Source organism: Phyllobates terribilis, unplaced genomic scaffold (assembly GCF_046119375.1).
Source record: "Phyllobates terribilis strain yellow unplaced genomic scaffold, ASM4611937v1 Scaffold_9__5_contigs__length_417890890, whole genome shotgun sequence".
In the NCBI taxonomy this organism is placed as follows: domain Eukaryota; kingdom Metazoa; phylum Chordata; class Amphibia; order Anura; family Dendrobatidae; genus Phyllobates; species Phyllobates terribilis.
This window is the reverse complement of record NW_027362769.1, coordinates 390,169,984-390,294,062: the sequence shown is the minus strand read 5'-3', so window position 1 is coordinate 390,294,062 and position 124,079 is coordinate 390,169,984. Positions and strand designations below refer to the sequence as shown.

The 124,079-nt window shown below is 48.4% G+C and overlaps 1 protein-coding gene across 3 annotated transcripts; it reads left to right on the top strand.

Moving 5' to 3' along the window:
* The first annotated feature begins 31,839 nt into the window (after positions 1-31,839).
* Positions 31,840-120,520, top strand: LOC141162503 (uncharacterized). 3 transcript variants are annotated; one of them, XM_073648675.1, is made up of 11 exons: positions 31,840-31,967; positions 46,919-47,248; positions 60,881-61,174; positions 61,387-61,494; positions 61,601-61,960; positions 88,792-89,103; positions 89,837-90,166; positions 106,669-106,980; positions 108,496-108,849; positions 118,122-118,188; positions 119,978-120,520. In XM_073648675.1, exons 1-11 carry the CDS (start codon positions 31,922-31,924, stop codon positions 120,078-120,080), a joined length of 2,616 nt encoding a protein of 871 aa, XP_073504776.1. In that variant the 5' UTR covers positions 31,840-31,921; the 3' UTR covers positions 120,081-120,520. The 3 variants fall into 3 exon arrangements, with proteins under 3 accessions (XP_073504776.1, XP_073504777.1, XP_073504778.1); XM_073648676.1 differs by lacking the exon at positions 88,792-89,103; XM_073648677.1 differs by lacking the exon at positions 31,840-31,967 and having other exon boundaries at positions 47,040-47,241.
* The last annotated feature ends 3,559 nt before the right edge of the window (positions 120,521-124,079 follow it).

Here is a 124,079-nt window from a genome sequence, read left to right as displayed (position 1 = left end):
TCTTCTGTGCTCTGGGTCTCTCTCTTTTCTCCTCTCTCACTCTGGGTCTTTGTCTTTCTTCTCTCCTCTGCTCCTGACTTGTTCTCTGCAGCTGACTGACTCTCTGCATCTGATCCTCTGCATCTGACCCTGATCTTAGTTGGTGCCCACCTTATATACACCCTCTATGTGTGAGCTCAGGTGACCAGCACCCAATGAGCTCCTATCTTTACCCAGGCTGCTCCCCCTATCTGCCCCTACACTACATGGGATGTACCACCCCCCTCCCACTCCAGCCAGGAACAGACTCGGTCGTACCTGCACATTTCTAAGTGGGAGTACCGTCGGCCTGTTCCCCGGAAATGGGATGTGTGTAGTGCATGCAGCCTACCGAGCTCAGTTCCACACTCCATCCTTACCCGGGAGTGGAATATCACACCTCTGGGTTGAGGTGCAATACTCCTGTAGCAGCCGAATCCTCAGGGTGCTACATTCCCCCCTGGTAAATCACAGCACGTCCTCGGGCTGTAAAGACAAAAACACCAAAACATACAAAAATTTTTTTTTCATATAAACATAATAAAACATATAAAACATTATATATATAAAACTTTTCATATAAACATTCTCGTAGTCGTTTCTTGTTTCAGGTTCCTCCTCCGGACACTGTGCAACGTGTGTCCGGGAAAAGTGCGACAGTCTCTTAGAAAAACTGGTTTTCCTATAAAACCGGTAGGAGGCGCTTTAGGAAGCGCAACTATATACAGGGGAAGTTGGCCGCTCTCAGTCCTCGGCCAGGTAGAGGGAAGGGAATGGCTGCTCACAGTCCTCAGCCTGTGGGATTAAGGGGTTAACGGGTAAACAGTTCACTCAGCTGGTCCCAACGGGGACTATATATAAGTATCAACAGTTTCTTTGGTACCCGGTCGGGTAACTATTTACATCACTTGCTCTGCCGCACTCAACGGCGTCTTCCTCCTGCTCTTTGCTTACAGCTGGTTGTTACTTCAGACCCGTCCGGGTCCTCTTGCTCCTCCTCCTCGCACCGCAACTCCTCCTCCGTCAGGCGGTGTACGTGGAGGGCGTAAGGTCCTTTGGCACACTCGTGCCGGGTGAAGGTGACCTCGTCTCCGATGTAGAGGTCACGACCTCTGTGCCCCTCCGGCAGATGGGACTCCACGTCTCTGCGCGTGACAAAGACGTCGCCGGGGGTGTTGTTGTCTCTGATGAAGCCCCACCCGTGCTGCTGGTTAAACTTGATTACAGTCCCGGTGGTACGGGGACTGTGCGCTGCACGGGGGTCCCTCCTGGTCCGGCTCTTTTGCTCGGCGCTCCTTATTTGGGCCTGTTGTTCCCGGACCCGCCTCTCTCTCCGCTCCCTCGCAAACTCCTCGAGCTGTTGGCGGCAGCACTCCGCACGCTCTGCTGCAGCTGCCCTAGTTTCCTGAGTGAACCCCATTAGATCTTCTCCGGTGGGGTCCCACTCAAACTGTGCTTCCGCTAGCGGGGGCGAGATCCTTATTACGGGCTTCGGAGCCGGAATCAGGGGTGCACACATGGCCCCAACCCTCCTCTGGTGCTCCAGTTCGTAATACTTCTGGGGCCAGATGAAAGGCTGCCCGTCCGGCCACGTGTGCTGGGCAAACAAGTCCTCTCCCAGACGCGGCACCCTTGGTTTTACGGGTGCGGGCGCGGTGGTGGTGGCGCCCGGGTTGCCCAGGCCTTGCGGCCAGGCCTGGGGCACCTGGAAGGTGAAGGGCACCGTTAATACGGCGGCGCCCTGGGCTACCTGGCCTTGCGACCAGGCCGGAGGCTCCGCAGAGGTAGGGGGCGCTGTTGGTGTTGCGGCGCCCGGGAATTCTAGGCCCTGCGACCAGGCTGGTGGTACTTCCTGCTTGGTCACGCTCGGGGTCGAGGCGTGTGACGTCACAGGGGTCGCGGCGGCGGCTTCCGGTTGGGGCCTAGTCTGCGTCGGTGACATGGCGTTTTCGGGCACAGCAGGGGGACTTTCGGGCTCTGCGACGGGGAGCTGGGGCAGGTAAGCGGTGTCACGGCTTGGGGTATAGGCGTCCCCTTTACCTGCCTCCATGCGTTCGGCTCCCTCCTCGGCGCCGTCTCCGGCCTTGGGTCCTCCCGCGCCATCCTCAGAGGCGGTCTCCTTCCTCATCTCGGCTGGCGTGCTCCGGGTCTTGGTTTCAGCTTGCGTCTTGGTTTCAGCTTGCTGGGCCATCTCCCGGCTCCATTCCGCCAATATCTCGCGCTGTACCCGGGCCATCCTCCGTGCGAGGCCCTCCAGGGCAGTCTGCGCACACTCCCGGTCTCGGGGGAGCTGTGCAAGGACCTCCACTAGGCCTAGTGGGGTCGTGGTGTCCAGCAGGCTCCTGACCAACGGGTCGGTGCTGCTCTGCTCTTCTTCCAGCAGGCTCCTGGCCAGCGGGCCGGTGCTGCTCTGCTCTCTGGACATCTCCGGGTGAGCTTCTCTGCTACTCCTCTCCAGACTTCTTGTCTCCGGGTGCGCTCGCTCCAGACTGCTCCAGGCGGCACCCATTTTCGCTCTTTTCTTTCGTCTCCTCCCACTTCGAGGGCGGTCCCGGGGCAACTCGGTGACTGTCAGCTCCAGGGGTAGTTCTTTCACGCTGACAGACACCTCCAGCATCACAGTCTCTGTTGGTGGGGGCGGTTTCCACTTTTGGCGCCATTTTCTGTCCTGGCCCACGATGGGAGGCGGCCTCCTGCCCTCCTTTGGCACGCCCATAATGGCGTCCGCTGCTCTTCCAAGGCGGGAAATCTGCGGTTTTGGCGGGAAGCGTCGCCCAGTGGCGGGAAACTCTGCAGATGGCGGGAACAAGTTGGAAATGGCGGACAATCGGCGGGAAACGACTGGTGATGGAGTCCGATGGCGTGGACCCTCCGGAACCGGCGGGAGACTTCTTTCTGAGGTAAACTTGCACTTTTCTTCAGGCACGCAGTACCCGGGTGTTGCGGGCACGTAATCCTGCCGACTACGCCAAAGTTGACGCGCCCCCTGGGACATATTCCTTTTTGAGGGGAATACCCGGCACCGGATCAGATGGGGGGGTTTGTAGTCTCCGAGCGGCTGTGACCCGGCCCGTGCCCAGGGCGTCAAGCTCAGTGTTATGTGGCAGTCCTACAGATGTTATTAAGAGTTCTTTTGTGTCGACTACGCCACCCGTTGTGATGCGGTCACTGTGGCCGCCGCTGCAGCAGGGTCCGCTGAGGCTGATGGTGGGTGCGCAGATTGGTGGGATAACCCCCAACGGGAGGGGTATAGCCTCAGAGGGGACAGGCGCAGAGGATGGGGGTTGTGGTGGTGTAGTGCAGACGGCAGTGAGGACAGAGTCGGGTTGTGCAGTTAAGGGTGTTTACTTACTGCAGAAGTTGTACTGGTCACTCCAGCTGCTAGTGACCACCCGAGCCGTGCTGCGTCCACCAGGTCCTGGATCCAGCCAACCCCCAAACAAGTCCGGAGCGTGGCCCTGAGCTCTCTTTCTGTCCCGTTCTCTGGCCGTCCCCACCAGTAATCCACCTAGGTCCAGCTCCCTCGGGCCTTCTGTTGGGACACCCTTGGCCCTGGGTTCCCTGACCCTTCATGTGGTGTGCCTTCGGGGTGGATGTGATGGGTGACCGTGGCAAACGCTGCCCACGGTCTCCGGTCTCTGGCTGGGGAATGTTTTTACCCCCACCAGCTTGGGTTCCGGTACCCTGATGCCGACTCTTCACCCGGTGCTTTTAGTTGGGATCTCAGAGTCCTTCTCTTCTGTGCTCTGGGTCTCTCTCTTTTCTCCTCTCTCACTCTGGGTCTTTGTCTTTCTTCTCTCCTCTGCTCCTGACTTGTTCTCTGCAGCTGACTGACTCTCTGCATCTGATCCTCTGCATCTGACCCTGATCTTAGTTGGTGCCCACCTTATATACACCCTCTATGTGTGAGCTCAGGTGACCAGCACCCAATGAGCTCCTATCTTTACCCAGGCTGCTCCCCCTATCTGCCCCTACACTACATGGGATGTACCACCCCCCTCCCACTCCAGCCAGGAACAGACTCGGTCGTACCTGCACATTTCTAAGTGGGAGTACCGTCGGCCTGTTCCCCGGAAATGGGATGTGTGTAGTGCATGCAGCCTACCGAGCTCAGTTCCACACTCCATCCTTACCCGGGAGTGGAATATCACACCTCTGGGTTGAGGTGCAATACTCCTGTAGCAGCCGAATCCTCAGGGTGCTACACCAACACATCAGACTCTCGTTGACCGTGGAAACCTTCAAAAGGAGCCTGAAGACCCACCTCTTCCGACAAGCCTACTACCTGCAGTAACCACCGCTCCACCATACCGCTGCACGACCAGCTCTACCCTCACCTACTGTATCCTCACCCATCCCTTGTAGACCGTGAGGCAGGGTCCTCGCTCCTCCTGTAACAGTCGCCGACTTGTATTGTTCAAAATTATTGTAATTGCTTGTGCTATGTATACCCCTACTCACATGTAAAATGCCATGGAATAAATGGTGCTATAATAATATATAATAATAATATTTTTTAAAAAAAATTCTCCATCTTCTTTCTGACGGTCTCTAAAAATCGTAACGCCCTCCGCATTTTTTTCACGGACCCATTGACTTGCATTGCCGATTTTGATCCGAATGTCAGATCGAAACCGGATATGTCTCGGCAATTTTCCACAGTCCTCTCGGTCCATGAAAAATTCCGGACATGTGAACGGCCTCTTATACTATCACAGGGACGAGTGCTACATCCGTGAAAATTACGGGTAACATTCACAAAACTCGGACGTCTGAATGAGCCCTTCGTTGTACACCCTTATTTCTTTTTCCGCCCACAGAGCAGTATGAGGGCTCGCTTGTTTCGTGGTGAGAGTTTTCGTTATAAGATAATAAAATAAGTAAATTGTCTCTTTATAGAGGAAGAGGACTAGAACTCTAGCGCCACCTATTGGAAGCAGCGATGCTAAAAGTCACTATCGACACTTCAAGGAGCCTTACCACATGACTTAGGATAAAAGCCAAGACCAGAATCTCAATTTACAGACATTTCTCAGAGGAACATGCATGGCCTATAAGTCTCCTTACTCTGACATGCCACGCTTGGCTTGTCGCTCTCCACAAAGTTACCCCCTTAGGTCCCAATTTTGAATAACATTCAATTTACTATGTGTGAAAAAAAAAAACATGTATGTTTTGAGAAAATGAGGGAGATTTTAATTTTTATATTTTTCAATATTTATATATTCTTAAGAAAATATTTTTTACTTTTTTTTTAAAAATATTTCTAAAAGTTGCAATGTGCAGTACACTGCGACATGGGCATCATGGCGGCCCAGGTGTTAGCAATGTTGCTTTGCAGCCCTGGTGTCCTGGGTTCAAATCCCACCAAAGACATCTATGTCGATGTCTGTAAAGACTCGTTCCGAAATAACAATGGGAGAAGTGCGCGGCCCCATAGAATAACATTGGTCCGAGTGAGATTCGATGTTTTGTCGGATCGCACTTGGACTAAAAATATATGGTCGTCTGCAGCGAGACCTAAGGATAGGTCATAAATATCAGATCGGTGGGGGTCCGACACCCGGCTCTCTCACCGATCAGCTGTTGCTGGTGTCGGACAGAGGTGATCAGTTGCGGAGCTGTGTGTGTACATATGCGGCCAGATGCGTCACGCAATGGATACTACCTTGGCCCCCAATGAGTTGAAATGACGTCTGTCCGGTTCTGTTGCTCTGATGGGTAAACAGTCCAAGAAAAGTAAAGTTGATCGGCACATCCAAAAAATAGATCAAATCTTCATATTTTATTCCGTAAGTATCAAACACTTAAAATCCACATGTTGGTGATAGAAAAAACCACTCTGACGCGTTTCTGGCGCTGTCAGCCATCTCCATGATTTTATCTACTTTTTGGATGCGCCGATCAGCTTTACTCTTCTTGGACTCATTTCCTGACTGTCGTCAGTATTTGGAGTGGCTCCCATTGCATACAAAAGGACAGGTTTGGTCGTTCACTGCTCGGTGAGCGATTTATTCATTTCTTTGATGGGTAAACAGCGTTTAATAGAAAGGCAAACATAACTTTACACCTGATGAACTGCACAATAAGCTGAAGCCGGGGGGAAAATGCTGCTAACAAAGGACTTCACAATAAAAAGTGAACCTGTCACCTGGAAAAATCACTATTTACCTGCAGACATAGGGTTAATCTGCATTTAAACCTGATGTGGACTTAGTGGAGGAGAGGCAGGGGGAACATGAAGTTGTAATCTTCCTGATCGGTGCGGTGCTGGGAGCAATTACCGTCATCACTCACTACTCAGTGATCGCGGCTATAGTCACTCCCCGGCACTTTGCATGGCCGCCTCCCTCACTGGTGATAGACGGCGGTGACTTGCCTGAGCTTTCTCTGCAGACAGTGCTTGCTCCAGCCAAGCCAGAGTTCTCAATCATCAGTAAGGGAGGCAGAGCATGCAAAACCCGGGGGGGCACAACAATGCACTGGGCCTTTTGGCCACATCCAGGGTGCACCATAATTAGCATATTTGATTGAACTTCAGTTTCTGCAGAATAGAAGCAGAGATTCTAAAGGCGCGATTTTTACAGGCGATGCATCACCTACAAGGCCATGGCTCAGATTCATCAAAGTTTTAACGGTAGCTTTCTGGGGGTTAACACTTTGAAAAGTTACAAAATTTTGCACAAAAAAATTGTACCTTGGTGTTTTTACAACTGTCCCAGCAAGCTTTGCCAAAGTGGGCAGAACGGTTCATAGCGAAAGCTGGTGTCACACAAAGTGAGGGAAAGACTAAGTGCAACATGAAGGGAAGAGGGGGAGGAAGCCCAAACACTAGGGAAAGGGGGAGTAGAAACCCCTAGGCAGATCTAATATCACACTGCCCACGCTATTGTCCCTATATAGGTTCCACACCTATCGCTGAGCAGGAACCTAAGCCCTGAATGTCCCGAATGCTTAGCCCTAGATAGTGAGGGGAAGGGGTGAGCACTAGTCAGGCCCCACTAAAAACTAAAGACAATAAGGTGGACAAACAAAGGGGATACACTTAGCTTGAGCAGACACCAGAGAGATAACGCCAACTGTCCTCAAAGGGCACCAGAGAAGAAACTAGCTGACTGCTAGTGCTCCAAGCGTACACAGAGGTACATAAAACTATCACCAGCGACTCTTTGTAGAATCTGAGACTATTTAACTACCCAGCAAGGATGCGTCAATCAGCAGCAGAAGGTGAAGGGTCGCTGCTGGGTCCTAAAGGAAGAAGGATACAACTATACTATAGAGATGAGGGAATCAAGAAGACATCTGCAATGCCAATAGCAGTGACCTTCTACAGCCGGCTCCAGAGCGACTGTCTGTCACACCTGACACACCCGTGACAGCTGGCTGGAAAATTCTCCAAAAGTTACACCAGTGGCATAACTTATACCAGAAATGTACTTCAGTCCCTGACTGGACTAACATTTCAGGTAAGGTTCACGTCAGTTAAAAGGTGTGCCAAAATTATTCAGGGATGAAAAATACCAGTCTTAATTTATTGGATCCTGTGTTAAGTGTGACACGCCCCCTGGGCCATGGGGTACACGGTAGCTGGTGCGGTCCTGTATAGGGGTAATCACGGTGGCAGTGACCCGGTCCGTGAACCAGGGCGGTCAATAAAAGGGGAATAAAGAAAAGGGAATAAAGTTTTTATTCATATAATGTTCGTGACGCCACCTGTGGTATGCAGCTATATGGAGCCGCTGCTGCGGTGCAGATCCTCTGGAGCTGATGATGACGCAGCAGAGTTGGTTCAGCTCTCCACAGGCAGAGCTCAGCTCCAGGGCAGGAAGTGGTGATTTTATAGATGTTGCTGGTGTAGTGCAATGCAGGTGATGGCGGAGATAATAACCAGTCCACAACTTAATGGCGGTTTCCTCTTATCTTTACTTGCGGTGGTTAGGCAGACCGGGGCATGGGTACTAGCTGGTAGTGGAGGTCCGGATGGCCTGGAAGCAAGTTGGGAATCCACCTCGCCAGGTGAAGTTGTAGGCCTTCCCTCTGCGCTAATCTCTTTGGCTCTGCTTCTTATAGCTGTGCTGCGGCCCTTGTTCCTGAGTAAAACGTCTTTGTGCTCACCCGTATGGCAGGCAGCTCGGCCTTCTTTATGTGTTCCTCCCACGTGGCGGTGCTGGGCCCTATGGCGCTGCTGAGCCTCTGGGCGTCTGATGGGGCCAGGAGACTTGCAGTCTCCTGCCCTCTGGTTTCTGCTGCTGGGCCTTCAGTGCCCCACAACCTCGGACTCCGGTGTCCGGTTCTTCTGCGCTCCTCTCTGGGGTGAGCTGCCTTACAGCTCCACTCCCTAGGTCTTTCCTCTTCGCTGTCCTGTATTCAACTCCTCTCAACTAACTTACTAACCCCGCCTCCAGATCCCAGTGTAAAGGGGAGGAGCTCCCCTTTCTGGTCTTGAGCCAGGAAAGTGTTGTATGCTGGTATACCTGATTAGGGAACCCCTCCTTGCTTCCAGGCATGGCATCACCCCTTGTGAGGGAGGCAATGCCACTGTGGCAACCGGACTCCTGGGGTGCCACAAGTGCATGCTGTCATTTTGGGCTGACAGACTGTCTCTAATGAGCTTTCTGAGATGTTCCAAAATTTCTTCAAAGAGAGAATGTTTCTGCTTGTAGAGAGTAGCAAAAGATAGGAAAGACAGCGCACATAGGGCTTTATCCATATAAAAGTAAATACCAGGTCCCACAATCAGTCTGACTCACCTTCTGAGGTTGTGTGAGTCACAACCAACTGTGAAGCACCTGTCAGATGGCCGCTGCAGGAGACCCCGCTGATCAATAAACAAATGAGAGGAGATAAGAAGCCGGGCTGATCCTCCGCGCTGGTCCAGAGACACACAAGGGTTAATGATAAACCAAAAATTTTCTTTATTACTTGGCCTACGCGTTTCGTGGCTACACTGCCACTCCCTGAGGAAGTGGCAGTGTAGCCACGAAACGCGTAGGCCAAGTAATAAAGAAAATTTTGGGTTTATCATTAACCCTTGTGTGTCTCTGGACCAGCGCGGAGGATCAGCCCGGCTTCTTATCTCCTCTCATTTGCTTGTAGAGAGTGACATTCATAACACTTCAGTGTGAGGAGGCTTATAAGCCATGCCATGCTTTGTGTATTTAATTTCCTAGAGGAGCATTACATGACTTATAAACCTCTTCACACTGGAGTGCCAGACATGTCATTCTCTACAAGAAGAAATGTTACCTTAGATTCCAGTCAAAAGCCTCTTACCTAGCCAAATCAGATCTCATACTTTGCACTGACGAAGGGCAACACCCCGAAACACTGTGTCTGCAAATTGAGATTCTGGTTTGACTTTTATTCTAAGTCATGTGGCAAAGCTTGTTAAAGGGTCGATATTGACTTTTAGGGTTGCTACTTCCAATAGGTGGTGCTAGAGTACAAGTCCTCTTCCTCTCTGAAGAGATAATTTTCATATTCAAAGAGGGAGAATGATATAAAATAACCAAAGAACCTGTACTCACTGGGCAAATTGAAATTTGTTTTACTGTTATATTGGCACTGGAAGAGATATCATCGCGCCATTCAGTATCCTAATATCGGAGGTCACTGATTGGCTGCAGGATCAAGTGACTGATAAACAGGATGTCATCACTTCCTGTAGAATGACGTCCCACCTATCAGTTACCTGATGTCACTCCATTCAGTCACTTTATATGAGGCCACTGATTGGCTGCAGGGTGAGGTGACTGATAGACAGGATGACATCACTTCTGGTAGGATAAAGACCTGTCTGACTCCTACTGTCACCAATGAGGCCACCCATAAACTCCAGTTGCCTGAATGGACAAGATCTTCCTTGGTGGGTCCACCATTGCAGTGGGGACTCTGCATGACAAGTAACACTCACAATCACCATTTTCTAACCCATCACCATTGACCACCATTGAATATTTTCCTGATTTAATAAGAACAGCGGTATCCGGGACGTCCATCATGATGGGTCACTATTTCCCACCATTGACTGTTGTCTGCAAAGAGCTGTGACATAATAAAACCATGCCAAAAAATGGGCCTTTGGGGTGTTCCTGATTTCTTGTGGATGGGGCTTCAGTGTCGCAAATTTGGTTTTGTCAATTTTGTAAGTATGAAGGTAATTAGTCATAAAAATGTATCATCAGTCCACAAACCAGTTATCGACAGGCCCATGTTCGCGACCATATTACTGAGCCACCTTGTTTCAGGAACCTATGGACTCGCATCACACAATATTCTCCATAGAAAGGCATTTTCCCCCTCACCGCTCCACGCTGCCAGGATTTTTCTCAACACTTTTTGTTCACAGCTGTCAGTGGCTAAAAACTCCCAAAAAACTACGAACAACTGATTCTGTGTCACTTCTAATATACATGTGTCGTAACGGAGGGCGACTATGATGCACACAGTAGGAAGAACCATTATATGGCACTTCTTTCTTTAGGTACCAGCTTCTTGCCCTTAATGACTTGTATCCTACACCATCCTTAGTGACCACAAATACGCCTATAAATAACGTTGCCCCAATGCCAGGGTAAATCAACAAGGCCCTTTATCGTTAAACTTACCGTGAGTCTGTTCTGAAGATTTAGTGTAGAGTTCTAGTTCTCTTCCTCTTTGAAGAGGAAATTTGCATATTTCATTTCCCAAAGAAGCATGCAAAGTGTTTAAGCCTCCTCACTTTGACATTCCAGACTTGTCATGTCACTCTCCACAAGGAGAAAACTTACCCCTTAGATCCCAGTCTTAGCCTCTCACCCAGCCATATCACATCTCATACTTTGCACTGATGAGGGCAACACCCCAAAACAATATGTCTGCAAATTGAGATTCTGGTTTGTCTTTTATCCTAAGTCATATGGCAAGGCTCGTTAAAGGGTCGATATTTGATTGTAAATTTGCTACTTCCAATAGGTGCTCTAGAGGCTCTAGAGTTCAAGTCCTCTTTCTCTCTGAAGAGGAAATTTGCATATTTAATTTCACAGAAAAGCATTGAAGGTGTTTAAGTCACCTCACACTGGCATGCCAGACCTGAAGATAATTCTTGCTCACTTCGGTGTCAATAAAAAAAGATGTACAGAAAATTAATATGTTAAAGGGGTTGTCAGGGACTTTAATATTAATGGCCTATCCTTAAGATAGGTCATGAATGTGTGGTGCCCCTGCGGGTTCAGTCGCCACAGAGGAACTGCATCCGTGGTGCCTCACTCTCTGGCAAGGAAAGGAGTGCAGCCCGGGACCCCAACACCTGCATCCAACACTACCCTTCTCCAGGCCGGCTGGAAGGGCAAGATGCACTGTGTTCTTCTGAGCCCTGTCCCTGGCTGAAGTGGGGGGGAACCAGAGTGAGGGGGAACCAGTAGTGGGTGTGGGTGGAGGACGCAGATTAGGGGAGCACTTGAATAGGAGGTATATATAAAGGGGAGCCATCTAGTTAGAGAGGCGTTGAGTTTTAGTCAGGTAGTAGTGAGGAGAGGAGGGGAGCAGAGTCTCTTCAGGAGCTCTGCTCCACAAGTGGGGCCTAGTGAGAGAGGCCCAGGAGGGGAGCGGAGGAGGAAGGCTCCGGTAACTGAAGGGGTCCCAGGGGTATGGAAGGAGTAGGAAGACACCAGTACGCTCTAATCTGTCAAGTGATGGAGGAACCAGGCCGCAAGAAGGGAACCGGTCCCTGGGCTAGTCGTGTCACTTTAGGTCTCGGCTAGGAAACCGGAGGCGTCTGGCCTTTATGGTACAGTTGCTATAGCCTCACCCTATTCGCCGAGGAGGGCCGCAAGTAGGTCCGGGAACTCCAGGTTGCCCAGAGGGACTTCAGAGCTCCCTATCGGGACTTTGTGTGGGGAAGCGCAGGGCAGGAGGGAGAAGACCCAGCGCGGAAAGTCGGCTGAGGAAAGGAACATATAGAAAGGGGGTCCCGATAAATACTTTCAAATTGCCGGAGGGACGGCTGAACCCCTGCTTGGTGAACGCAGCGCGACGCGGGAAGCGATAACCTGTACAGTGTACCTTTGGAACCTGAAAAGAACAGTGAGTAAAATCGGATGACTGCACTGAACTGTCTCTGTTGGTTATTGCCGCTGTGCCATCATCCCTCCTACGTTACAACGCCCTGCATCCCATCCAACAACTCTGCCCTGGGGGCCCGCTCCACTTATGGGGAGCAGAAACATCCCAGCTGCCATCCCATCACCCCCGGAGATCTGCAGCAGCGACGGTATTCATTACCGGGAACCACAGGTGGCGTCACGAGACAAACTGTTAACAAAAACCCCCTTTTAAAGAGTGACCCCAGAGGACGGGCCCGGGAACTGACTGCCGTGACATCCCAAGGAGGTAAAGGCCCGGGTACCGAGTATCCCCCATATTATCCCCCTGGGGCGAGACACCACTCTTTCCTGGCATCACGAACAGGATTTCCTTCCCCATTATCACCGGGTACTGTGTGCCTTATTTGAACTGTTTTTCTCTACTGAATGTGGCGCCCGCCCCAGAAGAACGGGCGCCATTATGTGAATACTCAAAGACAACAAGGAATCACCTCCCATCGTGGGCCGGGTCCCAGAATGGCGCCAAAAGCGAGGCCTGCCCCAAGCAACAGTGACCATGTATGTAGATGTGTCCGTCAAAGTGGGGGGGCTGTTCCTAGGAGTGACTGACAACAGGCTGCCATGGAACTGCCCCCGAAAGGGGAGAGGAGGAGAGAAGAAGTGAAGAAATGGTGTGGTCTTAACCAGTCTAGACAGACCGCACCCGGCAGCCAGCATGGAAAGAGGTCAGGACCAAACCTCTGCCTCTGGCCTGCAGGAGCTGGCGACCCCTCTCACCCTGGAGGGTGCAATTGTTAAGCTGTCCCCGGAGGAGACCGAATTCCTCCAGGGCGAGGTACTGAAGCTGAGCCAGCAGCTGGAAAAGGCCCAGCAAGCGACGATCACCAGGTGGAAAACCGAGCTGCTGGCGAAAATCACCGCCCGGCGGCTGTCAGCGCTGCGTGTCACCTGCTGCACTCCAGCCCCGGTGGTACCAGATGAACGCAAGGAGGTCGCGTGCAGCACAGGAGCAGGTAGGAGAAGTTCCCCTATCCTGGGCACTGAAAGCGCTGACCTGCTCCTAGGCCTCCTGCAGCACCCTCCGTTCCCAGCCACGTACACCCTGGAGCAGTTGCTAAGCTCGGAACCTCCACCCCCGGGCGCTGACTCCGCGGACCTCTTGCTCGGCCCCCTCCCGGAACCGCCAGCCCCGGCACCCAGTGGGTGTACGGAGCGCCCTCGTTTCTCTGGTCTGCCAAGTTCGAGGACCAGCAACAACGCCCTCTACTCCCTGTACCAGCACCCCCGGCTGCCCGCCATGAAGGAGAAGAGTATAGGTGGGACAACCGGGGGGGGGGGGGCCTGATGGGGTTTCGGCAGGAGACCCAGGCCCAAGCCCTGCAGAGAGAGAAGTTCTGCAGACGGGAGCTCCAACAGCTAACAAAGGAGCGGCGCACCCGGCGGGTGCGCTCGGAGCAATTGGAGGCCAGAAACAATGCCACCAAAGCGCAAGAATGCCAAAACGAGACCATTCAGCCTAGTCCCCCGGAGGAGGGACTAATAGTCAAATTCAACCAAGAAGCTGGATGGGGCTTTAATCGTGACCCAGAATTTGACCGGGACATTTTTGTGAACAGGCGGGATGTCGAGTCCCACCTAGAGCAAGGACACCCTGACCGGAATTTATACCCTGGTGACTATTTCTCCTACACCAGGCACCATGGGGAACACGGGTGGTACGCCCTTCGAGTCCATCGTGTGTTCAAGGAAGACGAGGACATGCCCCTGCATCCTGAGGCTGATGACCTGGCTGGGTCAGTCGGCGAGCACCAGGAACATCCCCAGTGGGGATACCACTACTGAGCGCAGTAGATGGAACTGAACTTGAACTGTACATAAGTGGCCTGGAAGGGTGCAGTGTTTGCTACCCAGTTACCCATCAGGGTACAAAGACTGACAGGCTGAGGACTGTGAGCAGCCAAAGACTTACAGTACAGACCAAAAGTTTGGACACACCTTCTCATTTAAAGATTTTTCTGTATTTTCATGACTATGAAAATTGTACATTCACACTGAAAGCATCAAAAACTATGAATTAACACATGTGGAATTATATACTTAACAAAAAAGTGTGAAACAACTGAAAATATGTCTTACATTCTAGGTACTTCAAAGTAGCCACCTTTTGCTTTGATGACTGCTTTGCACACTCTTGGCATTCTCTTGATGAGCTTCAAGAAGTAGTCACCGTAAATGGTCTTCCATCAATCTTGAAGGAGTTCCCAGAGATGCTTAGCACTTGTTGGCCCTTTTGCCTTCACTCTGCGGTCCAGCTCATCCCAAACCATCTCGATTGGGTTCAGGTCTGGTGACTGTGGAGGCCAGGTCGTCTGGCGTAGCACCCCATCACTCTCCTTCTTGATCAAATAGCCCTTACACAGCCTGGAGGTGTGTTTGGTGTCATTGTCCAGTTGAAAAATAAATGATGGTCCAACTAAACGCAAACCGGATGGAATAGCATGCCGCTGCAAGATGCTGTGGTAGCCATGCTGGTTCAGTATGCCTTCAATTTTTAATAAATCCCCAACAGTGTCACCAGCAAAGCACCCCCACACCATCACACATCCTCCTCCGTGCTTCACGGTTGGAACCAGGCATGTAGAGTCCATCCGTTCACCTTTTCTGCGTCGCACAAAGACACGGTGGTTGGAACCAAAGATCTCAAATTTGGACTCATCAGACCAAAGCACAGATTTCCACTGGTCTAATGTCCATTCCTTGTGTTCTTTATCCCAAACAAGTCTCTTCTGCTTGTTGCCTGTCCTTAGCAGTGGTTTCCTAGCAGCTATTTTACCATGAAGGCCTGCTGCACAAAGTCTCCTCTTAACAGTTGTTGAAGAGATGTGTCTGCTGCTAGAACTCTGTGTGGCATTGACCTGGTCTCTAATCTGAGCTGCTGTTAACCTGTGATTTCTGAGGCTGGTGACTCGGATAAACTTATCCTCAGAAGCAGAGGTGACTCTTGGTCTTCCTTTCCTGGGGCGGTCCTCATGTGAGCCAGTTTCTTTGTAGCGCTTGATGGTTTTTGCAACTGCACTAGGGGACACTTTCAAAGTTTGCCCAATTTTTCGGACTGACTGACCTTCATTTCTTAAAGTAATGATGGCCACTCGTTTTTCTTTACTTAGCTGCTTTTTTCTTGCCATAATACAAATTCTAACAGTCTATTCAGTAGGACTGTCAGCTGTGTATCCACCAGACTTCTGCACAACACGACTGGTGGTCCCAACCCCATTTATAAGGCAAGAAATCCCACTTCTTAAACATAACAGGGCACACCTGTGAAGTGAAAACCATTTCAGGTGACTACCTCTTGAAGCTCATCAAGAGAATGAAAAGAGTGTACAAAGCAGTCATCAAAGCAAAAGGTGGCTACTTTGAAGAACCTAGAATATAAGACATATTTTCAGTTGTTTCACACTTTTTGTTAAGTATATAATTCCACATGTGTTAATTCATAGTTTTGATGCCTTCAGTGTGAATGTACAATTTTCAAAGTCATGAAAATACAGAAAAATCTTTAAATGAGAAGGTGTGTCCAAACTTTTGGTCTGTACTGTACATCTGTAAATAGTTTGCGCTTCTTAAAGTGCTCTTTATTGGTTTTATATACAAAACCACAGACCTCAGAACAAAAACCGTTTGGCGTGGCCGAAGCCGAGGTCCAGTATCTGGATTGCCTATGCCCTGCAGCCACGCCCAGGGCCTACGTTGAGGGTTTTCGGACGGGTCCCTCATGCTGCTGATTTTGCACCTTGTTGGAAAAGAATGGACACCTGGTTACAGATCGCGCTGTAGCCAGCTGAAAATGTTTTATAAAAGAAATGTTTTAGTTTTATAATGTTTGATAAAAGTACCAGTAACGTTTAAGAAAATGTGCCTCCCATAAAGAGATGAGTTTGTTTTATAGCCTTCTATGTGAATGCATTCAAAAAAATTTTGTATGTCTAAAATACCCTGTTTTTACTCTGTTCCAGCCCGCGGACGTGCTGTGTTTTACCAAGGGGGAGTGTGGCGCCCATGCGGGTTCAGTCGCCACAGAGGAACTGCATCTGTGGTGCCTCACTCTCTGGCAAGGAAAGGAGTGCAGCCCGGGACCCCAACACCTGCATCCAACACTACACTGCTTCAGGCCGGCTGGAAGGGCAAGATGCACTGTGTTCTTCTGAGCCCTGTCGCTGGCTGGAGTGGGGGGGGACCAGAGTGAGTCGGAACCAGTAGTGGGTGTGGGTGGAGGACGCAGATTAGGGGAGCACTTGAATAGGAGGTATATATAAAGGGGAGCCATCTAGTTAGAGAGGCGTTGAGTTTTAGTCAGGTAGTAGTGAGGAGAGGAGGGGAGCAGAGTCTCTTCAGGAGCTCTGCTCCACAAGTGGGGCCTAGTGAGAGAGGCCCAGGAGGGGAGCGGAGGAGGAAGGCTCCGGTAACTGAAGGGGTTCCAGAGGTACGGAAGGAGCAGGAAACCATCCGTACGCTCTAATCTGTCAAGTGACGGAGGGACCAGGCCGCAAGAAGGGAACCGGTCCCTGGGCTAGTCGTGTCACTTTAGGTCTCGGCTAGGAACCGGAGGGAGGCTTCTGGCCTTTATGGTACAGTTGCTACAGCCTCATCCTATTCGCCGAGGAGGGCCGCAAGTAGGTCCGGGAACTCCAGGTTGCCCAGAGGGACTTCAGAGCACCCTATCGGGACTTTGTGTGGGGAAGCGCAGGGCAGGAGGGAGAAGACCCAGCGCGGAAAGTCGGCTGAGGAAAGGAACATATAGAAAGGGGGTCCCGATAAATACTCTCAAATTGCCGGAGAGACTGCTGAACCCCTGCTTGGTGAACGCAGCGCGACACGGGAAGCGATAACCTGTACAGTGTACCTGTGGAACCTGAAAAGAATAGTGAGTAAAATCGGATGACTGCACTCCACTGTCTCTATTGGTTATTGCCGCTGCGCCATCATCCCTCCTACGTTACAACGCCCTGCATCCCATCCATCAACTCTGCCCCGGGGGCCCGCTCTGCCTGTGTGGAGCAGAAACATCCCAGCTGCCATCCCATCACCCCCGGAGGTCTGCAGCAGCGCCGGTATTCATTACCGGGAACCACAGGTGGCGTCACGAGACAAACTGTTAACAAAAACCCCCTTTTAAAGAGTGACCCCAGAGGACGGGCCCGGGAGCCGACTGCCGTGACATCCTACAAAGAAGGTAATGGCCCGTGTACCGAGTCCCCCATATCCCCCTGGACGAGTCAAATGTCTGATCGGTGGCGGTGCGACACCTGACACCTCTGCCGATCAGCTGATCCCGGGGTCAGCGGCGGATGGAACTGCTCAGTTATGGAGCTGCACAGCACAGATCTGTCGATGGAATAGTGGCCGCAGCCAGGTACTGCCCATCGGTTTCTTATTAATTTGAATAGTAGTAGATGTGGAGTACACGGCCACTATACAGTCGGAACTGAAGAGTTCTGGCTGCCGCCAAAACCAGGAACAGCTGATTGGCGGGGGTACCGGGTGTCGTACCCCCACTGATCAGACATTGATGACCAATCCTAAGGAGAGTCCGTCAATGTTAAAGTCCCGTACAACTTCTTTAATGTGCAGAATGAACAATCTGTATTATCTGCACTGCTGATTCTCCTCTGCCTCTACGGTACATTTACCAGAATTGAAACCTTCAGAAAGGGCAGAGACTGACCACTGGAGATGAACGAATGGATTTGATCCAGCGGTCACATCAGAATTCCATGGCTGCCGATCGGGAGCACCAACAACCGCCAACTACCTGCCATCTTCTCTGGAATAGCCGGTCTGGTGTGATGTCATGTTTGCATCACACCACTATGGTGAATGAATCAGAGAGCGGCTGAGGATTGCAGTAGAATTGTGTATTTTTTGGTTACGTCTAGTGATGAATGCAAGTGCTCGTTACTCGAGTTTACATCAAGAGCTCGGGTACAGTCATGGCCAAAAGTTTTGAGAATGACACCAAAATTATATTTTCTCATGATCTGCTGGCCTCTGGTTTTTATTAGTGTTTGTCTGATGTTTATATCACATACAGAAATATAATTGCAATCATATTATGAGTACCAATAGGTTATATTGACAGCTAAAATGAGTTAATGCAGCAAGTCAATATTTGCAGTGTTGCCCCATCTTCTTCAAGACCTCTGTAATTCTCCCTGGCATGCTCTCAATCAACTTTTGGACCAAATCCTGACTGATAGCAGTCCATTCTTGCATAATCAATGCTTGCATTTTGCCAGAATTTGTTGGTTTTTGTTTGTCCACCCATCTCTTGATGATTGACCACAAGTTCTCAATGGGATTAAGATCTGGGGAGTTTCCAGGCCATGGACCCAAAATCTCTATGTTTTGTTCCATGAGCCATTTAGTTATCACCTTTGCTTTATGGCAAGGTGCTCCATCATGCTGGAAAAGGCATTGTTGGGCGCCAAACTGCTCTTGGACGGTTGGGAGAAGTTGCTCTTGGAGGACATTCTGGTACCATTCTTTATTCATGGCTGTGTTTTTAGGCAAGACTGTGAGTGAGCCGATTCCCTTGGCTGAGAAGCAACCCCACACATGAATGGTTTCAGGATGCTTTACAGTTGGCATGAGACAAGACTGGTGGTAGCGCTCACCTCTTCTTCTCCGAATAAGCTGTTTTCCAGATATCCCAAACAATCGAAAAGGGGATTTGACTCGCCCCCTGGGCCGTGGGGCACGCGGAACCGGGCGATAGGGAGACGCTGGGAGTAGTAGTGGCGGCCCGGTCCCGCGGCTCAGGGTGGTCAGATCAATGGTAGTCTGCTACGTGCTTCAGATAATGTCCGACTATGCCACCCGTGGATTGCGGTTATTAGGAACCGCCGCTGCAAGGCAGTCCACTGGGGCTGATGATGAATGCAGCTGGGATGGTGTGACTCCCCACGGGAAGAGTGCGGCCCCAGGGCAGTGTAGTGGATGGTGGGAGTGATGGTGGTGAGAGTCCCAGTACCGGTAGTGCTGGAGGCGCGAAGGAGCACACAGACAACAAGTTACAGTCCAGGGTCTTTACGCACAGTTCATTTGTTCCGGGTCACTTCTGTCAGCAGTGACCGCCCGAGCCGTGCTGCACCAGGTGTGGGGCTCGGTCAACTCCCAGGCAGTTCAGGAGCATGGCACAGGACCCCCTTTAATCCTTTCTCTGGCCTGCCTCACCAGTGACCCACTTTTGTCCAGCTGCCGCGGACTTGTGCGGTTAAACGTGGGCCCCGTCCTCCGCTGTCCTATATGGTGCCTTCCTAGCAGGTTTGATGAGGTGTCGCACCAATAGATGATCACGACGACCGGTCTTTGGCTGAGGGTAGTTTCTCCTCCACCAACTTGGGATCCGGTACCCTTAATCTGCCTGACCCTTCACCCTGGATTCTCGTGGGTTCTTAGGGTCCCTTCCACCTTCTTGTTCCTGAGCCCTTCTGTTTCTCTGTCTCTTCTTCTCTTTCTCTGTTCCTTTCTGTTCCTTTCTCGTGGAGCTGGGATGAGACTTAATCACAGCTCCCTTTCACCTCCTCTCTCTCTCTTCCTCGGCCTCTCTCTAGGCCCGCTCCTGAGTGGAGCTCCTACAGAGCCTCCACTCCCGGTCTTCTCCTCTGACTGAACGAACCTAGATCTAAGATGGTGCCCACCTTTTATACCTCCCTCTGACCATGAGCCCAGGTGACCAGCAACCAATGGGCTCCTTCCTACGCTCAGGAACCAACCCCTGTCTGCCCCTACAGCACTGGGTGTTCCACCCCCCTCCCCACTCCAGGCAGGGACATAGTTGGTCGTGCCTGCACTTCTGTCTAGTGGGAGCACCGTTGAGCTGTCCCTCAGAAATGGGGTGTGTGTGCTGTATGCAGCTAACTGAGCCCTGGTCCATACTCCATCCTTACCTGGGAGTGGAAAATCACACCTCTGGTCTGAGGTGCAATACCCCTGTAGCGGCCGAACCCTCGGGGCACTACATTCCCCCCTGGTAAAGCACAGCACGTCCTCGGGCTGGAAAAGAGCAAAAACAGATAATTACAGGACATGCAAAACTTTTTAAAACTTTTCACATCAGAAAACAGGCAACATGGTTCAATTCCCTTTATGGGAAACGCTTTTCTTTTCTTGTCACATTATTATAAAACGCTTACTAATACTTCTGGAACTCTTTTGACATATAAACACTATTAGAAAACATTCACATTACTATCTAGCAGCATATAAAAACTTTTCATATAAAACATTTGCAGGAAAACATTTTTACAACACATTCTTGGATCCTGGCGGCGGTGCAACTTGCGACCAGGTGTGCATTCTTCTTGTAAGTGCAGGAACTTTGGCAAACTTGTAAACACGAGGGACTTGCTGTCCTGAGGTAGACGTGGTAGTCTTTTTATAAAACCAGTAGGGGGCGCTTTAGGAAGCGCAACTATATACAAGGGGTTGACCGCTCTCAGTCCTCGGCCAGTTTTGGGAAGGGAAATGGCTGCTCACAGTCCTCAGCCTGTTAGGGGAAGAGGGATGGCTTCTCTCAGTCCTCAGCCAGGTTACTTAGGGGATAGGGCAACAATCACACAGTCCTATATCAGTCCCAACGGGGACCACACTCATTTTGTGAAACAGTCCCAAACAGTTCCTTTGTACCCTGACGGGTAACTATTTACATTGGCGCTTCTTCTTACTCTCTATCGTCGTTCTCCATATGCGCCTTGCTCCTCCTCGTCATCTTCAGGCCCATCCGGGTCCTCTTGGTACTCAACGTCTGAGTAGTGCTGTTCCTCCTCCTCTACTACTCTGTGGACGTGGAGGGCGTACCATCCCTTCACGCCTTGGTGACGGGTGTAAGACACCACATCCCCTGGAAATAGATCTCACCCTCGATGACCCTCCGGCAGATGGCTCTCCACATCTCTCCTCGTCACGAACACATCGCTGATGGTCTCAGGGTCTCGGATGAAACCCCAGCCGCGCTCCATCTGGAACTTCACAACAGTCCCGGTGACTCGGGGACTGCGGACAGTTCGGGGATCTCGCCGGGCCTTCATTTTCTGCTCCGCGCTCTGGACCTGCAGCTTCTCTTGTTTCACCCGCCGCTCTCGCTGCTCCCTCTCAAACATTTCCAGCTGTTGGCGGCAGGCCTCCCGCCGTTCGGCTGCGCCCGCTCGTGTTTCCCTTGTGAACCCCATTAGGTCCTCCCCGGTGGGGTCCCATTCAAACTGGGCGTCCTCCAATGGCAGCTGGGGGATTTCCTGAGGCGCCGGAGCAGGTATGAGGGGCTCAGATGGTACTTCAACCTCCGCGGGCGGGCTCCTCCGAAAGCGGGGGTTGACAAACTCGGGGGGCCAGACGAAAGGCAGCCCATCCGGACTGGTGTGTTGGGCGAAGAGATCTGCGCCCAGTGGTGGTACTGCAGCAGCAGGGGGCGCAAGCGGGTTGGCGGCGCCCGGGGGCACGTGGCCTTGCGACCAGGCCCGTGCTGGTCGTTTCCTTGTTGCTCCCAGGGGTGGTACAGCGGGTGCAGGGGGTTCCGTCGGGGCAGCGGCGCCCGGGGGCGCTGGGCCTTGCGGCCGGGCCTGCGATGGCGGTTGGCTGAGCACGCCCGGGGTCAGAGGGCACGGCGTGGGGCGGGGCTCACTGGCAGCGTCGACGGCCTGGGAGCCGGTTGATGGCGGTGGAGGCACAGTGTCGACGGCGGGTCCAGGTGTGTTGGGCTCCACAAAGGGGTGCAGGGGCAGGTCTGTGGCCCCAGGGTTCGGGGTAGAGGCGTCTCCGTTACCTGCCTCCGCTGTTGCGGTCTCCTCCGCGGCGTCGTCTTCAGCCTCCGCTCTGTCTTCACTGCCCTCGGTGGCTGGTGTGCCGCTGGATGTCTTTGGCGCCTCCTGCTGCAGGGTCACAGCCTGCCGGGCCACTTCCTCTTTCCACCCGGCGATCACGTCCTGCTGCGCCCGGACCATCCTCCGGTCCAGCTCCTCCAGCGCCGCCCTCGTATATTCGGGGTCCTCCTTGGGGAGATGGGCTAGCAGCTCGGTGAGGCTGCATGGTGGTGTAGCTTGCAGCAGGCCCCTTGCCAAAGTGCTGGAGCTGGTTCCTTTCTCCATCTCCGGGTGCGGCCTGGCCAAACTGATCCAGGCCACCCCCTGCCCCGCAGTTTTCTTCTCTTTCCGCCCCCATGGGGGGTGGTCCTGGGGCATTCTGCTGACAATCACTCTCAGGGGCAGCCCCCCCACGTTGACGGACATTTCCACAGCCGTGCTCATGGTTGTTGGGGACGGGCTTCCTCTTTGGCGCCATTCTGGGACCCGGCCCACGATGGGAGGCGGCCTCCTGTGCTCTTTTGGCGCGCACATTATGGCGCTCGTTCTTCTAGGGCGGGCGCCATCTTTAGTACAACGAAACAGTCTCTTTTCAGGCGCGTAGTACCCGTTGTTAGCGGGCACGAAATCCTGCCGACTACGCCAAAGCTGACTCGCCCCCTGGGCCGTGGGGCACGCGGAACCGGGCGATAGGGAGACGCTGGGAGTAGTAGTGGCGGCCCGGTCCCGCGGCTCAGGGTGGTCAGACCAATGGTAGTCTGCTACGTGCTTCAGATAATGTCCGACTACGCCACCCGTGGATTGCAGTTATTAGGAACCGCCGCTGCAAGGCAGTCTGCTGGGGCTGATGATGAATGCAGCTGGGATGGTGTGACTCCCCACGGGAAGAGTGCGGCCCCAGGGCAGTGTAGTGGATGGTGGGAGTGATGGTGGTGAGAGTCCCAGTACCGGTAGTGCTGGAGGCTCAAAGGAGCACACAGACAACAAGTTACAGTCCAGGGTCTTTACTCACAGTTCATTTGTTCCGGGTCACTTCTGTCAGCAGTGACCGCCCGAGCCGTGCTGCGTCCACCAGGTGTGGGGCTCGGTCAACTCCCAGGCAGTTCAGGAGCATGGCACAGGACCCCCTTTAATCCTTTCTCTGGCCTGCCTCACCAGTGACCCACTTTTGTCCAGCTGCCGCGGACTTGTGCGGTTAAACGTGGGCCCCGTCCTCCGCTGTCCTATATGGTGCCTTCCTAGCAGGTTTAATGAGGTGTCGCACCAATAGATGATCACGACGACCGGTCTTTGGCTGAGGGTAGTTTCTCCTCCACCAACTTGGGATCCGGTACCCTTAATCTGCCTGACCCTTCACCCTGGATTCTCGTGGGTTCTTAGGGTCCCTTCCACCTTCTTGTTCCTGAGCCCTTCTGTTTCTCTGTCTCTTCTTCTCTTTCTCTGTTCCTTTCTGTTCCTTTCTCGTGGAGCTGGGATGAGACTTAATCACAGCTCCCTTTCACCTCCTCTCTCTCTCTTCCTCGGCCTCTCTCTAGGCCCGCTCCTGAGTGGAGCTCCTACAGAGCCTCCACTCCCGGTCTTCTCCTCTGACTGAACGAACCTAGATCTAAGATGGTGCCCACCTTTTATACCTCCCTCTGACCATGAGCCCAGGTGACCAGCAACCAATGGGCTCCTTCCTACGCTCAGGAACCAACCCCTGTCTGCCTCTACAGCACTGGGTGTTCCACCCCCCTCCCCATTCCAGGCAGGGACATAGTCGGTCGTGCCTGCACTTCTGTCTAGTGGGAGCACCGCTGAGCTGTCCCTCGGAAATGGGGTTTGTGTGCTGTATGCAGATAACTGAGCCCTGGTCCATACTCCATCCTTACCTGGGAGTGGAATATCACACCTCTGGTCTGAGGTGCAATACCCCTGTAGCGGCCGAACCCTCGGGGCGCTACAGATTCATCAGAGAAAATGACTTTGCCCCAGTCCTCAGCAGGCCACTCCCTGTACCTTTTGCAGAATATCAGTCGGTCCCTGATGTTTTTTCTGGAGAGAAGTGGCTTCTTTGCTGCCCTCCTTGAAACCAGCCCTTGCTCAAAGAGTCTCCGCCTCACAGTGCGTGCAGAAGCACTCACACCAGCCTGCTGCCATTCCTGAGCAAGCTCGGCACTGCTGGTAGTCCGATCCCGCAGCTGAAACAGTTTTAAGATACGGTCCTGGAGCTTGCTGGTCTTTCTTGGGCGCCCTGGAGCCTTTTTGACAACAATGGAAGCTCTCTCCTTGAAGTTCTTGATGATGCGATAGATTGTTGACTGAGGTGCAATCTTTGTAGCTGCGATACTCTTCCCTGTTAGGCCATTTTTGTGCAGTGCAATGATGGCTGCACGTGTTTCTTTAGAGATAACCATGGTTAACTGAAGAGAAACAATGATACCAAGAACCAGCCTCCTTTTAAAGTGATGTCATTCTTACTTAATCATGACTGATTGATCGCCAGCCCTGTCCTCATCAACACCTGTGTTAATGGATCAATCACTAAAACGATGTTAGTGTAGCACCCTGAGGATTCGGCTGCTACAGGGGTATTACGCCTCAAGCCAGAGGTGTGGTATTCCACTCCCGGGTAAGGATGGAGTGTGGAACTGAGCTCAGTAGGCTGCATGCACTACACACATCCCATTTCCGGGGGACAGACCAATGGTACTCCCACTAGAGAAATGTGCAGGTATGACAGTGTCTGTCCCTGGCTGGAGTGGGAGGGGGGGTGGAACATCCCAGTAGTGTAGGGGCAGATAGGGGGAGCAGTCTGGGTAATGCTAGGAGCTCATTGGGTGCTGGTCACCTGAGCTCACACATAGAGGGAGTATATAAGGTGGGAACCATCTTAGAACAGGGTCTTTTGTAGAGGTGTGGTCAGACAAGCAGAACAGCTCAGCCAGCTCCAAGGCCAAGAGAGAGAGGAGAAAGAAGGACCCAGAGGGGGAGAAGAGGGAACTCCAAGAACCCAAAATTAGACCAGAGGGTGAAGAGTTGGCACAAGGGTACCGGATCCCAAGCTGGTGGAGGGCCCTAATCCTTAGCCAGAGACCGGAGGTCGTGGGCAGGATCTGCCACGACCACCCACTAAATCCACCCGGAAGGCAAACCAAGAATAGGGTCAGGGAACCCAGAGACAAGGGTTTACCAACAAGAGGCCCGAGGGAGCCTGACTTAGGTGGATCCCTGGTGGGGAAGGCCAGAGAGAAGGACAAGTCAGAAAGGGAGCTCAGGACCACGCTCCAGAATCACCTGGGGGTTGGCCGAGTCCAGGACCTGGTGGACGCAGCACGGCTCGGGTGGTCACTCAAGGCCGGAGTGACCAACACAAAAGCAGTAAGTAAAACCCTGAACTGCACAGCCCGACTCAGAGTCTTATTACCACTCTCACTGCACCACCACAACCACCACCCTCTACAATTGACCCCCTGAGGCTATACCCCTCCCGTTGGGGGTTATACTACCTGAGCTGCACACACACCACCAGCCTCAGCGGACCCTGCTGCAGCGGCAGCCGTAGTGACCGCAAATCAACGGGTGGCGTAGTCGACACTAAAGAACATCCAGTAACATCTGTAGGACTGCCACACACTGAGCTTGACACCCTGGGCACGGACCGGGTCACCGCCACTCGGAGACTACAACCCCCATCTGATCCGGCTCCGGGTATTCCCCAAACAACACTGGCCCAGGGGGCGCGTCAACTTTGGCGTAGTCGGCAGGATTACGTGCCCGCAACAACCGGGTACTGCGTGCCTGAAGAAAAGTTCACCGTTACCTTAAAAAGAAGTCTCCCGCCGGTTCCGGAGGGTCCCCGCCAACGGACCCCATCACAGGTCGTTTCCCGCCGGTTGTCCGCCATTTGCAGCTTTTTCCCGCCATCCATGGAGTTTCCCGCCACTGGGAGACGATTCCCGCCATTTCCAAAGATTTCCCGCCTTGGAAGAGCGGACGCCATTATGGGCGTGCCAGAGGGTGGCAAGAGGTCACCTCCCATTGTGGGCCAGGTCGAAGAATGGCGCCAAAAGTGGAAACCGCGCCCACCAACAGAGACTGTGATGCTGGAAGTGTCCATCAGCGTAAAAGAACTGCCCCTGGAACTGACAATCACAAAGTTGCCCCGGGACCACCCTCAATGTGGGCGGAGACAGAACAAGAGAGCAAAGATGGGTGTCGCCTGGAGGAGTCTGGAGAGAGCGCACCCGGAGACAAGAAGTCTGGAGAGGAGTCCAGAGAAAGCCTACCCGGAGATGGAGGGAGAGTCAGGCAGCACCGACCCAGCGGTCAGGAGCCTGCTGCAAGCAACAACCCCACTAGGCCTAGTGGAGGTCCTGGCACAGCTCCCCCGAGACCGGGAGTGTGCACAGACTGCGCTGGAGGGCCTCGCACGGAGGATGGCCCGGGTGCAGCGAGAGACGTTGGCGGAGTGGAGCCGAGAGATGGTCCAGCAGACCGGCACCCGTCAGCGGAGCACGCCACCCGAGGCGAGGAGACAGACCGCCTCTGAGGATGGTGCAGGAGGACTCAAGGCCGGAGACGGCGCCGAGAAGGGAGCCGAACGGACGGAGGCAGGTAAAGGGGACGTCTCTACCCCGAGCCGGGAAACCGTGTACCTGCCCCAGCTCCCCGTCGCAGAGCCCGAAATTCCCCCTGCCGTGCCCGTCGCTGCATCGTCACCGCCGCAGACTAGGCCTCAACCGGAAACCGCGGCCGCGACCCCTGTGACGTCACGCGCTTCGACCCTGAGCGCGGCAAAGCAGGAAATACCATCAGCCTGGTTGCAAGGCCTAGTACCCCCGGGCGCCGCCATTCCAACAGCGCCCCCTACCTCCGCGGAGCCACCAGCCTGGTCGCAGGGCCGAGTAACCACGGGCGCCGCCGTTCTTACGGTGCCCTTTTCCTTTAGCGTGCCCCAAGCCTGGTCGCAAGGCCTGGTCAACCCGGGCGCCGCTACCACCACAGCGCCCATAACACCTAAAGTACCGCACCTGGGTGAGGACCTGTTCGCCCAGCATACGTGCCCGGATGGGCAGCCCTTCATATGGCCCCAGGAGTACTACCAACTGGAACTCCAAAGGGCGAGGCCCCTGTGTGAGCCCCTGATTCCGGCTCCGAAGCCCGTCAGGAGGACCCAGCCCCCGCTAGAGGAGGCACAGTTTGAGTGGGACCCCACCGGAGGAGACCTCATGGGGTTCACTCAGGAGACTCGGGCGGCCGCAGCGGAGCGTGCAGAGTGCTGCCGCCAGCAGCTCGAGGTCTTCGGGAAGGAGCGGAGAGAGAGAGGCGGGTCCGGGAACAGCAAGCACAGATAAGGAGCGCGGAGCAGAAGAGCCGGACCAGGAGGAACCCCCGTGCAGCTCATGGTCCCCGTACCACCGGGACTGTGATTAAATTCAACCTGCAGCATGGGTGGGGCTTCATAAAAGACCATCATACCCCCGGCAACGTCTTTGTCACCCGCAGAGACGTAGAAAGCCATCTGCCGGAGGGACACAGAGGTCGTGACCTGTATGTAGGGGACGAGGTCACCTTCACCCGGCACAAGTGTGCCAAAGGACCCTACGCCCTCCATGTACATCGCCTGACGGAGGAGGAGCTGCGGTGTGAGGATGAGCAAGAGGACCCGGACGGGTCTGAAGATAAAGAAGGAGCAGGAGGATGCCGTCGTTAAAGTACGGTAAAGAGACTGTAAATAGTTACCCATCGGGGTACAGTGAACTGTTGCTGCTTTAAATAAGTCCCCGTTGGGACAAGAGTGAACTGGTAAACCATGTGTCCCTATTCCCATTACCTGGCCGAGGACTGAGAGCGGCCATATTCCCCTTGTATATAGTTGCGCTTCCTAAGGCGCCCCCTACCGGTTTTATAGTAAACTGTTGTTTTTCTTAAAGAGACTGTCGCGCTTTTCCCGGTCACAAGTTGCACCGTGGCCGGAGGAGCAAGAGTGTTTACAAGGACGTTATTTATGAAGAGTTTTTATGAAAAGTTTTATGTGATGTTTTATATGTTTATGTTTATGAAAAAAAAATTGTATGTTTTGGATGTTTTTATATCTTACAGCCCGAGGACGTGCTGTGATTTACCAGGGGGGAATGTAGCACCCTGAGGATTCGGCTGCTACAGGGGTATTACGCCTCAAGCCAGAGGTGTGGTATTCCACTCCCGGGTAAGGATGGAGTGTGGAACTGAGCTCAGTAGGCTGCATGCACTACACACATCCCATTTCCGGGGGACAGACCAATGGTACTCCCACTAGAGAAATGTGCAGGTACGACAGTGTCTGTCCCTGGCTGGAGTGGGAGGGGGGGTGGAACATCCCAGTAGTGTAGGGGCAGATAGGGGGAGCAGTCTGGGTAATGCTAGGAGCTCATTGGGTGCTGGTCACCTGAGCTCACACATAGAGGGAGTATATAAGGTGGGAACCATCTTAGAACAGGGTCTTTTGTAGAGGTTTGGTCAGACAAGCAGAACAGCTCAGCCAGCTCCAAGGCCAAGAGAGAGAGAGAGAGGAGAAAGAAGGACCCAGAGGGGGAGAAGAGGGAACTCCAAGAACCCAAAATTAGACCAGAGGGTGAAGAGTTGGCACAAGGGTACCGGATCCCAAGCTGGTGGAGGGCCCTAATCCTTAGCCAGAGACCGGAGGTCGTGGGCAGGATCTGCCACGACCACCCACTAAATCCACCCGGAAGGCAAACCAAGAATAGGGTCAGGGAACCCAGAGACAAGGGTTTACCAACAAGAGGCCCGAGGGAGCCGGACTTAGGTGGATCCCTGGTGGGGAAGGCCAGAGAGAAGGACAAGTCAGAAAGGGAGCTCAGGACCACGCTCCAGAATCACCTGGGGGTTGGCCGAGTCCAGGACCTGGTGGACGCAGCACGGCTCGGGTGGTCACTCAAGGCCGGAGTGACCAACACAAAAGCAGTAAGTAAAACCCTGAACTGCACAGCCCGACTCGGAGTCTTATTACCACTCTCACTGCACCACCACAACCACCACCCTCTACAACTGACCCCCTGAGGCTATACCCCTCCCGTTGGGGGTTATACTACCTGAGCTGCACACACACCACCAGCCTCAGCGGACCCTGCTGCAGCGGCGGCCGTAGTGACCGCAAATCAACGGGTGGCGTAGTCGACACTAAAGAACATCCAGTAACATCTGTAGGACTGCCACACACTGAGCTTGACACCCTGGGCACGGACCGGATCACCGCCACTCGGAGACTACAACCCCCATCTGATCCGGCTCCGGGTATTCCCCAAACAACACTGGCCCAGGGGGCGCGTCATTAGCTGCTCCTTTTAAGGCAGGACTGCAATGATGTTGAAATGTGTTTTGGGGGTTAAAGTTCATTTTCTGGGCAAATATTGACTTTGCAAGTACAGTAATTGCTGTTAAGCTGATCACTCTTTGACATTCAGGAGTATATGCAAATTGCCATTACAAAAAATGAAGCAGTAAACTTTGGAAAAATTACTATTTGTCTCATTCTCAATACTTTTGGCCATGACTGTATGCACCGAGTATCGCAGGAGCTAGAGTGGCAGTTCGAGTCCCCGTGGGGGGCATGTTTCATGGCTGTTAAACAGCCACAAAGTATACCAGGATTGCCTGACAATCACGGACAATTCCCGTATATTTTGTGGCTGTCTAAGAGCTGCAAAACATGGGGACTCGAACATGTCACTTGAGCTCCCATGATACTCGGTGCATACCCGAGCAGCCTAGGCAAACTCAAGTAGCGAGAACTTGCACTAAACACTAGCCACTAGTGATGAGCGAGTATGTTTTGTTAACCCTTACGCCGAGTATATGACGCGCCCCTGGGCCTGTGTCGCGCTGCGTTGCGCACGCGGGAGCTTACCCGGAGCCGGATCTGTTGAGGGTTGTAGTCTCGTGGCGGTGATCCGGTCCGTGCCCAGGGAGTCAGACTAAGTGGCACTGTTTTAGCGGTAGATGTTGGACGACTACGCCACCCGTTGAGTGCAGCCAGGGAGCTGCTGCTGCAGGGCAGACCGCTGAGGCCGGTGGTAGGATTGTGCAGCGTGATAGTATAACCCCCAACTGGAGGGGTATGGCCTCAGGGCAGCCGACGTGGATGATGGGGGGTAGCAGGAACCACTCGGAGACGGTACTGTGTAGTTCAGGGTCTTTACTGGTGACAAAGATAGACCCTCCCGGAGTACTGGCTAGCGATTGGGGCCTGGTCAGTCCTTGAGCAGATGGGATCTCCCCTGGCCAGGCGGAGTTGTAGGCCTCCCAAACTAATGATACTCTTCTGGCTACCTTGCTAGAGGCGGGTATAAGTAGCCCACGTCCCTGAGTGTACCGTGTGGTGCTCACCCGTATGGCCGGTGACTCGGGGCCTTCGGGTTTCTGGGCCAGAGGACCTGCAATCCCCTGCCGGTCGGTTTCTGCTGCTGGATAGGAGTTAGTCCCCACAGCCTCGGACTCCGGGTCCGGTGATAACTTCTCAGTCAGGGCGAGCTCTGCAGCTGCCAGCCCCTGACTCCTTGTAACACTGCTCCCACAGAGCTCCTGTTGTTTCTTCCTATATTTGCTTCTTTTCTCTGCTTCTTCTCTACTCACTCACCCTGCCTCAGCCCTAGGTTTATATAGGGGAAGTTCTTCCCCTCCCAGGACTGGGCAGGAGGTGTGGCATGCATAGGATCCCTGACCAAGAGACCTCCCACCTGCTCTCAGACATAACATTGCTGTTACTGTGGAAAACCAGACCCCTGGGGTGCCACATATACTCGGGCGAGCACTGAATATTTACGGCGTGCTCGGTGATATACTTGAATCACTCTCGTGTGCATGATTTGTGACTGTTTGACAGCTTTAATACATGGGAGGAATGTCTATTTCTTACATATTCCTCCCTCGGGTGAGCATGCTCGGCGAAAGGGTTAACAAAACATACTCGCTCATCACTACTCACTGCACAAAAATCAAGCTCTTACTCAACCCCATCAATAGGAAAGAAAAATGTTACGGGTCTCAAAAAATGGCGATACCAGACAAAAAAATTATCGAAAAAAATTGATGCATGTTTGGTATCGCCGTAATCGGACTGATGTGTACAATCGTGTTTCTGTGTCATTTTTCCAGGAATTTTCAAAACCTGAAGCAGAAAACAATGGTCAAAAGATTGAACATATGAACAATAAAGTGGTTTTACAATAGAAATTAATGGGAAGTGTCTTTCAAGTTTTTTTAAGCGATTTTTCGAGTATATCCACGCAGCATCTTACAGATGCAGATACTGAATTTTCCCAAGCGAAACCGCTTCAGGAAAACGTCAGCGGCCATTATTCTGAAGTGGCTTCACCAGCAGCCTCGCCTATGTTCTTGTGCCGCCACTGCTGCAAAAACTCTTGGGAATTCATTTTTATGGGAAATCCACTTTGAAGCTCACGTAAGAACTTTTTGAACCTTTTATTTTCCTGAAGAAGTTTCGTAAAAAAGCTTGGAGGAAAAATTCAAGTGGATGCTTCTCCAAACTACAGGCACTCTCCAATCAAAAGGCTGCACATATCAGTAACAAAACTCTTCAAAAACTCATCAAAACAGCTTTGAGAAATGCTTCAGGAAAAGTAAAACTCCATCAAAAACTACCCCCCCCCCCCCGCAAAAAAAAAATGAACATTTTTTTGTAAGCCGTTGTGGTTTTTGAACATCTAAAAGAAAACTCAGTGTGAATTTAGCCTTATAGTGCTTTTCAAACATGTTCCCTGCAGTGTAGATTTTATCTATGGACAAGACAATTTTTCTTTTAGAAGGATTTCAGAAATCTACCCCATTGCTTTTCTTCCTATTTTTTTTTTTTATACTGGTGATTTTTCTCACAGCGAGTCATGTGACATTATTGGACTTTCCAGTATCTGTACACCCTCGGCTGGTTTACAATGAAGGAAGCTTCACATAACAACACGTCTCATGGCTTCCCTAGGACTTCTGCTGTTCCCTCTGCTGATCCAGACATGTAAGTGTTAATGGGTCGGGGGTTCGAGGGTCCGTCACCCAAATATTAGTCCAGTTGTAGAATTTTGCTGTATGTGTGTGTACAGATACAACACAGTGTTGTGTGTCCTGCACTATATACTGACATCTATTCACTAGGTTTTAGGTCACTAACCCAGCAGCACGTCGTTATGCAGCGAGGGATTCGTTTTGCAAACATGAGCTTGTCGAAATGTTCAATTTTTTGCTCTAGATAGTAAAAAAAAGTTACATTTTGTATAGTTCACAGCAATTTCCTATAAAAACGAACAAAGTTTGTTTTGACTGGGGCACTGACAATGCAAATCACCGCTGCAGTCAATGATTGAGCTGAGCAGCCCTGCTAATGTAGACTGGATGAGCTACTGAGCTCAGTGATTGGCTGCAGCGGTGATGTGCGCTGAGATCCAGGTGCTGATCCTGGAGGCCAAGTGGATGAGTCTTATCTATATTTCTTTTATTAATAGAATTTAGAAGCCACTTTTATAAAAGTGGATAATCCCTTTAAAGCACGTACTTTTCAGAAGTAGAAAAAAAAAAGTATTTTTTTTCTTGCTGTCACTTCTGCAGCTTTTCCTTTTTTTACTCCTTCCCCGTACAATCATAAAAAAATACAAAAAAACTTCCTGTTGTCCAGATCAGGACAGTCACATGCTTCTACCTCTTTAGATAAACCTAATAAAGCATGCTAACTTATCAACCAAATGTTTTTCTTAAAGCCTTTTTTACTTATTTATGAGATAGCCCAAGAGCTGCTGCCTTTATTTGTGGATTTTTGCACAGTGTGATTGCCAGTATTTATACCTAGACAGAGGAGAAGGTTTTCCATTCAAAGTAATTAGACAAAGTGCGCATTGTGTAGAAGGTTCAGTGTGTATGTCAGGTCTCAGCATAAACCTCAATGCGTTCATAGGCCAAAATAATGCCCTTTCTAGTTACTACATGTATGCATTCAGCTTATTTAACTGTCCCAAAAAATGCACCAAACTGAGCTTTCCATTTCAATTCAAAGTTATTAGGCAAAATGTGCATTGCATTTATGAAGTAGGTTCAGCGTTTATATCAGGTCTCAGCATAAACTTGCCAAAATAGGGTCCTTTCTAGTTAGTACACGTATGCATATAGTTTATGTAACTGTCCCCAAAAATGCACCAAACTGAGCTTTTCATTTCCATTTTAAGCAATTAGGAAATGTGTACATTGCATTTGTACAGTAGGTTCATCGTGTAAGTCAGGTTTCAGCATCAACTTCAACACTTTCATGGGTCAACATAGTGTCCTTTCTAGATAGTACATCTATGCATATGTTTATATGCATATGTTTATTTAACCGTCCCCAAAAATGCACCAAACTGAGCTTTCCAATGCAAAGGACAACCCCAAAAAGCATTTGTGGCATATGTTTCCCACACTTCCTCACCAAACTGATCTGGGAAATTATGCCGCCAGGTCATTTTTACAGCATATAAAACACAATAAAATTGATATAAACAAAAAAAACAACAAACAGAATTGCATTTTTTGTCACCACTTCACGGCAGCCATTTTCATTACTTTATATGCTAAAATAAATGGTGCCATTCAAAATCATCAAAAAACAAGCCCTCGTGGCAATGGGGGTGGTAAAATAAAAATCGCCACTGTCAGAGATTAACAGCTATATCTAAGTGGTAAAACTGCAGTGATCAGAGATGGCTCTGATCACTGCTGCTAGAGGAAAGTGCTGGATGAAAACTGACTCCTGTCCTGCGGAGCTGCCTCCAGCTTTATACACCCCAGCCTGATGTAAAAATACATCATGGAGCGAAAATGGTTAAAAGTAAAGATCCAAGAACATTATTCCCAGTGTCCAGAATGTTGGCTAATAAATCATAAAACCTCCAATTTGTGGAGATCCGTATGATCCCTGTACAGATATTATATCATACAACACGATGTAGCAAAGGTCGTCACCACATGAAGACGTTAATGACGTCTTGTAGGAATGTGACCGGAGTATAACAAAGTCCAAAACACCTGGAAAGGGATTGGGCGACATGGACCTCAAGGAATGACCGACTTGCACATCTGCCATTTGGACACGGTCCAGATACATTTTTAGCTTCCGTGTTTAGAAGTAAGATTGTCCCAATTCTATACAGCCAGCAGAGTTCTTGGACACGGCGAGGAAGTAAAACAGAAAGTATAGAAAGCACGTTGGGAAATGCTGAATGTTGTCAATCAGCTCAATTATGTAACCCCAGTGAACGGGAAATCCAGATAATATCTGGATCACGAGGACGATGACATTCACACCATTGTGCAGAGAATGTGCCAAACTCCCAGTAACTGCAACCACTGTGTCCGACATCTACTGAGCCTCTCTGGGAATCAGGGGTGGAATATACTATATCTATTAGATGTATGTGTATGTGTTAATTATGGAATCTCACCACACTGGTTATAAGTAGTATATAGTTCAGTTTCAGAACGACTCGTCTTTGAGAATGAGGAAAGTCCTAACAGAAATGTGTATACATGAAGCGACAATGGTGGACATTGTACTGCCACTTTCTACGCTTCTTAATTCCTATAATTAAAGTGTATGTGTGCACTTACAAGCATGCAAACTGCCTCTTCAGATAGGAAGAGAACTAGAACTCTAGTGCCACCCATTGAAAGTAGCAATCCCAAAAGTCATTATCGACCCTTGCCACAAGACTTAGAATAAAAGCCAAACCAGAATCTCAATTTGTAGATACTGTGTTTCGGGTTGCTGCCCCTCATCAGTGCAAAGTGTGCGATCTGTTTAGCTGGGTGAGAGGCTTCTGATCGGGATACAAGAGGTAACGTCTCTCCTTATGGGGAGTAACATGCCAAGCCTGGCATGCCAATGTGAGGAGGCTTTTAAGCTTCACACTTTGCAAGGATGAGGGGCAGCGCCCCTAAACACTGTGTCTACAAATTGAGATTCTGCATATTAAATTCCCAGAGGAGCATTGTAATGCTTAAAAGTCTCCTCACATTGGCATGCTAGGCTTGGAATGTCACTCTTAACAAGGAGAAGTGTTACCCATTGGATTCCCATTACAAGAAGTCATGTAACGCAAGGGAAGAATGCTCTTTGGTCAGGTTATGACCGGTCCATAATATTTCGTTTTCTTCTTCCTTGTTTAAAGGGGTTGTCCATTTGGAACAAGTTGGATGGATGATAACTTGTAGATAAAGTCCATGCAAATAACATAACCTGCAGTGATCACCAGAATGGGACACTCTACTCCTATAGAATGGAAAAACCAAATATAACCGGCACCGGCGGTAAAGACAAAACATAGAAAAATGGTGAAGGACAAAAAATATTTGATAAAACATTAAATTAAATATTTATTGTTAGTATGTTCAGTAAAAATCCATATAATGGCTTTGTACACACAGAGATTTTGCTGACATTTTGGAGTGGAAACTGAGCAGAACTTCTAAGTTTTTGAGCAGTTTTGCATTTTTGAGGAGGATTTGAAGAGTTTCCTCTCATTTTATGCTCCAACAACGCCTTAAAATACTCTGTGTACACACAGCCAATTGTACATTGGGACAGATATCACAGGCAGAGGATATCAGATAACAAGTTTCTACGTGGACTCACGTAACTAAGTATTCAATACATACAATAATTCAGTATATACATACACGGGTCATGGTAAAGGGCCCCAAATATCAAGATGTATGTACGCTAAGATGAGAATGTAAAAACAGTGAATATTAGCAGGTGAAAGTATGAGCCCAGGTAGCCACCAACACCCGACACGCGTTTCGCATATGAGCTTCATCCGGGGATAGCTCTCTGGCAACACAAGATCTCTTTGAAATAAAGACAGGACCAATGGGATAAGTGCAATTCAATAATTTTATAGTAGCACAGTGAGTGTGCGCTAACACATCAGATACTCGTAGGTATGACCTGGTGACGTCATTTCCTGTGCAACATTGGAAACTGCTTCCAGTTCAAACCAGGACAGAGAAGCGCGATCGAGGTTTGTCTTGCAATCAAAATAAGACTATTATCTCGTGATGGCTAGTACAAGTGCTCATAACATTTATTATAATTTATATAGACATGTAATACATGTGCACGATATATATATGTATTAACCCCTTCACAACCTTTGACGTATGGAAACGTCAAAGGCCGTCTATCTCCCTTTGATGCGGGCTCCGGTGATGAGCCCGCAGCTTTCCTGGCACATGACAGCTAACAGCCACCGGTGGAATTGCCCTTTTTTTTGCAATTTCACTGTACTTGGAATATATTTCCTATTTTCCAGTGCGCTGTATGGTAAAACCAATGGTGTCATTCAAAAGTACAACTCATCTTGCAAGAAAACAAGTCCTAACATGGCCATATTGATGGAAAATTAAAAAAGTTATGACTCTGGGAAGATGGGGAGCAAAAAATGAAAATGAAAAAAAAAAACAACAAAAAAAAGGGAAAATCCCAAGATGGTGAAGGGGTTAAAACAGAGTGGAATTTTTGTTAATTCTACTTTGACATTGTTGTAACTGGTGAAACAGTGAAGAATAATTAGTTTAAAAAGTTTAAAAATAATTGAGAATATCAGAGGTAAAAAGTGGAAGGTACTTGGGAAAGATGTGTGTGTGCTCGTGTGTTATCCGGGGCAGGCGAGAAGTGTGGTGTGGATGTGTGGACGGGCTGTGGCGCCGCTGAGCTCATCGTCAGACAATCCACTATAGTGGAGTAAATTATTAATTTGTCCATGACCAAATGCCTCCCGGCCAGGCTCTGCTCCAAATATACTATGAAAAAAGGATATAAATGAAAGACGTTATTTCTGGTCTTCTGGAACCGTGCACTAATCTTGCACTGGTTTGACAAAATGATTATGGTATACTTTACATATATGGAGGGGGTATAAACTTTTCTTATCTCTTGAACTTCATATAACCTCTATTAGCCAGAGCGGAGAGCTGCCAACAAATGGATAACTCTCAGGGAAATGCAAACAGTGAATGAGAGCAGAAGAGTTCATTGCTGAAGTGTCCGACTCCTTACACATAAGATTAACTTGGCGTTGCAAGGAGGTTTATCTTTATATTTCTCAAGACATTATCTGTATCCAACAGCAAAGCTGCAATTTGCCTATTGTCAGTCGCTGTGTATACAAGCTTATAGCTTAGGCCCGGGCAGGCGGTTTTCTGTTCGACACAAATCATGGAGAGACACCTGATGAGGCAACCACCCAAAGTCCGGCATGTAGTCTTCTGTTGTATTCGAATATTAACTCATGTATGTGTGGCACCCCAGGGGTCTGGTTTCCACAGTAATAGCAATATTATGTCTGAGAGCAGGTGGGAGATCTCTTGGTCAGGAATCCTATGCATACCACACCTCCTGCCCAGTCCTGGGAGGGGAAGAACTTCCCCTATATAAAACTGGGGCTGAGGCAGGGTTAGGGAGTTAAGAAGAGGAGAAGCAGCTATAGGAAAGAGAGATCAGGAGCTCTGGGGAAGTCGTGCTAAAAGGAATCAGGGGCTGGCAGCTGTAGAGCTCGCCCTGATTGAAGAGTTACCACCGGACCCGGAGTCCGAGGCTGTGGGGACTAATCCTTACCCAGCAGCAGAAACCGACCGGCAGGGGATTTCAGGTCCTCTGGCCAAGAAGCCCGAAGGCACGGTCACACGCGTGGGACCAGCACCGCCGTCGTGGAGCAGAAGCCACTAGAAGGCCCCGAGTCACCGGCCATACGGGTGAGCACCACACGGTACACTCAGGGACGTGGGCTACTTTTACCCGCCTCTAGCAAGGTAGCCAGAAGAGTACAATTAGTTGGGGAGGCCTACAACTCCGCCTGGCCAGGGGAGATCCCATCTGCTCAAAGACTGACCAGGCCCCGACCGCTAGCCAGTACTCCGGGAGGGTCTATTTTTGTCACCAGTAAAGACCCTGAACTGCACCGCATCGTCTCTGAGTAGTTCCTGCTACCCCCATCATCCACGTCGGCTGCCCTGAGGCCATACCCCTCCCGTTGTGGGTTATCCCATCCACGCTGCACAATCCTTCCACCGGCCTCAGCGGTCTGCCCTGCAGCGGCAGCTCCATAGCTGCATTCAACGGGTGGCGTAGTCGTCCAACATCTACTGCTAATACTCAGCCACACAGTTTGACTCCCTGGGCACGGACCGGGTCACCGCCACGAGACTACTACCCCCAACAGGCCCGGCTCCGGGTAGTCCCCGCGTGCGCAACGCTACACCAAGTAGGCCCAGGGGCGCGTCAACTTTGGCGTAGTCGGCAGGATTTCGTGCCCGCAACCACCGGGTACTGCGTGCCTGAAAAAGACTGTTCAAACTTACCAGTGGTGAAGATTCCCGCCATCCGGCGCCATCTTCTACCTTCTTCCCGCCATCCGCGAAGTTTTCCCGCCATCCGGCGCCATCTTCTGCCTTCTTCCCGCCATCCGTGGAGTTTTCCCGCCGTTGGACGCCATCTTGAAGACGCCGCGCGGGAAGAAGAGGGGCGTGGACTCCGAAAGCGGGCGAGAACTGAAGCCCCGCCTCACGTCCGGACGTTGCGTAAGGTCCTGGAAGGAGCCCAGCAGACGCCGACGTCACAGGAGCGCGACGGAAGGTCCTCAACCTTGACGATCCACTGCGGAGCCGCGGCCTACGGAAGAGGATCATCGCAAGGTAGGCCACGGTCCACTAGGGGGGGAGAAAGACGTCGGATACGGAGGAGAGCTTCACTGCCTCAACCCCCGCCAGCGCCACCGCTGCTGCAGTCATGCCTTTCACCATGCCCTATATCCCGGGAGCAGCCTGGCTACCCCAGTACTCAGGGGAGTCACATACCCTGAATGACTTTAAAGAAAAGCTGGATAGCCTCTTCCAGGTGTACCCCCTCACAGAAGAGCAAAAAGTGAGCATCCTGGTGGCCCAACTAACCGGGGCAGCCCAAAGGGAGGTAAAGTCCTGGCCACCTGGGAGGAGGACTGTCGCAGGGATACTAACCCGGCTGAGGGACACCTTTGATACCCGCACCTCAGCCGAGATTAAGCTTAGATTCTATGGGTGCAAGCAGCGAGCACATGAGAGTATAAGGGACTATGCACTAAACCTACAAGAGGCCCTGAGAGCCATTAAACAGACCGACCCTGACAGCGTGGGAAACGAGGACAGGCTGTTGACCGAGCAATTTATAGAGGGACTATATTGCAATGTCCACCGAACCCAGTTGCGGGCCATAGCCTTACAGGATCCTCATCTGGACTTTGCACAGTTCAAGGACAGAGCCATCCGGGTGCTCCGAGAACCGACACCGGGTGGCGTTGTGACCCACAGGCGCCCAGCTATCACTTACCACCAGGAGGCGGCGCCCTTGTCGGCAGCGCCTGTGGGGGCTGATGCGCAGGCTTTGAACAATGACCCGGCTCCGGACCTGCACCATCAGGTCCAAGAGCTAGCTAAAAGCGTTGCTGCGCTAACCCGAACTGTGCAGTCTTTACAGGTTTCCACTCCAGGGAAGATCCAGCTGGCATCCGGACCGGAGGACATCCCGTGGCGTCGACCAAGGAGGACCCCACCGGCCAGAGGAAGACCCAGCGACCGGTACAACGAGGACGGACAACCCATCTGCCGCCGCTGCAATCAACCCGGACATATGGCAAGGTACTGTCCTTTAAACTGGCACAACCTGGGGTAGAGGGCCAACCCCCAGGAAAAAGATCACCAGGCCCATCGAACTGGCGCGACAAATATGTGGGAGGACGTCCAGTCTTGCCTGTGGTACTGGATGGCATCCCTATGAGTGCCCTACTGGACACCGGGTCACAGGTCACCACCATCCCGTACGTGCTCTTCAAGCAGTACTGGAATGACTCGGATATAACCCGCCATCCAGACGACGACTTGAGTATCATCGCCAGTAATGGTCAGCCCGTGCCACAGATCGGATTTAAAGAAATGACCAATAAAATCGGTAGAGTCGAACTGGCAGCACAGGGACTGATCATTGTAGACATTGACAAGCGCGAGAGTCACCCAAAGATAACTCTAGGAACTAATGTGATTGAAAATTGTCTTGCAGAGGTGATTTTCCTTTTACAGCAGGTTGCCAAGAACGCCAGCTCCGGCGAGCAGCGAGTGCTCCAGAAAGAGATCCGGGCACTGATGCGACGGCAACAGGTGGAACTCTCCGGTGGTGAGATTGGTAGCGTAAGAATGTGTGACCCTTTCCCTATTGCCATGCCCCCGAAAAGTGAAATGATGATTTGGTGCCGGGCAGCTATTGGTCTGAGAGGTAGAGATTACCAGGCCATGGTAGAACCAGTCTACTCAGACAGTAGGCCCACCATTTTGACAGCACGGGGGGTAGTTGATGTACGCCATGGGAGGGTGCCCGTTCGTATAATAAATATCGGGAAAAGGGAAGTATACCTGCCCCGGTATGCTACGCTAGCCAAATTATATACTATCAACCAAAATTCTATACAGTCTGTGGAACCCTTGCCTCCATCTCACCCGGAGGAAGGTAACGGCTCTATGAAAATAATGGAGGATTGGTGTCAGCAACTACATTTGGGTACTGACTCCACTCCCTCCCACCAGAAACAGGGAGTCTACCGGGTGGTTCGAGAGTACGAGAGAGTGTTTAGTAAACACCCGTTAGACTTCGGGCGAGTCAAGGGGGTAGAACACCACATCCCCACGGGAGACCATCCTCCCATAAAAGAGAGGTATCGACCCATACCCCCTGCACACTACCAACACGCCAAGGGGATGCTTAGAGACATGAAGGAGGCTGGGGTAATCAGGGATAGCTGTAGCCCCTGGGCAGCTCCACTAGTCTTGGTCAAAAAGAAAGACAACACCATGAGAATGTGTGTAGATTACCGGAAAATTAACCGTATCACACACAAAGATGCGTACCCCTTACCAAGAATAGAGGAGTCTTTGGCTGCTTTAAAATCCGCTAACTTCTTCTCCACCTTGGATCTCACTAGCGGGTACTGGCAGGTTCCTGTAGCAGAGGCGGACCGGGAGAAGACCGCATTCACCACCCCGATGGGACTTAGCGAGTTTACCTGCATGCCGTTCGGACTCTGCAACGCACCAGGAACCTTCCAGCGATTGATGGAATGCTGTCTGGGACACCGAAACTTTGAGACGGTCCTGTTATACCTGGACGATGTCATCGTCTATTCCAAGACCTACGAGGACCACCTGAAACACCTGGCGGAAGTGTTCGAAGCTCTGGCAAGTTACGGCCTAAAGGTGAAACCCTCCAAGTGTCACCTCCTGAAGCCAAAGGTGCAGTACCTGGGACACGTGGTGAGTGCTGACGGAGTGGCTCCCGACCCTGATAAGATCACCGCAATTAAGGAATGGCCAAGCCCCTCCAGCGTAAAGGAAGTGAGGCAGTTCCTCGGGTTGGTAGGCTACTACCGAAGGTTCATTCCCGGTTTCACCAAAAAGGCAGCTCCTATACAGGACCTCCTGATAGGCCAGTCCAGGAAGGCCAAGAACCAGAAGCCGCCCTTCAGATGGGAGAAGCTGGAAGAAGAGTCCTTCCGCCAGCTGAAGATGGCCCTCACGGGGGATGAAATCCTGGCGTACCCTGATTATAGCCAGCCCTTTATCCTCTACACCGACGCCAGTAACATCGGGCTAGGAGCCGTACTGTCCCAGATCCAGCAGGGGAAGGAACGGGTAATTGCTTACGCCAGCCGAAAACTGCGACCCACCGAAAGAAACCCTGATAATTACAGCTCATTTAAGCTAGAGTTCCTGGCAGTGGTGTGGGCAGTCACCGAACGCTTTAAGCACTACCTCGCTGCTTCCCGGTTCACCGTGTACACGGATAACAACCCGTTGACACACCTGGACACTGCAAGACTCGGTGCCCTAGAGCAGAGATGGATGGCCCGCTTGTCCAACTATGAGTTTACAATCAAATACCGGGCAGGACGCTCCAATACCAACGCGGACGCCCTGTCCAGGATCCCGAACCTACCGGACGTAGGGGAAGATTCAGAGGAACTGGAAGAAGTTGAACTCCCCGCGTTCCACCGTCATGGGACTATCCAGTATTCCCACCGTGTAAGGAGTAAGCAATCCGCTACGTTCAACCCATTACCTCATTACAACTGGGCGGAGACGCAAGACAGTGACCCTGCCGTCCGACTGGTAAAGGAGATGCTGACTCGGCCAGATGCACGCCTTGACCCAGACGCTCCGGAGGAAGCCAAGCAACTGTGGGCTGAGAAGAGTCGACTGTTCCTTTACAAGGGGAAGTTGTGCCGCAGAATGGTTAACTCCCGGACGCATGAACTAATCTGGCAAGTAGTGGTGCCAAGAAGAGACGCAGCTATGGTGATGGAGGCATACCACGACGGAGCTGGGCACTTCGGATGGAAGAAGCTGGAGTTCCTGCTGCGCGGGCGGTTCCATTGGGTAGGCATGAGAGGAACCATCGAGAGGTGGTGCAGAGACTGTGGCCCATCCAACCTAAGAAGGAGGGACCGTGCCAGCCAGAAGACTCCCCTGCAGTCCATCATTACCAGACAGCCGTTGGAACTGGTAGCCTTGGATCATGTAAAACTGACCCCAAGCAGAAGTGGCTACGTCTACGCGTTAACCATCGTGGATCACTACTCCCGGTTCTTAGTTGTCGTCCCCATCAAGGACTTAACGGCTCAAACAGCAGCTAGAGCCTTCCAGCAGCACTTCTGCCGTCCGCACGGATACCCGGAGCAGGTGCTGACGGACCAGGGGCCTGCCTTTGAAGCGGAAGTCTTCCAGGAGTTCTGCACCCTGTATGGCTGCCGAAAGATAAGAACAACACCCTATCACCCGCAAACTAATGGACTTTGTGAGAAAATGAACCAGGTGGTGATAGATCTTCTGAAAACATTGCCCCTGGAAGAACGTAGTCTGTGGCCTGAAAAGCTGCCCGACCTGGTGGACCTATACAACCACATCCCTGTAGGTTCCACCAACTGTACCCCGGCTTACCTAATGAGGGCAAGACCTGGTAAGCTTCCTGTTGATCTGGAGATGGGAGTCCTGACACCCGAGGACACTTCACCAGAAGCAGACTGGGACACAGAGAGGCAGCAGCAGTACCGGAAAGTACAGGAGAGCGTGGAGCGAAGTCTCTGTCAAGCTAGGGAAAGACAAGAGAAAACTTACAACCAGTATGCTCCCGCTGTTCCCCTGGTGCCCGGAGAGCAGGTCTTGAAGAGGAAAAGACGGCTCCACAAGTTGGACGACCAGTGGGAGAAGGACCCGTACACCGTACTGCCCTCAAGCCACGACAACCCGAAGATCTGTACAATCAGTAAAGACGGAGGGGAAACCACAGCCATTGTATCCCGGGATCACCTGAAGAAGTGTCCCGAACAGCTACGGAACCCTGAAGAGGAACAAGAAGACCCTCGACCCGTAGAGGAAAGGGAAGATATGATTAGTACTGTGCTCGGAGACTTCCCTCGGTCTTGGACTCAAGTCAATGGTGCTGTTGTGGTACCCGTCCTCACGTTCCTCCAACCAGCATCCCAAGTGCCTACGGAGACACAGGTAGAGCTGGAAGAACAGCCGGTCCAGGAGGCAGAAGACCCCACACAAGCAGACCAGGAGAATCAACCCTCTGCTTATAGTGAGCCTGCCATACCCCTAGTGAGCCAAAGAGTCCGTAGATGGCTGCCCAGTTTACCCTTGACAGCTCCTATACCCTGTAGCTCAGGACCAGTCAGCCAGCTCCGTAGGTCCACTAGGGTCACTAGAGGCCAGTTGCCCATACGGTGGAGGATCTAAATGTTCAAGCTATTTTATTAATGTTTACCTGTTTATTGTTGCTTGTGTATAATTATGTGTTTCTAGTTATTTGTAGGAGTCTTTGGTGGATTTACCGGGAATCCTTTGTGCATATACTTGGAGCGTAACCCAGGACTGACTAAAAGACTGATAAGGACTCGGGGCAGGACAGACCCCTACCTGGTTACGTCTCCCTGTTTTGGTGAAATGGACACCTTTGTTTTCCTCAAAAGTTACACCCGGTTGCGGACACGCCGTGACCACCTTATGTGTTGTCTCTACCAGAACGTTATTGTTTATACCTTGTTATGTTTACAAAAGTATGTTTAGTCCCGGAGTACTAAATTTCACTAGGGGGGAATGTGGCACCCCAGGGGTCTGGTTTCCACAGTAATAGCAATATTATGTCTGAGAGCAGGTGGGAGGTCTCTTGGTCAGGAATCCTATGCATGCCACACCTCCTGCCCAGTCCTGGGAGGGGAAGAACTTCCCCTATATAAAACTGGGGCTGAGGCAGGGTTAGGGAGTTAAGAAGAGGAGAAGCAGCTATAGGAAAGAGAGATCAGGAGCTCTGGGGAAGTCGTGCTAAAAGGAATCAGGGGCTGGCAGCTGTAGAGCTCGCCCTGATTGAAGAGTTACCACCAGACCCGGAGTCCGAGGCTGTGGGGACTAATCCTTACCCAGCAGCAGAAACCGACCGGCAGGGGATTTCAGGTCCTCTGGCCAAGAAACCCGAAGGCACGGTCACACGCGTGGGACCAGCACCGCCATCGTGGAGCGGAAGCCACTAGAAGGCCCCGAGTCACCGGCCATACGGGTGAGCACCACACGGTACACTCAGGGACGTGGGCTACTTTTACCCGCCTCTAGCAAGGTAGCCAGAAGAGTACAATTAGTTGGGGAGGCCTACAACTCCGCCTGGCCAGGGGAGATCCCATCTGCTCAAAGACTGACCAGGCCCCGACCGCTAGCCAGTACTCCGGGAGGGTCTATTTTTGTCACCAGTAAAGACCCTGAACTGCACCGCATCGTCTCTGAGTGGTTCCTGCTACCCCCATCATCCACGTCGGCTGCCCTGAGGCCATACCCCTCCCGTTGGGGGTTATCCCATCCACGCTGCACAATCCTTCCACCGGCCTCAGCGGTCTGCCCTGCAGCGGCAGCTCCATAGCTGCATTCAACGGGTGGCGTAGTCGTCCAACATCTACTGCTAATACTCAGCCACACAGTTTGACTCCCTGGGCACGGACCGGGTCACCGCCACGAGACTACTACCCCCAACAGGCCCGGCTCCGGGTAGTCCCCGCGTGCGCAACGCTACACCAAGTAGGCCCAGGGGCGCGTCATATGGTCATGTACAGCCGGTCTACTCCCCTTGGAGAACAGAAATTTATCTGTAGGGAGTTGGTCTGAACTTCGGTACATTGATTACTAGAAAATACGTGATTGCCTAAAACAGGAAGCTCCGTCGGTTCCAAGTCAAGGTTATTATAACTTCCAGCTGCTACGGTCGTGTACTTACTATTATAAGGCACCGATATGTTTCTAACTCCAAAAGAAGTTTTAAGGGAGCTTTCACATTGCGTTTTGCCACCTGTTCATTGCGTCTGAACTCCCCGGTCACGATACAGAGTTTATTCTTAATTATGCTGGATCTATTGTTCTACTGAAGGGCCAAGGGACATGAGCCATTGTTCATATGATCCTGTACATTAACTCTTGTTGTATGTTAATCTGTGGAATTTCTGCTGATTACGTATTGTATCAGCCCTTGGGGTCTTCTAGTCTACTCACCTTGAAGGACAAAAATGCAGGTTAATTGAACAATCGAACAATGAGGGATTAGCTCCCCCCCCACCTTCCCCAAATCCTGTGGGAGAATACCCTGAATGAAAGATGTGGAAAATAAAAAGGGGGCTTCCTCTATCTACAGAGAAACTCAAGGGACCATGATCAGCTCAAGGGACCATGGCTCCAGCTGGTGCAATACAGATCTGTTCCACAGCCCATCACTGAACTCACAAAGACATTTGGAGAACGTTGGTTGGGACTGTACTATATGTTGTTGCCGGCTGGAGCTGGATACATGTGCTACGGTCGTGATATCTGTCTGCAGAAGTGATTATTGCAACCCACAATCTCAGATCCTTACAACCCCTTTCCCCGCAAAATGTGATTGGGTCGTATACGGTGACGGGGCCATAGACTATCATGGAGCCAACAGAGTTAATGTGCTCTCTGTTGTGCATCATTTTAGGGTGTATACGCCTGCTGGTGGTGGACACTGAGACATAGTAGACTACATCTGATTGTCTGCCTCCTGAAAAAGATGCCTGTCAGAATGCACATTCACTCTGTCAAGCACCATGATAGTCTATGGCCCTATCAGGGCATATGCTGGAATCTGGTTTTGTGGGGGTATTCGAACGTAAGCCTCGATGGGACCATTGAACGGGTGGCAAAATGCAATGTGAAAGCACCCTAACCTGTAGGGGAAGAGGTAATCAAGACCATGCTTTTCTACAGGTTTTGTGTGTGGAAGGACAGGTATGCATTAAAACCATCCGCTAGACAATTCCTTCTGTCTTTACCCAGATAGTAAGATATGTGATTGTACCCCAAGACTTAGGAATGGATGATCATAAAAACAGAAGTGTGCATAAACTCTACAGTGGTCGGTAATACTAAATATACTGTGTATATGCATTTGTTGTTGTGGAATACACCCAATATACAGCTGGAGCCTCCAGCAGATACATACATAACAATCTGATCAAGGAGAAGACATCAATCACTATAGCATATGAGATATACTTACACAAAGTCAATTGTGCATCAGAACCTGCTTTATGTTACAGAGGTTGTCCACTAGCTGTACAACGCCTTCTAAAATAAAAATGCCCTATACTCACCTCTCATACTGGTGCCGTCCCAACAATGTTGATGTTGGGTCTCCCGGGGCTTGTGTGACACTGTTACGTGAGCCTTGCAGCCAATGAGTGGTTGCTACATGGACATTAATATATTTTATCTGGACTTTACATAGAAATAATAAATCCCTTTTGGATGTTAACATTATTGATAACCCTGAATATTTACTAATATTTGCTCATTAGCATCTCTCTACAGTTGCAGGACTAGAAGTCTTTGCTCCATCTCCTCAGCGGGGACTTAATGGATCCACCGTGGTTCTGCCGTGCAACTTCTCTATCAGTAAATTGCCTCTTGATCCTAAATACCTGGCGATATTATGGAGTTTTAAGGGAAAGCAGATTCTGGTGTATGACAATAAAGGCATAAAAATGGACCCGAGGGTGACATTCGACGTAGAGGCAACAAAAGATGGAAATGCTTCGCTCACACTGGCCAATGTGACTCTCTCTGATGGCGGCTCCTATTCATGCCTGGTGGTTTACAGTCCAGACCGGATAGAGAAGGACATCGTATTAGAGGTACAAGGTACAGTGATAAGAAACTGCATGGAGGATAACCCCTCCTGTTATATACTATCACATTTCAATCATATTGCTTCTTAAACTAATTTAAAAAAATTATCAGGAAGTGACTGAAAACAGACAGTAAAAGATGCTTCAGCAAAAAAACAAAATGCCATAGTTTCCTGAAGTATCTTCTGCTTGAAAAACTCAGTGGGTTGTCGAAGTTTAAAATATGTCACACACAAAGTCTAAGGTTGCTTATTCTTTTGCTTATCCTTGTGGATAGGATCTGTTCTGCAGCACCCAGCAGCTTCCACTACACATTGAGTAGAGCTGCACAGTGCAATGTGTTTACATCTGTCCACAACCAGAGCTTTTAACAGCTGATCGAGTTTCAGGTGTCAGACATCAATATATTCTGACCGGTCAACACTCTAACATATTTGTTGCATATTGGACACATTTATTATTTTAAAATGAGAGACCCAATAATACATTTGAGTTTTACCATTACATGTTGTTTAGTACTGATGAGCGAGCATGCTCGCTACTGCTCGGTGCTCGCCCGAGCATCTCACTGCTCGAGATGCTCGGCGCTCGCCAAGTATTTCCGGGGTTGCTCTTTAGAGCGCAATCAACATGCAGGGATTGTCTGCCTTACACTGTAAGGCCACAACCATGTTGGTTGTGGAATTACAGTGATTGGCTGGCCACTCAGCGTCATCGGGTCTATATCAGACCTGGCGCTGCCATGCTCGTCACAGTCTACTCCGGAATCAGGCAGAGTAGGGAGAGGTGCTGCTGAGCTAGGGAGAGATTTGGTTGTTTATTAGTTAGTGTAGGTATTCTACAAGATTCTCTACACATATCCATCTCAACTAACAGTCCTTCTGAGGACTAATCCAGCAGCATACAGTAGATATCAGTGCTCGGCAGGCAGGCAGTGTATGTGGCAGACTGCAGTGCATATAGAAAGAGGGTCCATTCCAGTTCTGTCTGCTGGTGCTTTTATAGATATTTCTAGAAATAGCCCCAGGTATCAGGGCCAGGAATAATTTTATTTTGGATCCTAATGCTGATTGTTTTCTTAAAAAGCAATCCAGAGAACACCGTTTTTCTGCTCCATTTGCTTGTTGGCACTGCAGAATACAGCCAGATGCTTTCCATATATTTCCGTCTATTTAAAACTGTGGTTTGTCTGTCACATGGATCACATATAATTGCACTGAAAATTCTTCCATTGAAATTTTGTTGCAGTGTGTCAGAGAAGTTATTGACACGAGGTCAGCGCTATTAAAAATAGTTACCTACAGGCCAGCTATTTAAAACTGTGGTTCGTCCGTCACACGGATCATATATAATTGCTCTGAAAATTCTGCCATTTATGACCGTCATTGAAATTTTATTGTAGTGTGTCAGTGAACTTATTAACATGAGGTCGCTGTTAAAAATAGTTACCTACAGGCCAGCTATTTAAAACTGTGGTTTTCCGTCACACGGATCACAAATCACTGCTGTTCAAATCCAGCAATTTGTACTGAATGTGGAATATATTGTCCTCCATTTAAAATGGGCAAGGTGCGTGGCAAGGGACAGGGAACTGGACGTGATGGTGATGATGGTGCATGCAGAGGACGAAGCTGAGGCTATGGGCTAGCTGAAATTGTGCCACAACAAACCCCCACATGTTCTCGCTTGACCTTCCTGTCCCAATAAATAGGGGACCGCAGATCACCACTATTGAACACAGAGCAGTGTGAAAAGGTTATTGATTGGAGAGCAGATAATGCTTCCAGTCACTTAACCACCACCACCACCACCACCACATCTTCCACACGGTCAAGTCTCAGTAGCCACGAGTCTGGACCGCATATTCCTCAGCCTGATCCTCCTTCCTCCCACCATGCCAAGTGCCCGGAGTCAACTGATCCCACACTTGGACACTCCAAAGAGCTGTTCACTTTACCATTTATAGATTCGGGCCTCTCGCCCGGTCCACTTGAAGAGGGGCAATAGGAGATCGCGCGTAGTGATGCCCAAATATTTGAGCAGCCACGGTCACACGAAGGCGACGGTGGGAAAGTGTCACAAGAGGTGGACAATAATGAGACACAATTGCCAGAAAGTCAGAAGGAGGATCAAGGTGCGGAAGTGGAAGACGAGGTGGTGGATGATATAGTAACTGACCCAATCTGGCAGGGGGACATACAGAGCAAGGACAGCAGCACAGAGGGGGAGGGAGGCAGAGCACCGCAACAAGCAGGAAGAAGCAGTGTGGTGGCCGCAGACAGAAGGCGGGCAACCGTTCTCCGTGACATCAACACAAAGGAAGTTGCCAGTACAAATGTTAGGTCTTCCCAAGTCTGGTTGTTTTTTAAAGACTCTGCCGATAACCCCAAAAAGGCCATTTGCACCATTTGCCAGGCCAGCATCAGCAGAGGTAGCAAAACTACCAGCCTGACCACCACCAGCATGATCAGGCACATGACAGCAAAACACCCGACTAAGTGGGCCGAACCCCAGGGTCCAGGAACAGTGTCTGTGGGTGACACCACTGCTTCTTCCGCTGTTGTGCGTGCAAGCCAATCAACTGTCCATGGCGCATGTGAAGATGCCTCCTGCCCTGCACCTGTCATTACACACTCTCAACTAGCACCATCACACCATCAGCAAGCACGTCCAGCGTGCGTTCAGTTGTCCCTACCCCAGTCCATGGAACGCAAGCGCAAATATGCAGCCAATGTTCTACAGGCCTCCCTACTAAATTAACACATTTCGTGACTGCTTGTGCTGGAAATGTTGCCTTTTAGGCTCTTGGAGACGAAAGGTTTCCACAACCTGATGGCGGCGGCCGTCTCTTGGTACTCAGTGTCCAGTCGCCACTATTTCTCCCGGTGTGCCATCCCCGCATTACACAAGCACGTGTCCCACAATATTAGCCATGCCCTCAACAACGCATTTACTGGGAAAGTCCACCTAACCACAGACACGTGGACAAGTGCTTGTGGGCAGGGACGGTATTTCTCGCTGACGTCATACTGGGTTAACATAGTGGAAGCCGGGACCCAGTTAGACCTATGGATGGAACACATTCTCCCGACGCCGAGGATTGCGAGCCCTGGGTCAATCAGGGTTGCCCACCACATTCTACAGCTCCTGCACTTCCTCCTCCTCTTCAGCATCCATCTCCGAATTGACCACATTAGTCGCAAGCTGGAAGCACTGCAACACTGCCTCGGCCAAGCGGCAACAGGCTGTGCTGAAGCTAATATTCTTAGGTGACAAACCACACAATGCTGAAGAGTTGTGGACAGCTCTGAAAGAGCAGGCAGATCTGTGGCTCACACTGCTGAACCTACAGCCAGGCATGGTCATGTGTGACAATGGCCAGAACCTGGTGGCTGCTCTGAGGCGAAGCGAGCTCACACACGTACCATGCCTGGCCCATGTAACCTCGTGGTTCAGCAGTTTATCAAAACCTACCCGGAGCTGCCGGATCTGCTTGTCAAAGTACGCCGCCTGTGTGCCCACTTTAGAAAGTCACCTACAGCTTCCGCCGCCCTTGCCGTGTTTCAGCAGCGTTTGCAGCTTCCGGCTCAAAGACTGGTGTGTGATGTCCCCACGCATTGGAACTCTATACTGCAGATGTTGGGAAGGATTTGTGAGCAGAAGAGGGCAGTTGTTGACTACCAGCATCAACAAGGCTGTCGGTATTCAGTTCAGACTCCACACATAAGACCTCAGGAGTGGACATGGATGTCAGGCACATGTATCATCCTCCAAAACTTTGAGGACTCCACCAAGATGGCGAGCGGCGATGATGCCATAATTAGGGTCACCATCCCGCTTCTCTGTTTTCTAAAATGCTCTCTGCTCACAATCAAAGAGGATGCATTGCAGGCGGAGCACGATGAGATGGAGCAAGGAGCCATACAGGGTGATTACACACAGCCCAGCCTCATCTCATTCCAACGTGGATTGGGTGACAATGAGGAAGAGGAGGAGGAAGAACAGGAGCTAGGTTCATGTACTATAGACGGTACTACCTGCACAACTGTTATACCGTCTGTTCAGAGTGGATGGCCTGAGGAGGAGGTGGAGGAGAGCATGGTCAGTCATCCTCTTGGTGAGGACACGGAAGTCTTGCCTGTTAGCAGTCTGGCACGCATGAGTTTATGTTACGCTGCCTTTCCCATGACCCTCGCGTTCTCAAAATTTTGTATGATAGTCATTACTGGTTGGTGACACTTCTCGACCCACGCTACAAGGAGAACTTTATATCTCTTATTCCTGTGGCGGACAGGTCTACAAAAATGGGGCAGTACCAGAAAGCCCTTGTTGCGGAACTATTAAAAAAATTCCCATCTGAAAATGCTGGCTGCAGAGGTCACAGTTCGCTGGACAACCAAGAAGTACAGGCGAGAGAGACACAACTTCCATCCAGCAGAGGCAGGGGAACACTGTCAAAGTTCTGGGAGAATTTTCTCAGCCCCTCCCATCGCACAAGCCCTGAGGCTCGGGGCACTCTCACAAGGAGTGCAAAGTTTGGGAAGATGTTGAGGGAGTACCTTGCTGACCATACCAACGTCCTCCATTATTCCTCTGTGCCTTATAATTATTGGGTTAAAATTATAACCTTCTTCTCATCCTCTTCCTCCACCACCATATCACCGGGGTGACCGTGGTCCGTGATGCAATACCCACATAATTTTTTTAAAGGGTGTATGTGATGCCCATAAACAATTTTTTTTATACAGTATGTTCATGTATACCCCCCAGGGGTAATGTATGTCAGCCCATACACTTAGTGCATGGGTATTACAAATATAGGAGACCTGCTCCTCTCTAATGGGAATATTTTTTTTATGAGGCCCTCCTCCAAAGGGCATTGGAGTGCCTCCCAATTTTTGGCAGCCCTTGCATTCACTACATAGGCAAACACAATGGGAGACCCACTTCCTAAAAATGGGAACATTTTTTTTCAGGAGGCCATCCTCTTTTCTCTTTCAAGGGGCATTGGAGTGCCTCCAAATTTTTGGCAGCCCTTGCATTCACTGCATAGGCAAACATAATGGGAGACTAACTTCCTAATAATGGGAACATTGTTTTCAGGAGGCCCTCTGACCTCCATGTCTTTTCCAAGGGGCATTGGAGTGCCTCCAAATTTTTGGCAACCCTTGCATTCACTGCATAGGCAAACACAATGGGAGACTTACTTCCTAATAATGGGAATATTGTTTTCAGGAGGCCCTCCTCTAAGTCTCTTCAAAGGCGTATTAGAGTGCGTCCAAATTTTCAAAGTGGTATTGGGGTGCGTCCAAATTTTGGGCAGCCCTGCCACTCACTGTATACGCAATGACAGTATAGGAGACTCACTCTTTAGTAATGGGAACAATAAAACATAGCCGGCTGATGGCTCTCTAAGAATAGTGAGGGCCGACTGCTGGCCCTTTAAGAATAGTAAAGTCCGCCTGATGGCCCTATTATAAAAATAGGCTTTGTGAATTTCAGAGTCCCTCCTTCATAAATGAAACACGATCTGTCTGATGATGTGTCACACACCACATGGCCAGATAAGGTTGTAAAATGTTAAAATGACATTTCCTGGTGAATGCATTTGCCACGGTTGAAAGCAATGCAAAAGTGCAAAAACGCCTCATAAACACTACTTGTGAACATAGCCCAAGGTGTTGAGGAGCATTTTTGTTTTTGGTTATTTATTTTGCTTTATATACAAGTCATTACCCTGCAAAGGATGTTCCTTAACATATTTCCCAGGAAAATCCATTTTGGTTTCGTTTTTGTATGTTTTATTGTGAGTCCGTAAAAGGGGAGTAATAGTTCTGACAACGTTGTTGACAGCAGTGACCTGAGAGTCAGAAATGCTTCCTGGGGTCTTCCCCATGCTATTCCCATGTCATTTGAGCACTGTTCCCATCGTTTTGGGGCAATTTTTAGGCCCTCTGCCGACTGCCGGAGGGAGCCGCCTGAAAAATGCTTGAGTTTCATTGACTTTCATAGACTTACATTGGGCTCGTTGCTCAGGTCGAGCACCCGAGTATTCCAATGTGCTCGACCCGAGCATCGAGCACCCGAGAATTTTAGTGCTCGACCATCTCAATTAATTTTTCATTTTGATAGATACGATTTTTATGACCACGGCAATACCAAATATTTGCTTTTTTTAATTTCTTTGGGGTAATTTGAACATTTATATTTTAAAAGATTTTTTTAAAATGATTCTTTTTTAAATTTTTACTTTATTTGTTAATTCCCTTAGGAGAGTTGAACAATGCCATGTACAATGTAGTACACTGCTCAAAAAATAAAGGGAACACTCAAATAACACATCCTAGATCTGAATGAATGAAATATTCTCATTGAATACTTTGTTCTGTACAAAGTTGAATGTGCTGACAACAAAATCACACAAAAATCATCAATGGAAATCACATTTATTAACCAATGGAGGCCTGGATTTGGAGTCAACCCCCAAAATTAAAGTGGAAAAACACACTACAGGCTGATCCAACTTTGATGTAATTTCCTTTGTGTGTGGCCTCCATGTGCCTGTATGACCTCTGTACAATGCCTGGGCATGCTCCTGATGAGGCTGAGTATTTTGTGTGGCCTCCACGTGCCTGTATGACCTCCCTACAATGCCTGGGCATGCTCCTGATGAGGCTGAGTATTGTGTGTGGCCTCCACGTGCCTGTATTACCTCCCTACAACGCCTAGGCATGCTCCTGATGAGGCTGAGTATTGTGTGTGGCCTCCACGTGCCTGTATGACCTCCCTACAACGCCTGGGCATGCTCCTGATGAGGTTGCGGATGGTCTCCTGTGGGATCTCCTTCCAGACCTGGACTAAAGCATCCGCCAACTCCTGGACAGTCTGTGGTGCAACGTGACGTTGGTGGATGGAGCGAGACAAGATGTCCCAGATGTGCTCAATCGGATTCAGGTCTGGGGAATGGGCGGGCCAGTCCATAGCTTCAATGCCTTCATCTTGCAAAAACTGCTGACACACTCCAGCCACATGAGGTCTGGCATTGTCCTGCATTAGGAGGAACCCAGGGCCAACCGCACCAGCATATGGTCTCACAAGGGGTCTGAGCATCTCATCTCGGTACCTAATGGCAGTCAGGCTACCTCTGGTGAGCACATGGAGGGCTGTGCGGCCCTCCAAAGAAATGCCACCCCACACCATTACTGACCCACTGCCGAACCGGTCATGCTGAAGGATGTTGCAGGCAGCAGATCGCTCTCCACGGCGTCTCCAGACTCTGTCACGTCTGTCACATGTGCTCAGTGTGAACCTGCTTTCATCTGTGAAGATCACAGGGCGCCAGTGGCGACTTTGAGAAATCATGGTGTTCTGTGGCAAATGCCAAGCGTCCTGCACGGTGTTGGGCTGTGAGCACAACCCCCATCTGTGGACGTCGAGCCCTCATACCACCCTCATGAAATCGGTTTCTCACCGTTTGTGCAGACACATGCACATTTGTGGCCTGCTGGAGTTCATTTTGCAGGGTTCTGGCAGTGCTCCTCCTGTTCCTACTTGCACAAAGGCCGAGGTAGCGGTCCTGCTGCTGGGTTGTTGCCCTCCTACGGCCCCCTCCACGTCTCCTGGTGTACTGGCCTGTCTCCTGGTAGCGCCTCCAGCCTCTGGACACTACGCTGACAGACACAGCAAACCTTCTTGCCACAGCTCGCATTGATGTGCCATCCTGGATGAGCAGCACTACCTGAGCAACTTCTGTGGGTTGTAGAGTCCGTCTCATGCTACCACGAGTGTGAAAGCACAACCAACATTCAAAAATGACCAAAACATCAGCCAGAAAGCATTGGTACTGAGATGTGGTCTGTGGTCCCCACCTGCAGAACCACTCCTTTATTGAGGGTGTCTAGATAATTGCCAATAATTTCCATCTATTATCTATTCCATTTGCACAACAGCATGTGAAATTGATTGATAATCAGTGTTGCTTCCTAAGTGGACAGTTTGATTTCACAGAAGTTTGATTTACTTGGAGTTATATTCTGTTATTTAAGTGTTCCCTTTATTTTTTGAGCAGTGTATATAGTGTAAGTCTCAGTCTCATTTGCAGCTCGGCATATATCGTATATAAGCTTCAGGAGGAGCACCAAGGTGGCTGCGATGGGGACCTTCTTCAGACCCCCCGGCTGGCACAGTAATTCATAGGCACCCCGTGATAACATCACAGGGCACCTATGGAAGCTAATAAGCAAGTGCAGTGGTGGGCATACCATTTAAATGTTGCCATCAAAGATTGACAGAGACAGACGCCGGCTATTTAATATAGCCGGTATCTGCTGTGTTTGGAGAGATTTCAGCTCCTGAGCTCCCTCCACCAGCAATCACCCCTGCAATCACACACATGTAAGTGATATTGTGTTAGGGGGTTAAGGAGATATTCCAGTTATAAGAATATTGTTAGAACTCTCCTGTTAGTTTTTTTTTTAGTTTGCTGGTCACATGACCATTTTGCCTATTTAATCCGGCTCCGCCCTCCTGGCCTTGCTGGACTTCATTGTATTTTCTACTCTTGAGCTAGCTTGGTGCTCTGTTACCGTTCTCTGTTAGTTTTGCTAGGTCTTCTGACCTCCATGCTTTTGTTGTGTTTTTGTCTGTGACTGCTACTATTTCTGCTAGGAGGTGTCCAACTTTTCCCAGTCCCTAGTTCTTGTAGGGATCCCTTCCTCACATCTATAGGTCTTCGTTCAGACTAGCTGAGGACTTTAGCGGGTCTGATCGCAGGATCAGGTTCTCCGTTACATCGTAGGGATCGAGTTTAGTTATATTGTAGGGACAGATCTCCTGTCTTTCCTTAGTCCCGGTAGCAGATCATAACAGTAAGTCCAGCCAAAAGAAAAAGAAAAAAAAAAAATTTTCTCTAAGGAAAAAACCTCCAGTTTTCCATCATGGTCTCGGTTCAAGATTTGGCTCAACGCTTGCAGGGACTCTCTCTGGAGGTGGCCAAGCTCCATCAACACGTGAGTAGCTGTTCTGGAGCACATTTTGTGGAACCAAAGGTACGTCTGCCTGATCTATTTTTTGGCGAACAACAAGATTTTTTTTCTTTTAAAAATGCTTGTTTATTGTATTTTCGTTTGAGACCCGGATCCTCTGGTGATGAATCACAGTGCATAGGGTTCATAATGTCACTTTTGCGCAAAGATCCTCAGGGATGGGCCTTCTCTCTCCAACCTAGTGATCCGTGCTTTAGATCAGTGGATAGTTTTTTTTCTGCTTTGGGTCTGTTGTATGATGATCCTGATCGTGTCTCATCTGCTGAGTCTGAATTGAGACATCTGAGGTAGGGATCAGGTAATGTGGAAAAATATTGTTCTCACTTCCGTCGGTGGTCTGCCCAGGTGGGGTGGAACGATTCAGCTTTGAAAAGCTTGTTTCTTGCAGGGCTAGGTGAAAGGGTTAAGGATTTACTGATTGCTTATCCCACACCTGGAAACTTGCAGGAGGCAATGCAATTAGCTATACGGGTGGACAGGAGACTGCGTGCAAGGGTTAATGAGAGCAAATCCTCTGATATGTCAGCAGCGACTTCTGAGAGGGTCTGTGCTGACAAAGGGGAGCCGATGGAGATTGGGGCGATGGCACCCCGCTCTCAGGAAAAAGACCGCAGGCTTTCTGAAGGTTTGTGTTTCTATTGCGGAAATTCTGGTCATTTTATTAAGAACTGTGTGCTTCATATGAAGAAAGAAAAAAAAATGGTCAGTCATGCTTGAATAGCCTGTTTAAATACTAAGGGTGTATTCCTATCTGCGACTACTGCTGCTCAGGATGAATTAATTGAATTTCGGGTTTTTGTGGATTGCGGTTCTACTCTGAATGTAATTGATGGGGGATTCTTGGAAAAACTTAAATTAAAACCTAAAACTTTGTCATCCCCTATTACTGTGATTTCTGTTGATGGCTCTCCCTTGAAGAGTGTTACTCATAAGGTCTGTGAATTTCCCCTCACTATTAATGGTATTCATCAAGAGAATTTGGATTTAGTGGTATTGGATAATTTGCCTTCTCCAGTAATATTGGGGTTGCCCTGGTTAAAATTGCACAATCCTGTACTGGATTGGTCTACCAATGAAATTAAGTCCTAAAGCCCTAAGTGCTATGACAAGTGTTGTAACGGGCGTATTGCAGCTTTGGATAGGGGAGAATTGCCTGTACCTATTCAGGATTTTTGGAGAGTTTTTTCTGAGGAGGAGTCACAAATTTTGCCTCCCCATAGAGACTATGATTGTACCATTGAATTTGTCCCTGGAGCGACTCTTCCTAAAAGTCGTTTATTTAATGTTACTATTCCTGAGAGAAAGGCTTTGGAGGAATACATACAGACAAGCTTGGCCGCTGGTCACATTAGGCCTTCCAAGTCTCCTGTGGCTGTTGGATTTTTTTTTGTAAAAAAAAAAGATGGCGGGTTACGTCCTTGTCTGGACTTTCGTGAGATTAATAAAATTACTGTACGCAATCCTTACCCACTGCCATTGATTCCTGATTTGTTTAACCAGTTAGTGGGGGCCAAGTGGTTCTCTAAAATTTATCTCCGGGGGGCATACAATTTGTTGCGCATGAAGGAGGGTGATGAATGGAAGACTGCTTTTAACACTCCGGTGGGTCATTTTGAGAATCTGGTTATGCCTTTTGGTCTTACCAATGCACCAGCATTTTTTCAGAATCTTATTAATGACATCCTTAGACCTTTGATCGGCAAAAATGTGGTTGTGTATTTGGATGACATTCTGATTTATTCGCCTAATCTGGAGTCTCATTGGCGGAGCGTACGTGAGGTATTACAGTTATTAATGGACAATTCGCTTTTTGCTAAGCTGGAGAAATGTGAGTTCGCTGTACAGAGAATTCGTTTTTTGGGTTACATTATCTCCAGCGAGGGCTTTGAGATGGACCCGGTTAAAGTTCAAGCTGTGCAGGAATGGCCTAGGCCTATTGGTTTGAAATCGATACAGAGGTTTTTGGGGTTCGCCAATTATTACAGAAAATTCATAAAAAAAATTTCTGTTATTGTCAAACCGCTGACCGATCTCACCAGGAAAGGTGCTAATGCGGTTCAGTGGACTTCTGAGGCCATTGAGGCTTTTGTGCTTCTTAAGGAGAGGTTCACCTCTGCTCCCATCCTTATGCAGCCTGATGTGACTAAGCCGTTTTTGGTTGAGGTTGATGCTTCCACTGTGGGGGTCGGTGCGGTGTTGTCTCAGGAAAATAAGGATGGAATACATCCCTGTGCCTTTTTTTCAAAAAAATTTTCTGAGACTGAACTTAATTACGATATTGGTAATCAGGAATTGCTGGCTATTAAACTCGCATTTGAACACTGGAGTCACCTCTTGGAAGGTGCTGAGTTTCCCACTCAGGTTTTCACTGATCATAAAAATCTGATCTATCTTGATGCTGCCAAGCGCTTGAATGCCCGTCAGGCTAGGTGGGCACTTTTTTTCTCGCGGTTTAATTTTTCCGTTACTTACATCCCGGGTACCAAGAATGTTAAAGCGGATGCTTTGTCTCGCAGCTTTTCTCCCATGGTCGGTGCTGAGGAGGAAGAGGAGAGCATTTTACAAGAAGGTGTTGTGATTGCTGCTTTGGACTCCGTTTTGGAAGATGAGATTCTTAAAGCTCAGGAGAATGCCCCATCTAACACTCCCCATGGGAGGTTGTTTGTGCCTAGGACCTTTTGGAGAGATTTGTTTGTTGAGTGTCATGAGTCTCGGATGGCAGGTCACCCAGGAATTTCTGAGACCAAGAGACTTGTGGGTCGCAGTTTTTGGTGGCCTGGATGGCAGAAGGAAGTCATTAAGTGGGTGCGTCAATGTACTGAGTGTGCTAAATCCAAGTCTTCGCATGCTCCTGCTGCGGGGTTGCTTTGCCCTCTGGAGGTTCCTAGTGCACCTTGGACACATCTGGCTATGGACTTTATTACTGACCTTCCCCCCTCTGAAGGTTTCACGGTCATCTGGGTGGTCGTGGACCGTTTTAGCAAGATGTGTCACTTGGTTCCCTTCATCAAACTGCCTTGCGCTAAGACACTCGCTAAGGCCTCTGTCAAGGAAATTGTCAGACTACATGGTGTTCCTACTGACATTGTTTCTGATAGAGGACCTCAGTTCGTGGCTCGTTTTTGGCGTGCCTTTTGTGACAGGTTGGGAGTTCATTTGTCGTTTTCATCCGGATATCATCCTGAGTCTAATGGCCAGACAGAAAGGAAGAACCAGGATGTTGAGCAGTTCTTGCGTTGTTTTGTGGCAGACAATCAAGAGGGGTGGTCTGAGTTTCTGCCACTTGCTGAATTTGCTCTTAACAACCATACATCCTCTTCTGCTGGGTGTTCACCTTTTTTTTGTTGTTCTGGGAGACATCCGTCTTTTGGGTCATTCTCAAAATTGATATTGGCTGTGCCTGAGGAGGAGAGTTTTTCCGGTGATTTGGAGAGAGTTTGGACGGATGTACGTGGTAATCTTCAGGAGGCTAACAAAAAATCTAAGAGGTACTTTGATAGAAAAAGGCAAGAGGTTTTGTTTGCTGTTGGTGACATGGTTTGGTTGTCCTCTAAGAATCTGCGATTGAGGATTCCTTCTAAAAAATTGGGTCCCAAGTTCATAGGGCCCTTTAAGGTGCTTCAGATAGTTAACCAATCTGCTGTTAGGTTGGAGGCTCCTACCTCCTGGAAGATTAACCCGGTGTTTCATGTTTCTCTGTTGAAAAGAGCTGACGTGTCGGATGGTGACGCCTCTGCCACTGTTCCTCCGGTGGTGGAGGACGGGGAATATGAAATTTCCCGCATCTTAAATTTTAGACGGTATAGAGGGAGTTTGCAGTATCTCGTCGATTGGAAGGGTTTCGGACCTGAGGATAACTCATGGGTGAGGGCGGATGATGTTTCTGCTTCCAGAGTTGTCAGAGCGTTTCACAGGAGGTTTCCTGATAAGCCTGGGCCTAGGGGATCTGGAGGATCCTCTTAGAAGAGGGGGTACTGTTAGAACTCTCCTGTTAGGTTTTTTTAGTTTGCTGGTCACATGACCATTTTGCCTATTTAATCCGGCTCCGCCCTCCTGGCCTTGCTGGACTTCATTGTATTTTCTACTCTTGAGCTAGCTTGGTGCTCTGTTACCGTTCTCTGTTAGTTTTGCTAGGTCTTCTGACCTCCATGCTTTTGTTGTGTGTTTGTCTGTGACTGCTACTATTTCTGCTAGGAGGTGTCCAACTTTTCCCAGTCCCTAGTTCTTGAAGGGATCCCTTCCTCACATCTATAGGTCTTCGTTCAGACTAGCCGAGGACTTTAGCGGGTCTGATCGCAGGATCAGGTTCCCCGTTACATCGTAGGGATCGAGTTTAGTTATATTGTAGGGACAGATCTCCTGTCTTTCCTTAGTCCCGGTAGCAGATCATAACAAATATACCCACAGAACAGGTGATAACTACCAGATAATATTATATGGGGGAGGCTTGACGGCAGAGGCTCCTTTCACGTGCCACTAGAGGAGAGAAATCTCCATTTTAATCTGATCCTCATTCTTCTCTGATTTTCCACTACTCTAATTGCTATAACTAATTTCATATAATGTTATGATTATTGATATAATTTGTGTGTTCCTCACAGTCAGGCCTATGATTGTACTACATGAAAAAGCTGTCTATAAAGAAAGTGAGAACACCCTGCTCTGTGAGGCTGCCAGCTTCTTTCCACGGGATATTGAAATAACGTGGACCTTAGATGAAAAAACCCAAAACAATTCAATACTTAGAGAACCAGTGGAAAATAAAGATGGCACCTACAATGTGACAAGCTCTGTGACATTCACACCAACTGCAAAGACCAAGACCTTATCCTGTATAGTCCGTCATGACTCCCTTGAAGAACCTCTACAGGAGGACTTACAGCTCGTCTATGAAGGTACTGGTGATGACAGCTGACTCTCCATGGTGTAATGCTCACATTGTTGTAAAATTATCCTGAAGAAATAAATAGTACAATGAGCTTTAGTGTTATCTGTTGTCATCTAACTTTTAGCCTTGTAGCATCGATATAGAAGAAATGACTAATAAGTGTTTCTCAGTGATGAGATAGTCCTCTCCTCCCTTCAGTATCTTCTTCCATTTCTCCAGACAGAATCTCGGCCGGGATCATCTCTGCCTGTTCTGTCCTTATGGTGGTTATGCTGATAATTATTATCATCGCTGGTGTTTTGTGGAAAAGAAAAAAGAAGAGGAAAGGTAATGCTACTATGTGTTAAAGAGTGTACAGAAGAGAAATACAATATTGTAGTTTAAACAATAATGAATGAAACATCTGAGCATTTCTATACTGTTTTTTTTTCAGCTAATGGACCATTCAAAGCAAGAGATATTGCGGGTCCTCCTAAGCTGATTGATGGAGAAGGGGCCGCCCTGTACTGCACAGTGGATAACGCCCCCGAGGAACTGTGTGTGACCTGGCTGATAAGAAGACCTGGACAGGAGCAGGAGATCCAGACGTCTCAGATGAAAGAACATACAGAAGAAGAGGAGAGTTTACTGGATACATCCTACGTGATCAAATCACAAGTGGTGGGACGTCAGTTCTCATCATCCCTGAGCTTCATACCCCATATGGAGAGACATAAAGACGTCACTTTCATCTGTAGAGGGGTCTCCAGTCAACATAAGGATGAGAAGTTGTTTCACTGCAAGAAGATTTATGGTAAGATCCTAATACAATATGTAAAAAGTAACATTTAAATTAAAATTTGTGTGTATCAACATATAACTATATACGCTATATAAAAAGACACATGCGCATGTTTTTCTCAATATCAAAATAAGCCTTTCCCGTGTTAGGTCAATTAGGATTACCATAATTTTTAATATTTGCTAAATGCTAGAATAATGTGAGAGAATGTTTTAGGCATTTTTATTATTACAAAGTCAAAAGTTTATATACATTTCATTAGCATTTGATGCCATTGTCCTTAAACTGAATGACTTGGGTGAAACATTTGGGATATCCTTCAACAAGCTTATCACAATAGTTGGTGGGAATTTGGGCCGATTCCTCCTGACAAAACTGGTGTAACTGATCCAGGTTTGGAGGTCGCCTTGCTCGCAGCCTTTTCAGCTTTGCCTATAAATTTTCAATAGCATTGAGATCAGGGATTTGTGATGGCTACTCCAAAACATTGACTTTATTATCCTTCAGCCACTTTGTTACCATTTTGGCAGTATGCTTCGGGTCATTGTCCATTTGGAAGACCCATTTACGCCAATGCTTTAACTTCCTGGCTGATGTCTTCAGTACTGATGTTGCTTCAGTATTGCCACATAATCTTCTTTTATCATGATGCCATCTATTTTGTGAAGTGCACAAGTCCCTCTTGCAGCAAAACAACCCCACAACATGATGCTGCCACCCCCGTTTTCACAGTTGAGATGATGTTATTAGGCTTCCAGGCTTCTTCCTTTTTCCTCCAAATGTAACAATGTTCATTATGCCCAAAAAGTTACATTTTAGTTTCATCAGATCACAGGACATGTCTACCAAAAATTAAAGTCTGTGTTCCTGTGTGCATTTCTAAACATTAATCTGTTTTTTTGATGTTTCTTTTGGAGTTATGGCTTCTTCCTGGCAGAGTGGCCTTTCAGCCCATGTTGATACAGTACTCGTTTCACTGTGGATATTAACACAATCTTACCAGCTTCCGTCATCATCTTCACAAGGTCTTTTGCTTTTGTCCTTGGGTTGATATGCACATGTTGGTCCAAAGCACGTTTATCTCTGGGACACAGAACTCGTCTCCTTCCTGAGCGGTATGACATTCCCATCTTGTTTGTACTTGTGTATAATTGTTTTTACAGATGAATGAGGGACATTTAGGTATCTTGAAATTGTACCCAAGGATGAGCCAGACTTGAGCAAGTCCACAATTCTCTTCATGATATCTTGGCTGATTACTTTAGACTTTCGCATGATGCTACACAAAGAAGCAGTGTGTTTCAGGTGTGCCTTAAAATACATCCACAGGTGTGTCTCTAATTAAGTCAGATGTTGCCTAAAAACCTATCAGAAGCTTTCAAACAGATGACATCATCATATGGGCAGCACAGAATTGTTTAAAGGCATAGTAATCTTATGTATGTAAACTTTTGACTTTGCAGGAAGTAATAAAAATGCCTTAAAACATTCTCTCTCTCATTATTCTGGCATTTGGCAAATATTATGGTAATCTTAATTGACCTAAAACGGGAAAGGTTTATTCTGATTTCATGCGAGATATTGAGAAAAACATGCAGATGTGTCCTTTTATATAACGTATGTAAACTTCTGGTTTCAACTGTATATAACCCCTGGCAAAAATTATGGAATCACCGGGCTCGGAGGATGTTCATTCAGTTGTTTAATGTTGTTGAAAAAAAGCAGATCATAGACATGGCACAAAACTAAAGTCTTTTCAAATATCAACTTTAGGGCTTTAAGAAACACTAAAAGAAATCAAGATTAATCCCTTTCTGACGTATGACCTAATAGTACATCTTGGTGACCTGGACCAATTGGACCAATGACATACTATTAGGTCATATGGCAATCGCGCCGCACATAAGCGGTGCGGGGCGATCGCCGCCGGGTGTCAGCTGATAGTCACAGCTGACACCCGGTACTATGTGCAGGGAGCGGTCCCGCACCGCTCACGGCACATTAACCCCCTTAATGCGCGATCGAAGTCAATCGCAGCATCGCGATGGCAAGGGGAGGTGATCGGAATACTCACCTCCTCTTCTGGCCTCCAGCGCTGTCTGCCGCGGCTTCCTGGATGCTGCCATGATGACCCGATGTTGTCATGACAACATACGGGTCACCAGACAGCAGGAAGATTCTTTGGTCATGCGCAGTGCATGACCAAACTATCTTTTCCCTGTGCAGCACTAACAGCCTGTATAGCACAGGAATAGTGCTGCATTCCTGTGCTATACAGGCTATCAAAATAAAAAAAGTGAAAGTCCCAGAGTGGGCCACAGAATAAAAGTCCATAAAGTGTTGAAAATGAAAAAAAAAATTGTAAAAATATTTAAAAAAAAATAAAAAAAAATAATCCACCAAAAATAAAAATATAATGTACCCATCAATAAATATAATGGAAAAAAAAAAAAAAACAATAAAAGTACACATATTTGGTATCACCACGTCCAGAACGACCTGACCTATAAAACTGTCTTACTAGTTAACCCCTTTAGTGAACACGGTAAAAAATAAAAATAAAAAAACAACGTAAAAAACGATGCTTTATCATCATACTGCCAAACAAAAAAAGGAATAACACGCGATAAAAAGGACGAATATAAATAAAAATGGTACCGCTGAAAACATCATCTTGTCCCGCAAAAAACAAGCTGCCATACAGCTCCATCAGCCAAAAAATAAAAAAGTTATAGCTCTCAGAATAAAGCGATGCAAAAAAATATTTTTTTCTATAAAATAGCTTTTATTGTGTAAAAGCGCCAAAACATAGAAAAACAATATAAATGTGGTACTGCTGTAAACGTACTGACCTGAAGAATAACGCTGCCTTATCAATTTTACCACACCCGTAGCAGAATAAGAAAAAAACATTAAAAAAAATTCTGGAATTGCAGGTTTTTGTTTATTCTGCCTCCCAAAAATCGGAATAGAAAGTGATCAAAAATTGTCACGTGCCTGAAAATGGCACCAATAAAAACGTCAATTCATCCCGCAAAAAACAAGCTGTCACATGACTCTGTCGGCCAAAATATGGAAAAATTATAGTTCTCTAAATATGGCGATGCAAAACCTTGATTTTGCAAAAAAATGCGTCTTTTAGTGTGTGACAGCTGTCAATCATAAAAACCCGATATGATTCTGGTATCGCTGTAATCACACCGACCCGAAGGGTTAGGGTTAGCGTTAGTGTTGGGATAGGGTTAGGGTTGTGTTAGGGTTAGGGTTGTGATGGAGTTGGGATTTTTTTCAAAAGTAAAAATAGATGACGATATGGCGACTAGTGTTAAGCGCAAGTTCTCGCTACTTGAGTTTGCATCGGGTGCGCGGGTATGCATTGAGTATTGCGGGTGCTCGAGTCTCTGCCCCATATGCTTCGTGGCCAAAAAAACCTCACGGGGATTGTCTGTCATGCACGAGTGATCCCCGCATGTTTTATTTTGGGCGTCTACTAACCATGAAACATGCGAGCGGGGACTCGAGCATGTCACTCGAGCACCCGTAATGCATGGTGTAAACCTGAGTACCCGATGCAAACTCAAATAGCGAGCACTTGCGCTCAAGACTAATGACAACTTGTTCAATATGATGACCTAATGTTATCAAATTCTGTGTTGTACCTCTGGATTCAAAATGTTCACTATACCCCTTGATAAAATCCTTGAGGGGTATAGTTTCCAAAATGGTGTCACTTGTGGGGGGTTTCAACTGTTTAAGCACATCAGGGGCTCTCCAAACGCAACATGGCGTCCGCTAATTATTCAAGGAAATTTTACAATCAAAAGGTCAAATGGCGCTCCTTAACTTCCGAACCCTGCCATGTGCCCAAACAGTGGTTTTCCCCCACATATGGCACATCTGTTTACTCAGGAGAAATTGCACAACAAACTGCATGGTGCAATTTCTCCTGTTACCCTTATGAAGATCCACTGAAAAACATTTTTGTGGGAAAAATGTGAAAATTTTATTTGAAGCACCTCGGGGTTCAAGGTGCTCACCACACATCTAGATAAGTTCCCTGATGGGTCTAGTTTCCAAAATGGTGTCACTTGTGGGGGGCTTCCACTGTTTAGGCACATCAGGGGCTCTCCAAACGCAACATGGTGTCCGCTAATTATTCAAGCAAATTTTACATTCAAAAAGTCAAATGGCGCTCCTTCTCTTCTGAGCTCTGCCGTGCGCCCAAACAGTGGTTTTTCCCAACATATGGGGTATCTACGTGCTCAGGGGAAACAAATTTTGAGGTCCATTTTTTCCTGTTACCCCTGTGAAAATAAAAAAAAATTGGGTCTAATGTAACATTTTTGTGAAAAAAAGTTAAATGCTCATTTTTTTCTTCCACATTCCAAAAATTCCTGTGAAGCACCTGAAGGGTTAATAAAGTTCTTGAATGTGGTTTTGAGCACTTTGAGGGGTGCAGTTTTTATAATGGTGTCACTTTTGGGTATTTTCTGCCATAAAGACCCCTCAAAGTGGCTTCAAATATGATGTGGTCCCTAAAAAAATGTTTTTGTAAATTTTGTTGTAAAAATGAGAAATCGCTGGTCATCTTTTAACCCTTATAGCTCCCTAATAAAAAAAAAATTTGGTTCCAAAATTGTGCTGATATAAAGTAGACATGTTGGAAATGTTATTTTGTGTGACATATCTCTCTGATTTAAGGGCATAAAATTCATATTTTGAAAATTGCAAATACACAGCGTACGCCCCATAGGCCACACTACTAAATTCCCACATTTCGCGATTGCTTGTGCTCGAAATGTTGCCTTTTAAGCTCGTGGAGACGGAAGCTTTCCGCATTCTGATGGCGGTGGCCGTCCCTCAGTACTCGGTCCCCAGCCGCCACTATTTCTCCCGGTGTGCCGTCCCCGCATTACACAAGCACGTGTCCCACAACATTAGCCGTGCCCTCAACAATGCAGTTACTGGGAAAGTCCACCTAACCACGGACACGTGGACAAGTGCTTGTGGGCAGGGATCGTACATCTCGCTGACGGCACACTGGGTTAATGTAACATACCTGGCGGCGTCCTTGCATGGTGGTCCATCTCCCACTGTGCAAGAGAGCGCACTTGTTCTCCAGTCCAGAATGTCTCTCTGGCTTCCCTCCATGCTGTCTGTTTGTGTCTGTTTCTGCTGCTTAAGGGCGGCGCCCGATCACTTCCTGCTTTTTGTACCTGCTGTGGGTCACACCCCTTGTGCGTCCTCAGCCTATTGCTGTCTGTCACCTGGTATATAACTCAGCTGCTCCAATCAATCCCTGCCTGAGCATTGTGTTTCAATCAGTGTGTGCTTGCACTCTGAAGGTGCCAGGTCCCGTTCTGTGTTCTCTTGTCTGCCTATCCTGGAGGCTGTATTTCCAGGCCTGTTTGAACACGCTCCTAGCCTGTTCCTCCTGCCTTCTAGGGGCCGATTACCTAGACCCGCTCCTGTATCTTGTCTGTCCTGTCTGAACATGCTCCTAGCCTGTTCCTCTCGCCTTCTAGGGGCCGATTACCTAGACCCGCTCCTATATCTTTTCTGTCCTGTCTGAACACGCTCCTTGCCTGTTCGTCCCGCCTCTCTGGGGGCCGTATTCCCAGACCCGCTCCTGTATTCCGCTGCAGTGTCGGTCTCCTCCGTACACTCAGTTCCAGTCTGAACTCTCTCCTATCCTTTACCTGTTTTGCCTCTATGTCCGTTCCCTTCCTTTTTATGCAGAGTCTGAACTCGTACCTAACTCCTGCTTGTTGTCTCTGTACTCCCGTTTGTGAGTTTGTGGTCCACTCGCTACTTCACTGCAAGTACCCTGTGGGTATCTGGCTCTGCCTTTCCCTTCCTGTCTGTTCTGTGTGAACAGAGCCCTGTCCTCCCTGCTCTGCTTTGCTCACCGCTCCGGCGGTTCTAGCCTGCTCTGACTCCTTTGCTCACCTCTCCGGCGGTTCTAGCCTGCTCTGACTCCTTTGCTCACCGCTCCGGCGGTTGTAGCCTGCTCTGACTCCTTTGCTCACCGCTCCGGCGGTTCTAGCCTGCTCTGACTCCTTTGCTCACCGCTCCGGCGGTTCTAGCCTGCTCTGACTCCTTTGCTCACCGCTCCAGCGGTTCTAGCCTGCTCCGACTCCTTTGCTCACCGCTCCGGTGGTTCTAGCCTGCTCTGACTCCTTTGCTCACCGCTCCGGCGATTCTAGCTTGCTCTGACTCCTTTGCTCACCGCTCCGGCGGTTCTAGCCTGCTCTGACTCCTTTTCTCACCGCTCCGGAGGTTCTAGCCTGCTCTGACTCCTTTGCTCACCGCTCCGGTGGTTCTAGCCTGCTCTGACTCCTTTGCTCACCGCTCCAGCGGTTCTAGCCTGCTCTGACTCCTTTGCTCACCGCTCCGGCGGTTCTAGCCTGCTCTGACTCCTTTGCTCACCGCTCCGGCGGTTCTAGCCTGCTCTGACTCCTTTGCTCACCGCTCCAGGCGGCCTCGTCCTGCTCTGATTCCTTGCTCACTGCTCCGGCAGTCTCGCTCAGCTCTGACCCTTTGCTCACCGCTCCAGGCGGCCTCGTCCTGCTTTACTCCTGCTCACCGCTCCAGGCGGCCTCGTCCTGCTCTACTCTTGCTCACCGCTCCAGGCGGCCTAGTCCTGCTCTGACTCCTTGTTCACTGCTCCGGCAGTCTCGCTCAGCTCTGACCCTTTGCTCACCACTCCAGGCAGTCTTGTCCTGCCCTGCTCTCGCTCACCTCTCTGGGTGGCCTCACTCTGCTGTGTTTGTCCGCCACATCTGTGGTTCTGTTCCTGAGTCCCAGTGTGTACTGGGTCCTATTCCCCCTGTGTTCCTACCTGCTAGTTACCCCCCTGCCTGCGTACCCGCCTGCCTGCATACCAGTCATGCCTGCCTATTCCCACCAGTCTGTGTGCCAGCCTACCAGTCTGTTCCTGTATTCCCCTGTGTGGGTCAACAGCCGTGTCCGGGGTCTGTCCTGGAGTAGCACCTGGTCCCTCTGCTCGGTTCCTCCTTGATGCACTGGCGTCGTATGCCGTCGTGCGACCCTGGTCAGATCGGGTGAATACCTAGTTACGCCCCTCCAGGCATTCACTCTCCGGCACGGTCCAGTGGAATCACACGCACACGCCGCTCAGCCCGGGCGTGTGCATTACAGCATGCTCAGGCCATGGTTCCCGTTAAGCCCAACGGCCTTCGCTCTCTGAGATGTTTTCTAGTGAATACATGCATTAAAAATAAATAAATATTTTTTTTTTCCCTTAAGCTGAGTTCCAGGCGAATTACGCACCCGTCCAGATGGATCTATCTGCTCTCGTTCCTGCGGATCCGCCACGTTACTATGGGGATCCAAGACAGTGTCGTGCATTTGTGGAGCAATGCATGCTACACTTCAAGTTCTACCCTCTTTGTTTTCCCACCGATCGGGTTAAGGTGGGATTCATTATGTCTAACCTAGCGGGTGATGCCTTGGAATGGATCAACCCCCTATGGGAAACACAGGATCCGATCCTCCTGGACCTAATGGCCTTCCTGGTGGCCTTTCTAATGGTCTTCGATGATCCTAACCCGGAGGCTCCTGATGAAGCTTCACTTCCCAATATCCCGGAGCAGCCCCGATGGGTAATGTGCGTGGGTAGCGCAATAGTCCTCCAGCCCAATGAGACTACTGCCCACCCAGAATCCTCACAGGGTGACAACGCTTTCCGGAATACTTCTCCCAACCTCAAGAGGCAGTCCAGACGTGCTAGACGTAGAGGCATGCCGTCACGCCAGGGTCTGTCCTCCCTGAGACCTCCTGACCCCAACCTTGAAGTCCCTACTGAAGCTTCATCTCCCTGTATCCCGGAGAAGCCCCAACGGGTAATGTGCGTGGGTAGTGCACCAGTTCTCCTGCCCGAAGAGACTTCTGCCCATCCAGACTCCACACAGGAGAACTTCCTGCACCCGGCATCAGATGCTTCACCCACTTTAACCGGTGTGCATGTCCAAGGATGCTCCAAAGCTGTGGTTACCTCAGAGTCTGTGCACCTCTACTACCTGGCGGAGGACCCCCTGTTGCCTCCTGAATCCTCCGGGATACCACTCGATGACAAATGGAGAGAGACTTCTCTACACCTGGTACTCGATACTTTGTCCGCTTCGTCCTGTGAGCCTGACAATGGGTACCCCAAAGTGGTAGTTACCCCCGAGTCTCTACACCCCTCCGACCAGGCGGAGGACCTCCAATTGTCTCCAGAACCCTTCGGGGTGCTACCTGGTAGTGAAAGGACAGAGACTCTCCTATACTCTGTACCTGATACCTCGCTCGCTTCGTCCAGTGAGTCCAACCTAGTGTACTCCGAAGCAGAGGTTACTCCCGAGTCTCTACACCCCTCCGACCAGGCGGAGGACCTCCAGTTGTCTCCAGAACCCTTCGGGGTGCCACCTGGTGGTGAATGGACAGAGACTTTCCTATATCCTGGATCTGATACCTCGCTTGCTTCGTCCAGTGAGTCCGACCTAGTGTACTCTGAAGCAGAGGTTACCCATGAGTCTCTACACCCCTCTGACCAGGCGGAGGACCTCCAGTTGTCTCCAGAACCCTTCGGGGTGCCACCTGGTGGTGAATGGACAGAGACTTTCCTATATCCTGGATCTGATACCTCGCTTGCTTCGTCCAGTGAGTCCGACCTAGTGTACTCTGAAGCAGAGGTTACCCATGAGTCTCTACACCCCTCTGACCAGGCGGAGGACCTCCAGTTGTCTCCAGAACCCTTCGGGGTGCCACCTGGTGGTGAATGGACAGAGACTTTCCTATACTCGGTACCCGATACCTCGCCTGCTTCGTCCAGTGAGTCCGACCTAGTGTACTCTGAAGCAGATGTTTTCTCTGAGCCTCTGCACTCTTCTGACCCGGTAGAGGACCTCCAGTTGTTTCCTGAATCCTCCGGGGTACCACCAGATAACAAAGAGACAGTGACTTTTCCTCATTATGTACCTGATAACCCGTCTATTTCTTCCTGTGAGCTTGACAAGATGTACCTCGAAGCAGAGATTACCCCCAAGTCTCTGTCCCCCTCCAACCCGGTGGAGGACTTCCAGTTGTCTCCTGTACCCTCTGGGGTGCCACCTGAAAATATGTGGAGAGAGACTTCCTTGTGTGCTGTTCCTGGTACTCCACCCGTTTCGTCTGTTGCTGAGGATGGCTGGATAGGAGGTAGCATCCTAGCTAACCAGATGAGATCAGTTTTTCCTGTGGACAGTGGAAGTGATCTCCTTGAAGTGAAGGATTGGCCCTCGAATTCCCTGCGGAAGATTCTGGCAGGCCTGAAGAAGAGGGGGCGTAAGGGGGGGGTACTGTAACATACCTGGCGGCGTCCTTGCATAGTGGTCCATCTCCCACTGTGCAAGAGAGCGCACTTGTTCTCCAGTCCAGAATGTCTCTCTGGCTTCCCTCCATGCTGTCTGTTTGTGTCTATTTCTGCTGCTTAAGGGCGGCGCCCGATCACTTCCTGCTTTTTGTACCTGCTGTGGGTCACACCCCTTGTGCGTCCTCAGCCTATTGCTGTCTGTCACCTGGTATACAACTCAGCTGCTCCAATCAATCCCTGCCTGAGCATTGTGTTTCATTCAGTGTGTGCTTGCACTCTGAAGGTGCCAGGTCCCGTTCTGTGTTCTCTTGTCTGCCTATACTGGAGGCTGTATTTCCAGGCCTGTTTGAACACGCTCCTAGCCTGTTCCTCCTGCCTTCTAGGGGCCGATTACCTAGACCCGCTCCTGTATCTTGTCTGTCCTGTCTGAACACGCTCCTAGCCTGTTCCTCTCGCCTTCTAGGGGCCGATTACCTAGACCCGCTCCTGTATCTTGTCTGTCCTGTCTGAACACGCTCCATGCCTGTTCGTCCCGCCTCTCTGGGGGCCGTATTCCCAGACCCGCTCCTGTATTCCGCTGCAGTGTCGGTCTCCTCCGTACACTCAGTTCCAGTCTGAACTCTCTCCTATCCTTTACCTGTTTTGCCTCTATGTCCGTTCCCTTCCTTTTTCTGCAGAGTCTGAACTCGAACCTAACTCCTGCTTGTTGTCTCTGTACTCCCGTTTGTGAGTTTGTGGTCCACTCGCTACTTCACTGCAAGTACCCTGTGGGTATCTGGCTCTGCCTTTCCCTTCCTGTCTGTTCTGTGTGAACAGAGCCCTGTCCCCCCTGCTCTGCTTTGCTCACCGCTCCGGCGGTTCTAGCCTGCTCTGACTCCTTTGCTCACCGCTCCGGCGGTTCTAACCTGCTCTGACTCCTTTGCTCACCGCTCCGGCGGTTCTAGCCTGCTCTGACTCCTTTGCTCACCGCTCCAGCGGTTCTAGCCTGCTCTGACTCCTTTGCTCACCGCTCCGGCGATTCTAGCCTGCTCTGACTCCTTTGCTCACCGCTCCGGCGGTTCTAGCCTGCTCTGACTCCTTTGCTCACCGCTCCGGCGGTTCTAGCCTGCTCTGACTCCTTTGCTCACCGCTCCAGCGGTTCTAGCCTGCTCTGACTCCTTTGCTCACCGCTCCGGCGGTTCTAGCCTGCTCTGACTCCTTTGCTCACCGCTCCGGCGGTTCTAGCCTGCTCTGACTCCTTTGCTCACCGCTCCGGCGGTTCTAGCCTGCTCTGACTCCTTTGCTCACCGCTCCGGCGGTTCTAGCCTGCTCTGACTCCTTTGCTCACTGCTCCGGCGGTTCTAGCCTGCTCTGACTCCTTTGCTCACCGCTCCAGGTGGCCACGTCCTGCTCTGACTCCTTGCTCACTGCTCCGGCAGTCTCGCTCAGCTCTGACCCTTTGCTCACCGCTCCAGGCGGCCTCGTCCTGCTCTACTCCTGCTCACCGCTCCAGGCGGCTTCGTCCTGCTCTACTCTTGCTCACCGCTCCAGACGGCCTCGTCCTGCTCTGACTCCTTGCTCACTGCTCCGGCAGTCTCGCTCAGCTCTAACCCTTTGCTCACCACTCCAGGCAGTCTTGTCCTGCCCTGCTCTCGCTCACCTCTCTGGGTGACCTCACTCTGCTGTGTTTGTCCGCCACATCTGTGGTTCTGTTCCTGAGTCCCAGTGTGTACTGGGTCCTATTCCCCCTGTGTTCCTACCTGCTAGTTACCCCCCTGCCTGCATACCCGCCTGCCTGCATACCAGTCGTGCCTGCCTATTCCCACCAGTCTGTGTGCCAGCCTACCAGTCTGTTCCTGTATTCCCCTGTGTGGGTCAACAGCCGTGTCCGGGGTCTGTCCTGGAGTAGCACCTGGTCCCTCTGCTCGGTTCCTCCTTGGTGCACTGGCGTCGTATGCCGTTGTGCGACCCTGGTCGGATCGGGTGAATACCTAGTTACACCCCTCCAGGCATTCACTCTCCGGCACGGTCCAGTGGAATCACACGCACACGCCGCTCAGCCCGGGCGTGTGCATTACAGTTAACATAGTGGAAGCCAAGACCCAGTCAGACCTTGGGACTGAACACATCCTCCCGGCGCTGAGGATTGCGGGCCCTTGGTCAATCATGGTTGCCCCCACAGTCTACAGCTCCTGCACCTCATTCTCCTCATCTTCCTCCTCCTCTTAAGCCTTCATATCCGAAATGACCACATCAGTCACAAGCTGGAAGCACTGCAGCATTGCCACAGGCAAGCGGCAACAGGCTGTGCTGAAGCTAGTATGCTTAAGTGACAAACCGTCATGCATGACAATGGCTGGAACCTGGAGGCGGTTCTGAGGTGAGGCAGGCTCACACATGTACTATGCCTGGCCCTTGTGCTTAATCTCGTGGTTCAGCTGTTTTTCAAAACCTACCCAGAGCTGCCGGATCTGCTTGTCAAAGTATGCTGCCTGTGTGCCCATTTTCTAATTGCAGCTTCCGACTCACAGACTGGTGTGTGATGTCTCCACGCATTGGAACTCTACACTGCATATGTTGGGAAGGATTTGTGAGCAGAAGAGGGCAGTTGTTGACTACCATCATCAACAAGGCCGTCGGTATTCAGTTCAGACTCCACACATAAGGCCTCAGGAGTGGACATGGATGTCAGACATATATACCATCCTCCAAAACTTTGAGGACTCCACCAAGATGGTCAGCGGCGATGACGCCATAATTAGCGTCACCATCCCGCTTCTCTGTCTTCTGAAACGCTCTCTGCTCACAATCAAAGAAGATGTATTGCAGGCGGAGCTGTGACACCTCAGTCCGTTGCAAGCCCGTGTTTTACCGTGGGTGTTGGGGGACTCGGTGTCGGGCCCTGTGATGGAGAGGTGGGATGCAGCCGTGGCCCGGGCTCGACCCGTGCTCAGGGCCGTCACAGTTTAAAAAGAGATGATGTTGTGGGCTCGTCTGGTTGAGTGGATTTATTTAACGACTACGCCACCTGTGGTACCTGGTGAAGGGCCACCAGCACCGCCGCAGTTCGCCGAGGCCTGGTGTCATGGCGGCCAAAGTTCTCACTGCTCCCCACAGGTGGAGCAAGGCCACAGGGCAGGCAGACAGGATGGAGGGGGTAGTAGTGCGGGGAGTACGGGCACTGCATCGCATGGTATGGCGCATAATGAACAGTTCGGAGACCATAGGGGTGAACTTCCAAGGTTTTACTCATTTAGAGATAACAGCGGGAAGGCGACTCCCTGCTCCCCGCGGAGTCCTGCGGCTACCAGGGACGGGGGGCCGACTACCTCCGAGGAAGTCCAGCATTCAGTAGTGACCCTACGCCAGAGTGTTCCTGCACTACAGACTTCACCCTTTCCCGTCTGTGCGTGTGTAGATAGGCTGGGTCTCCCTCTGAGCTCCTCTCATGACTAGGGCACGGGTGGCAATTCCTCTCCATCCAATGCCTGGTGGAATCCTCAGGGCCTACCGGGATTTCCCAACCAGGACTTGGAGTGCAAGGTCGGGTGTCGGGGGCCGGTACCCCTCTTGTAGCCGGAATCCCTCTGAATAGATCAGGTAGGCGAGGACAGGTGGCGTACTCCGCTCCGTCTGCATCCTCCCCGGGACCCATTTGCTGGGGAGCTACACTTTAAAGCTCCGGGCCTTCTTGCTCATGGTCCTCGACCGGGCTGAGATATTCCTTATCTCCCGCCTGCCCATCATCCCAAGGCCTAGGGACTAGGGCCGTGTCTCCATCCCCTGCAGGCCCACATAGGATCCACTTTCAGGGTAGGAGATCACGTTCTGACACCATTCAGAGTACAGCCAAGAACAAAGAGCCAAGATATCTTTCTATTAAATATCAAATTTAAGGTGTAACTAACTTGTAAGTCCTCCACCCACACCCACTAACTGGTTCCTACTACTTTGTGTTCCCCAGTCTCCCTGTAACCAGGAGAGCAGCACCAAGTACATACCAGCTCCCTCTGATGGAGAAATGTGGTGTTGGATGCAAGGGCTGGGTCACGACTATCACACTGGCCTTACCTCAGAGGAGGAACACCACACTCCATTAGAGAAGTGCAGCATTCCTGTGGCGGTCGAACCCTCAGGGTCGCCACAGAGCATGATGAGATGGAACAAGGAACCATACAGGGTGATTACACACATCCCAGCCTCATTGCTTCTTTCTAATGGGGACATTTTATTATGAGGCCCTCCTCCACGTCTTTTCCAAGGTGCATTGGAGTGCCTTCCAATTTTTGGCAGCCCTTGCATTCACTACATAGGCCAACACTATGGGAGACCCACTTCCTAATAATGGAAACATTTTTTCATGAGGCCCTCTACGTCTCTTCCAAGGGGCATTGGAGAGCCTCCAAATTTTTGGCAGCCCTTGCATTCACTGCAAAGGCCAACACTATGGGAGACCCACTTCCTAATAATGGGAATATTTTTTCATCAGGCCCTCCTCCACGTCTTTTCCAAGGTGCATTGGAGTGCCTACCAATTTTTGGCAGCCCTTGCATTCACTGCATAGGCCAACACTATGGGAGACCCACTTCCTAATAATGGGAACATTTTTTCATGACACTCTCTATGTCTCTTCCAAGGGGCATTGGAGAGCCTCCAAATTTTTGCCAACCCTTGCATTCACTGCATAGGCCAACACTATGGGAGACCCACTTCCTAATAATGGGAACATTTTTTCATGACGCTCTCTACGTCTCTTCCAAGGGGCATTGGAGAGCCTCCAAATTTTTGGCAACCCTTGCATTCACTGCAAAGGCCAACACTATGGGAAACCCACTTCCTAATAATGGGAACATTTTTTCATGAGGCCCTCTACGTCTCTTCCAAGGGGCATTGGAGTGCCTCCAAATTTTTTTTTCAGCCCTTGCATTCACTGCATAGGCCAACACTATGGGAGACCCACTTCCTAATAATGGGAACATTTTTTCATGAGGCCCTCTACGTCTCTTCCAAAGGGCATTGGAATGCCTCCCAATTTTTGGCAGCCCTTGCATTCACTGCATAGGCCAACATTATGGGAAACCCACTTCCTAATAATGGGAACATTTTTTCATCAGGCCCTCTTCGTCTCTTCCAAGGAGCATTGGAGTGCCTCCCAATTTTTGGCAGCCCTTGCATTCGCTGCATAGGCCAACACTATGGGAGACCCACTTCCTAATAATGGGAACATTTTTTCATGAGGCCCTCTTCGTCTCTTCCAAGCAGCATTGGAGTGCCTCCCAATTTTGGGCAGCCCTTGCATTCACTGCATAGGCCAACACTATGGGAGACCCACTTCCTAATAATGGGAACATTTTTTCATGAGGCCCTCTACGTCTTTTCAAAGGGGCATTGGAATGCCTCCCAATTTTTGGCAGCCCTTGCATTCACTGCATAGGCCAACATTATGGGAGACCCACTTCCTAATAATGGGAACATTTTTTCATGAGGCCCTCTACGTCTTTTCAAAGGGGCATTGGAATGCCTCTAAATTTTTGGCAGCCCTTGCATTCACTGCATAGGCCAACATTATGGGAGACCCACTTCCTAATAATGGGAACATTTTTTCATGAGGCCCTCTACGTCTTTTCAAAGGGGCATTGGAATGCCTCCCAATTTTTGGCAGCCCTTGCATTCACTGCATAGGCCAACATTATGGGAGACCCACTTCCTAATAATCGGAACATTTTTTCATGAGGCCCTCTACGTCTTTTCAAAGGGGCATTGGAATGCCTCCCAATTTTTGGCAGCCCTTGCATTCACTGCATAGGCCAACATTATGGGAGACCCACTTCCTAATAATGGGAACATTTTTTCATGAGGCCCTCTACGTCTTTTCAAAGGGGCATTGGAATGCCTCCCAATTTTTGGCAGCCCTTGCATTCACTGCATAGGCCAACATTATGGGAGACCCACTTCCTAATAATCGGAACATTTTTTCATGAGGCCCTCTACGTCTTTTCAAAGGGGCATTGGAATGCCTCCCAATTTTTGGCAGCCCTTGCATTCACTGCATAGGCCAACATTATGGGAGACCCACTTCCTAATAATCGGAACATTTTTTCATGAGGCCCTCTATGTCTTTTCAAAGGGGCATTGGAATGCCTCCCAATTTTTGGCAGCCCTTGCATTCACTGCATAGGCCAACATTATGGGAGACCCACTTCCTAATAATCGGAACATTTTTTCATGAGGCCCTCTATGTCTTTTCAAAGGGGCATTGGAATGCCTCCCAATTTTTGGCAGCCCTTGCATTCACTGCATAGGCCAACATTATGGGAGACCCACTTCCTAATAATGGGAACATATTTTCATGAGGCCCTCTACGTCTTTTCAAAGGGGCATTGAAATGCCTCCCAATTTTTGGCAGCCCTTTCATTCACTACATAGGCCAACATTATGGGAGACCCACTTCCTAATAATGGGAACATTTTTTCATGAGGCCCTCTTCGTCTCTTCCAGGGAGCATTGGAATGCCTCCCAATTTTTGGCAGCCCTTGCATTCACTGCATAGGCCAACATTATGGGAGACCCACTTCCTAATAATGGGAACATTTTTTCATTAGGCCCTCTATGTCTCTTCCAAGGGGCATTGGAGTGCCTCCCAATTTTTTTTAATCAGCCCTTGCATTCACTGCATAGGCCAACACTATGGGAGACCCACTTCCTAATAATGGGAACATTTTTCATAAGGCCCTCTACGTCTCTTCCAAGGTGCATTGGGGTGAGTCCAAATTTTCAAAGGGGTATTGGGGTGCGTTCAAATTTTGGGCAGACCTGAAACTCACTGCATACGCAATAACAGTATAGGAGACCCACTCTTTAGTAATGGGAACAGCAAAGCATAGCCGGTTGATGGCTCTCTAAGAATAGTGAGGGCCGACTGCTGGCCCTTTAAGAATAGTAACGGCCGCCTGATAGCCCTATAAAAATAGCCTTTGTGAATTTCAGAGTCCCTCCTTCATAAAGAAACAGGATGTGTCAGATGATGTGTCACACACCACATGGCCAGATAAGGTTGAAAAATGTTAAAATGACATTTCCCAGTGAATGCATTTGTTACAGTTGAAAGCAATGCAAAAGTGCAAAAACGTATCAAAAACGCTACGTGTGAACATAGCCCAAGGTGTGGAGGAATATTTTTGTTTTTGGTTACTTATTTTGCCTTATATACAAGTCATTACCCTGGAAAGGATGTTCCTTAACATATTTCCCAGGAAAATCCATTTTGGTTTAGTTTTTGTATGTTTTATTGTGAGTTTGTAAAAGTGGCGTAATACCTCTGACAGCGTTATTGACAGCAGTGACCTTGGAATCAGAAATGCTTCCAGGGGTCTTCCCCATGCTGTTTCCATGTCATTTGAGCACTGTTCCCATCGATTTGGGCAATTTTTAGGCCTCTGCCGACCTCCGGGGGAGCCGCCTGAAAAATGGTCGAGTTTCCCATAGACTTACATTGGGCTCATTGCTCGGGTCGAGCATTTTAGTGCTCGCCCATCACTAGTTACAACCTCTCTCCGACACCAAGCAGCTCAGTTTTCATGCATAGTGTCTATAGGAGGCAGACACGACCTGCATCAGATCTTCTGCATTTTTCAATTTTTCCATTTTTTAGTTCTGATTCATCATTTTATTCGGTGGCACGAATGTCACTCACTTCTTTTCTATCAACTTCCAGGGAGGCCACTGCGTGAACGCCTCCCTAGTGTGACCTCTCTGGGGGTGCCAACTGCTCTACGATCACTTGTCCCCCCATAGCTCACTAAATATGCAAAGACACAGAGGGGGTGACCCTGTGGGTGGCCAACATGCCAGACAGGAAAGTATTGTCTGATTTCACCTGTTGAGGGAGGGCAATGGCCCTTCACGGTTGACCAAGTGAGTGTCAAATTATTATGTTGATTGTGCAATCCAACAGGGAACCAGACGGAGACAGTGCTCTGTATGGGAGGATTCAATGAATTTCTGATCCCGTTTATTTTGCTTAGCATTTTATATTGTTTTGAGTATATCAATAGCCAATCACCTACAGCCATATTACAGTACTACAGGCTTGAGCCAATGTTAGTGCAATTATTACAGAAACACATATATGGTCATATTATCATCGTTAGTTTGAAGCATGATGTAAATTTACAAGGTCAATCCTGGCCTAGACTAGTTAGATAACAGGAGCAGGGTGTCTGACAAAATGTACTTGTGAGAAAAAGTTAGTGTGAGAAAGTTCCATGTAAAGCATGAGAAAAGAAGGAAAGAAGTATGTTATGCAAGAAGTGATAATAACATGATTTTGAAACAAGCAGACAAAATGGAGTTGCTATAGCATGAATATCAATATGTCCTTTACACACCCTCTCCTTAACTATATTGTGGTAGAATTTAGGATTGGGGTTTTTGAGAGTGGCATTTAGATAGAGGGGTTCTACCTCCTTTTTACAATTGTTATGACCACTTTGGAGCATGGACAGGCCCCAACCTCATGGCAGCATAGTTGCTTTTCTTGCACTACTAGCACTTTTTGTAGGGTTTGTGTGGGTTTCTCTACTTTCCCCTCCAGTCTGCCATTATTTTCAATATTTTGGACACCTTCCGACCGCCTCCTTTTTGGAGAAGCATTGCTGGCAGTAGATTGGTTCTACTAGAGTCCCTGTCTATTGCTGGGACTATATAGCAGGCTTCCTTCTGCTCCTATAGAGCATGGCTGCATTTGCATTTCTGCTCTATTGTGAAATGAATTAGTCTCAATTAGTGACTTTATGATTTGCGACAAATTCATCAAACGAATTGCGCCTTTTTTCAGGTTGTTTTTTGTAGTTTAGTTTTCTGATTTTTACATCAATCAGGCTTCTCCAGATGTATTAGACAGATTCATTAATTGCGAATTACAAAATTTGGTGCAACTTTACACCATTCCCTCCTGGAGTAATCTTAGTTTTGCGTATTTTGTGAAACGTGTGACTTTTCCTGCTAAGTAGCTGCAAAAACAGTTAAAGAAAGGAAAAAATGCAATTTTGAGCATTGTGCAAAATATATGAATCGCATACACCATTTTTATGAATTTGGCACAAAAAAATCAACGAACACCACAAGTCAAAAAAGAAAAGTGCAAAGAAATGCAACTGATGAATCAGGTCTTTGAACTGTAGAACCTTTTCATTTGGTCAACCCTAGCAAGTCAGTCCTTTTCTTGAGGCCCTCCCCCATGCCCTTATTACGTTCGACCCCATTCACCACCTTCGTTTCTATAGAACAGGCTGGTGGACTCTTTGGGGTCTGCTATTCACTCTCCAACTCTGCTCCAAGGCTATTTTTACTTCATATTCATTGGCAGATGCTGACCACAAACACTTAGGTTTGAGAACATCTTCCTCCCAAAATACATCCCTGTAGCTTTGATCTCTGCCCCCCCCCCCCTTCCCCCGTCCCTCCTCAGGGCCACCCTGATCAGTTTTAGGCCATGTACTTGGCTTATGTGGTTTACTCACACTTTTGGAGTGACCTTAAGCACCTAGGACATTTAGGTTCCTGCCCGCATTTTCCCACAATATATAACGTCACCCTCCTGTCTTGTATTCTCCTACAAAGTCTCAGGAGAAGGGCATTCAGGTGATGGACCTCACCAAACTCTAGTTCTTCTCATCTCTAACTCTTTTTGGGCTTTTCCTTTTCATGGTTCTCTACTCTTCTCCTTCTTGTCTCATCTATGCTTCTGGCTTGGTTGGAGGAAGCAGAGTTTGAGTTTCAAGGATCCTTTGAGGCTCCTGGGATTCGGGTTATGTTTAGGCTGTGTATGCCTCACTGTGGCAAAGTTTATACTTGCAGCTTTAAAAGTATTTCTTTCTTTGGTATGACAAGATCTTAGGATGTTGTCCTTCTCCTGTCTGATTTGAGCTTAAGCCTCGCCTCCCTTGTGTGTCCCTCATTATGTCCTTCAATATTCTTAACCTTTGCTAAGCTGCTGTAGACTTCTTTAGGGAACCAGTACTTGACAGTATCTTCTGGAATTTTGCCATCTCTCCCTATTCTGAAGGCATTTGAAATTCTTTATTCCAGCCACTCTGCTGTGTATTTCGAATACTTCCTCCTTGGACATTCACCATCACCACTATTTGCCAAATCTCTATGCTAGCTGGGCTTTCCTGCAGATTTGGCTTCCTTGATCGTCACCAGGAAAGGGAAAGATTACCTTCCCTGCCTTTTTTAATTTTATTTATTTTTACATCTATTAGAACATAATCCTCTCCTCCATAACCCCTTCTCGTTCTCATTTCAGCATTTTGGAATATTCCTATTGGTAACAGAAGCCCTCCATTCCTATTCACCTTTGGTTCTGTCAGCTGACAGCTTTTGTTCTGTAGTAGTGGAAGCCTTACAGGTTTGGAGGTGATGCAGCTTGATTTCATATTTTCATTCTACTGATAGACTTTCTTTTCTCAGGTAGGCAGAATAATAATAATAATAATCTTTTTTTTATACAGTGCCATTGGGGCTCAAAATCTAAATTCACTATCAGTATGTCTTTGTAGTGTGGAAGGAAAGCGGAGAACCCGTAGGAAATCCATGCAAACACGGTGAGAACATACAAACTCCTTGCAGATGTTGTCCTTCGTGGGATTTGAACCCAGGACCCCAGCGCTGCAAGGCTGCAGTGCTAACCACTGAGCCACCGTGCTGCCCTATCATTGAATTGAACCCATAAGTGGTTCACAGAATTTTATAACATAGGAACGTGAAAATGAAAAATTATATTTTCTCCATTAAAATGTTGCTTTAACCCCAAATTTTTCATTTTCATAAAAGAAACAGTAAAAAAATGGTCCTTAAAATTTGTTTTATAATTTCTCCTAAATACAATGATGCCCCATATGTGATCAGACACTACTTTTTGGGCACACAGCAGTTATCAGAAGGGAAGGAGTGCTATTTGAATTTTGGTGCACAATTTTTGCTAGAATAGATTGTGGATACCATGTCACATTACGAGAGCCCTTGAGATATCAAAATAGCAGAAACATTTTGGAAACTACATTTCTTGAGGAATTCTTTTAAGGGTGTATTGAGATTTTTAAGCCCACAGCTGATTCACAGAATTTTATAACATTGGACTGTGAAAATTAATAATTAAATTTTTTTCCACTAAAATGTTGTTTTAGCCCCAAGTTATTAATTTTGAAAAGGGCTAGTAGGAGAAAATGGACAATTACACAATTTCTCCTGAGTTACCAATACCCCATATGATGTCATAACCCACTTTTCAGGCACAGTGCAAAGCTCAGAAGTGAAGAAGCGCCATAATGGAGAGCAATTTTTGCTGGAAAGGTTTGCGGGTGTCATGTCACATTGGCAGAGCCCCTGAGGTGTCACAACAGTAGAACCCTCCCATCAGTGACCCAATTTTTCAAATTGCACCTCTCATTTAAATCGTCTAGGGGTTCAGTGACCATATTAAAACCACAGGTGTGTCATAGAATTTTTTACCATTGGATGGTGAAGAAAAAATCATTACATTTTACCACTAAAATGTTGATTTAGCCCCAGATTTTACATTTTCACAAGGGCAAATTGGTAAATCAGGCCCCATAATTTGTCACACAATTTTTCCTGAATGTGGAAATACCCTACATATGGCTGTACAGTCTGAACACACAGCAGAGCTCGGGAGGCAAGGAGCACTATTTGACATTTGAAGCACATATTTTCCTAGAATAGTTTGCAGACTGTATTTGCATAGCTCCTAAGTGCCAGAGCAGCAGAAACCCCCCTAGTGTGACCCTATTTTCATAAACTACACCCCCTTGGAAAATTAATTTATTTGTGTATTGATGATTTTGACTCCATGGGTGATTTCCTGAAACAAATATGCAGTGAATGTTGCAAACTGAAAATTCCAAATATGCAATTTTAGTGCCCATACATTGCAGTGCCCAGTATGTTGTAATGCCCAGTATTTTGCAGTGCCCAGCTTGTGCTTTTGGAGATACACACCCTATAAATTAAATGGGTCTTCTCACTACAGTAATGCAAAATGTGAATGCTAGCTGTGGTTTATGCACACTGTGGGGCTCAGGTGGGAGGGTTGAATTTGGATTTGGGAGCACAGATTTTACTGGATTTTGTTTGTGGAGAGCCATGGTGCTTTTCCAGAGCCTGTGTACTACAAGTAACATGCTGTCAAATTGTCATGCCTAAATTTGGGGATTCAATCTGGTGACTTTTTGCTTCGTGGTTAGTTGTAATGTCTGCTGAGCTATTGTCCTTTTCTTCTCTGTCCTTATGCTGATGGTTCCTATTGCTTTTACTTTTCCTTCCTGGGTTTGCGCATCTTCAGGTGTTTCCCATTGTCCTTTTCTGGTTGCGCTATCACATTCTGGGTATGGCTATATATATTCTCCCTTCACTATACTTCCTTGCTGGCTATACTACTAAGTGGATTAGTGCTAAGGATTTCCAGCCCATCAGCGAAGACATTCTCCCTACTAGGCAAACACCGTTTGTGTTTCTGCTGTGCGTTTGTTTGTCTGCCTTCCCAGCACCTTTCCTTTCTCTTTAGTTAGGTTGGTGGGAGATTATTCTTGTTTCATTTATTATTCTCCTTATTTCACGTTCATGCACTTGCTTTAAGTTTTCTCTCCCTGGATCCTCATATCCCTCTGCACACTTTTCCTCTCCTGGTTAGCTGTGCACTGCAGCCTCCCCTCTGGTTCTGTAGGAGGCCGAGAAACCCCTCAACGGCCTTTTAGGGAGCCAGGTCCGAGGTGGTGATTTTAATTGTGGGGCTAGGGATTGTGTAGTCTGTACAGGGACCAGTAGGGTGTGGGTTTGGCTTCTCTGTGTTTTAGAGTTTATTATTTCCGTTACACATGTATGAGTGAGTTACGTGCATAACACTTATATTTCTGTTAACAGATGATGGACCTGAGTGAAGACTTGTTTTTTATTGGTTGAGTTGATACTTTTATTGTTAGCATTTTGGGGTACATAACATTTTGGATCGCTCTTAAAGCTTGGTTTATATTTATACTGTGCTCTACACTGATCACCTACATCAAGGTTTCCATCTAAATCTCTGAAATACGTGATATATCTGAAACCCCTGGGGGATCTATTCACTATAATGAGGCAGCAGAGTTACTCTGTACTCCATCTGGCCTCTGCTCCACGATGTTCATCGGAGGTAGAGAAAACAAAAGACGGACACCGCCAGATCACAGGCCAGATCTGCCTCCATCTGTCTCATTATAGGGAATCTTCTGTGGCGGGTTCTATCCAAAACATGTATTTCAGAGATTTACACAGAAACCCCGATGTAAGCGCTCAGTGTAGACCCAGGATAAATGTGCGCCGAGTATTACTGTGATCTTTGGGAGGCACAATGAACAAATCAACAGCAGGTGAAGAATTGGTTTTATTAATTTTTTACTCCATTCCTCATGTGGTATAAGTGATTAGACGACTTTATTCTTCTGGTTGGTGCGATTACAGCGATACCTGATTTTTATAGTTTTTTTAGGTCTTGCTACTATCACACACTAAAAATGCTATAGTTTAAAAAAAAAAGTTTTTACATCGCCATATTTTGAGAGCTATAATTTTTCCGGTTTTCTACTGACAGAGTCATGTGAGGGCTTGTTTTTTGAGGGACAAGTTTTAGATTTTATTGGTAACAATTTTAGGCTCATAACATTTTTTGATCGCTTTCTATTCGGATTTTTGGGAGGTAGAGTGAACAAAATGCAGCAATTTAGGAATTTTTTTGTTGTTTCCTTTTATGCCGTTTACCGTATGATAAAAGTGGTAAGACAGCTTTATTTTTCAGGTTAGTATGATTCCAGTGATACCACATTTATGTGTTTTTTTAATATGTTGTTGATGCTTTTAAACAATAAAAACAATTTTATAGAAAAAAATTTTTTTTTGAATCGCTGTATTCTGAGAGCTGTAACATTTTTACTTTTCCACTCATCGAGCTGAGTGGGGTGTTGTTTTTTTGCAGGATAAGATGATGATTTCATGCATACCATTTTTATTTACATAGGATGTTTTGATTGTGTTTTATTCCACTTTTTGTTCTGTGATGTGATGACAAGACAATTTTTGCATTTTTTTTATGATGTTCACTGTAGGGGTAAAATAGTGTAACAGTTTTATAGATCAGGTTGTTCGGGATGCAGCGATGCCAAATACGTGTACTTTTTTTGCTTAGTCAGTCACTGCCCTGTGTATAGAAAGCGGCAGCTGTAACCATGACCCTAGCACTGACTGACAGCAAACCCTAAGGATGAGCTGCTGTCAGTCAGTGTCGGGGGCACGGTTGCAGCCTCCGCTCTCTATACACTCAGTGATGACTGAAACCTTGCTGGTGCCACCGCTATCACTGGAAGCTGAATGTTGCCGGGGGAATAAAGTGAATTTCCTCCTGGCATTGGGGCTCTCAGTGCAGGTACCGAACGCTATTAACTTGCAGATTAATCCCATATATGCAGGTTAATAGTGTTTTTTTTTCACATGACAGGTTCTCTTTAGTGAGTAATCTGTATGTTTTATAGAATTGGTCATTACGGTTATGAGAAGTTTTTATTACATTTTTTATACAAACTTAAAGGGGTATTCTCATGTCCAATATCCTATCCTAATATGTAGTAGGTGTAATAATAATATTAGCAAATACCCCCAGTTAGAAATGTAGTATAGTTCTTGTGATTCGCTATGTCGCTTACCCCATGTGCAGGGCATTGCAGTAGCTTAGGTATTCATGGTTATAACCACTCATATAGTGACAGTTAATTAGTTGTTAGCAGTTGTAACCATGGATATCTAAGCAAATGGGTAAGCGACATAGCCCTGCCGTGCCCTGTACATGGGGTAAGCGACATAGCTAATCAGAAGAACTATACTACATTTCTAATTGAAAGTATTTGCTAATATTAGTAATATTTCACCTACTATTTACTTGGATAGGATCTTGGAGATGGGAATACCCATTTAGCATTTTGCAAAGGGACATTTTTTTCTTGGGAGAGTCAGCTTAGATGGCTATTGGCTGAAGCATCATTCCATAGCCATTTAATGTGTTTGGCCTGCCTTAAGGGGAAGAACACAGAAGGAATGCATGTGCTGTAGAGCCTTTACAATAATTATCTCTACGCAATCATAATACCATAAAGCCCTCCTCCTAAATGGCACTTGTGTGAATCATGTATATATCTATCTACCTATATATAGATAGATAGATAGATAGATAGATAGATACACTGCTCAAAAAAATAAAGGGAACACTTAAACAACAGAATATAACTCCAAGTAGATCAAACTTTTGTGAAATCAAACTGTCCACTTAGGAAGCGACACTGATTGACAATCAATTTCACATGCTGTTGTGCAAATGGAATAGACAATAGATGGAAATTATTGGTAATTATCAAGACACCCTCAATAAAGGAGTGGTTCTGCAGGTGGGGACCACAGACCACATCTCAGTACCAATGCTTTCTGGCTGATGTTTTGGTCACTTTTGAATGTTGGTTGTGCTTTCACACTCGTGGTAGCATGAGATGGACTCTACAACCCACAGAAGTTGCTCAGGTAGTGCAGCTCATCCAGGATGGCACATCAATGCAAGCTGTGGCAAGAAGGTTTGCTGTGTCTGTCAGTGTAGTGTCAAGAGGCTGGAGGCGCTACCAGGAGACAGGCCAGTACACCAGGAGACGTGGAGGGGGCTGTAGGAGGTCAACAACCCAGTAGCAGGACCGCTACTTCCGCCTTTGTGCAAGGAGGAACAGGAGGAGCACTACCAGAGCCCTGCAAAATGACCTCCAGCAGGCCACAAATGTGCATGTGTCTGCACAAACGGATAGAAACCAACTCCATGAGGGTGGTATGAGTGCCTGACGTCCACAGATGGGGGTTGTGCTCACAGCTAACACCGTGCAGGACGCTTGGCATTTGCCACAGAACACCAGGATTGACAAAGTTGCCACTGGCGCCCTGTGCTCTTCACAGATAAAAGCACGTTCACACTGCACACATGTAACAGACATGACAGAGTCTGGAGACGCCGTGGAGAGTGATCTGCTGCCTGCAACTTCCTTCAGCATGACCGGTTTGGCAGTGGGTCAGTAATGGTGTGGGGTGGCATTTCTTTGGAGGGCCGCACAGCCCTCCATGTGCTCGCCAGAAGTAGCCTAACTGCCATTAGGTACCGAGATGAGATCCTCAGACCCCTTGTGAGACCATATGTTGGTGCGGTTGGCCCTGGGTTCCTCCTAATGCAGGACAATGCCAGACCTCATGTGGCTGGAGTGTGTCAGCAGTTCCTGCAAGATGAAGGCATTGAAGCTATGGACTGGCCGCCCGATCCCCAGACCTGAATCCGATTGAGCACATCTGGGACATCATGTCTCTATCCACCAACGTCACGTTGCACCACAGACTGTCCAGGAGTTGGCGGATGCTTTAGTCCAGGTCTGGGAGGAGATCCCACAGGAGACATTCCACAACCTCATCAGGAGCATGCCCAGGCGTTGTAGGGAGGTCATACAGGCACGTGGAGGCCACACACAATACTCAGCATCATCAGGAGCATGCCCAGGCGTTGTAGGGAGGTCATACAGGCACGTGGAGGCCACACACAATACTGAGTCTCATCAGGAGTATGCCCAGGCATTGTAGGGAGGTCATACAGGCATGTGGAGGCCACACACAATACTGAGCCTCATTTTGACTTGTTTTAAGGACATTACATCAAAGTTGGATCAGCCTGTAGTGAGTTTTTCCACTTTAATTTTGGGGGTGACTCCAAATCCAGGCCTCCATTGGTTAATAAATTTGATTTCCATTGATGATTTTTGTGTGATTTTGTTGTCAGCACATTCAACTTTGTACAGAACAAAGTATTCAATGAGAAGATTTCATTCATTCAGATCTAGGATGGGTTATTTGAGTGTTCCCTTTATTTTTTGAGCTGTATATAGATAGATAGATAGATAGATAGATAGATAGATAGAGAGAGAGATAGATAGAGAGATAGATAGAGAGATAGATAGAGAGATAGATATGGAGATGGACATGCTTCTCACATTCCACCTTGAAGACACAGGTGTTTATTTTTGACTGGTGTTCTCCCTCATTGAAGTCCTCAACATCTGGTCCTGGACAACCAAAGTCATCAGTAACATCGGTAACACAAGGAGAACAAAGAACATTCTGGCATATGTTGCTCTTGATGGGATTTGAACCCAGGACACCAGCGCTGCAAAACTAAAGTGCTGTCTAAAAGCTGAGCGTTCATGTGTATTAGGGAATTGAGAAAGATAAGCGTTATCTAAAGTGAATTTTCAATGTTGGTTGTTATGAATTATCGGTGAACAAACTCTTCAATCCTTTGCTGCCACTAAAATATAGGTGCGTCAATAGGACAAAGGGTGCTCTTTACTTTTGACAAGCTATTTGCCTCATCCTGTGCTCCACATTTTAGGAAAGCCAAAAATGTCACAGCCAGTAGTAAGAAGTCTGTTTGTCTGTGGAGAGATGAAGTATTTACTCAACTTGGAGAAATTTTATCCTAAAAGCATCAAGATTGTCTGGACGTGTGGAGAGAGAGGAACACGAGAAGTTCTATCATCCACTGAATCCCCATCAGAGAATCCTGACCATACCTACAACATCTCCAGTGAGATCGTTATTCCTGAGGATCGTCACAAGGATCCAGAATTCAGAGTACGAGTGACCTGGTATCATGAATCTATGGAGATGTCAGAATCCAAGGAGCTGTCTATAAGAGACTCAGGTGAGAGGAGAGATATATGAGGTTATATAAGAATCCTGGAGCCGTCTATCAGACACTCAGGTGAGAGGAGAGTATTATGGAGGTTATATAAGAATCCCGGAGCTGTCTATCAGAGACTCAGGTGAGAGGAGAGATATATGAGGTTATATAAGAATCCTGGAGCCGTCTATCAGACACTCAGGTGAGAGGAGAGTATTATGGAGGTTATATAAGAATCCCGGAGCTGTCTATCAGAGACTCAGGTGAGAGGAGAGATATATGGGGGTTATATAAGAATCCTGGAGCCGTCTATCAGAGACTCAGGTGAGAGGAGAGATATATGGGGGTTATATAGGAATCCTGGAGCCGTCTATCAGAGACTTAGGTGAGAGGAGAGATGTTATCATCTTACTGACCACTAATTCTTCTGTACATATGGATTGCACAGGCTAAACCTCACCAACAACATAGAGACATTGTTATCGCTGTCCCCATTGGACCTCGCAATCTTGAATTTCCTATCAGTATGTATTTGGAGTATGGAAAGAAACTGTAGTATAGAGTGGAAACTCATCCAAACATAGAGAATACATACATTCAGATGTTATTCTTGGTGGGATTTGAACACAGGACCCTAGTGCTGCAAATCAGTAGTGTTAACCACTGAGGCACTGTGCTGCACTCCAAATGTGATTGTGTTGTCATAATTTGGTTAAAATATCAAAACATTTCTTTGTCCTGTCTTTTTCTGTAGATTATATCTGGACTCCAGTTGTAGAAGAGATTCAGATTCCCCGTCTTTTTGTCGGCTCCCCAGCCGTCCTGCAGTGTAATATCTCAGAGTATTTCCCGGATGCCGTAACTGTGAAATGGATGAGACGTGATGGAGATAAGTTGCATGAAGAGACTGACAACCAGGGAACAACGTCCACGAGAGCGTCTGATAACACCTACAGCCGTACAGCCAGTCTGACCATCACCCCCGACCTGCGGACACATCAGGGGGCAGAATATATATGTCTGGTGGAGCACCCCTCCCTGGAGAGACCCATAGAGAGAAGCACAGGGCGGCTGCGAGTCTATGGTGAGTAGTTGTATCCCACTCTGCACTGACAAGGGGCAATAACCCTGAAACTGCTGACTGCATACATTTTTCCTTTGGAGAATACTCTGATTTGAGAAACTGTTGTGAGTCATGTCGCAAGGTTCGGTAAAATAACCAACAATGACTTATAGGCAACCTGAAATACGTGGCACGAGAGAGACAACTTCTATGAACTGTGTTAAATAGTGGCAGTAGAGCAGAATACATTTTTTTTTATTTTGCCCCTCTGTTGCGGACATATTAGCAATCAAAGTATTTGGCACCTAATGAGTTAACTTTATTAAAAAATTCTCTCTCTATATGATGGTGACTGTGACGGATCAACCCCGTACTCCAAGATTTTGCCACATGGGGGTTGTCGTAGCGCCTATGCAGCTAATGGGACATAATGTTATAAAGTGGGGTGAATATGGTGGATCGCATATTGTTGGACATTTTGTGATGTGACCGAAGCACTCCTGGCCCCCACCTTCCTGTGCTCACTTAGCAGGGGCAAACAGACAATGTGCTGATTAATGGGTTGTTGCCTAACTGCTGTCTGGGAGCCTACTGTGCGTATTATCTGGGGAGAACAATGGGTGCTAAAAATAGCCTGTGTGATTCTCTATAAAACCTGCTTGTGAGAATAAAAGTTAAGTTCATCTTGGAGACACTGTGCGATAGTCATATTTTATATATCCCAGTGTAAGAAAAGCCTTTCCATGTCAGGGGCCTGCAGAAGAAGATTGGACATCTGCGGATGGGGTAACTAGCTCCCGTCACACTGGTGGCAGCGGTGGGATGCGGTCCATCTTCTTCAGGAACCAAGGACTGAATGGAAGACATCTACCAGAAGCTAAAAAGGAATACGTTGAGGGACATTGTGGAAGCTCGAGGGTTAACCGCCAGCAACAAAACAAAAGCGGATTTGATAGCAGCCATTATGGAGCTCGACAACGCAACAACCTCCAATGGGAACGTGGAAGAGACTGAATTCCAGAGGGAGGTAAAGAGCAGACTGGCACTTTATGCTCCCAACCCGGCAGTACAGATCATAGATAAGGTGATGGCTGATGTGAGTACTGATCTGGATAAAAAGATGGAGATGGAGAGGGCAGAGCGGATGGAGCTAGCCAGGATGGAGATGGCAGATCGGACCAAGATAGAGCTAGCCAAGATGGAGATGGCGGAGCGGAGAGAGGAGATACAGCGAGCAGGGAGAGCCCTGGCTTCCTCCCCAGTACCAGCAGGGGTAAGCCACAAAAAGATCCAATACAATGCCTTCCGACAGTTGGGGGAGGCAGAGGAAGACATTGATGGCTTTCTGCAGGACTTTGAGCGGCAGTGTACCCTTCATAAAGTGGAGCCGGAGGATTGGGTCCAGATTCTGGCCAGCAAGCTGACAGGCTGGGCAGCGGATGCCTATCGCACTGTATCGGATAAGGACTGTATGGACTATAAGCGAGTCAAAGAAGTGATCTTGGCCCGGTATGCACTAACACCAGAGGCATACCGTAAAAAGTTTCGCAAAACCACAAAACGGGAAACGGATACCCACACTGAATGGGCCTGTAAACTATGGCGGTCACTGCTACAGTGGGTACAAGGTAGCAAAGCAGACATGAAGGAGGACGTCCTACAGCTCATCGCGTTAGAACGATTCTTTACTGGGTTAACTCCCAAGACGCAAGAATGGCTTCGGGACCGACGACTCTTGAGGAGGCCGCACGGCTGACCGATGAACATTATGATGCCAGGAGGGCCCAATTGTCAGGGTCCAAAACTGTCTCAAGGGGCCCTCCCATGGGTCTGGAGGCCCCTAAACCACAGAAGCTTGGCGGGGGACCCACCAATACCCCGGCCTACCAGAGTCCTCCTGGCCATACCTGCCATCAGCTGGGTCACCTGCAGAGACACTGTCCCAACCGGACCTAGCACACCCAGTGGCCAAAACCGGAAACGGCTACCTTCAACCGGGCCGCTGTACACTGCTACCAAGGCGAAGCCGACCCGGCATCGGTGGCTATGGCTAATTATGGGATGGAAGAGATAGAGGGAGTGCTACATGAAGTGGACCCTGTGCAGGCAGCCCAGGCGGATAATCGACAACAACATCGACAGTCGGTGTGTATTAATGGGAAACGGCTGCAGGGATTAAGAGATTCCGGAGCTACTCTGACCCTTGTGAAGTCGCATCTCGCCCAAGGCCAAAAGATGGGTCGGACAGTGGCGGTCTGTGTAGCAGGGGGAGCCATACATCGACTGCCCATGGCCAAGATTCACCTGAACTGGGGGGCCGGTGATGGCATTGTCGAGGTCGGCATGATGAAGGATTTGCCTGCAGATGTCCTGCTGGGAAATGACTTGGGGCCCATGTTGTCTTCCTTCTCGGTCGCCCCCCTGGCTGAGACATATCCTGTGACTACCCGGAGACAAGCTCGAGCTGTGGAGGCGGAATCACACTCTGAGGAAGCCCAGGTAAGACACTACAGCCCTTCACGTATTCCCATAGCCAGACACATTTCATGGGACACCCCAGCAGAATTTAGGAGGGAGGTACTAGAGGATCCCTCATTGCAGGGGTATCGCGGGAAGGCACAGGAGGGGAGAGGGGTACTGGAAGGTGAACAGTTTATATGGCATCAGGGACTCCTCTACAGGGTTACAGAGCAAACTCACTCAGGGACGAGCCCCACGGTACAAAGACAGCTGGTAGTTCCCAAAAAGTATAGGTAGGAGTTGCTGTGAATCTCTCATGACATACCCTTGGCGGGGCACCTCGGAGTCAGCCGCACCAGGCATCGTCTGACACAAAACTTCTTTTGGCCAAGGTTATCCCATGATGTTCGTCAGTACTGCCAGACCTGTGACAGTTGCCAGCGCATTGGCAAGAGGGGAGATCGCTGCAAGGCCAAATTACACCCCCTTCCCATTGTGGTGGAGCCATTTAGCCGAGTAGCCGTCGATCTGATAGGGCCGTTAGCCAAACCCAGTCCGTCAGGGAAAAGGTATATATTGACAGTGATAGATTACACCACGCGGTATCCAGAGGCGGTTGCCTTACCTAACATACTGGCAGAGACGGTGGCGGCTGCCCTGCTCCAGGTTTTCTCACGGGTTGGATTTCCCCGGGAGATTATCTCGGATCAGGGCACCCAATTTACGGCAGAGGTGACCAACCAACTGTGGAGACTGTGTGGTGTAAAGTCCATTAGAAGCACCCTATACCACCCGCAAACCAATGGTTTGTGTGAGTGCTTTAACGGAACGTTAAAACAACCCATTGGGACGTTCACCCGGACCTACAGGAACTGGGAGAAATTCTTGCTGCACCTCATGTTCGCCTATCGGGAGATGCCCCAAGAATCTACGGGGTTCTCCCCATTTGAACTGTTATATGGGAGGCGGGTGAGGGGGCCCCTAGACTTAGTGCGAGAACTCTGGGAAGGGGAGGAAACCATAGCAGGAACCCCTATTGTGCCCTTCGTGCTGGAACTCCGGGACCAACGGTGCCAGCGCGTATGGTACGATCAGAGGGCTAGAGAACGCACCTTCGAGATAGGACAGAAGGTCCTGGTACTAGAACCGGTTAGGCAGAACAAATTCCAGGCCGCATGGCAGGGGCCTTACCAGGTAGTGGGGAAAATAGCCGACACCACCTACAATGTCGTCGATTGTGACGACCCCAGGGTTATCCGCATGTTCCACGTGAATATGCTGAAGCCCTACCGGGAGCGCCCTGAAGAGATAGCTGCCATCTGCGCACCCGAAGCAGAGGATTTAGCCGGACTCCCCTTGCCTGATGTCTTAGGTGAGAGGACTCAGTCGAAAACCTGGGACCAGGTACACTTAGGAGAAAATCTAGGGGCCCGGGAGAGAGAGCAGGCCGAGGCATTGCTGAGAGACCGGGGTTCACCCGACTTGCACAACACAAGGTTGAGACACAAGATCAGACCCCCCCCGAAACAACCCCCCTTCCGCGTCCCGGAGTCTGTACGAGAAGGGATGCGACAAGAGATACAGGAGATGTTGCGTTTAGGGGTCATTGAGGAGTCAGATAGTCCCTGGGCGTCCCCTGTAGTGTTAGTGCCTAAGAAAGATGGGACTACCCGGTTTTGTGTAGACTATCGCAAGCTAAATGAGAAAACTGTGACGGATGCGTATCCCATGCCGCGTGTGGACGAGTTGTTAGACCGGCTGGCTGGGGCAAAGTATTTGACCACCATCGATCTATGCAAAGGCTGTTGGCAGATCCCCCTAAGTCCTGATGCTATTCCCAAGTCTGCAATTGTCACCCCGTTTGGCTTATTCCAGTTTCGGGTTATGCCATTTGGGATGAAGAATGCCCCCGCGACCTTCCAGAGGCTGGCTGACCGGCTTCTGGATGGTCTCCAGGACTATGCTTGTGCCGACCTGGATGACATTGCCGTCTACAGCGCGACATGGGATGAGCATCTAAATCACCTAGAGACAGTATTGGATAGGATCCACAAAGCCGGAATCACCCTGAACCCCAACAAGTGTCACGTAGGCAAAGCAGAGGTGCAGTATTTAGGACATTGAGTGGGGGGTGGAAAACAACGACCGGAACCCGCCAAGATTGAGGCCGTAGCCAAGTGGCCCACCCCACGTACTAAAGCCCAAGTCATGGCCTTTCTAGGGACAGCAGGGTATTATAGGAAATTTGTCCCTAATTACAGCAGCATTGCCAAGCCCCTCACTGATCTGACACGTAAGAACCTTCCCCGCCAGGTAACCTGGACCACCGAGTGTGAGGAAGCCTTCCGCCAGCTAAAGGACGCTCTCACAAATACCCCGATATTGGCCGCACCTGATCCAACTAAACATTTCCTTGTTCACACAGATGCATCTATGTTTGGGTTGGGGGCAGTACTGAGTCAAGTCGGGCCGGACGGCCAAGAACACCCAATAGCTTATCTGAGTCGGAAATTACTGCGTCGAGAACTCAGCTATGCGGCCGTCGAAAAGGAATGCCTGGCAGTAGTATGGGCTGCCAAGAAGCTCCAACCATATTTGTATGGAAGACAGTTTTCCCTCATAACGGACCATAACCCCCTGGTATGGCTTAATCGGGTCTCCGGGGACAATGCCAGACTACTACGGCGGAGATTGGCGCTACAACTGTAGCACCCTGAGGGCTCGGTTGCTACAGAGGTATTGCATCTCAACCAGATGTATCTCACTCTCAGGTAAGGATGGAGTGTGGATCAGGACCCTGAAACCTGCATGCATTACACCACATTTCTGGGGGGCAGGGCGATCGATATGCTCCAAGCAGAGCACGACAGTCCCTGTCCCTGGCTGGAGTGGGGGGAGGGAACACCGAGGAAGGGGGAACCCTGTAGTGCATAGGAGGGAGAGGGCAGTTCCTGGGTGCACCTAGAGGGAGGTATAAAAGGTGGGCACCATCTTAGTTCGGTGTTCAGTCTGAGAGAAGAAGTGACAGAGCAGGGCCTCTGTGGAGCTCTGCTCCGGAGGCGGGCCTAGCCTGTGAGGCCCAGCCAGCACTGAAAGAGGAGAAGTCAGTCAGTTAAGTCAGAGTGAGAGGAGAAGACAGGGAGCAGAGCCTCTGCATGGGCTCTGCTCCGCAGTCAGGCCTAGGAGAGAGGCTGGAGCCTGGTGGAAGCAGAAGGAAGGAGAAGGGAGGAAGAGGAGCAGAGGAGGCTCCAGGAACAAGGAACGAAGGGAGCCCAGGGGTGAGGACCGGTGAGTCGCCACCTCATGCCCGAATCTACCTGCGTAGAAGGGTCAGGCCAAAGGGGGAGACCAGTCCCCGAAACTAGTGGAGGCGGGGAACTACCCTCAGCTAGAAACCGGAGGCTGTGACATTTCACGTGGCGCAGCCCCTCGCTACACCCGCTAGGAAGGCACCACATAGGGTCAGGGAAACTGGCGCCAATTTCACCAAGAGAAGGCCCAAGGCTGCCGGACAGAAGCGAGGTCACTGGCTGGGTATGACAGGCCAGAGAAAGGACACAAAACGGGGGTCCTGTGAAGCGCTCCAAAGTTATCTGGGAGTAGGCCGAGCCCCTCTCCTGGTGAGCACAGTACGACGTGGTCAGCCGTTACCTGCAGAAGTGGTCTGGATAATAAGAACTGTGAGTAAAGACACTGGACTGCATCCCTGACTCTGTGTCGTCGCTGCTGCTCCTGCACCCTCACCCCCATCCTCCGCGCACACTGCCCTGGGGCTACACTCCTCCCGTGGGGAGTCGTACTACACTCTGCTGCACCCATAACACCAGCCTCAGCGGTCTGCTCTGCAGCGGCGGTTCATCCTGACCGCAATCCACGGGTGGCGTAGTCGGACATTTTAACATCACCAATAGACTGCCATTTGAGTTGACCACCCTGAGCCACGGAACCGGGTCCCCCGCCACATGAGGACTACAACCCCCAGCATCCGCAACGGGTCCGGTTCCGGGTATCCCCACACATGCGCGGCCCAGGGGGCGCGTCACAACCGTTAGACTTCACCATCCACTATAGACCCAGCAAGCAAAATGGTAACGCCGATGGACTAAGCCGACAAACTGACCTGCTGCTGCCTCATAAATCATGGACCTCCTCCAGCTGATCCGTCGGGGAGCAGACTGGGTAGGCCGATCCTGTCCGTGAAGGGGGAGCATTGTGACGGATCAACCCCGTACTCCAAGATTTTGCCACATGGGGGTTGTCGTAGCGCCTATGCAGCTAATGGGACATAATGTTACAAAGTGGGGTGAATATTGTGGATCACATATTGTTGGACATTTTGTGATGTGACCGAAGCACTCCTGGCCCCCACCTTCCTGTGCTCACTTAGCAGGGGCAAACAGACAATGTGCTGATTAATGGGTTGTTGCCTAACTGCTGTCTGGAAGCCTACTGTGGGTATTATCTGGGGAGAACAATGGGTGCTAAAAATAGCCTGTGTGATTCTCTATAAAACCTGCTTGTAAGAATAAAAGTTTAGTTCATCTTGGAGACACTGTGTGATAGTCATATTTTATATATCCCAGTGTAAGAAAAGCCTTTCCATGTCAGGGGCCTGCAGAAGAAGATTGAACATCTGCGGATGGGGTAACTAGCTCCCGTCACAGTGACCAATCACAGGCAAACAGCAACTCTCAAAGGAAAGAAGAACACGCTCCCACCACAGCTTAGAGCAGGTTTCTCAGTGTGTGAGCTGTATGACAGACAGACAGCTCTGATCTCCTGGTCTAACCTCCTGAATGCTTAGCAAGCACAGATGACTCACACCTTTCAGATAAGGTGGTGAGGGATGGGGCAGCACAGCTGAGTTTAGTTGTATCACATTACAAATTCTTCAATCAGCTCTCCTCTCATAGCACTGTCACCTCTGCTGTACTGCTCCTCCCCCACAATGCCTGTCCTGAGATGTGTCAGTATTATACTTTATGTAGATCTAAATGTGGGGAACAGAGCACACAATAGGGTGATACCCTATGGAGGGAGAGTAAGAGAGTGCTGCTTACACTCACCTGATGGAGTTGTGACAGGCACAACTCCTATGAAGGCATGAAGAAAAAAAACAGCTGCTGCTGTCCCGTGTCTGGAGGATAAATCCTCCAGGAGATATTTGAACTCGCTCTGTAGTGGGATCAGAGCAGGGTCTCATTATATCTCAGATAGTAAGAGCACAGAACAAACTGCTCCTGTGTGTGAGATATATAGGCAGCCATCTCTGATCTCACTACTCTTGTATGAGATTACTGCCCTGATCTCACTGGAGAGTGATTTGCCATAAGCACAAAAGACATAAATGTGGTTACAGCTGACATACTGGGAAATCTCCTCTAAGCTATTGCTATTGTGGGGTGTGTTCTTTTTTCTTTTTAGTGTTGCTGACTGCATATGATTGGTCAGCATTAGTGATGAGCGAGTATGTTCGGTCAACCCTTTCGGCGAGTATGCTCGGGCGAGTACCAAGTATCTTCAGCGTGCTCGGTGATATGTTTGAATCACTCCCGTGTGCATGATTTGCGACTGTTTGACAGCTTTAATACATGTGAGGAATGCTTGTTTCTTTCGCATTACTCACATGTATTAAAGCTGTCAAACAGTCGCAAATCATGCACACGGGAGTGATTCAAACATATCACCGAGTACACTGAAGATACTCGGTACTCGCCCGAGTATACTCGCTGAAAGGGTTAACCGAACATACTCGCTCATCACTAGTCAGCATAATACAGGGAGAAGAAGCACACCCCCCACCCATGTGAAAACTGTCTGATAACACTCACGTAAGCTTTAAAAAGTTAACTCATTAGGTGCTAAATGCATTGATTGCTAATATCTCCACAACGGAGAGTCGATATAAAAAACCCAAAACAAGACAAAAAAGTTTTATTCTCCTCTGCAGCAACTATTACAACCTGTATCTGTGGCGCCCCTGAGGGTTCAGTCGCCACAGGGGTACTGCACCTCAGAATGAGGTGTGGTATCTCCTCTCCTAGGTAAGGATGGAGTACTACACAGGACCCCAACCACATACTCAACACTACACCACTCCAGTTCTGTAGGGTGCCTAAAGCACTATAGTGCTGCCCCGGGCCTGAATGGAGGAGTTGGGGGGAACCAAAGTTAGGGGGAACCATGTAGTGAGTGAGGGTGGAAGAAGCACTTTACTTAAGCACTTAATTAGAATCATATAAAACTGGAGGCCATCTTTATAACAAGGTCTTTGGTCGTAGGTCTTTGGGACGGCAGGTCAGCACAAGGCTGCAGCCGGCTGAGAGGTCCACGGTTCCTGGTCTCAGGCCTTGAGACGGGGGGTTGGGGCAGAGTTATAACCAGCTCTGTCCCCGGTCAGAGTCCAACCAAGAAGGCCTAGGAGGGGAGCAGAGGAGTTAGGCTCCACAGGCGAAAGGATCTCAGGGGGTGCGGACGGAGCGGAGTCGCCACCTGCATACCTTATTCTGGCCCTGCCAGAGAAACCCTGCCGCAAAAGAGGGTACCGGTCCCCGATTATCTGACTTTGCACTTCACGTCTCTGTCGGAAAAGTCCGGAGGCTTATGTGGATCCCAGGGGGATACGGACGGAGCGGAGTCGCCACCTGTATGCCCTAATCTGAGTTTATGCAGAGGGACCCGGCCTTGTTCTCACCACAAGTCACCAAAAAGGGCACCCAGTCGGTCCGGGAGCTACACGCTACCCATAAGGGACATCGCAGTACCTGTACGGGACTCAGTGGGGCACACAAGGCGGGAGAAGTTCAACAAGAGAGGAACACACTAGAGCAGGGGTCCTGTGAAGCGCTCCTGAGCTACCTGGAGTGTGCTGAATAGTGTTGAGCCACCCCCGTAGTGTTCGGGTTCGGTTCGGTTCGTCGAACACCGGGATGTTCGAGGAACTGTTCGTCGAACTGTTCGTCGAACACCTTAGAACACCGTCGAACACCGTTAAAACCAATGGCAGGCAAACAAAAACACATAGAAACACATAGAAAACACCTGCAAAGGTGTCCAAAAGCTGACAAACTGCTCAGAAGACACTCTCTTTAAAAAAGCCGGCCGGCAAATTCAGCAGCGGCATACACCGGTACCCGACAATTTAGACAAGAAGGAATAGAGCATCACACATAGATTAGATAGATAGAAACATGTCAGTCACACATATAAGAAGCACAGTGACAGTGTTGGTTACTGCACTTGTCATTTAGTGTAAAGGATTTATTAAAAAAAATATTAGTGTTTTCATGCACCGTCTCTTTAAAAAAGCCGGCCGGCAATTCAGCATCTGTACCCGACAATTTAGAACAGAAAGAATAGAGCTTCACACATAGATTAGATAGATAGAAACATGTCAGTCACATATATAATAAGTACAGTGATAGTGTTGCTTACTGTACTTGTCATTTAGTGTAAAGGATTTATTTAAAAAAATAATAGTGTTTTCATGCACTGTCTCTTTAAAAAAGCCGGCCGGCAATTCAGCAGCGGTACCCGACAATTTAGAACAGAAAGATAGAGCATCACACATAGATTAGATAGATAGAAACATGTCAGTCACATATATATGAAGTACAGTGATAGTGTTGGTTACTGTACTTGTCATTTAGTATTAAAATAAAGGATTTATTATTAAAAAAAATTGGCGTGGGGTTCCCCTTAATTTTAGGCTCTAGCGGAGGTTAAGCAGACGGCTGGGGCAGATGTTTGAAGCCTGGGAAGGGGGTAATACCCACGGAGCTTCCCAGGCTACTAATATCAGCCCCCAGCTGAATACATAGCCTTTACTAGCTATTAAAATGGGGGACCCCCCAAAAAAAATGACGTGGGGTCCCCCCTAATTTAATAGCTAGCAAAGGCTAGGCAGACAGCTGGGGGCTGATATTAATAGCCCAGGAAGGGAGCCATGAATATTGGCCCCCTCCCAGGCTAGAAACACCAGCCGTCAGCCGCCCCAGAAATGGCGCATTCATAGGATGCGCCAATTCTGGCACTTAGCCTCGCTCTTCCACGCTGCCCTGGTGCGGTGGCAGGGGGTAATAGGGTTGGGGTTGATGTCAGCTTATAATGCCAGCTGACATCAAGCCCAGGTTAGTAATGGAGAGGCGTCTATAAGACACCCCCATTACTAACCCCATAGTCAAAGTTAAAAAAAACACAAACACCCAGAATAAAGTCCTTTAATTGAAATAAAGACACAATCCTTTATTGCTCTAAATTAAACCATACTTACCATCACGCCCATTCCAGCTGAAGCCAACGATCTCCTGCAATAAAAGAAAAATAATAAAGCAACCTCATCCTTACCTTTCCATGGTTCCCACGACAGCTTCAGCTCTGCTACATCGAGATGACAGGCTGGACCGCAGCAGAACGCTGCCATCCAGCCTGTCATCCCGCAGACACTGAGAAGCGCAGGCTTGCTTGCGCTGCTCAGCGTCTCTCTGTGACGACATCCAGATGAGCCGAGTTCATGTCCAATGAACTCGGCTCACCTCATGCACGTCACTGACAGCGTGGGAAAATTCTCACGCTGAAGCGCTGATTGCAGGAGAATTTTCCCACGCTGTCAGTGACGTGCAGGAGGTGAGCTGAGTTCATTGGACATGAGCTCACCTCATACACATCACTGACAGCGTGGGAGAATTCTCCTGCACTCAGCACTTCAGCGTGAGAATTTTCCCACGCTGTCAGTGACGTGCATGAGGTGAGCCGAGTTCATTGGACATGACCTCGGCTCATCTGGATGCCGTCACAGCGAGACAGTGAGGAGCGCAAGCATGCCTGCGCTTCTCAGTGTCTGCGGGATGACAGACTGGATGGCAGCGTTCTGCTGCGGTCCAGCCAGTCATCTCGATGTAGCAGAGCTGAAGCTGTCGTGGGAACCATGGAAAGGTAAGGATGAGGTTGGTTTATTATTTTTCTTTTATTGCAGGAGATCGTTGGCTTCAGCTGGAATGGGCGTGACGGTAAGTATGGTTTAATTTAGAACAATAAAGAATTGTGTCTTTATTTCAATTAAAGGACTTTATTCTGGGTGTTGTGTTTTTTTTAAATACTTTACTAGAAATTCATGAAATAATTTAAAAAAAATTGACGTGGGGCTTCGCACTATATTTGTGTCCAGCCAGGTACAGCAGGCAGGAACGGGCTGCCCCCAACCACCAGCTGCCTATTTGTACCTGGCCGGACACAACAATATAGGGAAGCCCTTTTTTTCTTAATTATTTCATGAAATAATTTAAAGAAAATTGACGTGGGGCTTCGCCCTGTTTTTGTGTCCAGCCAGGTACAACTAGGCAGCTGGGGGCTGGAATCCGCAGCGCAGGGAGGCCCAAGCTTTCTGGGCCACCCCCGCTGCAAATTGCAGTCCGCAGCCACCCCGGAAAATGGCGCGTTCATAGAAGCGCCATCTTCTGGCGCTGTACCCAACTCATCCAGGGCCCTGATGCGGTGGCTCACTGGGTAATAAAGGGGTTAGGGCCAGCTTGGCATTATCAGCTGGCCCTAAGCCCGAAATTCATGGGGTCACGCCAATATTAGACATGACCACCATGAATTTCTAGTAAAGTATTTAAAAAAAACACAACACCCAGAATAAAGTCCTTTAATTGAAATAAACACACAATTCTTTATTGTTCTAAATTAAACCATACTTACCATCACGCCCATTCCAGCTGAAGCCAACGATCTCCTGAAATAAAAGAAAAATAATAAAGCAACATCATCCTTACCTTTCCATGGTTCCCATGACAGCTTCAGCTCTGCTACATCGAGATGACAGGCTGGACCGCAGCAGAACGCTGCCATCCAGCCTGTCATCCCGCAGACACTGAGAAGCGCAGGCTTGCTTGCGCTCCACAGTGTCTCTCTGTGAGGGCATCCAGATGAGCCGAGTTAATGTCCAATGAACTCGGCTCACCTCATGCACGTCACTGACAGCGTGGGAAAATTCTCCTGCACTCAGCGCTTCAGCGTGGGAGAATTCTCACGCTGAAGCGCTGAGTGCAGGAGAATTCTCCCACGCTGTCAGTGACGTGCAGGAGGTGAGCTGAGTTCATTGGACATGAGCTCACCTTATGCACGTCACTGACAGCGTGGGAGAATTCTCCTGCACTCACCGCTTCAGCGTGAGAATTCTCCCACGCTGAAGCGCTGAGTGCAGGAGAATTTTCCCACGCTGTCAGTGACGTGCATGAGGTGAGCCGAGTTCATTGGACATGAACTCGGCTCATCTGGATGTCGTCACAGAGAGACGCTGAGCAGCGCAAGCAAGCCTGCGCTTCTCAGTGTCTGCGGGATGAGAGGCTGGATGGCAGCGTTCTGCTGCGGTCCAGCCTGTCATCTCGATGTAGCAGAGCTGAAGCTGTCGTGGGAACCATGGAAAGGTAAGGATGAGGTTGCTTTATTATTTTTCTTTTATTGCAGGAGATCGTTGGCTTCAGCTGGAATGGGCGTGATGGTAAGTATGGTTTAATTTAGAACAATAAAGGATTGTGTCTTTATTTCAATTAAAGGACTTTATTCTGGGTGTTTGTGTTTTTTTAACTTTGACTATGGGGTTAGTAATGGGGGTGTCTTATAGACGCCTCTCCATTACTAACCTGGGCTTGATGTCAGCTGGCATTATAAGCTGACATCAACCCCAACCCTATTACCCCCTGCCACCGCACCAGGGCAGCGTGGAAGAGCGAGGCTAAGTGCCAGAATTGGCGCATCCTATGAATGCGCCATTTCTGGGGCGGCTGACGGCTGGTGTTTCTAGCCTGGGAGGGGGCAAATATTCATGGCTCCCTTCCTGGGCTATTAATATCAGCCCCCAGCTGTCTGCCTAGCCTTTGCTAGCTATTAAATTAGGGGGGACCCCACGTCATTTTTTTGGGGGGGTCCCCCATTTTAATAGCTAGTAAAGGCTATGTATTCAGCTGGGGGCTGATATTAGTAGCCTGGGAAGCTCCGTGGGTATTACCCCCTTCCCAGGCTTCAAACATCTGCCCCAGCCGTCTGCTTAACCTCCGCTAGAGCCTAAAATTAAGGGGAACCCCACGCCAATTTTTTTAATAATAAATCCTTTATTTTAATACTAAATGACAAGTACAGTAACCAACACTGTCACTGTACTTCATATATATGTGACTGACATGTTTCTATCTATCTAATCTATGTGTGAAGCTCTATTCTGTCTGTTATAAATTGTCGGGTACAGATGCTGAATTGCCGGCCGGCTTTTTTAAAGAGACGGTGCATGAAAACACTATTATTTTTTTTGATAAATCCTTTACGCTAAATGACAAGTACAGTAAGCAACACTATCACTGTACTTCGTATATATGTGGCTGACATGTTTATATCTATCTAATCTATGTGTGAAGCTCTATTCTTTCGGTTCTAAATTGTCGGGTACAGGTGTATGCCGCTGCTGAATTGCCGGCTTTTCATGTTTCACTGTTGGCACTGTTCCCATCGATTTGGGCAATCACTGTAATGCCACAACCACCATGGCTGTGGCATTACAGTGAGTGGCAGACAATCCCTGCATGATTGGTGCTCTAAATAGCGCCAGACATGCAGGACACGCTTTTGGTGCACGAACAGTTATCGAACATAACCTCGAACAGCCGAATTTTTTGCAAATCGTTCGGGTTCGTCGAACAACTCGAACACCGCCCAAAACAGCTCGAATTTGAGATTGGCGAACAGTTCTAGTCGAACACCGCTCATCTCTAGTGCTGAACCCCACCCTGGCGGCCACAGCTCGCCGTGTGACAGCAGAGAGAAGCTGAGCTGAGAAAGCACCACCGTGAGTAAAGACTCGGATGACTTCAATTACTGCCTCTGTCTGTTCTTTCCTCCGTGGCTCTGCACCTGCCAACGCTCTATTTTACACCCTCTCTCTACGCTTCCCTGAGGCCTCGCTCCACCTGTGGGGAGCCGCACCAGCTAAGCTGCCTGAACACCGGCTTCAGAGGACTGCTGCAGCGCTGGTGATCCTCACCAGACACCACGGGTGGCGTCACGAACATTCCCCTATCCCATACAACTTTCCCCCTTTTCCTTTGCTTTTAAGAGTGACCCCAGGGTATGGGCCCGGGAGCCGGCCACCGCGACATCCCCCAAGATCAGGCAACAACAAAGCCTGGGTGCCGAGTCGTTCCCCCATCCCCCGGGTGCTTCATATCCAGTTCACCTGGAAAAATTTGGCTAAAGGTCATTGATATATAAAACTGCCAACATCTGTATGTAAAATGATCACTTTTATTACTAATTACTTGGCATTTAAAGAAGGGCTCCAGCAAAACTTTTCATTGCTTAAAATTGTGTAATGTGTATGTAGTGTAGTTGAAGTGCGGCAATATATTCACTGATCTCTGTCTTCTCCGGCTTCCACTAACACTCCAGTCCTCTTCTCACTCATGTGACTGAAATCCAACTTTCTGGACCACTCTATGCTCTACGTGTGAGCCGGACATCTCTTTTACAATGTATGTCTATGGAGCCTTGTTCTGAGCCTCTTTCTGTCACTCCATGGACTTACATTGTAAAAGAGACTTTCGGCTCACACATAGGATGCATTGTGATCCAGCAAGTCAAAAATGAAAGGACAGGATCATTTACCTATATATGTCAATGGTCGCTTAAGAAAAAAAAGACACAGCACTAGGAAGAAGTCAGGGTGGCAAGTCTCCCAGGCAGAGACCAGGCCTTCAATATAAAATAAAAAAAATGGAAGCAGCTTTTTCAAGGCTTGAAAAAGGTTCTCAACCAGAACTGAAACATCACCATTATGGGCAATTAAATAGCACTATTTTTTCACTTTTTCAAATTGGTTTGTTGCCTCGATTTTTTTTACATGTATAATTTATTATTATTTATTTATTTATTTTTTAAACTTTTTTGATTTTCGCTTCCATTTTTAGTCCCCATAGGGAACTTGAACCTGTGATTTTTTTGATCGATTATGCTATACCCTCCAGTACTGAGTGGTGTTGAGTTACATAGCGAAAATGCGGTTTTCTTATGAAGCTCAACCTCTGGCTGAGCTTCACAAGAGGACGAGTATGGCAGGCGTTATTTTAATGCCGCAGTCACTTACAGGCAATTGTCGGCTTTGTAACACAGCCGGCATTTGCCAGGCATGAAGTAAGCTCAGATCCTGACTCCGCTGTATTCAGCCCTTAGCGACCATTGACAAAACAGGCACAGTACGTCATAGTTTGTTAGGAAGTGAACTTGTACAGTGAATACCATAAAGAAAACAATACAGTTGCTGTTTTTCACTCATCTGCCTCCCAAAAATTGGCATAAATAGTGATAAAGAATCAGGTGTACCTCAAAATGGCACCAATCAAAGGCTTCTACTTATCGCTCAAAAAACAAACCCTCAAACACCCTCACACAGCTCTGTTAATGGAAGAATAAAAAGGTATTGGCCATCCGAAAACCTTTTTTTTACTGAAAAATATTTGTACAAAAGTAGCAAAAGTTAAGAAAAGTATATATTTTGTAAAACCATAATCATACTGTCCTGTAGAATAAAATTTTACCTGTAGGTGAACACTTGAAAAAAAGACAGAAAGTAAACTTAGCATAATTCAGAGTTTTCATTTTTACCTCTGTGCCTCCCCCCAAAAATTACATTTTCAACACATCATTGAAAAATTGTACCATTCAAAAATACTGCGTCTGGCAAAAAATAATCCTTCATATGGCTGTTTTATCATTATTATAAGACATTGGAATAAGCTAAAACTCTTTATACCTATTTTGGCAAATGCCCGGGGTTTTAATAACCAAAGTTGACTTCTGTTTGTCATTCCAGCAATAATTGTATTAACAAATACTAATGGCTGTTATTTCTCTGTATTTGGTCTCTTTCCTGTAGACGGTGACCGTTCTCCTCCATACTGGGGGGATGTAATGACTGGAGGATGATTTCTAGTTTAGGACAGAATTGGATGATGTATAAGACATTACATGACCCCGAGTACAGACAACGAGACAAACTTCTGCTTCTTCTCTTCCAGGTAAACCCCAGATGTCGGCCCCTATAGAGATCACTATGGCCGATTCATCTCGTGTTCAGTTCTCTCTGAATCTACAGAAGTTTTACCCTAAAGATATAAGAATCTCCTGGAGGTGGGAAAATATGAATGGTCAATATGGATTATCACCAACTGCGGAGACAATCAGTACGAGGGACGACCATCTCACATATGAGGTCACCAGTGTCGTCCAGATTCCTGATCATCAATTCAGAGATCCGGAGATGAAAATCATTGTAGAGTGGAAACACGAGAGTATGGAGACGTCACAGACGAGATCACTGAGTGTCAGAGGTAAAGATGATATCTGTCTATTAGTGATGAACGAGTGTGCTGACCAAGTATTTTCGGTGTGCTCGACAACTGTTTGAGTCGCCACAGCTCCATGTGTCCACCATTCCTCCCAATATTCAGCATGCAATACTACATTTCCCCAGTAGCAGGCTCTGTGGTTTTCCCCGGTGATAATAGCTGATTGTTGGAGGTTACCTGACCAAGATATTATTTCAAAAGTGTAAAAAGTCCTTCTAAGGAGAAGAAATAAGAAACTGCAATATAAGTGGTATCTCTATGGTACTGACGGAGAAAGCCAACTACAGCGCTCCACTTTCTCCCACAGTCTTATAGAGAATGTATAGAGCGGAGGTCGCGCATGTGCACTGAGGCTCCATTCTGGATGACTGTGAGGGTCTTAGTAGTCGGACCCTCACTGAACTAGAAGTTATCACTTACTCTCATTTTTGTGGGACAGATTGTATTTTTGAATGACACCATTCATTTTACCATATAATGTACTGAAAAACTGGGAAAAAATCAAAATGAGGGGAAATAGTAAAAAAATATGTAATTATGCCATTGCTTTTTTGGTTTCGTTGGGTTTTGGGGTAATTAATTAAGTCATTATTTTTTAGGTTTCTTCGTTACATCATTTATTATGCTGTAAAAATTACCAAACTCGTATAATTTATTTTATTATTTTTGTGGATAATTTTGTAAGAGTTATGTGAGGACTTTTTTGAGTGGTTGGCTGAAATGTTTGTTAATACAATTTTTGGGCCACATTCAATGTTTTGATTGCAATTTTTGAAATAGTTGCGGCGACTGAAAAACAGCAATTCTGGCAATTTTTTTTTCTTTACAGCTTTTACTGTAAATTAATTACTTTTATATTTTGATCGCCTGGCCTTTTTATGGATGCAGCAATACCTTCCCTTATTTTTAAACTGGAAAAATGAGGTGATTGAAATTTGTATTTTATTTAATATTTTTATGAACATTTTCGTTTTTTAGTCTTTCTGAGGGGCTTGAACCTGCAATCACTTGATCTTTAGTATTGGGGTATATAGTGCAAATGGTGGTCTCTTATTAAGCCCAACCCGTAGTTGTTGTTCACAGGAGTGCCAAGATGGTAGTCATGGCTTTCAGTAGGCCTCAGGCCGCCATGATAACCAATCGGCACCCCACGATTGTGTCATTCATGGGTGGCTGATGGGAGCTGGTGCTTGCACACACCGGTGATTGCCTCATTTATGTGTCGCTGTCACTGATTGATAATATCCTCCATGTGGTTGAACAGTAGCAAATGGAGCTCAGCTCTGTCATAGGAAGATGCTGGTTGTGTAACACAGCTGGAATCTGCCATATGTGGAGCAGACTCGGCTCCTGAGCTCCCTACACACATATCGACCTTGGCGCGAATGCACTGGTATTTCCATTTGGGTTATGGGATTAACAGATTGACACGCAGAAAGTCTGTGCTGCTTATACCGGACCCAGTGCACATTTCTCATCTTCTTCCATATGTTATAGATCTTCCCTGGCGTCCACACGTCGGGTCTATCAATGTCCCCGATCTGGAAGATGGTAAATCAGCCACCCTGACCTGTGAGATATCCGGATATTTCCTTGATCTTCTATCTGTTTTCTGGTTCCTGAAGAAGGACGGAAATATGACCGATCTGCCCATAAAATCATCAAATGTGGACAGAATTTACAATATGTCACGGAAGGAGAAGAAACAGACAGATAACACTTATTCCTGTGAAGCTTCAGTGACTTTTACCCCAATAATAAGTTCAGACCAAGGATCAGAAATCATCTGCAGAGTGGAGCATCCCAGCGAGGAGCGTCCCATAGAGCGGAGCACCGGACCCCTACACATCGGTGAGTGCCCCCGGACTTACAGGTGGATTATTACAAATTCCTGACTGTGAAACAAAGTAAATAAAGTCCATTATATAGAGTTATAGTAGGAGGGACGGGTGTACTTACTTCTAGTAAATGGCCTGGTATCCCAGTAGTTGGACTCTCAGTAATCTCATATTTATCACCTGTTCTGTGATGATTAATGTTATTGGAGAGAAACCCTTCAAAACATGTTACGTACTGGTTTGTCAAATCTCGAGTCCCCTCTTTTGAAGCAGGCTCGAAAGTTGACTATTGCCAGCAGACACTAGCAGTGTTATTCAGCCATCATCTGCCTAGAACAGCTCTGTTTGCTGCTCTTAACGTCTTACAACTGCATTTACAGCATGTGCGCTGTTCCAAGAAGCACCACCCGGGCGATTGCAGGGTGCCAATGGATTGCCATGGCAGCCGGTGATCTGGAGAAGATCCACGTGCCTACCATCTATGAAGACCAGCCTGCGATTTTTACTACATATTGCAATGCTGTGGTGTTGCAGTATGTACAGTTGAGACCAAAAGTTTTGACACAGTTTGGTTGTCACATTTTGCGTCTTCAGTTTAGCCGGATGTTTCTATGGTTATTGAGGTACAATTATTTTGATAAGTTTTTACACTTTTATTAACAAATAAATTAAGTTTTAGTAAAGAATGAATATTTCCAGAGCTGACCCTTATTTCTTCAGACATCTGCCCTTCGCCCCGGCGGCTGGATATCGGCTTCTGGGCAGATACTGACTGATGGACGCCTGTTCTTGACTCATCAGAGCTCGGAGTTTATCACAATTTCTGGGATTTTGTTTGTTGCTTTTTGAGGATTCACCATAGGATTTCAATGGGACTGAGATCTGAGGAGTTTCCTGGCCATGGACCCAAAATGTCAATGTTTGGTTCACCAAGCCACTTGGTTATCACTTTTGCTTTGTGGCATGGTCTCTATCATGCTGGAAAAAAAGCAAATGCTTCTGGATGGTTGGGAGAGGTTACACTTGGAGGAGGATTAGAGCCCGTTCTTTATTCATGGAAGTGATCTCTGGTTTAATTGTGAGTGAGCCCCTACACATGAAGGGTCTTAGGAGGCTTTGCTGTTGGCAGACACAGGACTCATGGCAGCGCTCACCTCTTCTTCTCCGGACAATCGTTCTTCCGGATGTCTGAAGGGAGTTAATCAGAGACAATAACTTTACCCCCCTCCCTCTGAAGTCCAATCCCTGTACAAAACTATACAAAACTGGGGAAAGGGGTGTGTGGGGCCATAATGTTGTGTGAGAAAACTAAAGAGCTTCAGTAGGGGCAAACTTAAAAGAAACCTGTCATCAGGATTTTGCTAAGTAAACTACATGCAGTGTCAGGTTGGCACTATTACACTGATTAAAATGATACCTGGGTTGAAGAAATCCGTCTTGTTTAATCTGTGTTTGCAGTTTTGAGTTAATGAGATGTTCGTGCTCCGGGGCAGCCTGTGGGGGGGTCTTTTATTGGTGCTCTGGCCCCTTAGTCATTATTCTGGCCTTAAATGACAGGTCACTGAACCTTGAGTGACATGCCTCCTATTTTAAATATTGCGCTTGCGCAGTTAATTTTGTTATTTAAAAAAAATTTAACTACAGCAAAATTGCGCTGGCAGCGATGCATGCGCAGTAGCATCTATTCCTTGCCACAACAAATGCACAGATTAAACAACAACCACAAAACGGATTTCTTCAACCCAGGTATCATTTTAATCAGTGTAACAGCACCAATCTGACACTGCCTGTAGTTTACTTAGCACAATCCTGATGACAAGTTTCCTTTAACTGTAAGTGCCGCAATAGTATTCTTCCTGTATTTGAAAGTTGGGAGCTATGCCCTTCTGTGACTATGCCTATGCACGGGGTTAGGACTTTAGTTTTTCTGCTTGTAGGATGATGTTGAAGAGTGATATACTGCAGGATGGGGATGTATTTAGGAGCTAAGGAGTGAAGGATTTGACTGTATTTTGTGTCTGAGTACTGTTATACTGGAGGTTAGGGCTGTATTTCGCAGCTGAGGAGTGATATACTGCAGGGTGAGGCTGTATCTAGGGGCTGGTGTTATACTGCAGGAAGGCACTGTATTTAGGAGCTGAGGAGTGTTATAATGCAGGATGCGGCTCAGTAGCAGGGCTGAGAGGAGCACTGTATTCCCAGGATGAGGTTGTATATTACGTGGCTGAGAGGAGTGATGCTCTGCAAATGGAGCCAGTATACAGGAGGCTACGAGGAGTGATACACTGCTGAACAGAGCTGTAGATAGAGGTGCTTAGAAGAGCATTGTATTTCAGAATGGGTCTGTATAAAGGGGAACTGAGAATAGTGATAAACTGCAGGGTGGGGCGGTAAATACATGAGAAGAGAGATGCAGGGCTGGGACTTGTCCGATTTGCCCTAGAGGAGCTGCAGGATCCAATCCAGTTCCCCTTTACAGGATTCAAGTGTGAGGGTAATAACGCTGCTATTCAGCTCCCGGCTCTGACATAATGTGTTTTGATGCAGTGACATGATGAGATAATATCATCATCCTCCTGGAGTCATGCTGCAGAGGCAGTGAGGACAGCAGAGAAGGCTAGCACTCGATGTTGGAGCAGAAGATAATTCCATTGCTGTTGCTATTTAGGAGCGGGGAGCGAAGGACCCGGGCGGGGAAGCCGGCAGTGAAAAGACTTCACCGCCGGCTTTCCCGTTCTGTGCTGCGCTTTCCCGCCGGTTATTTCAAATGAACAGCTGAGGTATCAGGTGATGCTGATCAGCTGTTCATTTGAAGTCGCCGCGGTGCCCTCAGAGGGTTCACGTGAGTTCATGCTTGACTGCATTGCATGAACTCACATGAACTTTCCCACGGCCGCGCAGGTCAGCCACACCTCCCAGACGATCAGCCCGTCATGATTGGTGTGTGTGGGTGTCTGTGCGATGTCTGCGAGTGTGTGTGGGGTGTCTGTGCGTGTGTCTGCGAGTGTGTGCGGGGTGTCTGTGCGATGTCTGCGGGTGTGTGCGGTGTCTGTGTGATGTGTGCGGGTGTGCGCGGTGTCTGTGCGATGTCTGCGAGTGTGTGCGGTGTCTGTGAGATGTCTGCGAGTGTGTGCGGTGTCTGTGCGATGTCTGCGGGTGTGTGCGGTGTCTGTGCGATGTCTGCGAGTGTGTGCGGTGTCTGTACGATGTCTGCGGGTGTGTGCGGTGTCTGTGCGATGTCTGCGAGTGTGTGCGGTGTCTGTGCGATGTCTGCGGGTGTGTGCGTGCAGGCAGACATAGGCCGATGTGACACTACTACTCCCATCGGCCTATGTCTGTCCCCCGTCCACTCGTGCCAGCAGGATCAGCTCGATGGGAGCAGTAGTTCCCATCAGCCTGATCCTGCTATTTAAATTGCCCTACTGTGTCCCCAATAAATTTTAAATACATGTCATTGGTGGCCAGTGGTTACCTACAATAAATTAGTTCATACATTACCTGTCCCCGCCGATCGCCACCTAAAATAAAGTAAAAAATAAAAAACTACACCTATGCTCACCTAGACACCTAATTCCCCGAAGCCATCGATCTCCTGTAATAAAATATAAAATAATAAACCACAACCTTATCCTTACCCCTCCGTAGTAGTCCACGAGTGTCCCACGAAGATCTCCAGTTCAGAGCAGCCACATAGAATGTGACCGCTCTGAACCGCTGCCGCTGCTAGAATGACGGGGCCGTAAAGCAGCCCCGTCATTGCATAAGCGGGTTCGCCGGAGTTCAGGCAGCGCTGCTCCGGTTAGCTACTTTACGGCCCTGCTGTACCGTGAGAAATTCACACGGTACAGCAGTGCCGTAAAGGAGGTCACCGGAGCTGCGCTGACTGAATGCACTCCGGTGACCTCAGTCAGTGGCTCCCGCTGCCGGGAGCGGACGTGTTCCCGGCAGTGTGAGCTTACAGCAGCCATGCACAGCTGTCACCATCTCCAGATGTGACAGCTGTGCATGGGAGATCAGCGCAGGAACGTGGACAGGTAACTATTTTTTTTTAGTAAACTAAGAATTAAATAAAATTGTGTAGTGTGTTTTTTCTTTTTAACACTTTGTAGGTTAGTAATGGGGGTGTCTTATAGACGCCCATCATTACTAACCTGGGCTTCATGGCAGCTGGCGCTGACATGAACCCCACCACTATTACCCCCTGCCACCGCACCAGGGCAGCGTGGAAGAGCGAGGCTAAGTGCCAGAGTTGGCGCATCCTATGGATGCGCCATTTCTGGGGCGGCTGCCGGCTGGTGTTTCTAGCCTGGGAGGGGGCCAATATTCATGGCACCCTTCCTGGGCTATTAATATCAGCCCCCAGCTGTCTGCCTAGCCTTTGCTAGCTATTAAATAGGGGGTACCCCACGTCATTATTTTGGGGGGGTCCCCCATTTTAATAGCTAGTAAAGGCTAGGTATTCAGCTGGGGGCTGATATTAGTAGTCTGGGAAGCTCCGTGGGTATTACCCACTTCCCAGGCTTCAAACATCTGCCCCAGCCGTCTGCTTAACCTCCGCTAGAGACTAAAATTATGGGGAACCCCACGCCAATTTTTTTTTAAATAAATCCTTTATTTTAACACTAAATGACATTTGAGGAGTTAATAAAGATGCAGTCCCTAAATTATTATTTATTTTTTAATTAATTTTTCCCAAAAATTTTGACGTGGGCTTTGCCATATTTTTGTATGCCAGCCAGGTACAGCATCCAGCTTCTATGAACGCGCCATTTTCCGGGGTGGCTGCGGACTGCAATTTGCACCGGGGGGGGGGGGCAGAAAGCTTGGGCCTCCCTGCGCTGCAGATTCCATCCCCCAGCTGCCTAGTTGTACCTGACTGGACACACAAATAGGGAGAAGCCCCACGTATTTTTTTTTAATTATTTCATGAAATTCATTAAATAATTAAGAAAAAAAGGGCTTCCCTATATTGTTGCGTCCAACCAGGTACAAATAGGCAGCTGGTGGTTGGGCGCAGCCCGTCCTGCCTGCTGTACCTGGCTGGACACAAATATAGGGCGAAGCCCCACATCAATTTTTTTTTAATTATTTCAGGAAATTCATGAAGTAATTAAAAAAAAATTGATGTGGGGCTTCGCCCTATATTTGTGTCCAGCCAGGTACAACTAGGCAGCTGGGGGCTGGAATCCGCAGCGCAGGGAGGCACAAGCTTTTTGGGCCCCCCCCGCTGCAAATTGCAGTCCGCAGCCACCCCGGAAAATGGTGCGTTCATAGAAGCGCCATCTTCTGGCGCTGTACCCAACTCATCCAGGGCCCTGGTGTGGTGGCTCACTGGGTAATAAAGGGGTTAAGGCCAGCTTGGCATTATCAGCTGGCCCTAAGCCCGAAATTCATGGGGTCACGCCAATATTAGACATGACCGCCATGAATTTCTAGTAAAGTATTTAAAAAAAAACACAACACCCAGAATAAAGTCCTTTAATTGAAATAAAGACACAATTCTTTATTGTTCTAAATTAAACCATACTTACCGTCACGCCCATTCCAGCTGAAGCCAACGATCTCCTGCAATAAAAGAAAAATAATAAAGCAACCTCATCCTTACCTTTCCATGGTTCCCACGATGGCTCCAGCTCTGCTACATCGAGATGACAGGCTGGACCGCAGCAGAACGCTGCCATCCAGCCTGTCATCCCGCAGACACTGAGAAGAGCAGGCATGCTTGCGCTCCTCAGTGTCTCTCTGTGACGGCATAAAGATGAGCCGAGGTCATGTCCAATGAACTCGGCTCACCTCATGCACGTCACTGACAGCGTGGGAAAATTCTCACGGTGAAGCGCTGAGTGCAGGAGAATTTTCCCATGCTGTCAGTGACGTGAATGAGGTGAGGTCATGTCCAATGAACTCAGCTCACCTCATGCACGTCACTGACAGCGTGGGAAAATTCTCACGCTGAAGCGCTGAGTGCAGGAGAATTCTCCCACGCTGTCAGTGACGTGCATGAGGTGAGCTGAGTTCATTGGACATGACCTCGGCTCATCTGGATGCCATCACAGAGAGACACTGAGGAGCGCAAGCATGCCTGCGCTTCTCAGTGTCTGCGGGATGACAGGCTGGATGGCAGAGTTCTGCTGCGGTCCAGCCTGTCATCTCGATGTAGCAGAGCTGGAGCCATCGTGGGAACCATGGAAAGGTAAGGATGAGGTTGCTTTATTATTTTTCTTTTATTGCAGGAGATCGTTGGCTTCAGCTGGAATGGGCGTGATTGTAAGTATGGTTTAATTTAGAACAATAAAGAATTGTGTGTTTATTTCAATTAAAGGACTTTATTCTGGGTGGTTATGGTTTTTTTTTTAACTTTGACTATGGGGTTAGTAATGGGGGTGTCTTATAGACGCCTCTCCATTACTAACCTGGGCTTGATGTCAGCTGGCATTATAAGCTGACATCAACCCCAACCCTATTACCCCACTGCCACCGCTACAGGGCAGTGGGAAGAGTGAGGCTAAGTGCCAGAATTGGCGCATCCTATGGATGCGCCATTTCTGGGGCAGCTGACGGCTGGTGTTTCTAGCCTGGGAGGGGCCAATATTCATGGCACCCTTCCTGGGCTATTAATATCAGCCCCCAGCTGTCTGCCTAGCCTTTGCTAGCTATTAAATTAGGGGGACCCCACGTCATTTTTTTGAGGGGGTCCCCCATTTTAATAGCTAGTAAAGGCTAGGTATTCAGCTGGGGGCTCATATTAGTAGCCTGGGAAGCTCCGTGGGTATTACCCCCTTCCCAAGCTTCAAACATCTGCCCCAGCCGTCTGCTTAACCTCCGCTAGAGACTAAAATTACGGGGAACCCCACGCCAATTTTTTTTTAAATAAATCCTTTATTTTAACACTAAATGACAAGTACAGTAATCAACACTATCACTGTACTTCATATATATGTGACTGACATGTTTCTATCTATCTAATCTATGTGTGAAGCTCTATTCTGTCTGTTATAAATTGTCGGGTACAGATGCTGAATTGCCGGCCGGCTTTTTTAAAGAGACAGTGCATGAAAACACAATTATTTTTTTAAATAAATCCTTTACACTAAATGACAAGTACAGTAATCAACACTGTCACTGTACTTCATATATATGTGACTGACATGTTTCTATCTATCTAATCTATGTGTGAAGCTCTATTCTTTCTGTTGTAAATTGTCGGGTACCGGTGTATGCGCTGATGAATTGCCGGCTTTTCGCATAATACATTCTACATTATTCTTAGTTGTTTTACTTCATGTAGAATTAACCTATAAGGAAAGAGAGGGTTTATTTTCATTCCGATATTTCTGTCCCATTGACTTGCATTAGTTTCCGGTATCGGAATCGGCGATATCCGATACTTTTTGGGTATCGGTCCGATCCAATCCGATGCGATATTTCCTGATATCGGAAGGTATCGCTCAACACTAGTGGTTAGGAGTTAGATTGGGGGCACAGTGGAGAGAGGGATCAAGTGGAGTGGGGCACTGTGCAGAGGGAACAGGTGGGGAGATCACATGGGGGGTACAAAATCATTTGGGACATTATGGAAGACATATCCATAACGGTGGTATTGTAGAGGGCTTAGTTCATAGGAAGGATTGTGTGGATGCCATGTACCATAAGAGTGACAGTTTAGAGACATATTTTGTGCAGAAAAAGTGAGGGGCAATTATTTATTCAGGGAAGCAACATGGGCAGATATTTTTATTCAGAAGCATTATAATGACACTGCTATTTTTAAGGGCACTGTGTTGGGATGTGCTGCAGAATACCGAAGACCATGTCGATGTTGGGTCATGAGGCTATTCTTAGTGAGATACTCCAGTATAGCATCTCCTAGAAAAATCTTCAAAAAATTTACGCACAATAAAGGGTAAACTTGCCAGCCTATTATTCCTAGGGCCATTTTTTTCCCCTTTTTGAATATTGGTACCACATTTCTGGTGAGGTAGGTATATCTGTACTGATGGTAGTTCTGGTGCTGTCTTTCTGTACTGTGACTGGTTCTGATCCTGTACCCATGTAGCAATCCATATCAGATAATCTAATAGATGGCTATGTTAATAGAGCATGATGCCATCTGACAAGTTAAGGATTACTACATATGCATTTATGTTAGGAGCATTAAACCTTTGCATAAGTTTGGGGATAAAAGTCCTACCTCAGTGTGGTGTGTAAAAATACTTGTATGACACGTACTACTTTATCAGTACTCAAATAGGCATGTGAGTTGTTTGTGATGTTACATAGGACTAAAAGAAAATGAGCCTTTAATTTAGGCTACCATGATTCTCATTTTATAGGCGAGAGAAGACCATGTAACTGTATGTGGTAAGAAAAGAGATGTGATTTCCCACATGCAAACAGGGAACCTGTTGTCAAAAATTTTAATCTCTGCCCTGGGGAAGTGGTTGAGGTAAAAGAAAAGGCAAATCCAGAAATGACAGAAGTGAAATCCATTTCTAGCTGTTGTTACATTGTAGGAGCCGCGCCATTCGGGAAATAATCAGTGACACCGACCATGTGAAGGATCGGCCCTGTCACCTCCGACCATGTGAAGGATCGGCCCTGTCACCTCCGACCATGTGAAGGATCGGCCCTGTCACCTCCGACCATGTGCAGGATCGGCCCTGTCACCTCCGGGAAGCGGACGTTCCTGCAGTCCAGTCCTGTAATCCTGTCCGCTCCCGGTGTTGTGTCTTCCGCCTTCATCCACAGTCACATCTCGGTCATAGGTCAGATCTGATGATACATGTGTGGTCACGTGTCTTTATCTCACAATCACTCATCGGCCGCGCTCCAATGACTATTGGGGGTCAGTGTGCCTCTCACAGTGGACGGGGGCAGCGCGCTGACCAGAAGTTTGGTTCTGGGAATGAGGCCAAATGTCTAATTCTCCCATTATCTGATAATAAAGAGGCCACAATCCTACATAATGACAATGCCGGTATGTGAGATCAGTGGTGGAGATATGATATCTGCAGCCTCATACAGCGGAGACACGTCTGTCCTCATCTGATGATGTCTACATGATGACCACTGGAGATAATGTCAGTGCCGATACCTGGGGACATTACAGGAGACTGGTGGGGGCGGCTCATCCTATGGGGGATTCATCTGTAGGGATCAGGACCTTATACCTGAAGGAGCAGAATATTCCCAGGAACACAGTAATCACCGGCCGCACCGCTGTCTGCAATTTATATTGTAACCGAGAAGATTAATTTCTACTAATTTCATCTTATTCTATTTCAGGTGAAAGAAAGAAAAACAGTGATCAAAGCACAAAACAAATACAAAACAGTGGAGGCCTCAGTAACTGGTAAGTTCCTATTCCTCCTGACATTGTACAGTAAATGACGCCGTGTGATCAGTGTTACCGGTGACGGCCGGTGAGGAGACAGTCAGTGATCGATGAGACATCTCTATCAGCCGTTCTGTAGTGTGAGGATTGTGTCTGACATCTATGGGGTCTATAGGGTTTCACCAAATGGGGATCTCACTAATAAGATATCCTCATATTCCCATAATGCACATAATATTCACATCATGTAGATTGTAAGTGTGAAGCCTCCTCGCTCGCTAGCCCACCCTGAGAGATGGGGTTACTCGGACGGCGGGCCGCTGTACGGTGGATGCAGTCGTGGCCTAGGCCCGGTCCGTGCCCAGGGTTGTCGCATAAAAATAGGGGCTAGGAGGAACGATGGTGATCGAGTGGACAAACGACTACGCCACCTGTGGTGCCTGGTGATTACCACCAGCGCTGCAGCAGTCCTCTGAGGTGGGTGTCGTGGCAGCTCAGCTGGTACTAATCCCCACAGGTGGAGCAGGGCCTCAGGGCAGGGAGAGAAGGTTAGTAGACTTCTGGAGGTATATGGTGTGTGCAGCGCCGCGCAGGAAGGAATTACAGAGACCAGGGTGCAGTCTTCCAAGCTTTACTCACGGTAGTGAAACGTGGCGTTAGGCTGAGTCCCTCTGGATGAACACAGAATAAGGGATACAGGTGGCGTACGCCGCTACGTCCATATCCCCCTGGGAACCACTTCAGCCTCCCGACTTCTCTGACAGGGACGTGAAGTGCAACGTCAGATAATTGGGGACTGGTACCCCCTCTTGCGGCAGGGTCTCTCTGGCTTAGCCAGAGTAAGGGTAGCAGGTGGCGACTCCGCTCCGTCCGCAGCCCCTGAGATCCTTTCGCCTGTGGAGCTTTCATCCTCTGCTCCCCTCCTGGGCCTTCTTGTATTGACTAAGATCCAAGACAGAGCTGGCCATAACTCAGCCCTGCCCCGACCCCCAGTCTCAAGGCCTGAAACGGGGAATCGCAGCCTCCCAAAGCAGCTGCAGCACATACTGACTATTCACTCCAGGGAACTGCGACCAAAGACCCAGTTATTAAAATGGCCTCTGTATTTATATGAATTGTATTAAGTGTTTAGCAAAGTGCTTCCTCCACCCTCACTCACCACTAGGTTCCCCCTATCTTTGGTTCCCCCCTTACTCCTCCATTCAGGACCGGGGCAGCACATTTTGCTTTACACCCCCTTCAGAATGGGAGCAGTGTGGTGTTGAGTGTGTAGTGGGGTCCTGTGTGGTGCTCCATCCTTACCTCGGAGAGGAGATACCACACCTCTTTTATGAGGTGCAGTACCCCTGTGGCGACTGAACCCCCAGGGGCGCCACATTAGCTCTTGGGGTCGGTTCTCTTTACTTTTGTTCCATTGTGAGATATTACCTTGTCCTGGCTATAAGGAGTAACTGTATACACAGCTTCTTACTGTTTATCTATTACTGGCATTACACCAGGTTTCGTTCATTTCCCCTCGCCCCCAGTGATTTCTGCAGCCTCAGTATTTCCCTGTATGTATAGTGACTATTGTCCCATAACTTAGCGGAGTATACAGTCCTCAAGGTCTAAGCACAGGAGACCAAGAAGCTTCTTCTGTGACCATCGATTGCTTTTGGATCTTCAGATCTTACATTTGTTTAATCCTCTGAACCATAGATAGACATCCCCAGACCCAGAACAACCCCGACATGACAAGGAAGACCATCCTGAGCTTCTTAGACTTGAAAGATTCAAAAAGAGAAGTAACACATGTTATATTTTGTAGGATGAAAAAAAACATTACTCTGAAGAAGACTGACGTAGGAGAAGAAGCTGATGAGGACACGGGAGCAGAACCTCAGGAAGAAACCAAAATCCTGACTTTCTAGAAGGACAGAGGACGTTAATGTCATCCCTGTATTACTATATCTGGGGTCGTACAGAAGGCAGTGACTGTCTCCCTGTTATTGCTCCAAGAGATATAAGTGTTATATAGACAATGTGTCAGAGCTGAGAGCTGGATGATACGTGGATCCATTCTGCAGCCATGGACATTATATACTGAGATGAAAGAAGCAGAAAGTGACCTATAACAAGAGCCGGGATTGTGAGGTCAGAAAAATGAAATATGAAGATGGATAATATGACTAATCTCCTTTCTTTCAGTCCCCCCCACACTTTGTCCCTCCATATCCGCACACACAGACCACACTCTGGTGACAGCTCCTGCAGCTTTATGTACTAACCTATTTTTAAAAATGTCAAAGCCATTATTAAAGACCAGCACACTAAGCTCTTACTAGTAGTTCATTAAATCCTATTTTTCACATTGGTGTTTAGTTTTTTACTCTGTAATGTCAGATATGGCCTGTACATGTAACCTCTGAAATGTGGAAGCTGTTGTGTCTGGTACTAAGCAGTGGAGGGATTATGTTCAGTCTGCGGCTGAAGCTAGCAGGGAGTAGCTGGCTGGGGATGATTGGGAGGTAATCAACACCTGATCATTAGGCACGCTATTTAACTCTGCTCCCTGCTCAGTCCTTTGCTGTTTATTGCAGTTCCCATGTTCAGTGGTGGTGAGTGGTGCTAGTGTAATGACCGGAGATCCGAGAGAGATCCAGTGAATCACAAACTGAGACAGAGACAGAAATAAACAAAACAGGAATTAGACTAAAATTCAGTATTGCATGAATCAGTCTCAGGTTCTACCTGGGACACTGTCCCTACTAACTACACACAATCAGTGAAAGCTGAAATCAATGTATCCATCTCAAGGTTTCCAGTTTATGTGAATTTTGCTAAAGATCTGGAACAATTTTACCTAAACACAGTGTCAGTCTGGTGAGGGCGGTCTATATGGACCCCTGAGATGGCACACTGAGTACAATCCTACCACTTTTAACAATAAAAATGCATGAAACTATACCAGTTGCTCTTATACCCCTAGTATAGGGATAACCGGGTATCTTACAGTTACGGTACTGTTAAACTCAGATGTGGTCTATCACAGGCCTGTGAATCGCGGTGGCTGCAGCTTGTTCTGGAAAACTTTGGCACCAAATAAAAAGCAACGTTCACAAAAACAGCAAAGGTTCCTTGTCTTGTCGGCCGATGCCGAGCCCACACGCCGGGGAATTTAGTCCTGTAGCCTCAGGTTAAGGTCTGGGAAGAACTCTTCACCAGGCTTGTCAGTATTCTCTCAATGTGAATGGCACCGGACCCCATCTCTCCTCTCGTAGTCACTCACTGTTTTCCAGACCACCGACCACGGACTCCGTCACAGAGATGATATCCTCAGTCTCTTTCCCTCTCACTCAACACTTGTCTTGTTCAGCACAAAGTCTCTAGTCCACTCAGCATGGACTTCCACAAAACTCCAAAGAGCCACACAGCTTTCCCCAGCTCAGCACTCGTTCTTAAGCAGGGATACAGCTTCACCAGGGACAGGGGTTATCAACCCCCACAGGAAAGCTTGTAGAGAAAGAGTCTTGTTGCAGTTCAGTCCTCACAGTTCTCCTCGGACTCCCGTCCAGCATCTCACACAGCAGATACCCTCAGGACACAAAGGGTCTCCTGATCTGCCTCTGCTCTGAGCTCAGCCAGGCAAAACTCACAGGGTCCTAATGCTCTCCTGCTGCTATCACAGTTCACACTCTCACACTAGCATTAGGTTTTGCTATCTTTTCAGGGGTTCTCTCATTTTTTCTTCCGGTTTACTTCAAGGGTTCTTGCAGAGGTACTCACCTGGTCCTAGATTGGGCACCAGTTGCATCACCAGATGCGAGCTGTCCGGTGAGAGTGGGCCTGGGAAGAGCTCTGCTAAAGTCCCCCTTCCATTTAATGGGAGCTGGATGAAGAGAATTTCCAGCCCTCAAGGGCTTGCCTAGCTGGGCAGCTTGTGCCAAGTGCTTTTGTGGCTGCACCTTTGCTGGTTTGGTGTCGGTCTTGCTGGGCCCCTCTGCGAAGCGCATAATGATGGAAGACTTTCATGTCATAAGTCAGACACTATGGTAAGACTGAGCACAGCAGTAAAACACAAGGTAGTTATACTTCATCAGTGCGGTTTCTCTCAGGTAATGATTTCAAAGAGACTTGAGTTTCAAGATGCACTGTTCATGTATATTTTAAGAAGCACTAATAAATAGGCAATGATGAGGGCCATAGACACTGTGGTTGACCAAGGAAACTTAGTGCAGTAGATGAAAGACACATCATTTTATATCACTTTAAAAATGGAAGATGTCCAGTGGTGCCATGAGCTCAGAAATGACAGCACTTTTGGAGAAGTTTAGCCAGGTTCTCTGGACTGAGGAGTCAAAATTTGAAATATCTGTTTATAACAGAAGACAATTTGTTAACTGAAGAGCTGGAGAGTGGCACAATAAGGAGTGTCTGCTGGAAACAGTGAAGCATGGTGGAAGGTCCTGTAAGTTTGGCTGCATTTCAACTAATGGAGTTGGTGATTTGGTCAGGATTAACCCCCTTCCCAACACTATATATACCGGTACATCCTATTTACAGTGCTCGCAAATGAACGTACCAGTATGTTATGGTGATTAGGCGACCACACAAGCTTTACCTTCTCAATCACCACTGTGACTGATAGCAGAGCTCCTACTGTAACAGCCAGGGACAGTGCCAGAAACCTCCCTAGCTATTTAAACCTCTAAATGATGAAATAAATAGAAGGTTGAGAGGGCAGGGACTTCCTCTCTCACCTCAATCAGAATCACTGCAATGTGATCACGGAGAGACAATGGTTGTCATGGCAACCAAAAGTCAAATAATAATTTTCGGGTCTGTCAAGTACAGTGACGGTCATTTTTGCATACCATACTAACAGTATAATAAAATTGGGCTTGGGCAGATCAGTCAGATTGCTGTATGCCCCAGGGTCGCATCGCAATCCTTGGACTGGCCATCTGTTCTCCTGACCTGACCATGACAGCTGCATAGAAATACATGCTGTCACACTCAGGTCAGGAGAGCAGACAGACGGTCCAAGGATTGCAATACGATCGCATCACAATTCTCAGGCATACAGCAGTCTGACTGAATCACTGACACCGGCAGAGGGGTGGGCGGGATTATGGGCAAGGGAAGGGGTGAATATTCAATTGGCATTAACATACATTTTAATTGCCAGCATGTGACAATCAATTTTTAGGGGCTTACAGCAACACAATGGGGTAACACACAACAATAAAAGTTAGATAGCCTAAAAGCAGGGCTGTGGAGTCGGAGTCGGAGTCATGGAGTCGGAGTCCATTTTGGTGGAGTCGGTATAAAATGGACCGATTCCAACTCCTAAAATATATAATAAATTGGGTACAGTAGTTCAATGCAGTTTGTGGGGAATATTTTTTCATAAGAATTTGGGAAAGTTATGAAATGTCCTATAAACAGGGTTGGACTGGCCCACCGGGGGACCGGAGAATCCTCCAGTGGGCCCAGGCACTGACCTCTGCTGGCACAGTGAACATGCATCACATGTGCCAGCGATGCTCTTACAGAACATGGTAATATACAAAAGCTATCAGGGCACAACAGCGCTGTGTTACTTACAACTAGTGCGAGCTGCAGTCTGCAGCAGGGGAGCGGGTCCTCAGTGTGATCAGTGCTGCGCTGTGCTCTCTCAGTACTTCACTACTCCTTGCAGCTCCTTCCATAATTTAACAAACCGGGAGAGCGCAGCGCGCATCACTGATCACACTGAGGACCCGCTCCCCTGCGGCAGACTGCAGCGTGCACTAGTTGTAAGTCAGAGCTGCTGCGCCCTGATCACTTGTTATGTCACCGCTCTTCCCTGCATTCAAGCAGCAGGGAGAGCGTGCAGCTCTGGATAAGCTCTTGTCCAGCCAGCTTTGTTTATGTCCTCACTGGCTGGA

Bases quoted from the DNA above. Each gene is read 5' to 3' on its own strand.
- LOC141162503 (XM_073648675.1), top strand. From the start codon at position 31,922: ATGGCTTCCCTAGGACTTCTGCTGTTCCCTCTGCTGATCCAGACAT. The intron at 31,968-46,918 runs GTAAGTGTTAAT...ATCTCTCTACAG, and splicing joins CCCTCTGCTGATCCAGACAT to TTGCAGGACTAGAAGTCTTT. The intron at 118,189-119,977 runs GTAAGTTCCTAT...TATATTTTGTAG, and splicing joins AGTGGAGGCCTCAGTAACTG to GATGAAAAAAAACATTACTC.